Source organism: Trichosurus vulpecula, chromosome 6 (assembly GCF_011100635.1).
Source record: "Trichosurus vulpecula isolate mTriVul1 chromosome 6, mTriVul1.pri, whole genome shotgun sequence".
Lineage (NCBI taxonomy): Eukaryota > Metazoa > Chordata > Mammalia > Diprotodontia > Phalangeridae > Trichosurus > Trichosurus vulpecula.
The window spans coordinates 19718902-19863080 of NC_050578.1; the positions used below are offsets into that span (position 1 = coordinate 19718902).

Below are 144179 nucleotides of genomic sequence, written 5' to 3' on the forward strand. Positions count from 1 at the left end.
CCATTCTCCCACCCCAGGTGATTACTAATAATGACTCTATTTTGCAATTAGATACCAGGGAATCCTTCATCTTCTTGGTCATGGTAGGGATGGGGTGCCTGTGGTCATCAACACATTTGGTCACACAGGACTCTAGCTGCCTCTTCACCTGCTGCTCCTTGCTCCCACATCCTTCAAGTCTTTGGCTTTGTCATTGCAGTGTACAATGCATCGAGTCAGGCAGTCCTGGAATTTCTCCAGTTTGCCCATCACAAGGGCCTGTGCCTGGGCCAAGGGAGTATGGCAACATTCAATGCACTGATAAACCTGCTGCATGGAGGCCTGGGTATCTTCACTGCAGCTGGCACTGCACTGGAACATGGCACCCTGCATCTTGCAAATATTCTCATGCTCCAGCCCTTTCACCATGGTGTCCACAGCCTCCTGTACCCACAGCTGCTGCAACTCCATGTATTGTTCATGTATTTTGGCTTAATGGGAATACCTTTCCCATCCATTGATAGGCCCATGTGACCTGCTGAGGTCACATGGAAGCCTAAGTCACATGAGTTTGAGTCACATGAGGTATATACATACTCAGATGTTAGCATTTTGCTTTGGGGCTCACTCACGGGAAGAGTGTTAGTGTGACATAGCCAAATAAGACTCCGGGTAGCCTTAAGGAGTCCCCGGCTTTGAAAACCCAGATGTTGGTGCTTCTCTCTCTGGTAACTCTGTATGAATTGCTTTGGGTCAAACAGTTGGGAGCCCTGTCTGTTGGTCTTTGTTGTTTGTATTTTCTCTGTTTATATAATTTCTGCTTGTAATTTCTGTTTGTATTTTTTCTGAAGTTCAGGGTGCTGACTTTTCCCCTGAACTAGGTGAATTATATATACATGTATATATATATATATATATATATATATATATATATATATATATATATATATATATATGTTTTATTAAAGTAAGATTATTGACCATTTTAAAGTTGCTTTCCTTTAGAAAAGCAGATCCAAGAACCTGTGCTAGCAGCCCTCCTGTGTTGTGGTGTTATTGGTCTTACACTCCCACAGCAGCTTCAAGTAACATTGTTGTTACACTCTGCCATGGTGCACACCCCCACCCCCCAGCCCTGTGCCCTCTAGATTTCTTTTTTTAAGGATTGTGCCTTAAACCCAAATAGCTCTGGCTCTCTTTAATTGGCCAACAACAGGTCCCAACCCAAGCCTCACTTGATCATTGTTTGGGCTCTGATGGCTCAGAGTGAGTATAAATAGCAATTATTTCTGTTCTGGCCAGAAATCCTGAACCCTGAGACTCTTCCCCTCGCAGATTGATTTTTTTTTTGTTTATTTGGGTTTTGTTTGTTTTTTTGACTAGGTAAAAGAGGCCATTCTTTGCCTCATTTCTTACTTAGCCTTAATCACTGAATGGGTGTATATTTCACATATAGATGTTTTAAAGACCCTAAGAAATGCTTTTGAGATTTGGTGAGTCTTTTCATTGATTTTGATGCCATAAACCAAAGTACACACACACACACACACACACACACACACACACACACACATACACACACACACACACACACACAAAACAGTTGGGTGCTACATTGTCCAATCCCTTAATTTCCAGGCAGTGAGGGAGCTATACCTGGAGGTATCAAGAAAGGCCTAGAATAGAAGATGGCACTTGAGCTGAATCCGATGAAGGCTTTCTAAGAAACAGGGGTAAGCATGGAAAGCATTCTAGGCTTAAGACACAGCCTATGCCAAGGTCTAGAGAAGGGAGAGAGAAGGTGCTATACAGAAAACAGCAAGTATGTAAGAACATGTGTGAGAGGAATAGTGGGAAATGAGACCCCAAAGATAAGTTGGTACCAGATTGTGAAAGTATTCAAATGTCATACCATGACTGGGAGTTGTAGTGAGGGTAGGGTGCTTTGAAAACCAGAGGCCAGACTTGTATCTTAGAAATATCAATATGGCATCTGGGTGGAAAATAGATTGGAAAAAAGGTTAGGACTGGAGGCAAGAAGACTCTTATAGTGATCCAGACAAGAGGTGATGAGGGCCCTAAACAGAGTATTAGCCTTGTAAGTGGAAAAAAGGGGAAACATGAACAAATATTCTGGAAGTAGCTTCTGAGGCAGTTGATTAGTTGTGGGGAGAGGAAAGAAGGGTGAGAGTGAAAAGGCCAAGATGACTAAGATTTATCCCCAGACTACCGGGGCCTAATTTCCTTTCCTTGGAAAACTTAAAACTATTAACCAGGGCAGCTAGGTGGTGCAGTGAGTAGAGCACCGGCCCTGGAATCAGGAGGACCTGAGTTCAAATCCGGCCCCAAACACTTGACACACTTACTAGCTGTGTGACCTTGGGCAAGTCACTTAACCCTAATTGTCCTGCCTTCCCCACTCCAAAAAAACAAAAACAAAAAAAAACTATTAACCATAAATTCTAGTCCACACTTCAAAAAAACTTTCCAAAGGGGCAAACAATTTTTTTCCCATTCATATATAAATCTTCTATTAAAGTACAATAGCTTTGTGGCTGGGGAGGGGAGGGTGACACTAGTTTGAAAAGTTGTATTCACAGCCTCCTTCATACCAATGAGTAAATTGCCTTTCTTTGATTCCAGAGCTTTGTACAGTGCCTTGTATGCAGTAGGCACTTAACAAATGCTTATTAACTGACTGACCAGGGTTGCAAAGACCTTTAACAATAGAAGCCTTCAGCCCTCTGCCAGAACAAAGCAGGGTATACCTCTTTCTGCTTTTATTCCTTCCTGCTAGAGGTAGAAAAAGGTGTTTCTTCATATTTAGACCCTCCTCTTGGAAATTTGAGGAAACTTTCAGTGCCAAATGTGAATTCAAAGTCACTTTTCGTTGGCTCTCTAGTTTAAATTGCTATGTTACCAATATTTTGTGCACTTGTATAGACCTCTGTGACCTTGAGCTTAGAGATTCTTGTATTCAATTTTGTCACCTGTGACTTTCAGATAAATATTTACAGGAGCTCTTAACCTGGGGTCTCTAAATTTTAAGAAAAAAAATTGATAACTACATTTCAATATAATTAGTTTCCTTTGGTATCCCAAGTATTTTATTTCATGCATTGAAAACCATGAGAAGGGGTCCATAGGCTTCACCAGACTGTCAAAGGGGGTCAATGCCACAAAAGAGGTTAAGAATCCCTGCAGAATAAGTTTGAGGGAGCTGTTGCTTCATTGTAAAGTCTCTTCCCAGCTTCAGAGAGGAGATGAAAGATGAATTCCTGATTGAACTTGCTATCATGACGGGTGGAATTGTTAGAAATAAAGAAAAGGTGAGCTTATGTAAAGGCAGGCATTATCTCCAAAAGCCCAGGGCTCTTTAGTTCATCCCTGTTTAAGGGAGGAAGAGCTTTCAACTTTAACATAGGAAGGTTTTGAGAAGATAATCATGCTCTGGTAGAATAAAGAATAGAGATGCCAAGGGGAAATGGAGGAAGCTAAAGCACCCTCAGGAACTGAATGTGCAGTTAGCACCACTCAGAAATAATAATGCATCAGGAGAATGTGGCTGATGAGAATGACTAAGGAAATTGGGAGAGCTCTCAAGTGTAAATGAGAAGGCATGTGTCACCCATTGGGTCACACCATACATTGCAGAAGGAACAAAAAAGAGTTAAGAACAAGGGCACACCATGAGGAAAACTATGATCTGTGATGGGAGACTACTTCTGAAGGGAACACATGGAAAGAAAAGCTATAAATATGTGTAGAAGGGAGAAAACAAGCTATACTAACCTAGCCTAGATTCAGACTCAGGCTGAAAGGGCAGAGCAGGTATGTAGATTTCATTAAAGAAATGTGACTGAAAAATAAGATGGACTTGTTATGTGGGGAGAAGGAACATAATTTTTGGACAAACCCAATCCATCATTTGCAGATTCTAGATGTCAAAGGAATGTGAAGAAGGTCCCTAGTACTTTGGGTGGATGCTCTATGATGAATTTAAGGGACAATTAGTATGAGACTCCCAAAGGCAAGGCAGTTAGTAAGCATGTGTGCCGGGCACTGAGGCTACAAACAGAAAAGAATTAGTCTTTGACCTGGAGGAGCTTGTCTTCTACCAGGGAGATAGGACATGTTCATAGATAAGTAAATGCTGCATATAAAAAAAAGGAACTGGACCTGTCATCTCATTGGCATAAGGAACTTTTTGGGTGTGGAAATCCCATGAACCAATGCAAGTAGGCATGTTCTCTGAAATGTATCCTTTTAGAGAGTTGTCTAGAACACCAGATCATAGTATAATGTAGAAAGATGGAGACAGAGGAGACCTCAGAGGCCAACTCCCTCATTTTCTTTTATTTTTAATTTTTAAAAATATAATTTTCAATGAACAAAAATAGATTTTCTCTCCAGGACATCCTTCCTTTTAGCAAGAAATAAAAAAGAAAAAACATTATAGTAAATATACATAGTTAAGCAATAAAACTTCCAACATTGGCCATGTCAAAAAAAAAAGTATTCTGTACCTGAGTCCATTTTACAGATACAGAAACTGAGCACCAAGTAGGTTAAATTATTTGCTTAAGGTTACACATGTTTTAAGTATCAGAAATAGAGTTTGAACTCATAGGATTTGAACTCAGCCCAGAGTTAGCAAACGACACTCCCAAGAGCAGCCCAAACCAGATTGAAATGTAAGTGGAGAACTAAACATAGATAATTTTAATGTGTGGTTTTCTAAATCAATATGAATCAATATGCCCCTACAGGAATCTTTATATATTTAGTGGCCCCTGTTTCTTTTTGGGTTTGATATCACTACATCACCCCAGTGAGTGAATTGCCTAGGATCCACAGCTAAAAAGTGTCAGAGGTAAGACCCGAACCCAGGTCTTTCTGTCTTCAAGGTAGGCTCTCTTCCTCATGTTGTGCTGCCTCTATATAGGGCATGTGTGTGTGTTTATGGACATGCAGGCAGATTACATGTTTATACATATGGATATTATACATACACACACATAAAAACACACACACATATATGAAATAGTGCAATCCTCAACCCATCCCAGTTATATTATATATAACCTATGTGTAATGCATATACACATGTGTATATATGTGTATGTGTGTGTGTATATATGTGTGTATATACACATATATACACACATATACACATTATCTATAGATTACATATAATACAACCGAGATGGGCTGAGGATTGCACTGTTACAGGGAATGGGATCACAGTTATATTGGCACATCAGGGCAGATGCTATATTATAATGTAACACAAATAATAACAATTGTTGGTAAATGTGACATTACCTGTGTTGGATTTGACAGGTACCTCTGTTTACCCTTTATATTATAGAAAGGCTGAATGAGATTCACGTATTCCTGTCCATGCATTAATAACTATGGATATCAGAGATAGGTATAGGCACTTACAGCAGTAACTAAATTGATTGGCTTCTCATAGAGACTTCAGGTTTAATTGTTTTGACCTCAGGTAGGGGAATTGGGATTTCTACCCTCTGTTTCTGATGATTCTGGCAAACTAGCAGCTCAGCTCTGTTATGACTGGGTTCTCTAATAAAGAAGAGCCAACTCCTAATAAGCCATCTTTAGAAAATTAATTAATGATGAAAACTTAGTTTGTAATATTACCACTTCAATATACTCCATTAGGGAATGTCTTTAGTAGAAAATAAACTTTGACACTAGGTAGCTGCTAGCAGTGGGTAGGTTTGGACTCACCCTGAGATAAGGTGACTCAATGTGAACTAAGACTTCAGAACAATCATCTGGAGGAAATATTACAGTAAACATGTTGTGCCCTCTATGGGCACTCAAAAACATGTAATCTGTGATGATTATGACAATAATGAACAAGATCAGGTCCTGCAATTAGCATCTAGAGCCATTAACTGAAAGACATGTACTTATTAGGAAGGATGGTGCTACCTCCTTGAAATACCCTGGGTACAAATTCGTGAACCTGGCTACACATAGGTCAAGGATTTGTAGGGGAGAGCAGGGAACTATTGAGAAGATAGAGGGCTCATTTTGCAGACCAAGTATTTTTACTGTCTGACAAGAAACTATTTTAAGTCTCTGTTAAGGAACCTTGTTCACAATTTGTTCAGAATGGTCTGTATACCAAAATTTCCATTGAAGAGGAGCTGAGAAAATGTACCTCCCTCCCTTCTTTACAGAGTTAGCACTCTGTGGGTATGGAACACAGCAGATACTGTCAGACCAAGTAGACGTGTTGATTACTTTTCCTAGACACACATTCTCTCTCTGTCTCTGTCTGTGTGTATGTGTGTCTCTCTCTCTGTCTCTCCCACTCCTTTCCCCTCCTCTCCTTCTTTTCCTTCTTTCTTTCTTTCCTACAGACAGACAGATAAATAGATATACTGATGATTAAGATGGTAATGATAGAATCCTCAGAAGTGTCCTGTTGATCATCTAATCTAACCTCTTTCTTCTTTTTCCTCTCTTATATTTCATTACAAGAGATGGTTCATTGGATAGAGCAGGGGAATACTTGGAAATGAAAATGATATTTTAAAACTATACAATTTTAAAATTCTGGTTAACAGATAGAGATTCTCTTAGAAAATAGCTTCCAGGAAGGTTTACATAAGAAAAACCATTTTTTTTTAAATTGAGCCCACTCCAACTTTAGCTGAGTTCTAGGTCAAAAGTTTTAGTGATGGAAGGAACCTTAGAGATAATCTAGTACAGCTCCCTCATTTTAGTAATGAGGAATCTGAGGTCCAGAAAGGTTAAATAACTTTAGTCAGTAAACATTTTTGTCTATAAAATATGAGGCAAGATCCTCAGCCAACAGGGTGGAAAGAGGGAGCCGTGGGAGGTTTGAGGAGGATTGAAAAGGTTTGGAAGAGCCACTGTGGAATGTGGTTTAGTGAGTTGATAAAAAAAGTGTAGAAGGATTGCCCAACAGCAGTGAGGGCCCATTTGAGGTTGTGTAACATAAATTTATAGTAAACCCAATCAGAATGGTTGTGTGATTTCTCTACTTTTCACTCAGCAAGCATGTGTATAGGAAAGAAAGTGGCAGACTGTAGGAGTCATCCATTACTGAGGCTTGGCAAGGTGCAATGGGCAATATGATAAGGGGGTCAGGGACTCATGAGGACACTATAGAATTGAACTGGTTTACTAAGCAGTCATGATGAGGAAAAGGGGAGAGAATGGCTAATAAGGAGAAATTGCCCAGGAGAGAACTGAGGGGTAAAGGAACTGGAAGTCATGGTGTGGATGAAAAGTAAGGTTTTATAAAGGAAGGCAGAGGGAAAGGTAGAAAGCCAAAAGATTATGGTCAGATAAGGAAATTTCAGAATTCTGAACATGGAGGTGTGTATTTGTGGGTGACAGCAATCTTATGGGTATGACCAACTTTGTGTATGGCTGAGGTGGAGTGGAGGAGTAGGTCATGAAAAGGGAATAGGTTAAGGAACTGAGTGGTTAGGGTGTTTGAGGAAAAGTCAATATGTATGTTTAAGTCCCCTCATTTGAGAGGAAAATTGTGAGCCAGGTAGTAAACTTATTAAGGAAGGAAGGGGAATGACCTGAAGGTCTGTAGATAGCAGCTACTAGGATTTTAATTGGGTGGAAGATATGAATAGCATGAACCTCAAAAGGAGGAGAGATTATTGGATGATGGAGGTAGAGAGACAACCTAGTAATGGTGATGGGAAACAAGGCATAGCCCTACTCTTCCACTTAAACCAGTGAGCTGAGGTGAATAAGTAAAGGTACTACCAGTACTGGAAAAAGGACCAGGGAGATTGTCATCAGCAGGGAGCCAGGTTCTAGTGACAGGCAGAAAATGGAAAGAGTGAAAGAGGAAAAAAAGACTTATGATGAAAAGAAGATTGTTGCCTATGGAACTTGTCCAAGATCACATGGCCAGCAGATGTAGGATTTGAACCCAGGTCCTCTAATATCCTATTCTCTTTCCACAATGTCAAATGACTTCCCCTGACTGGAAGATCATTGCTTACAAATAAGAAGGAAGGAAGGAAAGAAAGAAGGAAAGAAATGAGAGAGAAGGAGGGATGGAGGAGCAATCACTGGAGCACTTCTTTTGAAAAAACATAAATAATTAAAATGTTTAAATGAATTTAAAAAAAACTTCCAGGATTAAAAATAATCTATATAAAAATTCATTGTTATAAGGAATGGCTCTGTGGGAAGGGGAGGGGAGAAATACAGGAGGAAATTCAGTTGATATAGATATAGAAACAAACTATCAATAAAAATTCATTTTAAAGAAATCTGGTACATAAAGATTAAGCCACTATATCTAGGTAGACAGACAGACAGACAGATAGAGAGATAGACAGATAGATACATAGATACATAGATAGACAGATACAGTGATGATTGAGATGGTAATACGGAACCTCAGTTGGTCTTCTATTTAAACCTATTTCCCCTTACTATGGATTGATGGACAACATTTTCCTGACAAGTGGTCCTCCAGACTACAACGGGAAACCTCCAGCTGTATTATTTTAGATATGTTACTTAACTCTCAGAGTTTCATTTTTCACATTTATAAATTGGGTCATTTGTACTAGCTACCTCACAGGGTGGTTGTAAGAAATGTGCTTTGTAAAGCACTATGTAAATATGAGTTATTAATACAGCCCAGGTTCATTTTTATACTGCTCTAATTAGGAATGATTTTTTTTTTCTTCTATGAATTCTAAATCTTCACTCCTGTAAATTTCCCTCATTGGTTCTGGCCCTTAGGATCATAGCTCGAATCTGGAAGGGACCTCAGACCCAACCCTATCATTTTAGAAATAATAAAACGGGGGGGGTGGAGCCAAGGTGGTAGTTGGAAAGCAGGGACTTGCGTGAGCTCCCCGCTAGGTCCCTCCAAAAACCTATAAAAATGGCTCTGAACAAATTCTAGAATTACAAAACCCACAAAATAGCAGAAGGAAGCAGGGCTCCAGCCCAGGACAGCCTGGATGGTGGCTGGGTGAGGTCCATTGTGCATGGAGCTGGGAGCAGAGCCCAGTGTGGGCGGTGGCAGAACCAACCAGACCAGGAGCCAGGCAGGACAGGCCCTAGTGCCCTGAAGAAGTGAGATGTGGCAGTTACCAGACTTCTCAACCCACAAGCACCAAAGACAACAGAGAAGATTAGTGGGAAAAGCTGCAGGGGACAGAGTGAAAGGAGTTCAGTTTTGGCCACCACCCCGGGGGCGGGGGGTGTGGGGGGTGGAGCTACAGAACTACAGCTGCAGTTGCTTCTGGCCCCAGGCCCACCTGGTGGGAGGAATTAAGTGGCAGATCAGAGCAGGAGTGCAGAGCCTGCTGAAGATCTGAGTCAGGTCCAAGTTGGTGGTTCTTGGTAGAGGAGGAGTGCTGGTGTGGCAGAGCTTGCTGTGTAGAAATAGCTCTGAAAATAACAGCGCATCCCCTCAAGCTTAGAACAAAGCACTCTCTACCCTACAAGCAGTCATACCTCAACAAAAAACTCAAGGGTCCAGTAAGTTGGCTGGGAACATGGCCAAGCAGCTAAAATGCACTCAGATTCAGTCTCAGACTTTGGAATGTTTCTTTGGTGACAAAGAAGACAAAAACATACAGCCAGAAGAAGTCAACAAAGTCAAAGAGCCTTCATCAAACACCTCCAAGAAAAACATGAACTAGTCTCAGGCCATGGAAGAGCTCGAAAAGGAGTTGGAAAAGCAAGTTGGAGAAATAGAGGAAAAATTGGGAAGAGAAATGAAAATGAGACAAGAAAACCATGAAAAACAAGTCAATGACTTGCTAAAGGAGACCCAAAATAATACTGAAAAAATACTGAAAAAAACAAAACCTTAAAAAATAGACTAACTCAAATGGCAAAAGAGCTCCAAAAAGCCAATGAGGAGAAGAATGCCTTGAAAGGCAGAATTAGCCAAATGGAAAAGGAGGTCCAAAAGACCACTGAAGAAAATACTACCTTAAAAATTAGACTGGAGCAAGTGGAAGCTAGTAAATTTATGAGAAAACAAGATATTATGAAACAGAACCAAAGGAATGAAAAAATGGAAGACAATGTGAAATATCTCATTGGAAAAACCACTGACCTGGAGAATAGATCCAGGAGAGATAATTTAAAAATTATTGGACTACCTGAAAGCCATGATCAAAAAGAGAGCCTAGATATCATCTTTCAAGAAATTATCAAGGAGAACTGCCCTGATATTCTAGAGCCAGAGGGTAAAGTAGAAATTGAAGGGATCCACTGATCACCTCCTCAAATAGATCCCCAAAAGAAAACTCCTAGCAATATTGTCACCAAATTCCAGAGCTCCCAGATCAAGGAGAAAATACTGCAAGCATCCAGAAAGAAACAGTTAGAGTATTATGCAAATACAATCAGAATAATACAAGATCTAGCAGCTTCTACATTAAGGGACTGAAAGGCTTGGAATATGATATTCCAGAGGTCAATGGAGCTAGGATTAAAACCAAGAATCACCTACACAGCAAAATTGAGTATCATGCTCCAAGGCAAAATATGGATTTTCAATAAAATAGAGGACTTTCAAGCTTTCTCAGTGAAAGGACCAGAACTGAATAGAAAATTTGACTTTCAAACACGAGAATCAAGAGAAGCATGAAAAAGGTAAACAAGAAAGAGAAATCACAAGGGACTTACTAAAGTTAAACTGTTTTGTTTACATTCCTACATGGAAAGATGATATGTATGATTCATGAGACCTCAGTATGAGGGTAGCTGAAGGGAATATATATATATATATATATACACATATATACATACGTGTATGTGTGTGTATGTATATGTGCATGTGTATACATATATATATATATATATACACATACATACACAGAGGGAACAGGGTGAGTTGAATATGAAGGGATGATATCTAAAAAAATAAAATCAAATTAAGGGATGAGGTAGGAATATATTGAGAGAGGGAGAAAGAAAGGGAGAGATAGAATGAAGTAAATTATCTCGCATAAAAGTGGCAAGAAAAAGCAATTCTGTAGGAAGGGAAGAGGGAGAAGGGGAGGGGGAATGAGTGAATCTTGCTCTCATTGGATTTGACCTGAGGAGGGAATAACATACACACTCAATTGGGTATCTTACCCCACAGGAAAGAAGGAAGAAGAAGATAAAAAGGGGGGACAATAGAAGGGAGGGCAGATGGGGGAGGAGTAATCAAAAACAAATACTTTCGAAAAGGGACAGGGTCAAGAGAGAAAATTGGATAAAGGGGGATAGGACAGGAAGGAGCAAAATATAATTAGTCTTTCACAACATGAGTATTGTGAAAGGGTTTTACATAACGATATGCATGTGGCCTATGTGGAATTGCTTGACTTCTTAGGGAGGGTGGGTGGAGAGGGAAGAGGGGAGAGAATTTAGAATTCAAAGTTTTAAAAACAGATGTTCAAAAACAAAAGAAAAGTTTTTGCATGCAACTAGGAAATAAGATACACAGGCAATGAAACATAGAAATTTATCTTGCCCTACAAGAAAGGAAGGGAAAAGGGGATGGGAGGGGAGTGGGGTGACAGAAGGGAGGGCTGACTGGCGAATGGGGAAACCAGAATACATGCCATCTTAGAGTGGGCAGGAGGGTAGAAATGGGGAGAAAATTTGTAATTCAAACTCTTGTGAAAATCAATGCTGAAAACTAAATATATTAAATAAATTAAATAAATAAATTTTAGAAAAGAAATAATAAAACAGAAGCCTATGAAAAGTGACTTATCTAAGATCATACAGTCAATTTCAAGGGTGGAATTTGAACCCAGGTTGTCTGCCTATAGAATCAATGTTCTTTCCACTGTATTATGTTGGCTCCAAAGGTGGGGAGGGGGTGGAAGAATCCTAATTTCTCTTCCATATCACTATCTTTCAAATTTTGGAAAATCCTTCCTTTATCCAGGATAGATAATCTCATTTCCTTCAGTTGTTTTATTCCAGAGTCAGGGCTCCTACCCCATAGATTTAGCAGAAAAGTGGCAATAGAGGGGGAAAAGACTATAAAAAAAAGTCTACAATAAAGAGCAATAAAAGACCCTGAGTATTCACATTGGTTACAAATAATGAAACTAGCTTTGTAACCATATAGTCTAATTTGTCTTTCCCCATGGATAGTACTCTAAGAACAAATTTACCTTATGCATACTGAATATTTGAAGAATCTGTTATTTCATTGGTGAGAGCTTCTTCCACCATGGTTGATGACAGGTGTGACTTAGTAGATAACTCTAGGGAGTTGCTTGAGGCACAGAAGGGATAAGTGACTTGCCCAGGGTCATTCAGCTAGTACATATCGAGAGGCTGAATTTGGACCAGGTCTTCCTGGCTCTAAGCCCAACCCTCTGTCCACTATGTCAGGGGTTCTTAATCTGGGATCCCTGACCTTTTTTAAAAAATAATTTCATAACTACTTCAAAGACCAGTTGCCTTTGTAATCCTATTTATTTTATCTTATGCATTTAAAAAACATTATTCTGAAAAGGGGCCTATTAGTTATACCAGATTGACAGAGGTCTACGACACACAAAAGGCTAAGAACCTAGGTACTATGCAACAGATTGTCACATGGCTACTAGAGAATTGTTTAATGTGATGGGAGCAATATCTCCTAGGACTCTGCCACATACGTTGGGCTAGCTTTTTCTATTGCCCTACCCCAAGGTTGCATTAATTTTTCCTTTAAAGGTATTGAAATCATCCTGAATATTTATCTATCTCCTTAATTAGCCCAGGGGACTATGCCTAAATCATGATTGTAACTTTCTGGTGGTCTAAGTAAAAAGATCCTTTCAGAAGAGTTCCAAGTTCTTTGATTTCTGACTGATAGACCAACATGGTTAACAAAAAGGCAGGGAAGCCATACCCACTGAATCAATGTCACATGCTCACTGAGTATCTTTTCCATGTCACAGCCAAGGAAAGTTCTTTTTGTTAACTGTTATACAGTCAATAAGTGTCTCATTTCATTCCAAAACCAAATCTGAACCACCAGACAGACCTGACTCTGACCTGACCTATCTCATGTCCCACATAAGATTCATTTCTTAAATAAACAAAATTCATAACACATACAAAATAGCAGGGAGATTTTCAAAAGACACAAATGCCATTTTAATCAGATATATCTAGTACCTTTCTGAATTAAGGAGGGTGGTCCATTCAACATCCCTAAATAAACATACTTAGGGACATTACAAGCTATTAGAATGACCCAACTATTTGGATTTCTAGTATTAGCAGATCTCATTGGCAGGACTGAGGGGGATGGTTTTATAAGGCTTACAAGGGATTTTCCCAGGATTACACAGCAGAGGATGCAGTTTGCATTACCTAGCACACCCCTCACTTCTCTGCTTTGTCACCTTGCTTCTGTATTCATGCCCAACACTATAGTGTCCTCAGCTCCCAACAAGGTTGTTGCGATGAATTTAATTGAATTGAAGGACGATAAAACTGCAGTTGGGGATTCTCTAGAGGGTCAGCCTCCTATTCCCTTGATGTATTTAAATGAAAAGATTTCTCTCAGCTGAGAAGAGAATAAAACACAATTCAATTCAATTCTCTTATGGAGAATCTACCATGTAGGTGTTCCGGGTGCTTAAAGGATTCAAAAATGAAGGAGGCACTGCTTTCACTATTCTTTCTAATCTAGTAGAGGAGATAAAACATCTATGCAAATAGCTATAACTGGTGGCCATAAGTTCTATAGAAAATGAACACATTTATTTTATTCCCAATGTATACTTCTATGTGTACATGTTGTCTCCCCAAATAGAATGTAAACTGCTTGACATTTAAGACAATGCCTGGCACATATTAGGTGCTTAATAAATGCTTATTGAGTGATTAAATGATTGATGGAGGAGATGCCTAGGGATGGCTCAGATGAACTAATATCTGGAGTGAATATTAATCTGAACTCTAGGGAACCTATAAAAGGGAAGTCAAAATGTTTCTGAAATGCTAAATGATCAAGGAAATGAATAGGGTCAAATAAGAATAAATAGCTTAAGATAGTTAAAAGGAAACTTAAAGATGTTAATCTAAATTCATAAACCATCATATTTTTAGTAACAGGTTCTTCTTTTTTATGGTTTTTTGGTGGTGGTAGCGGTAGTGTTTTGGTTTTGGTCCAGACCTGTGATTTCATGGTTTAAGGAACTGCTGGTTTGGAAACTCTTTCCACTGATGCAGGTAGATAACTAACTTGCTGATATCTTAATAGTCATAGAAGGTTGACTGGGAAATCCCATAGGTTAACTAATTTACCTATGGTTACACAGTTTGTGTCAAAGGCAAGATTCGAATCTAGATTCTCCTGGATTGAAGCAGCCTATCTACTATGCCAGGTTGCCCCTATAAAACCAAAAGAAAATGCCTAGAAGAAAAATTATGAAAATCCCCAAAATAAGATGAAAACTCATGGAATCTTTATGTTTAGCACATATGTGCTAGGCAGGTTAAAAAAAAACTAACCAAAATAAATTTTAAAATTTTAACTAATTATTTTCCATTAAGCATTTCTTTTTTTTCCTCTCTTTTGTTTCTCCCTTCCTCTAAAAAAGAAAAAAGAGAAACAAAACCTTTTAACAAATATACATTGTCAGGCAAACAAATACCCTTATTGGCCACATCCAAAAAAGTATGTCTTGAGAAATCTATAAAGTTGCAGAAAAGTAAAACTGTAGTCTGTAGTTATAGTTTGATTCTCTATTCAAAAGGAGTTTGCAACTAAGAAAGAACTTCAAAATTTCTTAAATTATCAGGCTGAGTAGTTCTGGTTTCCCCATCCACCAGAACATTTGGAAGCAGGCAGCCTCAGCTGACACTCCTTGCAGCACTTACCTGAAAATGAAACATTAACTCCAAGCTGTATTGTAGAAAATTATTGACTGCCCTTCCTTAAAACAATTTAACTTCCTACCTAGTTTGAAAGGCATTTCTAAGGTGAGGTTTGGGCTAAATTATTTTCATATCTAAAACCTCTACAAATGTGTTTCTGTAACTACCATGGCCTTCTCTAATCTCACTGACTGGGCTGCTTAACCCTTCTGTTTCAGGACATTTGCAGCATGCCAAGCTAATCTCTCTTGTAGGATAGGTCAACCTCAGAGGCAAGTTCCAACAACCACATGCTCAAGAATTAATGCAAGCTATTTATAATCAAGCTGCCACATAAATGTCGACTGAAGCAAGCTCCCCTATCTGAAAGACACTGTAATTCCAGGTATAGGGCTCCAGCTGCCCCCTTTGAAAGCCAATACATGAACAGAATACATTATTTCTCAACTATTTTAATCTAAATGTATGTTCTTTAAAGGTGAGTGGTTAGCACTGAAAGGCTTAAAAAAAAGTTAGTATTTTCCATTTGTTTCCAAGATAATACATTGAAAGTATATACCTCAGGTATATGTGGGTGTCAGTGAATAGAAAGTTCTCTGAGCTTTTAATGCCAGATAGTTTCATGATCCCTTATACTTTTCAAATCCAGGGTATTAATGAGGGAAGGAAAATAGATCTGATCAGAGCTGAATTTCCAGTTCCTGTTGAGCCTAGGTCAATAATTATTGGAACATTGTAAAACTCTCAGAGAAATTCCAAAAGGTGTTTTCTAATGGTTTTCAAGATGGTTACACATTTCAGGAATCTGTTTTCTACCAGCATTTAGATACTAATTCAGATTATATTTTAACATTGGACTCCTTTCCTCCTCCTCTTTACAGAATCTGCCTCTTAACCCCATTTCTAGAAAGTATCAGCACCATAGATGCTCACTGATTCATGACAAAGCCTCCCATGATGAAATGCAGATATGACTGTATGACCCTGTGGTTTCCTCCTGCCTATGGAAGAAAAATACATTCTTTGGTTTGGTTGTTAAAGTTTTGAACTATCTGGCTCCTGCTTACCTTTGGAGGTGTGCTACAAACACTTTGGAGTACATATTACTCCACCTCACACACCATGTTTCGGTCATACTTGGTAAGTAGGCATATTGGCCTACTTTCTGTTGCTTGACATGCCATTCCTCTATCTTTTTGACTTTGTATAGTATCTCCCAAGGGTCAACGTAAGTCAATTCAAACCCTGAGCTGATGGTTAAATTTTTCACTATGAGTAGTTAGACCTCAGAAATTGGCAAACACTACAAAATAAGGGCTTGATGTTTTTGTTTTGTTAATTATCTAGTTTTAAGAAAATAATGGAGAAAGTATTAATAATGCAGATTAAATGTAAAAGTCTGTCATGGGTACATGGTTTTTTTGGTTTTCTTAAGGAGAACTGGGTGTTAAACATTTACCAACACACCACTGCTATCCTTCATCTCTAGAATGCACTCCCTTCTCACCTTTACCTCAAAGAGCGAATCCCTGGCTTCCTTCAAAATTCCCTTAAGGTGCCAAATACCACAGAAAGCCTACCCAGATTGATTTTTGCCCCTAGTTACTAATCTCCTCCCCCAGGAAATTACTTTGTAATGCCTGTTATATCTATTTTTCTTTATACATATAATAATAATAACAACTAGCACTTATATAATACTTACTATGTGCCAGTCCCTGCACTAAGAACTTTTATATTATTATCTCATTTCATTCTCACAACAACCCTGGGAAGTAGGTGCTGTTTTTAATCCCCTTTTTTACAGATCAGGAAACTGAGGCAAACAGAGGCTCAGTGACTCGCCCAGGGTCACACAGCTTCAGTTTCCTACTCTTCACTATCCCATTTAGGGTTTTCTTGGCAAAGATACTAGACTGGTTGCCATTTCCTTCTCTAGCTCATTTTACAGAAAAGAAAGCTGAGGGCAAATACAGTCACACAGCTACTAAGTGTCTGAGGCCAAGTTTGAACTCATAAAGACGAGTCTTCCTGACTCCAGGCCTGGCAATCTACACCACATACACACAGCTAGTAAGTGATTTGAACTCAGCTCTCCCTGACTTCGGGTCCCAGACTCTACCCTCAGCACCACCTAAGCTACTTGCTTGTTACTTAACCCCTGCCACATAAATAAGCTTCTTGAGGGCTGAAATTATTTCATTTTTTAATTTTTGTATAGCCATACCCTAGGCTGTGCACTCACAATAGGCAATTAATAAAAGGTAATTGAATTGAATATAGTAGCAGACACGTAACCGGTGGTGTTTTCCTATCTGGTGAACAACCACCCTTTTTTCAGACTCCAAGTCTGAAAAGCTTACCATATAAGCTATCATTGAGACTTTACTCCACACAGAGATGAACTTAGTGATCAAGTCTTGAGATTTCTTTCTATTGCTTTTTGACATCCAGGGAAATGTACATGGATAGAGCTGACAAAGTCTTCTCCCTCAAGTCCAAATGTGATTGAAAAGGCTACTCTGTGAAGAACAATCCCTACCTAACAGATTTCATTAGGAATTTGACCTTTGGGTAATGACAAAACCTATTTCTACAGAGCCTGCCACTGTTTGAGTGTCATCATAATTCAGTGGAGTATTTTTGTTCAAACTTTGCTTACCTTTGATTGCTTCATCCTAGCAAAGTCCATCTGTTGCTGTCATTTCACAGCTGACGGTCCTTGGGGTGTAGCATTGCTTCAAACCATGCTTCATTGGAATCAAAGATAACTTGGAACACCTACAGAGTGCACTTCAAACTAACAATGTATTGGAAAGTGGGCAGGAATCAGAGGGGAAAACCTGCCCCTGCTTTGTGTCTGTAAGAAGTCTTGCTTTCATGAAACTGTCGTGAAATACAGGCAACCTGATTTGGTAGCTCTGTGATTTTATCATTGTGGGAAGCTCCAGGGGAAGAATTTCTTTTATCAATGCAAATCGGCATGTTTACTGCAGACTGGGATAAAGAGGGGTTAAGTGATTTGCCCAGGATCACAGAACCAGTAGGTAGGTGTAAGAGGCTGGACTTGAACCCAGGTCATCCTGTCTCCAAGGTCAACTCAGTTGTCTATCTACTTACTACATCATGCTGTTCCTCCAGCTTCAGAAGAAAAGGGAAGGTATGGAACTTGAATAGTTGGCTAAAAAGATGGTTTCAGAAAAAGGGATGACAATTTTAGTGCTAGGATGACAGGGTTTTTTTTTTCTTTTTCCTTCTCTTCCTGCCTTCCTTCCATTCTTTTTCTTCCTTCCTTCTTTTCTTTCTTTCTTTCTCTCTTTCCTTCTTTCTTTCTTTCTTTCCTTCCTTCCTTCTTTCCTTTCTTTCTTTCTTTCCTTTCTTCACAGGAGAGAGTGCAGCTACCAATGGCAGGAATGAATTTATCTTTATTATGTTTTAATCTAGCAAATCTTTCAATTTCTTCTTTCTCTTTTAAAATTTTAGTGGTATCTTTTCATTTAACATCACAGTCATTTACAGATATAACCCTCCTCTCACCTTCCCCAACAAAGAAAATAACAATTAAGTAAAACCAACCTACATCATCTAGGCTTTATATTTATATTTCTAACTCCTAGCAAGTTCCAACCCATAGTAGGTGTATAAGTACATACCTCCTGATTTATCTGACAGCTTATGTAACATCTCAGATCTTTAATCACCTGCCTCTTCAACAAAAGAAGGGAGTTTTATGGAAAGAACATTAGCCTAGGGAATTTCAGATCTGATCAAGAGGACTTTAAAATGAAAATGTAGGGTTTGAGGAGCAAGAAAGCTGCCCACAGTAATGGAGAAATTAGGAAGAGAGGGAACTGTGTGAGAAAAGATAATGAGTTCAGTTTTGGACATTTGGAATTTAAAGGTCTATAGGATAGGCAGTTCAAGATGTCCATGATGCAGTACAAGATTGGAAATTAGGAGAAAGATTAGGTGAGGAAAAGAAGATTTTAGAATCATCATCAGAGAGATGGTAATTAAATTCATGTGAGTACATGAGAGCCCATTAAGTGGCAAAGTGGATAGAGAGCAGGGCTTGGAATCAGGAAGACTCAGCTTCTTGAATTCAAATCTGGTTAGACACTTACTAGCTGTGTGACCCTGGGCAATACTTAAGCCTGTTTGCCTCAGTTCCTCATCTGTAAAATGAACTGGAGAAGAAAATGCCAAACCACTCCAAACCACTAATCTTTGCCAAGAAAACCCTCAATGGAGTCACAAAGAGTTGGACAGAACTGATCAACAACAAAAGCTCATGAGATCAGCAAGTGCAATAATATTGGAGGCCAAGAGAAGAGGACTCAGGAAAGAGCCATTGTGCAAAGAGAAATTCTGCATGTATTCTCTAAGTTGAATCAAGAAGCAGAAAGCCTGGAAAGTCTTGGCCACATAGGCTAGTTTTGTTCTTAGAAAGCAATTAAGTTATCCTTAAGACTTGATTGTTCTGGGAACTGAGGCTTAAGCAGGTGATGTCCCATCCTGGTTGCTTAAGATATTGAAAACCTGCTACAAGGCTTAATGGACTCCCCACTATTGTTTGCCCTTTGTTCCCCAAGAGGACCAATGACTTGTGCATGAACTGGATTTAAATGAGACAGAGCTGTTCAAAGTCATCAGCCTTACTCTCTTCCAGAGTCAATGAAGTCCAGTATCAAGACAAAAGTCAAGATGACTGCCAATGTCCTGGGATGCAGTGGATGACCTTAGCCTTTCTAAATTAAGGTCATTCCCAGGTTTCAGTTTGTCTGAGGCAATGCCTGCTCGATAATTAAGGGCTAGCGGTGTGACCCTGGGCAAGTCATTTAACCTGCTTTGCCTCAGTACTCCCCCCACTGCTATGCAAGTCAATATACTCTCCTGACTGGATGCATCTCCATGGGGCATTGGAAGGTGATGGGGACCACATCCAGATGACCCAGCACCATATCCTTACTATACATCCTTTCAATGCTGTTGTTGAGTAAGCTGATTTGTTAACCACTATATCCTTTACAAGGAGGGGTACACTGAAGCTGGCTTGTACTGGATCCCAAGAGCTGATTGTTAAAATTTCAGTGTGAACATTTACACCTCAGAAATTGGAAAAAGAATACAAATCAGGGCTTGATTGATTGTTTTATTGATTGGCTAGACTTAAGAGAGTGATGGAGAAAATATTAACGAGGCAGATGAAGCTTTAAAGTGTGCCAGACAATTTTTTTTTCTTCTCAGAGAACCAGTTGTTAAACTTTTATCATTTCTCTCCTGTTTACAAGTGTCTCATTTTGTTCCAATTCTGTGCCCAAACCACTGAATTGGGGTAAATTAGACCAGCCCTAACCATAAAGATATTTATAAAATATTACACTTATAGTTCAAAATTCAGCTGGGGAAAACATAAGAATCAATAGTTCACATGACAAAGACTCCGGGATTTTAATGGGTTGCAAGTTTAACATCTATCAATAGTGTGACACTTCAGCCAAAAACCCCTCATGCCAGTTTGACTACGTAAGCATATACAATTCAGTGCAAGGCAGATAGATCCATATCCAGAGTTTTGTGTTCATTTCTGGCCATCATATTTTACAAAGGACATTGACAGTGAGGCACATTCACAAGAGAACAAGATTGTGAAAGAGACTTTGACCAATGAAACATGAGGAATGGTTGAAGGAGCTGGAAATATTTATCCTCGACAAAAGAAAACTAATAAGAAACAATAGAGGACAGTATTGAAATATTTGAAAAGTTCAGAATGTTGCTAAGGGTTTCATATTGTTGTGCCTATTCCCAGAAGGAATTGCTAAGAGCAATAAATACAAGTTAATACAAGGCCCTCTTTGGCTCGTTCTAAGGCTCTTAACCTGTGGTCTGTGTACTTGGTTTAAAAAATTATATTGTGGTAACTACATTTCAACATAATTACTTTCTTCCATAATCCCATGTATTTTATTTTATGTATTTAAAAACATTATTCTGAGAAGAGGTCCGTAGGCTTTATAAGACTGTCCAAGGTTAAGGAAACATTCTTTTCCCAAAGTAGAATGACCTAATTTATGAGCTGGTGAGTGGCCCTTCCCTGGAGTTCCTCAAAGGTAGGCTGAACAACTGCTTGTTCCATATATTGTCATATCCGTGCCTGCGTAAAAATGCCCTGTTTTAGATGCTTTCGAAAGTCTCTCAAAACCTGAGTCTGTTTCTACAGACATACTGTTAGCACAAATGTTTTACTTCCTTGCATTAGGCCATAATATAATAACAAATGAATACTTTCCTTTTTGGTTTTCCACCTAGGGCAAACCAACCAAAAGAGGTCAGATATACAAGGGTCTTCTAGCAAAGAACTCTGGCTCCATAAGACTGCATGCGTGACATAGAGCAATCTGGTGTAAGGGAAAAAATGTGTGTATTTGGTATTCCTTTGGTGTGGGAATACCAAATTCAAATCTAGCATCAGGCATGAGCTAGCCATGTTACCCTGGTCAAATCACTCACACTCTCGTAACCTTACTTTCTTCATCTATATACTGGTGATTAGAGTACCTGTAAACTTACTTCACTTAGTTGCTGTGAGTATCAAATGAGAAAAATATTTGTTAAGCACTTGGCAAACCTTAAATTCCTATAGGAAAATCAGTTATTAATACTCTCGTTATTACTGTTTTTATTTTTATTACTATTACTATATTTTTTTTATCACTAATAGTATTCTTGGTCCTTCCACAGCTACTATATTCCTAACAGTGCCATGTATATTTGTCTCTTTTTAACTCTTCTCATTCCTCTTCTGTGAAGCTATAAAGCTTATTTTTTTATTGTGAGAAATTGCAATAAACTCTTGATTTTGCCATATTAACTTCTAAAAATGCTATGCTACTGCCTTGGATCCAATTTTCTTTCTTGAAAAAAAGTACTTGATTATTCTATTGAAATTATCCCCTCTTGAAGTTTCAGAGACTATACTGCCTTCTCATTTTTCACTAAGTTGTTTAAGATATGCAGAATTTAATAGTTTTCAGTCTATAAATTCAGGAATTGGGATATTTAAAGGCCTCCCTAGTCTTAGCCTTGCATATACTAATCACAAAGATTATGAAATCTGCCTAGGGAGGGTATATTTAATATTAATTTTCCTTCTAAATCCAAGAGTGTTCCTTGGACTGCATACTGTACTTTTTGCAAACCCTTCGGCAAGATTAGGCCTGTATAATTAACTAGCACTGTGGAGTTTATGGTGCACTGAGATTATTACCCTTTAGAAAAGCCCTATTCCAATATTTCATCATGACAGAAGTGACCCTGGATTTTCAGAGGTTACACCAGCAGAGCACAAGATCTGGCCTTTTCTCAGGCTTCATGTACTTGGCCTCTCTGTCATGGTTGACCCCACAGCCACCTCCTCCTTGGATACTTTCTCTTCTTCCGTCTCTAGGTTCTTCTCCTACTCCTCTGACCACTTCTTTTAAATGTCTTTTGCCAGATCACCATCCATCTCCTAGCCTCTTAGTGTGGGTATTCTCCAGGATTTTATTCTAGGTTCTCTTCTCTTTAGGCTCCTCTCTCTTAGTGATCTCATCAGCTCCAATAGATTTATATATGAAGACTCTCGAATCTATATGTCTAGGCCTTCACTCTCTCCTGAACTGCCTACGTGCCCCATTGACTGGCTGTTGGATATTTTTTCCTACATGTTCCCTAGGTATGTCAAACTCATTCTCCCCACCCCAAATTTTAGGGAGATATTTCCCCTCTACAAATTCCTGGGAAACTTCACTTTGTAAATTTATGAAACATCCTTCCTCCCTTATAAAACAGAGACTTGGGTTCATTATTTATTATTCATTTTTATCTTCAGTTTCCTCCTTTGTAAAATGAAGATTCTAATAGCATTATCTCTCAGGGTTGTTACTAAGACAAAATGAGATAACATATGGAAAGAACTTCGAGAGCCTTAAAGTGCATAAGTGAGGGTAGTGTTTTTGTTATTACTGTGGTTATCATCATTGTTATTATTATATTGCTAAAGGCTAATCCTTTTGCTTTAGGAGGAGAGTGGAAAGTACCCAAAAGGAGAGTTAGGATACTCTAGGATACTTTAGGATTTGTTCTTTTTCTCTGAAATAAGGAACATGCAGAAGAGCATAAAAACAGGACCCTTGTTTTCTTTCCTGATTTTGTGGAGAGCTCTCCTACCTTTTTCCTACTTCATTATTTATTTTTACCTAATGCAAATAATGAAGTTCTTGAAGACACATGCTATGTCTATTTGCATATGTTGAACAGAACCCAGTGAATTTTTAAAATTCAACTTCATTTTTTTTTTTCAGTTGAAAATCTGCCTTCTTTTCCTCACTCTCTGAGAAAGAAAGAAAAACAAAACCCCTGCTATAAACATGTATAGTCAGGCAAAAATATTCTCTCCTTGTGTGTGTGTGTGTGTGTGTGTGTGTGTGTGTGTGTGTGTATGTATGTGTGTGTGCGCGTATATGCACATAGCACATAGAGATAGAGATCTATATTGATATATCTATATAGATATCGATATATCTATATTTCTCTACATATCTATATTTACACACATATAAACACATTCCATTTCTCTTTATATAAAGAGAATTTACATATATATTATATATGCATACACACATTCCATTTCTTTTAATTGCCAAATCTGATGGGCTTTTCTCAATCTTTATTCTTCTTGACCTCTCTGCAGTATTTGACATTGCTGATCTCTCCCTACTCCTAGATTCTCATTCTCTTTTCACTGGTTTGCTGAAAACAATGTAAGTATGTCTCCTGTGGAGTGAAGTGGGAGGGAATTTCCTATACCTCCAAAAAATTGGAAATGGAATTTTCTAAACTATTTAAAATTTGTCCAGATGAAGAATTTCACTGGGTCTTGAGTCTTTTTAAAAAAATTTAAAAATTCAATTTATTCCAATTAGTTTGCAAGAATAATTGATTGACTTTAAGAGAAGATGGACATTTACTAGTCAAATTTCCAAATTTCCAAAAAAAACCCCAACAAAACCCTTTCACATAAATGGTGAATGGGATGGAAAAATTACTATCATGATTTAGTAACCACAGCCAGTGATGTCCTCCATTTGGATCTACCAATCTTTGTGAAGGATCTTTTTAAACCGTGACAATGATTCAAACCAAGTATTAAAATAAATTGAATTTAGAACTAGACTTTCTGATCACCATATCACAAAGTGTTAAACCAAGACTTTCAAAAATGAATGCTTGATCAGATTGTTCTACAAAAAGGTTTTCATATCATTAATGAATGAAATATTGTATTATTTCATTTTTAACCCAAAGTTTTAAATTTCTATGTTATATAAACTATATTACATATTTATTAGTAATGTATGTATGTACATTCTAAATAATTAAATATATTAACATCTGTGATTGAAAATTTTTGATGATCAAAAATATTTGAAGCCCATTGCTTTAAATTGTTTTAAATAGTCACTCATAGTAAAACATTTTAAAAATTCTTTATTTTTTTTAATGCAATTTATTTATTTAACATATTTGGTTTTCAGCATTGATTTTCACAACATTTTGAATTACAAATTTTCTCCCCATTTCTACCCTCCCCCCCACTCCAAGATGGCTTATATTCTGGTTGCCCTGTTCCCCAGTCAGCCCTCCCCTCTATCATCCCCCCTCCCCTCTCATCCCCTTTTCCCTTCCTTTCTTGTAGGGCAAGATAAATTTCTACGCCCCATTGCCTGTGTATCTTATTTTTTAGTTGCATACAAAAACTTTTTTTGTTTTTGAACATCTGATTTTAAAACTTTGAGTTCCAAATTCTCTCCCCTCTTCCCTTCCCACCCACCCTCCCTAAGAAGTCAAGCAATTCAACCTAGGCCACACATGTATTATTATGTATAACCCTTCCACAATACTCATGTTGTGAAAGGCTAACTACATTTTGCTCCTTCCCAACCCATCCCACTTTATTGAATTTTCTCCCTTGAACCTGTCCCCTTTCCGAAGTGTTTGTTTTGATTACCTCCACCCCCATCTGCCCTCCCCTCCATCATCCCACCCCCCCCCCCCCACCTTTTATTTTTTTTTTATCTTCCTCCCTCTTCTTTCCTGTGGGGTAAGATACCCAGCTGAGTATTTATGGTATTCCCTCCTCAGGCCAAATCTGATGAGAGCAAGGTTCACTCATTCCCCCCTCACCCGCCCTCTCCCTTCCTCCCATAGAACTGCTTCCTCTTGCCACCTTTATGTGAGATAATCCACCCCATTCTATCTCTCCCTATCTCCCTCTCTCAGTATGTTACTCTCTCATCCCTTAATTTCATTTTATTTCTTTTAGATATCTTCCCTTCATCTTCAACTCACCCTGTGTCTGCTCTCTCTCTTTTACATATATATATATATATATATATACATAAACACACACATATATATACACATACATACATATACACCTAGATATATACATACATACCCATTCACTTATATGTATACATAAACATATATATATACACATATATATATATATATATATATATATATGCATATTCCCTTCAACTACCCTAATACTGAGGTCTCATGAATCATACTCATCATCTTTCTATGTAGGAATGTAAACAAAACAGTTCAACTTTAGTAAGTCCCTTGCAATTTCCGTTTCTTGATTACCTTTTCATGCTTCTCTTGATTCTTGTGTTTGAAAGTCAAATTTTCTATTCAGTTCTGGTCTTTTCACTGAGAAAGCTTGAAAGTCCTCTATTTTATTGAAAATCCATATTTTGCCTTGGAACATGATACTCAGTTTTGCTGGGTAGGTGATTCTAGGTTTTAATCCTAGTTCCATTGACCTCCGGAATATCGCATTCCAAGCCCTTCGATCTCTTAATGTAGAAGCTGCCAGATCTTGGATTATTCTGATTGGGTTTCCACAATACTCAAATTGTTTCTTTCTGGCTGCTTGCAGTATTTTCTCCTTGATCTGGGAGCTATGGAATTTGGCAACAATATTCCTAGGAGATTTCTTTTTGAGATATATTTGAGGAGGCAATCGATGGATTCTTTCAATTTCTATTTTGCCCTAGAATATCAGGGCAGTTCTCCTTGATAATTTCCTGAAAGATGGTATCTAGGCTCTTTTTTTGATCATGGCTTTCAGGTAGTCCAATAATTTTTAAATTATCTCTCCTGGATCTATTTTCCAGGTCAGTGGTTTTTCCAAGGAGATATTTCACATTGTCTTCCATTTTTTCATTCCTCTGGTTCTGTTTTATAATATCCTGATTTCTCATAAAGTCACTAGCTTCCACTTGCTCCAATCTAATTGTTAAAGTAGTATTTTCTTCAGTGGTCTTTTGGACCTCCTTTTCCATTTGGCTAATTCTGCCTTTCAAGGCATTCTTCTCCTCATTGGCTTTTTGTAGCTCTTTTGCCATTTGAGTTAGTCTGTTTTTTAAGGTGTTGTTTTCTTCAGTGTATTTTTCAGTATTTTTTTGGGTCTCCTTTAGCAAGTCATTGACTTGTTTTTCATGGTTTTCTCGCATCCTTCTCATTTCTCTTCCCAATTTTTCCTCTACTTCTCTAACTTGCTTTTCCAAATCCTTTTTGAGTTCTTCTATGGCCTGGGGCCAGTTCATGTTTTTCTTGGAGGCTTTTGTTGTAGGCTCTATGACTTTGTTGTCTTCTTTAGGCTGTGTGTTTTGGTCTTCTTTGTCACCAAAGAAAGAATCCAAAGTCTGAGACTGAATCTGGGTGCGTTTTCGCTGCCTGGCCATATTCCCAACCAACTAACTTGACCCTTGAGTTTTTCAGTGGGGTATGACTGCTTGCAGACTAACGAGTTCTATGTTCTACGTTTGGGGGGGAGGTGCCAGCTCTGTCAGAGCCGCACTCCTCCTTCTCCAAGGACCCCCAGTCCAGACTGGACTTAGATCTTCAGCAGGCTGTTGCACTCCTGCTCTGATCCGCCACTTAATTCCTCCCACCAGGTGGGCCTGGAGCTGGAAGTAACAACAGCTGTAGCTGCCCCACCTCTGCTGCCCCTGGGGCTGGAAGCCGAACCTCGAACTCCTTCCACTCCCGCAGCTTTTCCCACTAACCTTCTCCGCAGTCTTTGGTGTTTGTGGGTCGAGGGGTCTGGTAACTGCCGCAGCTCACATATTCAGGGCGCTAGGGCCCCCTCCGCCCGGCTTCTGGTCTGGATCGTCCACGCCGCTCAGGCTGGGCTCTACTCCACTCCGTTCCCAGCTCCCAGCTCCGTGTGGAATAGACCTCACCCAGAGACCATCCAGGCTGTCCTGGGCTGGAGCCCTGCTTCCCTCTGCTGTTCTGTGGGTTCTGCCGTTCTAGAATTGGTTCAGAGCCATTTTTATAGGTTTTTGGAGGGACTCGGGTGGAGCTCACTCTAGTCCTTGCTTACCAGCCGCCATCTTGGCTCCGCCCCCCGAAAAATTCTTTACTTTAAATATTAGCTTGGGTATTGAGTAGAGTACAGGTTGTGTAGTTAGGAAGAACTGAGAATAAATTTCTGTGATACAAGTTATATAGCAATAAACAAATCACTTAATCTCTTTGAAGTTCAGTTTTCTCATTTGTAAAAATGGGGATAAAAATAACCTGAGATCTCCTCACAGAGTTGTTGTAAGGTTCAACTAAAATATGTATGGAAATACCACCCAAACTTTAAATTGCCATATAAATATCTATTATCATTATGTCTATATCTATTATTATTATAATTAATTGTAATAGTTTTGAAGCTATGGCTTTAGTTTCTTGCTAATTCTCTGGGGTTTTCTAAGTATATCATCACGGCACCTGCAAACAGGGTTTTTTTTTTTTTTGGTGCTTACTTTAGCTTCATTCTCCTGCCTTGTCAGAGTTAATATTTTTAGGATGATGTTAATAGGTGGCAGAAGGGTATCCTTATCTCTTATCTCTGTTTGTATTGGGATGGCACTATGGATTCATAGAAATTTTTGTTCCATAGGAAAATGGAAGTGACAGTATGAAAACTCAAGGATGACAATTCTGTCTTGCTTCAACCCCAGAAAAGAGCACAGACAAGCAGTAGACACTGAGGATAGTTTTGCCTATAAAACAAAGGCAGTTATGTACTTGATGTTCTATGTAGCCTTGTTAGATTATACTGAGCATCTAGAGGTAAAGTTCTTTTCCTGTTGGTGGAGCCTCTGTAACTTGTGATTTTCCACAGATATATGGAATAAAAATAACCAACTTGAGAGGTTCCTACCTTTGGGATTTTTTTCCTACTACAAAAGTGTCAAACTCATGTCTATTACAGAGCATTCTATTGCATGTTGGATAGTCTGATGCTTAAAAGTTTCTCTTAATGTGAAGAAGTGGGAATCTGTTTAGTAAATACAATGCAAAACACCTGCACATAATGCCCACTAATGATAGTTTCCTAGATCCAGAGCTCAAATTGTAGGGAGTTGAGAGTGGATGAATGCCATTTCCCCTTGTTAAATTGATTCAGTTAATTTATATGACAGAGCAGAAATTAAAGAAATCTCCCCCATGTGAAGTGTTTGTCATCCCTTCTGGGAACCTGCCCATAGCCCATGTAAGGAGAAGAGTACAGTTTCATCACCTGTAACAAATTAAAACCCAGGATGCCACATGAAAACATTAGAGGTTTATTGTTTGTTTTGTTTTGATATCTTCCTAAGTAGTATGATTCAACACTCACTTTCCCATTAAATCCCAGGTAGCCTGAGGTCCTGTCCTGTTGTTGCTTTCTAAAAATTTTTGCGAAAAATATGTGGGCACGAGGAAGAAATATTGAATACGTTGATATTCATCTGATTTCATTTATTTGATGACATTCGTATTTGACACTGATACATTAATAGGGCTTTGAAACTGTGATTTAAAGCACATCCAACCAAGGTGAAGAACTGTAATTTGTCAATTATTCCTTTGTGATGAAGAGGCAAATGGAAATCCCAAGTTACAGCTGTAGCTTGAAGTACATTGTGTGGATGTTTCATAGAGTAAAAAAAGTATTATGAATATAAAGATCGGGGTGATGAAGCATGGGAGACAACATGACTATGAGAAAGAATGTCACCTGGGAAGTTGCTCAAGGACAAAACCAGGGAACACCTGATCTTCTTATGTTCCTGGAGCCATTATTCCCCTCAATCTCTATCAAAACAAATTCATCACCTCCTTGTCCAAACCTTGCCTGTCTTCTAAACGGTCACATGTCTGTTCAGTACACTACTATCCTCCCCATCACCCCAGCTGCGTATAATCTTGGAGCCGTTCCTGCCTGTTCCCTTTTTCACATCCCACACATGGATTCATAGAAATTTCTGTTCCGTAGGAAAGTGGGAGTGACAGCATGAAAACTCAAGGGTGACAATTCTGTCTTGCTTCAACCCCAGAAAAGAGCACAGACAAGCAGTAGACACTGAGGATAGTTTTGCCTATAAAACAAAGGTAGTTTTGCACTCCAGGTCTTGATAGGAGGCCAAGTTCTATCAATTTTATTGCCATAACAACTGTCATATCCTTTCCCCTTCTCTCCATTCACAAGAACACCAGGCCCTCCTGATCTCTTGCCTGGACCATGGTAATAGCCCCCTAATTGGTATCTTTGCTTCCATCTCTCCATTTTCCAATCCATCATTTGCTCAGCTGCCAAAATAATATTACTGAGGCATAGCTCTGAGCATATCCTCCTCCCCTCAAAAATGTTAAATGACTTCCTATTATTTATTGCCTCTAGGATAAAATGCAATCTTATCTGTCTGGTCTTTAAGGCCTTCTACAATCTGGTTCCAACCTGCCTTTTATATCTTATTTCACTTTACTTGGTCTTCATGTAGGGGTAACGTCATTTAAAATTTTTTATAACCAAGGCTCCATACAGTGCTAGAAATATAACAGGCACTTACTAAATACTTGTTGATTGATTGACTGATGTATTTTACGTGCTAGCCAAAGGGGACTGCTAGCTGTTTCCCAAACTCCTCATTCCATCCAGCTCCTACCTATATACACCGTATTTCTACACAAGCCTTGAAAGGGTACTCTTCTCATTTGTGTTTCTCAGAATCTGTATCTTTCATCCCAGATCAGGGCATGTTCCATCTCATCTGGGAAGCCTTTTCTAATTCTCTTATTGTTACCTTGTATGGGGTGCCTTGTATATCTTAATGCAGTTTCAAGTTAGTAAAACCATATCCGTTCTACAGCTTTACTTAGCATTTACCTCACAGAGTTGTGGTGGGGCCCTATTGAAATAATATCTGTAAAGAACTTTGCAGACCTTACCTATATAAAAGTTTAGCTATTTGTACAATTATTGTTATTGTTTTTATTATTCATCTGGGTACCTATTTATATCCCCTGGTAGAAATTAAAGTCTTTGATGGCAGGGAACAGCTTATTTATATTGTATTGTATTGTATTATACTATGTTATATATTATACCATATCATTATAATCATATATTCCTAGCACTGATGACTACAACAGGGTCCTAAATTTGATTACAGAAGGTCCCCTTCAAAATCTTAAATTTAGAACCAGAAGGAAGTTACAGCTCAGTTAGTCCAGCCTTCTTATCTTACAGATGAGGAAACCAAGACAAAGAGCTAAATGCCTTGTCCCTTGGATTTGAAGTGAGAATTAAAGGAAGGGAGGATGTATTGGAGGAGCTTGCCCTGTCAAAGGGCAGAGAGAGAAACCTTAGTGTGGAGTCAAATCAATTCTTCTTTCATCATGCGGCAAACACGTCCTAGAGGAGCAAAGAATAACTAAAATTACTGAAGTCCTTAGCTCTGAGTGAATCCACCCAATTTTTGACTGATAGACCTTTTCTTCCCTATTAAAAAAAAAGATCAATACTGCCTGATTTTCAAGTTAAAATTTATCACCCAAAGCTCCTGCGCTGTTGCTTCAAACATGCTACAGCATGCACTGAATCTGAACCGTGTCACAGCATATCTAAATGAATATTATATGATAATGAACTGTTCACCAATCTCCAAAGAGGTATCATGATTTACAAAACTGCGGGGGTAGGCCATTAAGAATTGTGGAACCCTACTACCCATTCCTGGACAGTCTACAATGGTTTTAAGAACTTTGGCAGGGCGCATCATCTGGCAAAGTTACCTGAAAACAGGAAGGTATACTGGTCTTAGGGACAGAAGAAGTTAGTCTAAAGCCTCGTTTCTTTGCCATGGTGGAAAGAATACTACAGTCAGAGATCCCAATCAAATCATTGAACCTTTCTGAGCCCTGATTTTCTCATTTGTAAAGTGAGGATCACACTGGCAGTAATTTTAAAATGGCGATAATATTCATTGTATGATCTACTGTGCAAGGTAACTGTGGGGAAAGCACAAAATGCTTTAGAGATGAGTCTCCAGCACCCTGAGGCTTTAAAACCTTCTTGTTGCTTTGAAAGATTTTTCCATGTGAAACATACATTCAGGATCATGTCACCTTTCCGAGGTTGAGGCTAAATTTGGAAAGAAAAGTATATCTGTTTAATTTGACTTGTCCTGATTGTTTTTCTCTTGCCCTACCACCCAGAAATCTCCTTCTGAACAGAGAAAGTCTAGGACCCAGAGAGAAAAATAGCACTGGATTTCAGGATCAGAAGACCTGCGCTGGCAGCCTAACTGTGTTTTTAACACCTGTGCGATCTTGGGCAGATTACTTGATTTCTGGGAGAAATAGTTTACTCATCCCGACCTCACGTAGACTATGGGAGCATGAAGTGATCTAGTCCAAATCCTTTATTTTACAGATGAGAGAACTGAGGCCTAAAGGCATTTACCCAGTTACACAAGTTGAGGGTGATATGAACTCAAGTCGTCTGGTTCCTCCAGTACATCGTGGTTTGAACAGTTATCTCTCCCAGGAGATTATGAGAGCTTTTCTTGGGATGTCCCCTGCTTAGCGCAGTGCCTGACACACCGCAGGCTCTTAATAAGTGTTTATTGACTGGCTGACAAATCCCACACCCTTTCCAATGCTCCAGGACCTTTCTGAAGTCCCTTCCTTCTCTATACTGCCATTCTGTAATTCTAAGGGGCCGGTAGAAGCAGGAAGGAGAGACAGTGCAGGGGCACCGTCAGCCTATCCCGGCTCCTACAAGACATTCAATCTAGGGTCACGCCCATTTGATCCCGCTCACTTCTGGGCCCATAGACAGTTCCCCCGAGGGCGGGGATGGGTCGGAGCCGGAGAACCGGAGCCCGCCGATTGGGTGGTAGCTCCCTTCGGCCCCTCCTAAGCGGACTCTGCCGGGGAAGCTTTGGGGCGGAGCTCAGGGCGCGGGAGATTTGACCGAGAGGCGCGCGGAGGTTCCCGGGCCAGGCACAGCTGCCCCAGCCGTTGTAGCTTTCACCAGGTGGGCCGGCAGTGCCGCTGGGGAGGAGAGCCAACCAGGGCGATGGTGGAAGGGCCGGGATGCGCACTGAATGCAGAGAAAATCCGGGCCCGGGTGCACCCGGGTCAGGCGGTGACCGGTGTACGAGGAAGCGCGTTGCAGCCACCCGGGGCACCCTGGCCCCCAGCGGCTTGCCCCGGGGCACAGGCATCCTCTCCCTGGGTAAGTTTACTCTGCTTCCATGAGGTTGAAGAGGCAGAACCGTAAATTTAGGGTTATAAGAGACCTTTGAGCTCATCTAGTCCTGCTCCTCCCCTCTTTTACAGATGAGTAATTTGCCCGAGGTCCCCCAGATAGTAATTGGCAGAATCAACATTTGAACTCAGGTCCTTTAACTCCAAAGCAAACTTTATTCCTATCTACTGTCCTAAAAGAAGAAAGTGAAAGTAAAGGGCCACCCTGGCCTAGTGCCCTCTTCTAGGAGAGTGCGCTACTTCCCGCAAGTTCAGACTTGCAAAATCCCGGTCCTTGCGGCACGCACAGTTTCCAGTGTTTGCTACTGTTGCCCAGGGGACTCAGCCCCAGCCTTGTTTGTTCCCAAAGTTGTTCCGGAAATTCTGTCTCCGCTTGAACTTTCCGACTCTGCTTGGCAACCGAAGCTGCTTCAGCCTCCGGCATCTTCTGTAGGTGTATTTCCATGAGTTAACGCGTGGTCTTTGTGGCAAGATCATAGCTTTAGAGTGGGGAGGGCTCTTGGGGGAGGGGGGTCATCTAATTCATCCCTGTCATTAGCACTTTAGGAAAATGAATGAAGCGCACAGAGTTTAAGTGATTGCCGTAGTCACACAGGTAACAAAGGTCATAGCTAGGATTTGAACTGAGGTCCTCAAAGGCCAAAACCAGGGTTCTTTTCCAGTGTACCAGGTACTTTATTGCGTAGATTATTAGAGTAAGAATGGGCCTTAGACAGTATCCTCAAATTGCCTTGTATTTATTTTGGTATATTTTTGTTTAAACTTGTAAATGCCCTCTTCAGCAACACAATATGAGCTCCTTGAGGACTGCTTCATTTTGTCTGCACCTAACACAGTTTCGATGCATATTAGACATTTCATAAATGCTTTTTAACTGATTGATCTAATGGGTACTGATGAGTGATAGGGCCAGGATTCCTACTCAAGACCTTTCTTGTAGAACCATAAAGAGTACAGAAGGATCTTTGAGATGACATAGGCTCATTTTGCACGTGAAAAAACTGAGGGCAGAGAGAAAGGAAGTTACTTGGCCAAGATGACACAGCTAAGTGGTATGGTAGAGTGTTGGAATTAGAAGACCTGAAGCTTCACAGTGGGCCTCAGTTTCCCCATCTATAATGTAAGCAGGTTAGAAGGTGATTTCTGAGGTTCCCTTTAGTTATAAGGGTCTGTGATGTGTGAAGTGGCCTTGGGAACAGTGGCTTATTTCTCTGCTCTCTTCCTCCCCTTTTTCAGTTGATGGATACACTTACTTTGAAGCTTTCAACTATAATTTCCCTTTTCTGCTTCTCTTAATGTTCCACAACTCTACAACTGATATATATTTCACACCTAATATGTAACACTTCAAATGCATACCAGAGGCTTAGTTCAATTTTCCACTCATCACAATTTTGCATTCTAATAAATATCTCTGGGGATTTCTACTTCCCTGAAGTGAGGTTACCATCTTTTTTATTTATTTATTTTTAATTTGCCTTAGCACAGCTATTACTTCTCGCTTTGTGATGCACTAGCATTCATTGAAGATGAGAGGGCATTCCTTTGGTAACAACTTGGAGTCTGTTCTCCAAAGATTGTTTGAGCCATCCAGCAGAAGAGCCTCCAGGAGGTATGGCTCCATGAGTGTTACTGGATGGCTTTCACGTGGTAGTATACATTAATTCTGACTGCACAACTTTCATTTTGGGCCTAGAAGGGAAAGGAAAACAGCCAACCATGAAAAGTAGCATATTTTCTCCTCCCTCTCCACCTCTCCCCTGCCCCCCACCCCAGCTTTAAAGAAATTCATTCAACAAATATTTACTGACCATCAATTATGTGCCCTGTACTAAGAGGAATCCAGCCAAGCATCTCAAGAAATCAGTCTACTGGCTTCCCTGGCTCCCTTCAAGTCCCAGCTAAAATCCCTCTTTCTACTAGAAGCTTTTCCTAATCCCCTCCTAATGCTAGTGCTTTCCTTCTTTTGACTATCTCCAATTTATCTTATCTATAACTTATTTGTACATAGTTTGCATCTTCTCTCCCCCATTAACTCCTGGAGAGGGGACTGTCTTTTGCATTACTTTCTCTTCTAGCACTTCATGCATAAGTAGGTAAAGAAATGGAATAAGTTTTGTGTCTTTAACTTTTTGTCTTTTTTGAGGAGGAGGTTATCCTTAAGTGGGAAGTTTTATCCTAATGTTAGAGCTGAAAAATCATCAGTTGAATCAAACCTCTAATTTTTTTGATGAAGAACCTGGGAGAATTAAAGTGATTTGCTAGAAGAGACTTAAGAGGTGATCTACCTCAAACTCCTCATTTTAGAGATGTGGAAACTGAGGTCCAGAGGATTGAAATGATTTGCCCAAGGTCATGTTGGAAATAAATGACAGAACCAGGTTTGAAATTAGGTTTTCTGACTCCAAGTTCAAGTCTAATAATAAAATTCATAAGTGGCAGATTCAGGACTCCCAACCCAGGTCTTTTGACTATAATTAATGATAAAATAATGATAGCTAGCATTTATATAGAATTTAATGTTTACAAAGCACTTTACAAATATTATCTCCTTTTGTCCTCACAACAATCCTGGGAGGTAATACTATTTTCCATTTTATACATGGGGAAACTGAGGCAGGCAGCAGTTAAAAGACTTGCCCAAGGTCACACCAGCTAAGATAATGCCAGAGGCTGGATTTGAATTCCTGTCTTCCCAACTCCAGGCCCAACACTCTATCCACTGGCCACTAGTGTTTTGTTTTCTACACCATCCAGTTTCCTTCCTGTGAGTGATATGTGTGCTTTTTTTTTTTCTTAGAGTGTTCTTAAGACTCTCTTTCTGGTTTGGTCATAAGAGCCTAGATTTAAAGCTGGGAAAGACCTTAGAAATCATCTTGGCCAACTCATTTTTATAGATGAGGAACCTGAGCCCCTATGTATTCCTGTTTATAGCAACAATCAAAAACAATTTATTAACTGCATACTATGTTTTAGGCTTTATGGCAAGCATGGATGATACAAAGAAAAGGCAGGAATAGCCCTTGCCCTCAAGGAACTTACAGTCTATTGGGAGGGTACATATATTGCCTCAAAAGGTATGGATGTTTATTTATATCTCTCTCTTAATAAATTGTGTGTGTATGTGAGTGTGTGTGAGAGAGGTCTATGTATTGTCTCAAAAGATACAGGTATCTATTTGCATCTCTCTTAATAAATAGATTTATATGTGTGTGTGTATGTGTGAGAGAGTGAGAGAGGGAGAGGGAGAGAGAGAGAGAAAGAGCGAGCTCACACATACAAGACAAATATATATAGAGTAGATGGAAGGTAGCCTTAGTTTTCCAGATAACACACAGGGGGCACTGGAGTTTCTGGACTCCAGCCTCTTAACAGTTACACTCTTGATCTGGTCAGACGGGAAGGACAGGAAGACAGCTTTGGAGGAGTTAATAATTTTATTTTATTCTAGGCTAGTCTTTACAAGAGGGAGTTGCTGATAATGGGAGCACCAGCTCCTATAGCGTTACCTAATCGCCCTTCTTGCAGGGGCCATCACCCAGGTGAAAAGGGATGGGGATTGAATTAGGATGGTAGCTTTGTGAGTGGAAGAAATGTGATATATGCAAGAGATCTTACAAAGGAAGTATTACAGGATTAGGCAACTGATTATATATGTGGGGTGAGCAAGGGAGAGGAATCAAGGATGATGCCTAGGCTATGTACCTGGGTGACAGAAAGATGGGAAGTTCAGAAGATCACAGGACTTTGGGGCAAGGATAGTGAGTTCTGTTTTACACATGATAAGTTTGAGATGGGACATCTATTTTGAAATGTCTAGTAGTCAGCTGGTGACTGGAGATTAGGAGACAGACTAGTTCTAGATAAATATGTCTGGGAATCATTTCCATTGAGATGATAATCGAACCCATACATGTATTCTTGTTTATGGATTAAATCAATATTTTTTTCCTCCTAAATATCACTTCTCTGATTTCTAAACAAAATAATCTTTCAAACCAACAACCATGTTAATTGCTAGGGAAACAAAGATAAAAATGAAACAGAATCTATTCTCAAAGAGTTTATGGTCTACTGCAGTGAAGGGGAGGAATGTGGAATAAGGATGGAGAGACTGATTGTAGACAGATTGTGGTTAAAAAGTTTGTTTTTCACATTGTCTCCCATTGTAAAAAGTAAGCAAGGTCCTGTGATTATATCCCCAACATAGTGATTGGAACAGAATAAGCATTTTAGAAATACTTGTTGACTGCCTGACTAAATAGGAGACCATTGAAGTTTTGGGGTATTTTGGGTGGGGGGAGTGGGTTGAAGGTAATGGATAATCAAAATTTTTTCCTATGAAGATTATTGTCACCTATGTCAAAACTATATTAGAGTGGGGAGAGACTAGTGGCATGGAGAACCTGAAGAGATTTTAATGTGGCTATTAACATTTTGCATTTCCTCCTTCGAAAATTATCTGCTATGTCCTTTGACCAGTTTTGCATTGGATAGTGCATGTTACTCTTATAGAAATGACAAGTCCTTTTAAATTCTAGATGTCAGATCCCAATCTTTCTCAGCTGAGGCCCCTCCTCCTTCATTCAGCATGAACTCCCTCTCCTTCCCTTCTCTTTCAGAATCCCTTTAACGATGTCGTTCCCCGACTCTATCCTCGTCTCCCCCAGTGTCTGACAATGACCTGCCTCTTCTCCATGCGAAGCCCAGTCCTTCTACGTGTATGCTTGATCCTGTTCTCTTTTATTCCCTTGGGGATTTTTTCCTGTCATCCTTTTTTTTTTTTTTTAACAATCATCCCCAGTCTTCACCCTCTCTATCTTCTGTTTCCTTCCTTACTGTCTTAAAAAACATCCACATCTTCCTAATCAGTAAACAGCCTTCCATAGATCTTAAAACCCTCTTAAGCTGTTGTCCTGGGTCTCTCTTCCCTTTCACAGATTCCTAGAAAAACCTGTCTACACTTACTTTCTCATTCGCTTCTAAAATATCTGTAATTTGGCTTCCGACCAGATTATTCAGCTGAAACTGTTCTCTCTCACATTACTAGTGATCTCTTACTTGCTAGATCTAATGGCCTTTTTTTTATTCAGTCTTCTTCCTTCTGGGCCTATTTGCTGCATTTGACTCTTTGCACCAACTCTCCTCTTGGATATTCTCTCTTTTCTGGGTTTTCTTAATGCTCTTCTCACTTGGTTTTTCTCTTGCCTGACTCTTCCTCCTCAGTTTCCATTTAGCTCATTCATATCCTAACTGTGGGGGCAGCTAGGTGGCACAGTGGATAGTGTTGGGTTTGGAGGCAGGAAGACTATTCTTCCTGAGTTAAAATCTGGCCTCATAAACTTACTAGCTGTGTGACTCTGGGCAAGTCACTTAACCCTGTTTGCCTCAATTTCCCCATCTGTAAAATGAACTGGAGAAGGAAAAGGCAAACCATTCTAGTATCTTTACCAAGAAAATCCCAGTTAGGATTACGCAGAGTTAGACACAACTGAAATGACTGAACAGCACCCTCAAAACTCTCTCCTGGATGCCTTCTCACTTCTCTCTGTAATTTCTTTCTGGGTAACCTCAGCAACTCCCATGGTTAGCTTCATCTCTTCAACTTCATCTTCTTCATCTCTTCACCAATGATTCACAGATCATAGTAGTCAGCCCTAGTCTGTCTCCTGAGTACTAGTCAACATTTCAAACTGGATGTCCTAAAGATAACGCAAACGCAGCACATTTTAGACTGGATCTTTTCCCCCTAAATCTTCTCTTCTAAACTTCCCTATTTGTGTTGGTGGCACCACAATTCTTCAGAACCCCCAAGTTTTTAACCTTAGCATCATGTGGTACTCCTCTGACTTCCTCATCCCACATAGCAAACAGTTGCTGTGTCTTTACCATGTCAAACTCAACATCTTTCACGACTCAAATCTCCTTACTCGTAGTCACCAGGACCTGACCACTTCTCACCTAGACTGTCCCAGTGGCTTCCTAATTCATCTCCTTGCCTCAAGTCTTTCCTCTATTGTAATCCATCCTCCACACTGGTGCCCAAGAGATTTTCCTTAAGCCCACAGTTGGCTATCATTCAGCTACTTTTTAAAAATTAAATTACATTTCTTTCAATTAACAAAACTATTTTTTTTCTTCCTCTCACTCCATATTTTAAAAAAAACACCCAAAAACCTTTTAACAACTATGCATAGTTGTTATGGGGCCGAGTTAGAGCCGAGCCCTGCCCTCCTCGGACCTCCACGCCCAGGGCCTGCTGAGATTAACTCAGGGCTCTGAGATGTGGGTGGAGCCAGGAGGAAGGGTCTTGCCTTTGTTGCCTCCCTAGCAATTGCAGGTCTTTGCCCGGACCTGCTTGAGCACATGGAACTTCCGGTTCTTTGCCTGGACTGCCTGACCACAGGGAGCTTCGGGTTAACGAGGGAAGAGAAGGGGAGGAGAGTAGGCAGAGTTGGGGCAGTCTTAGTCCCCAGGTGTCTTGATTTTACCTGTTCTTTCACCCACATAACCAAGGAATGTACCTACATCACTAAAGATATAAAAATGCTGCTTGCTGAAATAATAAATGGAGTCACTCAACACCTTCGGCTCCCGCCCCATTCATTGTCAGCGAGATCAGGCCTTTTGCTAGGCAAAGGCCTGGGTGTGGGGGGCTCAGACCCCCACGATTTGGTTGTGAGGCCGGGGACTCGCAACACATAATCAAGAAAAACTTCCCCATTTAGCCACGTCCAAAAAATTATGTCTCATTCTGCAAACAGTCCATTACATTCTTATCTTGGAAATGAGGCCCTTATCAGAGAAACTTGCTGCAATTGGGGCACACTTTACTACTTAAGGGACTCCAATGCTCTCTATTGCCTCTAGGATAAACCATAAATCAGTCTGTTTGTCAAGAAACAGTTCAGTCCTTTCTAAGCGCATATGTAATATTTCATGCCTATGCTCCTTCACCCTACCTCTTTAACAAAAGAATGGCAGAGAATTTTCTCATCCTTTGTCTTGGGGCCGTGCTTGGAGGCCTGTACTTTCAGAATATCTGTTTTAGCAGCTGAGCAGATGATGAATTGGAGAGAGGGGAGACTAGAGGTCAGGAAGCCAGTTAAGAGGCTTTTGCTTATTATTGGCATTTGGGGTTTATTCAATATTGGCTATTATATACTTCCCCTGCCAGAGAGATTCCATCCATTTGAATTGGGCTCCTATGAGATGATTAGAGGGCAGCCCAACCTGGTACTCAGGCCTTACTAATGATTACTCAACTATTATCATGTCACCTATAATGTGGTAATGAGATAGCCCAAAGAAGTCAAACCCCACAGACAAGAGGAAATAAACCTAAATGGTGCTGGGAGGGACTTAGCTGAGAAAATAAGAAGTGATTACCTCATTGGGAAACTAGGATGGATCACAGAAGTTAAAACTGTAAATCTACTTCTCTTTTAAAAACTAGAGTTTAAAACAAATGTTCAGTTAGAATCCCTGAATTTTCAGTACAGTCTTAAATATTTTTTTCTCTGACTTTTCATTTTCTGGTCCTTTTGATCTGAAAGATAATCTTTGGTAAACCATAATGAATGGAAAGATGTTTTTGTGGAAAGATGAACTTCAAAACATGGCAAGTTTTATCTACCTCAGGCAAGATCATGTTAGTGTAATAGAAAGTATTTATTAAGTACCTACTGTGTGCCAGGCATTGTGCTAAGTGCCGGAGGTACAACGAAATGCAAGAGGCAATCTGTTCCTTGGAGGAGACAATATGTAAACAGACATGTACAAACAAGCTACATATAACATAAATAGGAACTAATCAACAGGCAGAAGCAATTAGAATTAAGAGGGATTGGAAAAGGCTTCCTGTAGAAGATGGGACTTTAGCCGTGTTGAAGGAATCCAGGGAAGCCAGGAGGTAGAACTGAATAGGGAGAACATTCCTAACATGGGAAACAGCCACTGAAAATGCCTAGAACCAAATGCCTGATTCAAGGAATAGCAAAGAGGCCAGTGTCACTAGATAGAGGATTACTTGGCAGGGTAGAAGGTGTATGAAGACTAAAAGGGTAGGGGAGGCCAGGCCACAAACGGCTTTGAATGCCAAACAGAATTTTATATTTGATCCTGGAGGTAATAGAGGACCAGTGGAGTTTTTGGAGAAGGAAAGTGACTTTGTCAGACTTAGGATCTAGGAAAATCACTTTGGTAGCTGAATGGAGAGTGGCTTGAGACTTGTGGCAGAGAGACCAACCAATAGACTATTTTAATAGTACAGGTATAAGGCTATTAGGGCCTGCACTAGGGTGTTAGCAATGTCAGAGAGAGATGTTGCAAAGGTGACCAGCCTTGGCAATATGTTGGATAGGAGAGAAGGGAGAGACAGTGAAGAGTTGAGGGTGATACCCAGGTAGTGAGCCTGGGGGACTCGAAGAATGATAGTGCCCTCTTCTGTAACAGTGAAGTTTGGAAGGGGACAGGTTTTGGGGGAAGAAGATGATGAGTCCAATTTTGAACATGTTGTGACAGAAAGCTGAAGATAATAAAAGGTTTCTGCCATATGTTTGAAACATTTATTATTCCACAGAGCAGCATTTAAAACATACTTAAAGAAACCACATAATATGCTCCTTATACTGTTGCACTAAGCAATTGAAGCTTAAATTACAAAAATCATCGTAAGAAACATTTGTTTAACTTTAGATTAAGAAAAAAAAATACATGGTGAAAGAAAAGAAACTGAGTCATTAGTAATTATCAGTAGATTTCCAGTTCTCTATTTTCCATATAATATGGGATCTTAGCTTTGAAATATATTTTGAAAAACTTTGAAAAATATTTTGATATCTCTATTTCAACATAATTGGTTTTCTTTATAATCCTATGTGTATTCTTTTATGCAATTAAAACAATATTCAAATCAGTAAACATTTATTGCTTGTTTACACTAGGAACTGGGCTAAATTTGGGGAATCAAAGTGCAAGGAAAAAGATAGACAGTGTTTGCTCTTGAGCTTATGTCCTAATGGGGGAAGATAATACATAAAAGAAAGCTGAAAAACATGATTCTGGGAAGGTGACCAGAGGCTTCACTGGATGGCCAAAATAGTCCATAACATGCAAAAATGTTAAGAACCCTTGCCATAAAGTATATCTCTTCAGTCTAATTTAAAACAAAATTATAAACAGTCCACCTTACAGGATATCTTCATATAATAACTCAACTTCATTTTTATTACACACCAGTATGAAAACACAGGCCATATAAGGAGTACCCTAACTAGTGGTTAGGTATTCTATGAGTTTGGAGCTACAGTACTGTTGCATAATCTTATGCAGATAGCAATCTAAGCACATTTTGTAAAACTCTGTTGGGTGTTGCAGAAACCTTATGGCAAAAGACAACTCTAGCATATCAATGAAATCTAATTGATGAGCCTTGAAGAATCATTCTTCCAGTTTCATGTAGCATTGTAGAATCTTAACACTGGAAGGAGACCTTAAAGATGATTGAGTCCTATCCCTTCATTTTACACATGAGGAAACTGAGTTTGCCTTACTTGAAACACATTCCCAGTGCAACCAAAAACAATCTACAAGAGATAATATAATCAAATAATCATTGGCCTTCACAAAATGAAACAAAGCCTAAATAATATTGTTAAGGTCCTATAAAGAAGATAGCTGCCTAGAAGCAGGGGCAAAGTGTAGATAATTGGATAAAGGAACCACCCATTTAACTCACTTAGACATGTGATTGGGCAGCTAAGTGGCACAGTGGATCTGGGATTAAGAAAATCTGCATTCAAATCCGGCCACAGGGACTTGGTAGCTGTGTAATCCTGGGCAAATCGCTTAACACTGTTTGCCTCAGTTTCCTCATCTGTAAAATGAACTGAAGAAAGAAATGGCAAACCACTCCCGTACTTCTGTCAAGAAAACCCTAAATGGGGTCACAAAGAATCGGACAGACTGAAAATGACTTTACAACAACAACAAAAAGCATATGATTACTAATCTCCAGAGCTTCCAGGTCAAAGAAAAAATAATACAAGTGGTTTAGTTGACACATCACATACTGAGAAACTCTAGTCAACGTCACTCACCATCAACAATGAATAAAAGCAGAAATTTGGATATGATATTATGCTGAAGAGGAAATCAATTGTACTGAAGGATAATTTGTTCAAAACAGTATTATGCTGCCAAAAAAAGTGATCTTTTAACAACTGAGAATTTCCAAATGTTCTTTGTTGGGAAATTTGATTTTGTTTGAAAGTACCATATACAATGAAACAGAATCAATGGTAAGTATATATTTTCCAAATTGCATAATATCTAAATACTTAAAAGGAAAAGATAACGGTACCTGATTTGAATTAACTTCTTTCAGACTTTAATAAATATATCCAGAAGATAGTGACTATAACGTTATGAACAGAGTGTTATAAAAATTAATATGGTAGAGCTTTGAGGATTCCTGAATTGGAATGAATAGGAATCTACCTAATTTTTAACAAGACCCAGTACCTTAACAAGATTTTCTGACAGTATCTCCCCTTCAGAGATCTATAGAATGCTTGTGACTTGCAGTACCGCTCTGGGTAGGCCTTCAGTTATGGGTGTTACATGTCTGTGCCTTTGCATGGCTGCTACTCTCTGCTTCATATTGCTTGCCTCCTTCAATCTCTGCTGCTTTCAGCAGGCATCTCTAGTCAGTGCTCCCCATTGTTCTCTCTGTGCAATATCTTCCATTATTTTGCTATAGTTTCCCTTCACTTTTAGCACTTCATAGGCACTCTGCTGTCATTGACATCCTTGGCAGCTTCTGTTAGTTAGCCTACTATCAGCTCTTCTCTATTCCCTGGTCTGGTCACTTAGCAGTTTCATTTGCTTCCAGGAAATGCTCTGTATCACCTGGTTTTATTGCTCAGCTTATAGCTCTTAGCAGTTCTATTCTTCGGTTAAAAATAACCCCATCCCTTTTCATGGGACCTAGCCAATATCGGACAAACTTCTTAGTGTGTTCAAAGAATAACCACTATTGTATAATAAACATTATTTTTGAGCCTACTTTTGTGTATAATATACATTCCTCCAAAATGTAACACTGACTTTGGGATGGGAAGATTTCTGGGAGGACCCCTTCTTCTTGTACCAGAGAAGCAAAACCCTGTTTCTAGTCCTAGAAGGCCTAATAGGCATGTGGTAGGTCATTGACACCAGCCATCTCTGTCCCTTAACATTTCTGTGATTTGCACCCTGTCGGTGTCATCACTTCCTAATAAATCATAGGGTTTGGGGGGGATATCCCTTACTCTCTCCCGAATTGTTCCTTTGTTCCTTTATCTTCTGTCTTTCCTCCCTGTCTTTGGGGCAGCTTCAAGAAAAAAAGGAAACAGAGAAAGACTAGCACAAACTAAATCTACATAACAAAAGCACACTTGTATCAAGGAAAACCCTATCAGTGACTTTCTTCCCCTTGCTTTGATGCATCTGTGACTTTTTTAGTGGAAGTACTCCCTCCACTGATGCAAATCATCTTCATTCCATGCCTTCTGCAATTCTTGTTGAGGTTTTTCTATTAATCTTTCATAGAAGATCAATTATTCAGGAGCCTTTGTTCTTATTGTTTTAGTATCTCAGCAGTTCCACTAGGCCATGCAAATTGCCTCTCTCCTTTCTCTCATTCAGCCCACATGATCAGTCAGCCTCCTTTGTTGATCGTACACATCCTTGATAATACCTTATATTGGTCCCTGTGTACAAGTCACTGTTGGTGACAAGCTACAATCTGCTTATCTCTCCATGCTTCTTTCTATTTCCCAGTGGCTTGTTTGGAATTTAAATTCTTCTGATGATAGCCTCATAATTTGCAGGCCCATGGCATTATTAATGGAAGATTGGCATGAAAGAGATGGTCTTTTGCTGTGGTGGGAAGTTAGAGGTCAATGAGAGCACTAACTATTCATTTTCACACAGGTAGCTCAGCATGATGTCCTTCCTATTCACTTTCATTTTATTCATCTGCAGTGCCTTTTATGTAAAATGTATCACGTTGAAAAATCAGTTCAGTATGCTACTTCATTAGTTCAGGCTACTCATTCAGTTGCATGTTGTAATCTGACATTCGTCCACTTTGTTTTTCAGCGTAGATGGTTACACTGATCTTTTTTGTATAATTGGGGTTTCTCTGAGGAGCATATATGACAGTCTAGAGTACAATTAGTACATCATCTAGGAATAAAGAACCTCATCATCAAAAGATTATTTTATTTTACCTTTAAAATGAAGAAACCTCCTGTGGTAATTTCTTTATAATGATATTGATATTTGCTGGCCTACAGAGAGCTTTAAAGGCTATATTTCATAGAATTCATAAGTCTGTCAAAATTGTCTTTACAGTCTTGATGTTCTCACATAATTTGTTCTCCTAGTTCAGAAACAGCCTGTTTTCATTCTGTTCTTGTTGCAATTGTCCCTTCTTGAAATGATCCTGCATTGCCTTTACAATTCTATTTCTCCAACTAATTTTTTTTTCCACATGTGAAAAAAAATAAGTGTGACTTGCACTGGAGCTGAGATATTTATCTACGGAAAAGCCTTACTCTGCAATGAGAAAGTCTAGCTTCTCCGTGTTCAACCATGCATAGGCAGGATAAATGGTAATCAGCACAATAAATCATATGTTATTGCTCTAAAAATGTATGTTGTTTGGAAGATTTCTTATTATTAAGCCGTTCTAAAATGGTAAGGGGAATCTCTCTCAATCATACTTAGGTCTGACAAAGAGAGATGGGGAAAAGTGTAAATGTCAAGTAATATTTTAACTGCTGAATAGAATTACAAAGGGCATCATGAGAAAGTCAAGTATTCATTGTCTAAGTGGTTATAGCTTGGGCCAAGATAAGTTTCCAGCAGCTAATTTTTGAATTATTCCTGGTTAGTTGTGTTTTGTTGAAACATATTTCATATTGGACTCCTAAGCAACAATACTTTTTCAGTTATAAGCCGATGATAAAATCCTCACCCACGTACTAGAAAATAGCTCTTAGAGATCACAGATCTAGGATGAGGAGGCACCTTATTGGCCTTCTTGGCCAACCTACTCATTTTATATATAAGGAAACGGAGGTCCGGGAAATATAGTTGACTTACTCAAGGTCATATGTGTAGAGTGTGCATCTGAGATAGTATTTTAACCCAGGTGTTTTGAATCTAGAGCCAGAGTCCTTTCTACTCCATCACACTGCCCATCAAATTACCAGGAAGAGAGAACAAATGGTGCTGGAACTTAACTCTCACCAGAAATAAATAAAGTTCAAGGAGCTAAAGTATTAAGAAAAAAGTTGAGAATTCTGCTTAGAGTCTTTGTGGCTAAGGCCTCATTAATTCACACTTGGTTAGTTTGGAACCAGCAGTTTGATGTAGTGAAAAGAACAATGGAAGGGGAGTCTGGAGACTGGACTTTAGTCTCATCCCCATCTTTATTATAACTTCTTCAGGCCTCAGTTTCCTAATCTGTAAAACAAAAGACTTGCATTATATGATCTTGATGATCTGTTTTAGGTTTAAAATTCTATAATTCTAAATTATTAAATGAAAATTGGTCTTAAATTTATCTTTGGATTAGCTGTGTTTTATAAAAAGAATTTAATAAATGCACATGCTGAACAATATGCCAAACTCTTCCAAGGCTGTATATTCTCCATCCTAGAATTGTGTATCAATCAGCTGTTCTGGGCTCCATTTTTAAAAGGAATTGGTGGGAAAGGGTGGGAGTGAGGAGGAATTGAGTGATGTGAAGCATGGAGGTTTATGAGAGATCTCTTGGGTGTCATAGGTTGGAAAACTTTGAGAACTACTGCAATCTTATAACCTATATCACCTTGGTAGCAGGAGAGGGAGGGAGAAAAGTCCAGTTTTTCATTCAGACATTGCCAACACCCAATAGCTTCAGAGCCAATAGCACCAGACTCCACAAGGCCCTTAAATCTCTCCCAAGATCCACTGAGGATTCTTGGCTTCACTATGAGAAATATAGCTCTGGAGGGATATGGATTGGAAGGCATATTTTTATATCTTGCCTTACGAGAGAGAGTGTATGTGTGTACTTGTATGTGCATGTTGGTGTATACAGACGCAAAATTTTCACATAGCTTTCAACTTTCTTTCAACAAAAAAATAGTGCTCAGAATCATGGCCCTGAAAGAACAAATTATATGACAAGGATTTTCAGTTTATTCTTCCAGCTGTCTGCTAACTGCTCCTCCTACCCCCCATTTCTTCCAGCTTCTCTTTTTAAATGATTGCATAGCAATTTGGCAGGATCTCCTCTCTTTGTAAACAGCTAATTACATTACCTGACTTTTGGAGAAGATCTCACCTCATTTAGATGCACCTGTGCATGCTGTAATATAAATATGTTTAAGAATTGAATTATAATTTTGTTTGTTGTGTTTGTGTATGTGTATGTATGTGTTTCCTACCAGACTGCTCCAATGAACAGTAATAAAGATTCCTGTTGGAATTTCCCAGGACTGCTTAATGGATGTGTTTACAGTGGTGTGGAAACTTTGGGGAAGGAGCTTTTTATGTACTTTGGTCTAAAAGCTTTAAGGTAAGATAAATATGCATCAGCATGTCTGTATTTTTAAAGAAGTGCTTCTTGTAGGATTCTTCCTGCTGTTATATGTTGTAGTAAAACCATGACTGGTAAAATCCCAAGTTAAGTACCTGTGATGTTACCATGGAGTACTGAGCAAATTCAGATTGTGATGTCATCATAAATGGAGACATTTGGGAGAGGGTCACACCCAACTGTGTATTTTCATGCTTATATGTCTGTTTATGAGAGATCACAAAATGTGTTTATTTACTTTTAAAATTTCATTTTTTAAAAAAATTATGATTTTTAACAATGATGAACAAGCAAAAACATTTCCATTTTTTAAATTAATAAGCATTTATTTCTGTCCCACCTTTTCCCCATTGACAAAAAAAAGAAAAGCATCATTACAAATATTCATAGTCAAGCAAAGCAAATTCCTAAAAACAAACATTTCAATATACAAAGAACACAAAAATACTATATATGAAACTACTTATATTATGTAGATAGTAGCTCTGTGATGGTCACTTTTCTCTCTGGAGCAACTCTTTAGTACTCTAAACTGTGATGAGTTGCTGACCTATGTCAGTAGAGGGAGTTTCTACCTGGGGAAGTTTTTACACAGATAAGAAGACCAGACCAGTAAAACCCCCAAAAGAAACTCCTACTTACTTCTCAGGATTATTTTTAAAAACAAGCTTTGTCAAATTTAAAGCACATTGTAAAAGAGTTATTACTTTTATAAATACCAATTTATAATTTTATAATTTATTACCAATTTATACCAATTATGACCATTTTATAATAATTTAATCCCTGTGTATGTATCTGTGTAGATATATACACATATATGTGAAAAATCTCTGAATTTCAATTTTGATGCAGCCTGACTTTGGGCTGTGATGATTTTTATTTACAAAGTCTAATGTTGACTCTCTTAAAAGTTATCATTCTGTCTTTGAGGTATAGCCCTAAAATAAATAAAGCATAAAATGGACAAATTGAAAACTTATAAACTTCTTTAAAAAATATTAATAGGTCCTCTGTTCCTAAACAAAGGAGAATGAGTTACAGATGTAGCTTGTGACTACAGCATTTGTTAGTGCTTTTCTTCCCAGCAGTGTTTAGCACGTTTGGGTTTTTGTTTTTTGTTTTTGGCTCCTCTTTTCTGTGAGGTCATGTCTTTCCTCTTTCTTGGCAGCTGCTGTCCTTGGACACCAGCATCATGTTATGATCCTTTTTTTCTGAAATTGGTAACATCAGCAAATATCTGCAAGTACATGTAGTCATGATATATTGCGGGCTTCATTATTGCTCTAGGAGATGGATGTGATTGGGGGGGTGTGTATAGGGTAGAATTTGTCTATGAACAGTGCAGTTTACACTGGAATCTGTGTTGGAGATGTATAAGCGTTGATACATTATCGATGAGCAGGTTTAAGGTATGGATTTATTGCTATGGAGTGAGAGGGACTTTTTTTTTATTTCCGTTAAAATTGTTTTTTTAAAATCAATGCCCTCCACTAGGCTTATAAGGGGAAAGCAACAGCAACACCACTTCTAAATCCAGGGATATCAATTGTCTCTGAGGTAGTGCTAAAATTAGAACACTCTTTGGCTTCTGCCTGAGCATTCCGTTCCTGTCCCTGGGGAATACGTCGTTCAGCACCAAAATGGAGAAAACTCCTAAAGAGTGCTTCTTTTGTACTATTTACCTACCAAAAGAAAACAGAGATGTGGCATTTTCTGAGGCTAGGAGAAAGCATCTATTTGAAGCTGAACTTGGGGACCTAAAATCAATTGTATCTTCTATAGCAACCTAGTACAGTGTTCTGAATGTAGTAGACAGTTTAACTGCTATATACAGACCCGTGTTAGAGGTGGAAGGGATTTTAGAGATGACTTTCAATTAAATAGTTTTACTAAGAAGATCAGTAAAGTGAATTGCAAGATAGTAGCAGAGTCAGGACTAGGACATGGCACTCGGCCTGCAATAATCAGCCTTTCTTTCCACTGTTCATTCCTTTCTAACATTTTCGTATTTTTTTCCTTTTAAAATGTGTCATTTGGATCATTCACCCTTCCCAATGATTTTCCCAATTTCCTTACCCCACCCAAATAGAACTCACCCTTGTAAAAAGTAATAATAATAAGCATAATTAGATAAAGCCCTCAACACGTCGGCCGTGTCTGAAAATGTATAGTCCATTCCACACCTATACTCCAAGAGGTAGGAGGCATAATTCATCATTAGTGTTCTGAAGTTAGTCTTAGTAACTGCATCAGTCATAATTATGAAGGCTTTTAATTATTGTTCTCTTCTGCACTGTTGTGCTCATCATGTGAATTGCGTTCTCCTGGTTTTGCTAAATTCACTCTGCATTAGTTCATACAAGTCTTTCCAAGTTTCTCTAAATTTTTTATATTCCTTATTTTTGGCTGCCTAATAATCTATTATATTCAATATGCCATCATTTGTTCAGCTATCCACAATCCATAGGCACCTTTCAGTTCTTCAGTTCAGTTCTACAAAAAGTGCTGTTATAAATGTTTGTTGTTATATGAGATAATTACCTGTGTCTTCAGCCTCCTGGGATTTTTTTGTTTTGGCCTACTAGTGCTAAATTGTGTTGTTACTGAATTTTTAAAGGTTAATTCCAAATTGCATTCCATAGTCATTGGATCAATTCACAGCTGTAATAATGGTATATTAGTGTGTGGGTTTCCTGTAGCTCTTCTGGTAGTGACTATTTCTGTTTTTTATCTTTGCCAGTTTACTGGGTGTGAGTTGGAACTCTAGAGATGTTTGATTTATTAATAACTTTTGATTGGTTGATTAATAACTTGATTTATTAATAACTCTTATTAGTGATTTGAAACAATCTTTCATTTTTCAATAATAGCTTATATTTTGTCTTTTGGAAATGTACTGTTCATATCTTTTAATCATTTTTTCACTGGAGTGTGGCTTTTGGTTTTTATATATTTATATTAACTTCCTAAAGATCTTGGATGTCAATTGTTTCTATTAAGTAAGATTTTTTTCCCCAATTAATTATGTATCTTTTAATTCTAGCTGCATTGATTTTGCTTATTCCAAAGTTTTTTCAGTTATATTTAAATAGATCAGTTTATTCTTTTGTCTTATAATCTATTAAAACTTCTCCCCGAGTCATAATTCTGCAAGATATATCATTTCATTCTCTTCTAAGTTTTTTTAACAGTGTGATATTTTATATTTAGGCCATATATCCATTTGGTGCTTATTGTGGTATGTGATATAAAATGTCTAGACCACTCCTCTTTCATTTTGCTGTTACTGACTGACTCTTTGTCTAAGTAGTACAGTTTAAGTCCGCTACCACCATTTGGAGAACTTATATTAATGTAGGACAGATCTTTCATATCCCTTAAATTCCACAATGATAAATATTCCATAAAATCAGGATAAATTTTAGAGCATCAGAATAGTATAGAAGAAAGTTGAATTAGTTGGATTTTAAAGGAGACCTAGACTGACACATGAAATTCCACACCTAATTATATGTCTGTTTTGTTTCCCAGAACTTCCATTTCTTCACACATTAATGGGATAATAATACTTCTACTACATACAAAATCACTATGAGCTTTGTCTATATACAAATTGAGGATATTCTGAATGAAGAAATAAACAAGAGTAGCAAACAAACAAGTTTTCACAAGCAGTATTTGACAGTGCATTGCATCTGTATCAGTCAATGTGCCACTTCACAATTGAATTTTTTCCCCAAGAAAATCTGAGTCACACAAAAAATATTGAAACTTTCATAAAATATGTAAGCAAAATAATCATGTTCAATGACCTAATCACAAACATGAGGTGAGGCATAAAATAAGAAAATATATATTTACCATAGGTGCTTGCCATTATAATGGAGGAGATCCAGAGCAGAGTCCAAGTAGAAATCCTTATTCCCTTCAGGTGATCCATTCTTCCAGATGCTCCTTTTTGTGGATGACATACTGACTGCATTAAGTTCCAGAACTCCTGGAAGAAATATTTAATCCTCTTCAAAAGAGTTTGGTGTTCACACAAGAAAGACCAACTGGATAAAGAATATCTTTTGCCTAGATTATTGCATACTTTTGAATGGAAAAACCCATACATGCTTGGCCATAAATATTTACCTCTGGGACATTGAGTAAAGAAGGACAATGAGGCATGGACTGACCAGAGTTTGTGAATCCTTGGCTTCAGGGCCTGACCACACCCTCCCCATCCCAGCTTTTTCCCTTTTGAAAACACTAAGAATAATGTTCTTACATCAGTTTTTGTTAGAACCAATTACTTACCATGTTTAGAACAGACACCATACTCAGATTGCCCTTAGCCCTAATGATCATGAAGTCCATGTTTACAAAAAGAATGGGAACCAATGGATGAAAGCCCATGAACTGAAGGAACTCAATGGACACATCACAGGTATTGACTGGGCTCCCAAGAGCGATCGAATTGTAACTTGTGGTGCAGACTGTAATGCCTATGTCTAGAGTCAGAAAGATGGCATCTAGAAACCAACCCTGATGATCCTGAGGATTAATCATGAAGCCATCTTTGTGAAATGGTCCCCCCTAGAGAGTAAATTTACTATAGGTAGTGGAGTTCAACTGGTTTCCATGTGTTACTTTGAGTCTGAAAATAACTAGTGGTTGAGCAAACACATAAGCCAATTCATTCTACTGTTCTTAGTTTAGACTGGCATCCCAACCTTATTTTGCTGGCTGTTGGATCTTGTGACTTCAAATGCAGACATTTTCTGCTTATATTAAAGAAGTTGATGAAAAGCCAGCCAGTACTCCATGGGGTACCAAAATACCTTTTGGTCAACTGATGTCAGAGTTTGGCGGTACTGGAAGTGGTGGTTGGGTCCATGGAGTTGGTTTTTCTGCCAGTGGGAACCACTGTGCTTGGGTCAGCCATGACAGTACTGTATCAGCTGTCAGTGCCTCCAAAAATATGATGGTTTCACAGCTGAAAACAGAGTTCCTCCCACTCCTGAGTGTGTCATTTGTTTCTGAGAATAGCATGGTGGCTGCTGGCCATGACTGCTGCCCAGCGCTGTTTAATTATGATGATCATGGCTCTTTGACCTTCATCTCCAAATTAGACCTTCCAAAACAGAGCATCCAGTGCAATATCTCTGTGGAACGCTTCCACAACATGGACAAGAGAGCCAGGTCTGTGGATTGCAACACTGCTCTAGATACGCTACGCCAAAACGATATCATCCAAGTGTCTATTTATGAAGTGGACAAGCAAGACTGCCACGAATTTTGCATCACTGGCATTGATAGAGCAATGACAATTTGGGATTTCAAGACTTTAGTGTCTTTGATCCAGGGGCTATGAATTATGTGAAGCTGTATTTCCATTGTCTAGCATGACAGACATTTGACAGAATGAAGCCCCAGCATTTGCATGAAGACGGGAAAGACCCTACACAGGTCAAAAGTGAGAAAATATCCCTTGCAGATTTTTTTAAACATAATTGGTGAATGTATTGGTTTAAAAAAATCAGCAGTGATGTCTTTTTGATTGATTATTTCAGTCCATTCTTGACCAAAGCTGCTCTTTAAGTAGTGTATCGTGGGAAGTACATTAATGGGATAGTAATACTTCTACTACATACAAAATCACTATGAGCTTTGTCTATATACAAATTGAAGATATTCCAAATGAAGGAATAAATAGGAGTAGGAAACAAGCAAGTTTTCACAAACAGTATTCAACAATGCATTGCATCTGTATCAGTCAATTAAAGAGGGATTTTATGTAAATTGTCTGCTAAATTTTTTTTTTAAATACAGGAAGAAAAGGACAATGAGTTTGTTCTAGAATCAAGCAAGAGGAAGATAGTGGCCATTGTTGCTCTTAGGAAATTGCAAAACTCACTTAACCCCAAGTTTCCCGTGAAAGCAAAGGACCATTTTAATATCAGCATTTTACCTCTGTTGCTATATGTCAGTGAAACATAGAGTACAACAATCTCTGAAGAATTAAAGCTGAATATCATACAGTGGTCAGTCAATACAGGGGAGAATGGTGGATGTGATCAGGCTACCACCATATAGCCAATGAAGAATAGTAGCAAAAAATACCATTATCAGGGAATTGTTTGCTAGCATGAAAATGTGGGCGAATCATGTGTCAGATGAGCAATGGCAGGTAGGCAGAATGCTCCACTGGTATCCTTGCAATGTTAGAAGGAAGTGAGGAAGAGGATGTTGAGCTTCCCTGTGGCCAATTTATTGGAGGACATGTACAAGAGTAGGCAGGCACGATTGGACTATAATTTCTGTTGTTGGAGGGAAAATACAAATTGAGGTGATCACAGAACCATCTGAATACTACCATCTTCATAGTGTTGTGTTTGTGAATATTCCATTTTTCTGTATGTATGGGTTGAGAGGCCAAACAAACACAAGCACTTAATTCATTAAAAACAAAAATTGGATATATGCAGTGCTTCATTCCTGTGATTCCCTACATCCCTCAGGAAGAAGTGTCTTCTAACATCTTTTCTTTGGGGATAAACTTGTTCTTTGTCATTTTGTAGCATTTTATTTCAGTTTTTTAATGGTTTTTCTTCTTTCCATTTTCATTCTTATGGTCACTTTTTAGGTAGTTTTCTTGGTTCTGCTTATTCAATAGTGTAAGAGAGTACTAATAATTGGGGAATGGGAAGAGATCAATCTCTTCCATGAGAGATTGAACTCATGTTGTTGGAAGAAATTCAGGGATTCTCCAAGGTGGAGGTAAGATAGAAGTACCCTGTGGACATGGGAGAAGATCCTTTAGGGCAAACATGGCAGGAAGAAATGGAAGGGGAATGGTAATAGTTCACAGGACAGTTCAACTGTGCTAGAAAGTTCTTGCAGTGAGGGCATACTAAGAAATAAGACTAGATTGACATGCAGGATCCTGATTATAAAGGGCTTTAAAAGAGTTAGATTTGGGGGGTGAAACCAAGATGGCAGTTGGAAAGCTGGGACTTGCTTAAGCTCTCCCCCAAATCCCTCCAAACACCTGTAAAAAATGTCTCTGAACAAATCCTAGAGCTGTAGAACCCACAAAATAGCAGAGGAAAACAGGTCTCTAGCACAGGAGAGCCTGGATGGTCACTGGGAAGGGTCTATCCCATGGTGCTGGGAGTGGAGCACAGCCTAGAGTGGGCCATGCCAGAACAGACCAGACTGGGAGTCAGCCAGCTGAAGCAGGCCTCAGGGCCATGTCTGTGGCGGTTACCAGACTTCTCAACCCACAAACGCCAAAGAGTAGGTTAGTGGGAAACTGTGGGATGGAGGTGAGAACAGTCCAGTCCTATCCCTGGGGGCGGTGGAGGTCGTGCAGTGGTGGTGGTGGCAGCAGCAGGAAGCTCCTGAGGCTGCTTCCAGAGCTCCAGCATCAGCTGCTCTCCAAGTCTCTGGCTCACACATTGGGAGGAATCTAGCAGCAAATCAAAGCGGGAGTACAAGGAGTGCTCTGTGGGCACAGAGGCAGGTTCTTTTGCTGTGCCCTGTTTGGATCTGGATTGTAGTCCTGTTTGGCAGTTCTTGGGGGAGGAGGAACACTGCTGTGACAGAGCCTGCGGTGATGGTGGAGTAGAATTAGCTCTGAAAATAGCAATGCTTGAACCCTAAAGCTTGGGACAAAGTACTCTCTACTCTTCAAGCAGTTATACCATTAAAAAAAAAAAACTCAAGGGTCAAGTAGTTGACTAAAAACATGAACAGGCAGCGGAAACAGACTGAGACTCAAACTCAAACTCTAGATTCCTTTTTTGGTGACAAAGAATATCAAAACATACAGCCAGAAGAAGTCAACAAAGTCAAAGAGTCTACATGAAAAGCTTCCAAGAAAAATATGAATTGGTCTCAGGCCATGGAAGAGCTCAAAAAGGATTTGGAAAAGCAAGTAAGAGAAGTAGAGGGAAAATTGGGAAGAGAAATGAGAATGATGCAAAAAAACCATGAAAAACAAGTCAATGACTTGCTAAAGGAGACCGCCCAAAAAATCCTGAAGAAAATAACACCTTAAAGAATAGACTAACCCAAATGTCAAAAGAGCTCCAAAAAGCCAACCAGGAGAAGAATGCCTTGAAAGGCAGAATTAGCCAAATGCAAAAGGAAGAAAATGCTACCTTAAAAATTAGATTGGAGCAAGTGGAAGCTAATGACTTTATGAGAAATCAAGATATTATAAAACAAAGCCAAAGCAATGAAAAAATGGAAGACAATGTGAACTATCCCATTGGAAAAACCACTGACCTGGAAAACAGATCCAGGAGAGACAATTTAAACACTATTGGACTACCTGAAAGCCATGATCAAAAAAAAAGCCTAGACATCATCTTTCAAGAAATTACCAAGGAGAACTGCCCTGATATTCTAGAGCCAGAGGGTAAAATAGAAATTGAAGGAATCCACCTTTCGCGTCTTGAAAAAGATCCCAAAAAGAAAACTCCTAGGAATATTGTCACCAGATTCCAGAGTTTCTAGGTCAAGGAGAAAACAATGCAAGCAGCCAGAAAGAAACAATTTGAATATTGTGGACACAAAATCAGGATAACCCAAGATCTAGCAGGTTCTACATTAAGGGATCGAAGGGCTTGGGATATGATATTACCGAGGTCAAAGGAGCTAGGATTAAAACCAAGAATCACCTACCCAACAAAACTTACTATAATGCTCCAAGGCAAAGTATGGATTTTCAATAAAGTAGAGGACTTTCAAAAGAGTTAGATTTACAGTCATACCTTTTGTGTAGAATAACTTTGGTACTGCTTAACATTTTCACTTTTGACCACTGTCCTGCAGTTGCTCGTAATAGCATGTATTTCTAAGTCCAGATGGATAGGGTTGTCTTCTCAGTAAAGTATTTGTTGGAAAAGATTATCAACAAAAAAAGTCTTTTCAACAGCTTTTTGTTTATGATTTATCTGACTTTCTGGTTGTTTTGAAAATTCAAATACATATAAGATCCAAAAAATGTACTTGAAACATTTTGCAGCACATATCACTTTAGAGACCCTTACCATGGAGTCAATTGTATGATGTCTCAGAGTATTAAGTGATGTGTGATGTGTCCCTCTTAACAGAGCTATGGAAGATAATACAGCAGTGCTTTTTAGCAGGCTAAAAGATCCTTATGGAATCCATTGAGTTCTACTTATCAAAAGTCTTACTGCCTAAATATACCTTCACAGACTTTCACTTCTCATGGTAAGAAAAGGTGTTAGTGAAATGTGGATCCCAAATAACAAAGATGATTTGGAAGATAAGCGAATCACTTTTAGTATAAGAAATGGAGGTCCTCACCTCCCTGTTCCCCCCACTTTTTAAGGCTCAGGATTGTCTTATCCACCACTGGGGGACAGGTCTTTCTTATCTGTCCCCTTCTCAACATTCCCTTTTTCATCTGAGGGAGTTAGGTGGCTTTGTGGATAGAGCACTGAGCCTGGAGTCAGAAAGACCTGAGTTCAAATCCAGCCATTGATATGTACTAGCTGTGTGATTCTTAGAAAATTACATTGCATCTTTTTTGCCTCAGTTTTTTCATCTGTATAATGAGGATAATAATAGTATCCGCCTTGTAAGATTCTTGTTAGGATCAAATGAGGTAATATTCATAAAGTTCTAAGCATGTGCTAGTCACACCATAATCACTTAAAAAATCCTCTTTCCCTTCTTCCTTCTCTCCCTCCATCCCTAAGTAACATTACTATGAGAAATTGAACCGTAGTAGTTGCTACCCCAACCTACTTGGGGAGTGTCAGTATCTGTTTATATACATTGACTATCCCCCAGATCTTAAATGGACTCCCTCCTCACCAATACCTCTTAGAATTCCTTGTTCTCTTCAACATTCAGCTCAAAGGCCACCTTATTTGTGAAGCTAAGTCCTCCTTCCCTCCCTCTCAATATTGTACTTATTTTGTATATATCTCCATATAAATATATACATGTATACATATATGTAGGTGTGTACATATAATATTCATATGTGTGTATGTGTATATGTATAGATGTGTGTAGACATAGATGTGTGTAATACATATTATATATGAGGCCATGACTGCTTCATTTTGATCTTTTATACTGAATGTGTGGCACAGTGGGTGCTTAATAAATGTGTCTTACTGTTTTGATTCCATTACAGTCACCTTTAACACATTTTCTCTGAGTGCATTTTTTTCTTTTTTAAAATTAGTTCATTTATTTTTAGTTTACAACATTCAGTTCTACAAGCTTTTGAGTTCCAAATTTTCTTGCCCCCTGCCCAAGATAGCATGTAATCCCATATAGGCTCTACATGTACATTCTTAAGTGCATTTTTAATGAATTTTTTTCAGTGAACAAAAATCAGTTTCTCTCCTTCCTATCAGCTCTCCCATTGCCAAAGAGAAGAATCCCTTGTAACAAATAAGCATAGTAAAACAAACATCTCCTGTATCACCATGTCTAAAAAATTTTATACCCTTAGTTTATCACCTCTCTATCAAGAGAAGGGTAGCATGCATCATCATCAGTCCTCTGGATTTATAGTTGGTTGCTGCATTGATCAAAATTTCTAATTCTTTCAAATTTGTTTGCTATATAAATTATTCTCCTGGTCCTGGTCACTTCACTCTGCATCATTTCATATAAATCATCCCAGGTTTCTCTGAAACTGCCCCCTTTGATATTTCTTACAGTACAATAATATTATATTACATTCACATAGCATAATTTATTAAGCCATTCCCTAATGAATGGGTAGCCCCCCCCCCCCCCAGTTTCTTCTAATTCCTTGCCACCTGTAACAACAATGTTACTTGCAGCTACTGTGGAGGTGTAAGGTCTATGACACCAGCACACAGGAGGGCTGCTAGCACAGATTCTTTGATCTGCTTTTCTAAGGAAAGCAACTTTAAGGGGTTTACAATTTCACTTTAATTAAACATACATATGTAATTCAGTTAGTTCAAAGGAAAAAAGTCAGCACCCTGAACTTCAGGGAAAACACAAACAGAAATTGCAAGTAGAAATTATGTAAACAGAGCAAATAAACACAAATCAGCAGACTGTCTTCTGTCTGATCATAGCAATACATACACAGTTACAAGAGAGAGAAAGACCAGCATCTGGGTTTTCAAAGCCAGGGGACTCTTTAACGACTACCCAGAGTCTCCTCTGGCTAAATCACACAAATGCTCTTCTAATGAGTGAGCCCCAAACAAAATGCTAACCTAAGAGTACGTATACAGGTTTTCAGGGCCCTGAGAGCTTCACACCTCTCACGATCTAATTAGCAAATGGGTGTGAGCCTTCCTACAAACAAAGGCAAGACTCAGTCAAAGGCACTTGATTGTCTTAGTTATGCGAAGCACTCCAAAACAAAAGAACAAAAAGTCCCACATTGCTTACCATTACACCAACACAAAAAGGGAGGGTAACTGATTTGTAATTGCATGTAATTGTATATTATATTACACATAGTCGTATACAATGAATAATAATTTGATTTATTAAGTGCCTACTATTTGTCAGGCACCATGTTACATGCATTACAAATATTATTTCATTCAAAAAAGAGCTACCATAAATATTTTTGTACACATTAGCCCTTTTCTCCTTTCTTTGATCTCTTTGGGGAATAGGCCTCATAGTGGTATTATTTGGTCAAAAAATATGCTCAATTTAGTAACTTTTGAGGCTACTAAGTTACTTTCCAGAATAGGTATTCCCAACTCCACCAATAGTATGTCAAAGGTGCGTGTTTTCCTAGAGTTCCTGCAACATTCGTCACTATTGTTTTTTGGGGGTTTTTTCATCAACTAGCTAACCTAGTGTGTGTGAGATGGAACTTAAGAGATGCTTTATTGCATTTCTCTAATTATTTTTTTTCATTTGGTTTTTGAGAGCTTGGACGTCATCATCTCCTTTGATTATTTGTCATTTGGAAATAGCTGTTATTGTCATTAATTTTTGAACCATTTTCTCATAAATATAGCTTGGAAATGAGACTCTCATTAGAAAAACTTGCTGTAAAGGTTTTCCCCCCAGTTACCTTTTTCCCTTTTAATTTAGCTATATTGATTTTGTTTGCACAAAACCTTTTAAATTTTATGTAATAAAATTTATTCATTTTATCTAATGTGAGCTTTTCTATCCCTTATTTGGGCGTGAATTGCTCCCTATCCCTAGATCTGAAATTTCATTTTGAAAAATGATTTCTCCCATGCTCCTCCATTGTTTAATGATGCCACTTATTATAATGTTTGTCAGTTATCTATTTAAAGCTTATTTCACTTATATGGTGTGAATGTTGGTTTTTGCCTAGTTTCTGCCAGACTGTTACCCATTTGTCCCAGCTATTTTTGTCCAATAATGAGTTTTTACCCAAGTAGCTAGGAGACCCCATTCTGTTTGTCTACATACTGTGTTCATTTGCTTCTCTGTGTTGAATGCCTAATCTTTTCCATTGGTTGATCTTTCTACTTTTTAACCCGTGCCAAATTATTCTGATCAGTCGTGGTTTGTACTATAGTTTGATATCTAATACTTCTAGGCCCTTTTCCTTTCCACTTTTTTTTTTCATTCCCAATACATATTACGTGTTTGATTGGTATGTGTCAGAGGATCATACAGCTAGAGCTGGAAGAGCATCTCAGAGGTCATCTAGGCAAACAGTGTCATTTTACAGGTGAGGAAACTGAGGCCCCAAGTTGCACAGGTAGTAAACATGAGTTAGGATTTGACTCTGGACCCACTGAATACAGGATCATTGCTCTTTCCCCTGTAGTGTACTGTCTTACCTCTGACCTGCCCTTGGCTCCGTTCCTGAATCATGTAAGGAAGAAGTAGATGACATTATATAATCTTTCCTTTTAGATTTCTAAATGAAATGAGTCCCAGAGAGGGTTTATGACTTACCTAAATTTACACAGAGAGGCTCGTAAGATTTAGACCTGTAACAGAAGTTTGAGATCATACCCCAGTTCTCTGGAGTCTTGTAATGGCAAGCAGGGTGGGACTTTTTGCTGTTTTTTTCTTTTGCGGTGCTTCTCAGCACTAAAGCAATCAAGTGCCTTTGAGTCTTGCCTTTGTTTCAATCAGGAGTCTTTGAATTGGGAGTCTTTCATGACCTGCTTAAGTCACAAGAAAGCTTAAGTCACATGAGTTTGAGTCACATGGTTGTGATGCTCTCTGACCCTGAAGAAGCGTATACATACTCAAAGGTTAGCACTTTGCTTTGGGGCTTACTCATGGGAAGAGTGTGGATATGGAGACGCCAGGTAGCTGTTAAGGAGCACCTTGGCTTTGAAAACCCAGATGTCCTGTGCTTTTCTCTCTGGTAACTGTGTGTATACAGCTTTGGTCAGACAACTAGAAGCTTGTTGATTTTTTTATTTTTTTAATATATTTAGTTTTCAGCATTGATTTTCACAAGAGTTTGAATTACAAATTTTCTCCCCATTTCTACCCTCCCACCCCCACTCCAAGATGAGATATATTCTGGTTGCCCTGCTCCCCAGTCAGCCCTCCGTTCTGTCACCCCACTCCCCTCCCATCGCCTTTTCCCTTCCTTTCTTGTAGGGCAAGATAAATTTCTATGCCCCATTGCCCGTGTATCTTATTTTCTAGTTGCATGCAAAAACTTTTTTTTTTGTTTTGTTTTTGAGCATCTGTTTTTAGAACTTTGAGTTCCAAATTCTCTCCCCTCTTCCCTTCCCACCCACACTCCCTAAGAAGTCAAGCAATTCAACATAGGCCACATGTATATCATTATGTATAACTCTTCCACAATGCTCATGTTGTGAAAGACTAACTATATTTTGCTCCTTCCTAACCTATCCCCCTTTATTGAATTTTCTCCCTTGATCCTGTCCTCTTTCGAAAGTACGTTTTTGATTACCTCCGCCCGCATCTGCCCTCCCTTCTATCATCTCCCCCTGCTCCCTTTTTTATCTTCTTCCTTCTTCTTTCCTGTGGGGTAAGATTCCCAATTGAGTATGTATGGTATTCCCTCCTCAGGTCAAATCTGATGAGATCAAGATTCACTCATTCCCCCTCACCTGCCTTCTCTTCTCTTCTTACAGAACTGCTTTTTCTTGCCACTTTTATGCAAGATAATTTACCCCAATCTATCTCTCCCTTACTCCCTCTCTCAATATATTCCTCTCTCATCCCTTAATTTGATTTTATTTCTTTTAGATATCTTCCCTTCATCTTCAACTCACCTTGTGCCCTCTCTCTCTCTCTCTCTCTCTTTCTATATATATATATATATATATATACATATATATATATATACACACACACATAAACATATACATACACATTCACTTATACATATATATACATAAACATATATATATATGTTTATGTATATATATGCATATTCCCTTCAGCTACCCTAATACTGAGGTCTCATGAATCATACACATCTTCTTTCCATGTAGGAATGTAAACAAAACAATTCAACTTTAGTAAGTCCCTTGTAATTTCTTTTTCTTGTTCTTTTTCTTGATTACCTTTTCATGCTTCTCTTGATTCTTGTGTTTGAAAGTCAAATTTTCTATTCAGCTCTGGTCTTTTCACTGAGAAAGCTTGAAGGTCCTCTATTTTATTGAAAGTCCATATTTTGCCTTGGAGCGTGATACTCAGTTTTGCTGGGTAGGTGATTCTTGGTTTTAATCCTAGCTCCATTGACCTCCAGAATATCGTATTCCAAGCCCTTCGATCTCTTAATGTAGAAGCTGCCAGATCTTAGGTTATTCTGAATGTGTTTCCACAATAATCAAATTGTTTCTTTCTGGCTGCTTGCAGTATTTTCTCCTTGATCTGGGACCTCTGGAATTTGGCGACGATATTCCTAGGAGATTTCTTTTTGGATTCTATTTGAAGAGGCAATCGATGGATTCTTTCAGTTTCTATTTTGCCCTGTGGCTCTAGAATATCAGGGCAGTTCTCCTTGAGAATTTCTTGAAAGATGATATCTAGGCTCTTTTTTTGATCATGGCTTTGAGGTAGTCCAATAATTTTAAAATTATCTCTCCTGGATCTATTTTCCAGCTCAGTGGTTTTTCCAATGAGATATTTCACAATGTCTTCCATTTCTTCATTCCTTTGGTTCTGTTTTATAATATCTTGATTTCTCATAAAGTCGCGCTTCTACTTGCTCCAATCTAACTTTTCAGGTAGTATTTTCTTCAGTGGTCTTTAGGATCTCCTTTTCCATTTGGCTAATTCTGCCTTTCAAGGCATTCTTCTCCTCATTTGCTTTTTGGAGCTCTTTTGCCATTTGAGTTAGTCTATTTTTTAAGGTTTTGTTTTCTTCAGTATATTTTTCACTATTTTTTTGGGTCTCCTTTAGCAAGTCATTGACTTGTTTTTCATGGTTTTCTCTCATCCTTCTCATTTCTCTTCCCAATTTTTCCTCTACTTCTCTAACTTGCTTTTCAAAATCCTTTTCAAGCTCTTCCATGGCCTGGGACCAGATCATGTTTTTCTTGGAGGCTTTTGTTGTAGGCTCTTTGACTTTGTTAACTTCTTCTGTCTGTATGTTTTGGTCTTCTTTGTCACCAAAGAAAGAATGCAAAGTCTGAGACTGAATCTGGGTGCGTTTTGCCTGCCTGGCCATATTCCCAGCCAACTAACTTGACCCTTGAGTTTTTCAGTGCGGTATGACTGCTTATAGAGTTTAGAGAAGTATGTTCCAAGCTTGGGGGGATGTGCCAGCTCTGCTACACCAGCACTCCTCCTTCCCCAAGAACCTCCAATCCAGACTGGACTTAAATCTTCAGCAGACTCTTCACTCCTGCTCTGATCTGCCACTCAATTCCTCCTACCAGGTGGGCCTGGGGCTGGAAGCAACTGCAGCTGTACTTCTCTAGCTGCCCCACCTCCCCTGCCCCCCCCGGGCAGTAGCGGAACCTCAAACTCCTTGCACTCCTGCAGCTTTTCCCACTAACCTTCTCTGTTGTCTTTGGTGTTTGTGGGTTGAGAAGTCTGGTAACTGCTGCAGCTCACTGATTCAGGGCGCTAGGGCACGCTCTGCCCAGCTCCTGGTCTGGTTGGTCCGCGCCATTCACGCTGGGCTCTGCTGGGCTCTGCTCCGCACTGCTCCGCTCTGCTCCCAGCTCCGTATGGGATAGACCATCCAGGCTGTCCTGGGCTGGATCCCTACTTCCCTCTGCTCTTTTGTGGGTTCTGCAGTTCTAGTATTGGTTCAGAGCCATTTTTATAGGTTTTTGGAGGTACTTGGTGGGGGTCTCATGCTAGCCCCTGCTTTCCAGCTGCCATATTGGCCCCGCCCCCAAGCTTGTTGATTTTTATTATTTGCTCTATTTATATTTTCTCTATTTGTAATTTTTGTTTGTGTTTGCTCTGAAGTTCAGGGTTCTGACTTTTTCCCCTGAACTAAGTGAATGATATATGTATGTCTAATTAAAGTGAGATTCTAAGCCCCTTAAAGTTGCTTTCCTTAGAAAAGCAGATCAAAAAATGTGTGCTAGCAGCCCTCCTGTGTGCTGGTGTTGTTGGTCTTATACCTCCACAGTAGCTGCAAGTAACATTGTTGTTAGAAATCTAAAACTGATTCTTTTGACTATATCTTTCAGTCTCTCTCTGTAGGCCTATGGTGCGTGTGTGTGTGTGTATAATATGTATATATATGTGTGAGCATATATGTGTGTGTAATATGTATATATGTATGTGTATGTATATATAATATGTATATATATGTGTACACACACACACACACACACACACACACACACCACCAGAAACCTTGGCAAGCAGTACATATATATACATATATATTCATACATTTACATACATACATATATATATACGTATATACATGTATACATATATATGTATATATATGTGTGTGTGTGTGTGTGTGTTTGTGTATGTATATACATAGAGTACCTATGTATAGAAATGTAACCACTGTATACTTATATCAATGAGCTCTCTGTCATATCTGGCATAAACTCCTTCCTCACCTTTGCATCTTATAATGTCTATACACCTCCAAAGCTCAGCTCAAATGCCACATCCATGTGAGTCCTTTGCCTCAGTTTCCTTAACAGTAGAATGAGGATAATAATAGTACCCACCTCTTGGGGTTGTTGTAAAGACCAAATGAGATATTTGTAAAAAAGGGAAAAAAAACCTGCTTAGGGCAGTGTCTAGCACATAGTAGGTGCTATATAATTGCTTATTCTCTTCTCCATTGTGTTAAAATTATATCTTTTTCTGGCCCCCTGACAAATTCTAGTCAGTATAGTAAGTTTTATAGGTAGCTAGTGTAATTGAGTGGTCGCACAAGATTAGATTGCAAAGGGGAAACTGGAAGTCACATACCAAAAAGAGCATCATTTACAAATTGTATCACGTCTTAACCAAAATTCATAATATGTGATGAATCAAGGGAAGCCATCTAGGCACTGCTTGTCAAGGTTTCCAGTTTTATGCTATTTAAATTCCAGACCGCCAAAGTTCCAGACCAGCAGAACATCTAAAAGGTGCTGATATCTTTGAGATGTAACTTGGAAGTTTTACCAATCAGTCTGACGTGCTTTAGAAATGTTAATGAATTAACCCCAACATAGCACAGATAAGAGTTGGTCTTTCCCCAGAAAACCCTCTAAAAATAGGACTTCAAATTCTTGTCCCCCATGCAGACTTCCATCTACATCGGGTCTATAATGTTTAGTGTTCCCAACTTTAATTCACGGTTATGTGAGGGATTCATCAGGTTGTTGTTGTGTTGAATATCTGCTCACTGGATCCAGATGTCTCTGGAGGAGAAAGTGAGGCTGATGACCTTGCACAGCCCTCCCTCACTCAAATCAAAGTCAGCTGCAAGTCACGTCATCATTTCCCTGATGTCATGTTCCTCTTCAAGAATGAAGGACAAACACAACAACAACAATGTGAGGGATATTCTTTGCCTCTCTTCCTCACCATCCTATTCCCTGTGCTTCTTGGATTATTTCTTCATTTCATGTCACTATTACTGTGCCCCCCCCCCCCCCGCCGCCCCCATCTTCCTCTATACCTTTCTCTCTGCTTGTTTCTGTACCTTCTGTAGTTATTAAAGTATGATCGCCATCCCATTTCCTGCTGTCAGTCGTGGTTTCTCCTGGGAAGTACCCAAAGAACAGGGAGTGCCTGTCCCCATTTTATAATTTACAAATTATCAATCCTTCCCTTTCCTAGTCGTCTCAGATGCCAGTCCCCCCCACCCCTAAATTACTTTGTATTCACGTTGTACATGTATTATATTTACTCACATGTCTATTTCTTCCTTTCCTAAATGGAATTTAAAAGTTCATTGAGAACAGCAGCTGTTTGTTCACTTTTGTATTTCTGGTCCAAGTGCCTAATACAGTGCCTGATGGATGGGCACACAATTAATGCTTGTTGATTGTCCTTATCACAGGTCTTTTATCCCTCATACAGTTAAAACCACATCTTACAAATGCTTCTTATAATTTCTCAGAATGAATTCTACTTTCACAGACCACTATCCAGTTACTAATATATATGGTTCATTTCTCACCCTTAGGTAATTTTAAGCCTCTTGGTAATTTCCATGAGAAACTACCCCATTTGCCATAATGCATTTCCCATTGACAGTAATGAGAAACCGCCTATTGATTCATTCAGGCCTACGGATGCTCAAAATGTACTTCTCCTAATAGTGATATCACAGAAAAGTGTTTGCTTTGAAGTTCTCTTTATTTATATTTAAAAATCAGATCTTGACCAAAATGCTAACATGTTTTAGGGAACCTTTTTGTTAAATGGAATTTTCTTGTTCTTTTATTTGCAAATAACTAAGATAGATGGATCAGATTTCTTCTCTATAAAATGAGGGGTTGTACTCCAAATTTAAATTTTGATTCTTTAATCCTAGTGAGAATTTTTGCATATCGATCATGACTTATTGTCATACTATATACCTTTATTTATTTTGGTAAAAAAAAATTATACTTTACGCTTAGCTCTTGGTCGGACTCTGATGATGAGAACATAAGTAATTATTGAACACGCACAAATACAAAGGCATTTAAACTCTTTTTCTTAGTAAAGGGGGTAGGGACAGCATTGGCAGGATTGCTATGGGGGACTGTATTCATAGAATTTCAGATTTTGGAAGAGACTTAGAAGCCATCTAACCCTAGTACAGCCCTTATATGAAGAGGAAGTCCTGTCTACAGTTATAAGTGGAGGGAACAAAAACTCCAATGGGAGGGATACTTAACTACCTTTTGGGCTTGCCATCCACTTTTGTATAGCTTTAATTGCTATTAAGATTTATTCTGTTATCTTTGCAACTTCTACCTGCTTCTAGTTCTTGCTGTCTGAGATTAGATAAAGCAAATCTAATTCACAAGGTAAACTAACCTCTGATTGAGTGAAATAGCAGTTGATCTACAGTTGAAGGAGTGGCAGCTAATCTCTCTCTCTCTCTCTCTCTCTCTCTCTCTCTCTTTCTCTCTGTCTCTCTGTCTCTCTCTCTCTCTCTGTCTCTCTCTCTCTATATATACACACACACACACACACACACACACACACATACATACATATGTATCCATGCATACATATGTGTGTATTTACATATATATACATATATATATAAAATTGTTAAATATTCTCTTATTTCTGTTTATATTTTTAAGGCATTTAATTTGCTATTCATGCTCTTTTAATGAAGAATCCTTTGAAAAAAGGATGTTGTGGATAGAGCACTGACCTTAGAGTCAGGAGAACCTGAATACAAATCCTACCTCAGATGCTTGACACTTACTAGGTATGTGACCCAGAAAGTCACTTAACCCCAATGTCTCACCAAAAAAAGAAAGAAAAAGAAAATGTAATTCTGATAAAAGAAGCATCTTGGCAGAGTAGATAGATGGCTGCCTTGGAGTCAAGAAGACCAAGGTTCAGGCTCTGTCTCTGACACGTACCTTCTGTGTGGCCATTGGCAAGGTGCTTAACCCTTAGGCAACTCTCCAAGCAAATAAGTTTACTAAAAATTATAGATCTGCACTGGTAGAGGCATTCTCCACATCAGGAATTTCCTATGATAATAATCATAGGTACAGACAACACATCAGAATGCAAAGTGATGAGGTCAACTACACAAACAACAGTTGAAAAAAGGCTTTTGTAAGTGTATCGTTATATCATGAGATCACATGGCTAAAAATTGAAAGAGACATTAGCGATCATCTAATTCACAGGTGTCAAAGTAATTTTCTTTACACACAAGTCTGACCATCTCTCTCACCTATTCGTTAAACTCTGTGCTTCTCTACTTCCTGTAATAGAATATGGAAACTCCTTTTTGTTTTTTCTGATGTTACTTTTTTTCTTAACCCCACATCAGAATCTCTTGAAATGGAGTAATTTGGTTCCTTATTTATGCTTTCCATGATAATTGTACTTATTTACCTTCCTTGTATTTCTTTTTTGTTGTTATATTTGTACTAGGAATATTCTACTCAAATTTTTTTTCCCTTTTATTTAACATCAATTTCTTTTCATTAGTTTTTAGGTACGAGTTTGCAGGATACATTATTTTTGAATTGCAGTTTGAGCTCCTTTGCTTTTCAGAATGTTTTTCCATTCCTTCCTGTGATTTCTTATTGCTGAGGCATAATCTTGTGTTAGTCAGATTTCTTTTCTTTTATATTTGAAGATCCTTCTCTAGGCTTCTTACAGAATTTATTGTTTATCATTGACATTGGTGAATTTAACCACTATCTATCTTCAAGTTTGAAGGATGGATTTTGTTCTTTTTGAAGGCAATTTGTGGACTCTCAATTTATGCTTTGTTTTCTATTGTTATGTTATTCTATATATTCAGAAATTCTGCACAGTTTTCTTGGATTATGTCCTGCATTACCTAAGTTGTCTCTGCATATCTTATCTTCACAGTGAACTGCTTTAGTTTGTATAGAGTGCATGTTCTCTTTTTAACATTTTTGCTTCTATACTAAAGTTTTTCTCCATCTCAGTATTTTTGTGTTTCAAATTTTTAATCTCTCACTCCTTTACAGAAACTTTCCATTATGGATTTTCTCTATTTTCTCTATTCTACTAATTGACTTTTTAAAATTTTTCATTGACAACTCTAAGTTTTTAGCTATAGTCATTCCTGATTTTGTCTTTTACATTTTTTCATTTGTCTTTTGAATCATTGAATGGAGTACAATTCCATTAGGCATTGGTTGACTCTCCTTTGTTTTATAATATTTGTTAAGAGCTTTGGCAATTTGGTAACTATCTATCCTACTGACTTTAGGACCCTATGGGCCTAGCCTTCCTTCTAACCTTAAGTTTTGATTTATCCACTTGAGCCTTTGTTTTTTGTTTGGTTTGGTTCAGGTAGTTTTCCTTCTTGAAATCTTTGGTGTTTCAACTTTAAAAAAAAATATTCTCTCATCACTCATTTTCTTATTTCCCTCCCCCCACCCCACACCCATGTACTTTGCTAACTGGTATATAAAGATTCCTCAGTCAAGTCAAACACTGGGAAATTTAGGCTTCACCAGCCTGAGTCACTACCCTGTATAGCTTAGAGGAAGGACAGAACAGGCCTCTACAGGGGTTCAATTCCCTTTTCTTAAAGCTGAACACAGACACATGCTGACTCCCCTAATTTCTTCCTTGGTTCTGCTTTCCTCTTTTGCTTGAGTTAAATGAGTATTCCCAAAATTAAGTAAACTTTTTGCAGGTGACAGGAGGATGATGAGAGTGTTCCAGGTAGAGTCCCTAACCTAATTCTGAGCCTAAGAAAGCAATATACTTTTATTCCTCTCTTCCTCCTCACATGGCTGAGCAGAGTAAGTGTCTGCTCTTTGCTGTGGGGTAAGGGGCAGGCAGGAGATGGGGCATTCTGGCAGTCTGCCATGCAGAGAATCTCACAACATGACCTGGGCACAAACCTATAGATGAGTTAGTGCGTTCCATCTGAGCGCCAAAGACTGGAGTTCTCCATGTTAATCCATAAGGACTTGTACTTTTTAGGGGTTCTCATCTTTGTCCTATAAACTTAACTGTAATCACTCTACATCTGGGACATAATTCTCTCCCCTCCCCCCCCCCTTTTTTGCAGGATTAGAGAGTAAAAGAGCTCTAAAAAGAGTGAATAATCTACCATGTGACTCAGCAGTCTGTTTATTTTGAAACCTCCTTATAACCTAACACCAACCTACCCTTCCAGCTTCATACATTACTCTCTTTCCTGCAGTCCGTGGTGTATTAAAGCTGGCCTTCTTAATCTTAAGAATACAAAAGAAGTGTAATGATAAGACAATCTACTAAAACTTTTAGGATGAAGCTAAAGAGATCCACAGAAGAAAAATTATCTCCCTAAAAAAATTAACAAAATAGAAGATGAAGGATCGATGACCTAAATAGGTAATTTAAAAAAAATTAGCCAAGGAAGGAGCAAGGTCACCAGTATTAAGTGCCACAGAACAGATAGGGACAATGTGGTCATAGCAAAGGGGATTAGATTTGGAAAAAAGATAGCATCAGAGAGAAATTTCAGTAAACTGGTAGGAAATCAAGGCTCGTCTGACAGATTATGGAAGAATGGATGATGAAGTAAGAAAATAAATTTATTGACTTTTTGTTTATACCTTCTTTATATAGCCTGTGTCCTTATGGGGTATAGAAAAAGTATGCCTAGTAGATTCAGAGGATTTAGATTTAGAAAGGTGTTCAGATGTATCTAAGTCCAACCCTGTTATTTTACAAAAGGAAAAACCTATGTCTTTTGAAGGCAAATCCAGTGGTTTTTTGTTTGTTTGTTTGTTACACTATACAGCAGTGCTTCTCTAAATGGAAAGTAATAGTTCTGAGTTTTAAAATATGAAAAACCAAAATATATATTGACAGGCTAATGTGTTCATAATAATAATTTTGAAATCCCTAAGATATAATTATGATAACTCATATTTATACATAATGCTTAAGGTAAATAGTGTAAATATTACTACCCCCCCATTTTATGAATATGTAAACTAAGTCTCAAAGGAATGAAGTAACTTGCTTTTATCACACCAGTGGCAAATTTCAGAGCTAAGCTTCAAACCCAGTTGGATCTGTTGACGCCAAGTATAACATGATTGCTGCAATACCACACTCTAGCTCAAGTAGCTAATAACATGGTGGATAACCTAAATATGATTCATCCAGTGGTACTTAGTTACTTGAATATAATAACTATATATATATATATATATATATATATATATGTATACATATGTATGTATTGCCTAATAGCTTCTGCTTATAGCAAAATAAAATCTGATGAATGATTTGAGTTGCAATCATTTCTCCTTAGGTCAAGAAACTTGAACTACTCAAGGATCTTAAAAGTTGTCACTGTGGATAGGACCCCATTGTCAATTTTCCCTCTCTTCTAAAAGCCTTTGTAATCAGTCTTCATGAGTGACTGTGGCCAAAAATCCATCGCTTTGGACTGAACCTCTTTATAAGCCTCCCTAAAGTTAACTAGACTGGTCCTTGGATAAAAGACAAATAGTTCTCCCCAGCCTATACTTGAAGCATTTCTAGCTTGATAATAGCACCTGCCAAAGCTTATGCCCAATTGGCATGGCCTTGGATACCTCAGGGTAACCTCTCCCTTATAATGAACTAGATGAGGCATTTTCTGTAGGCTAAATGAGGTGACATAAAAATCATTTGATTTTTTTTAAAGACTAATTTATTTCCAGATACTTCTCAGTGTTAATCCAGTTGTAGGACTAGAGGTTTTCCAGCCGAGCCCTCTAACACAGATGAAGTTTCATTATAGAAGATGATGGAGGAGTTATTTTATGAGCCATGCAATTGAAAAGACTTTGGATATGATGACTTCTGGGCATGACAGTTGTGCACCTTTACCAGGGAGTGAACGTCCATAGAGTAAATTATGGAGTACTTATAGGTACCCATTTTTCCTTTCAGAAACCATGGGGCATGTTAAATGCACTTATGATGGATAGCAGGGCATACAGAGTTTAAAACCCACATTTTTAAAGTGAGCCTGCTTAACCTTGTACGATACTTTAACATGGCACTTTCAAATTAGAAGCACATAGCAGTAACATTTGTTGCCAACCTAGCTCTATTTATTAACTCAGTGGAGCTATGAGGGAGGAGTGTTTGAAAGCCAAGAGCTGGTTCTTCATCTTGAAAATCATTTTTGATCTTTCTCATCTGAGGTCTTACATAAGCACTGTTTAAAAAAAAACTGGACATGCTAATAATCAATCCTATACAAACTGAAAGCTTATGAATTTTTCATAGCGACATTGTAGCTTTAAAGCTAACCGTAAATATTTATAAAGCTCTTCCTTCCAATACTTCTTAAAAGGAGATCAGTGCCTGGCGTGGCTAGGAGATAATGGTGTTTTAGCTGATTTTCCTTTGAAATGTAGAAAAGTCTTCAAATTTTCTCACATTATTCTCCCTAATGTGCACTTTGAAGGGTAAATATTATGACTTATGGTTAGGATAAATCTTGTGATGGTAAATATTATTGAAAGCAGACTTTCCCATTGGAGTGAATGGAAATAAGGTGTATTAAGGGATTTAAAGTATTTTCTTTAATGTATATTATGGATAGTGCAGCCTAGCCTTTTTTTTCTTGTATAATTTTTACTCATAATTCAGAAAAGGCTACACTGTCCATAGACTGGTCTTTTTAACAAAAGACAGTTCTCTCTTCCAATTAAAAATGATCCAACTATAAAGGAAAAAGTAGAGCTATATTTACTTATACTTAATATTGTATCCTTTAGAAAAGAGTAACATTTCTCTAGGGAGGTCAGTCTTACTTTGGTAAAAAAACAGTTCATCTGCAATTTTAATTTGAGATAGAACAAAAAGGCTCAAAGGTTGAAGATTTGTGCTGAATAACAAAGTACCTTAGCTGCCTGAAAGCCATTGCTTCTAGAAATAAGGCAGTCAAGAGTCAGTACTGTTGTATCTCTGCCTCTGTCAAGCTTGGGCATTTATGTCTTTTGGAATTGTATTTGTTTTTCAGAATTCACTTTGGAATGAATGGTGCTGTCCTGATTAATCCACTCAAGAGTAAAGATCAAACTAGGACACCCCCTGTTCTTGAAGTAAAACTCACTAAAGATTTGATTTGTTTCTATGACTCAACTGTAGAATTCAGGTAAGATAAAATCCCTTCAAAAAAGAAAAAATCGATGTCCAGCATTTGAATGGGGACCAGGAATGTAAATGAAAAATAAGTGTATATATCAAATAGAAATGTTGGTGAGCCTCAGCCTAGAATGAGTGCTTTCTAAAGCTTCCTATTGTAAGGCAGGTTTAAAAAAATTAAGTATTTATTGGTACTCTTTCCTTTTTTTTTTTTTGCACCAGTTGCGACCCCATGATTCTCCTCTACTCTTTTTCTCATATAACCCTCCTTCAAATTAAAGTATAGCTGAGCAAAAACAAATCAACACATTGACCATGTTTACAAAATATTCTCCATTCTACCTCTATTACCACTGTTGATAGTAAGGAGTCATGCTTCAACAATTCACTAAAGTATGATTAGTCACTGCATTGGTCAGAGTTCTGATATCTTTCATTGCTGCTTTCTTTTCATTATAGGGAACTTTATGATCATCTCAGAATTTTCTCAGGATCATACTTAGAGATGACAAGCTGAAAGAGACTTTATAGGTCATCAAATCCAATTGACTTCATTTTTACAGATGAGGAAACTGATGCCCAGAGAGGTTAAGTGACTTGCCCAGGGTCACATCGCTAATGAGTGTCTCAGGCTTGATTTGAACTTAGGACTTTCTGACTCCAAGCCTAGCTTCTATTCTCTATGTCACCCAGCTGCCTCATCGTGAGAAACAAATTCTCCAAACATTATGTTGGTATTTCATGTAAATGATTGGCACATCCAAGTTGTCATGATTTATCTGTATATATGATAAAGCCCACAAAGTGTGTGATTTCTTTTTCTCAGTTAACAAAATTGTGAACTTACTCAAAGGTAATAATATTTTCTCTTCTGCAGAAATTCTCTGGAAAGTAAACAGAGGATCAGAATGATGGAAGACTTAGATGTCTGCTCACCCAAATTTAACTTCTCAAGGGCAGAAAGTGAAGTGAAAAAGCAGAAGGACCGGATGTTATGTGATGTGTTATTGGACCAGAATGTATTACCTGGGGTTGGAAACATCATCAAAAATGAAGCTCTCTTTCACAGTGGACTTCACCCAGCAGTTAAAGTATGTTTTAGAGGTTTTTTTTTTTTAATTTTTCATAATTCTAGGACTCCTTTGTACTGGTTGGGGGTGAGGGAGTAGAACTGGCCTTCATCTCACATACCGTACCATGTTGTTGTCCAGTCATTTTCCATTTGTGTCTAATTCTTTGTGGCCCCATTTGGGGTTTTCTTGGTAAAGATACTAGAGCAGTCTGTCATATCCTTCTCCAATACTGTATTGATGTCTCTTGTTTTTACATCATCTTTATTCTGAAATATACACCCTACCAACTCACCCAATGAACCTTCCCTTGTAACAAAGAAAAAAATCAGATCAGTAAAACGAATCATAACAAAAGCCATGCCTGACTGTAAATACAATATTCCACACCCATCGCCCCCCACCTCTGCAAAGAAAGGAGAAAGGTACAAACCATACATGCCTTTTTATGTATAATTGCAGTGGTGGTAGGGTTAACCCGGAATACAGATCAATCTGTGTAATAATGAATTATTACCTTACTGTCCTACTTTATATGCAGAATAACATTCACAGCAACCTCTTTCTGTGTGTTGAACAAATTTATGCCTACTGCAAAAGTGATGGCAACTTACTTCAATATTTCTCCGATCCATAGTTTCACCTGGGGTGGACACTCTTTCTACCCATGCAACAGCTTGCAACCCTGCCCTGCCATAGAGAATGGCTTCATAAGCAGGGAGGGAGATAGAAAGAGGGAGACAGACAGAGAGAGATACAGAGACACAGACAAGAGACAAGCAGACGAGAGTTAGAGGCAGATGAGAGAGAGACAGATGAGAGATAAGAAAGACCAGAGAAAGAGGCAAACAAGAGAGAGGCAGACAAGAGAAATAAAGACAGACGAACAACAGGGACAGAGAGAGAACATGTTGCGTACTGATCAACCCTCTGATGCTGTGTAGGCACTTGACCCATGGCCAACGGTATACTTGCAGTCTATGTAACCTGATAGAGGACCTGCAAGAGATTGCCCTTTACTAGCATAGGCTTTGAGAACACAGAGTCACCTTTATGTGATGAGGAAACATTGGAGTAGAACCATGTTGGGTGGTGATGTATTTAAATCCATGTTAGAGTTGGTTGGGAAGAAAAAACAAGACACTGGTAATGTGTTTTTTTGTTTTTTGGGGTTTTTGTTGTATCAAAGTCTATTCCTTGAAAACGGTTAAACAGGGCTGTAACTGAGAGTAGTAACATGTCCGAGTCAGTGGCACCTTACAAATTTGTTACATATGGTTACTGTATTAGCAGGCCAAGCATTCTTAGCCTGTTTTGTGTCATGGACTCTGTAAGTCTAGTGAATCTTGTGGAAGCCTTCTCAGATTTATGTCGTTATTCTTTTTTCCCCATTCATAATGGAAGGAAATGTTAAATTTCAGTTAGATTTTAAGGAAAATAAGGATTAATTTTCTTCCATTCAAGTTTAAAGTTCCCCTCAAATCTGTCCACAGACTCTGGGGTTCAGATCCCTTCAAATCTATCTACAAGCCCTATGGTACATGGATCCCAGGCTAAGAATCAACCCTAGAGCCAGACATTTTTTCTGGGTCTGACAAGTATGCCTTACTCTCCATGATCTCTGTATGAATCCATTTAATGTTTTATCACATGTGACTATAGATCTCCATATGATCCTAGCTAGCAATGACATTTGATATAAAAAGTTTGATAGGAAATCAAGGATGGATCAGTAGAAATACATTTGTACTAGTAAGGAAAAGTTAAATAAGTCAGTACCCTACTTATAGAAAGTATGAGAATATGTCCATTTTTTGTTGGTGGTGGTAGTGTTATGTTTTTTTAACCCAATCACCATAAGACTGGGGAGTTAATTATTTTTGTTGATAATGGGTAGGTGGCAAAATATTTATTGCTGTAAGGAGAGAAGAGGATGTTACTTAGGACTATTAGATTATCTAAATTCAAATTATTGTTATTATAAGTCAATTAAATGCATAGACTCAGTTTTGCTTATTTTGTTTCTTCATTGGTTTGAAAAATGTTAGTCTGGCCTCTTGATGAAACAGAATGCTTTAATATCTATCAAGGTATTTTAATCAGTATTCACACTGATTTCAACTGACTACAAAGCTGCATGAAAATAAAACTTAACAGGCATTTTAATAAGCACACTTTTCTCCCTTTATATTTTCTTTATTCTTGGTGTCCACTCAGAACCTCTCGTGAGAATTGGAGGCTTTCTTTGGATCTTTACCAAAGTTTTGCTCCTGTTAATTCTTCCCCTAGAGTCGGAGGTAGAGTTGCAGGGATGCAGAGAAGCAAGAGGAGGATAACTGGGAACATAGTAAATAAGAGCCAAGTTACCAGCTCCAATTAATATATCACCTCCCTTTCCCCATCACAAACAAAAAAAAATACACCAATAAAGAGAGAGGAAAAAGAAATCTCTACAAGCAACCAAAGAGATCAAGGAGCCTCTGTGTCATTTGAAACTAGGCTGAAGGAGAAAAGGGTATGATCTTCTTGAGCTGTCCAGGGTCCTAGGCAGAACAAAACAGAGAAGCTGTACCTGCTACCCATACAACTTTTTATCCAGTTATTACCCAGATGCAAATTAGGTGAGGTAGAATAAAGGAAGGTGTGATAATTGAAATTTAACAAAAGGGCAATTTTCCAAGCAAGCTATCATTTATTAATGGGGCATGTAGCCGGATAATAAAGGATGGGTCAGCTGGCCCTGCCTCTGTCCAGAAGACCTCGAATTGAGGGTGTAATGCATTTTTATAACTTAGAACAAAAAACAGCACAAAAATCTTGAAATTGGCCAGCCTTATAGAGATGAGAGATTATTGTGACATCAAAGAAAGTAGGCATAGTTCAAGGTGGGATGACAACCACCTCTCTCGATCTCTGAGAAATACTTTTGTGAATTTTCTGGGGTCTAGCTGAATCCTGAGGTTACTGGTAAGGGCAGATTTAGCAGCAGCTGGGGAATTAGATAACATCACCTTAATTGTTAAAGATCAGATAAGGTTATGTAGTTTTAGCTTCTCAAGGATACCCCACAGACCTTGCAGGAAGTGCTGAGATAATGTGTTATGAGAACATTTAGAACAGTTTTTCTTTAACAAGCTTAAGCTTTAAGAGAGGGAAACTGAACTTTAGCCATAGGAGCTGCTTCACTCAAACATTAGAAAAAAGACTTCAGGTTTGACCGAACATTATAGAGTAAAATCAAATTTAAACTATAGGAAAAGCCCATTACCTGAGAAGTAGCCGTAGCAGCTTCATCAGCAGACTATAGGATCGTCATAGATCTAGAGCTGGAAGGGACCTGAGAGACCATTGGATCCAACTCCTTCATTTTACAGATGAGAAAACAGCCTCAGAGATGTTAAGTGATTGCTCAGGGTCACTCAACTAACAAGTGGGCAGGGTTAGGTTTCAAACCAAGGTCTTCAGACTGAAGACCTTAAAGAACTAAAGAAGGTCTTTAGTGCCCTGTAACAACCCACATGGCTTACTCCTCATAGACAAAGCAACTAGACATGCAAGGTGAATCTACACTAACAGTGTTATTAGAAATAGCAAATAATAAATTATAAATTATAAATTAAATTGTTATTTCACCATATTATCATTTATTTAATAATAAATAAAAAGAGAATCAAGATGCCTTAGAATCATACAGATTCATGCAAAGATTCAATTTGGTTTAATTCAGTTTATTTATTTAAATTTTATTCAAACAATTCTGAATTTAATGAACATCAAAAAAGAACCATTTCCATATACAAAGTAGAAAGGGAAAAGAATCCTTGTTCTATATAGTTTACTTTTTTGGAAGTAAATAATAAATTTTAACATGTGACTTTCAGAGATATCTCTACTTGTCAATGTTTCCCTCTGAACTTCTTTTATTTCTCTCCTGTGCATTTTATTTTTTTAATTAATTTTTTAGTTGACAAACATCCTTCTTCTTTTCCTCTCTCCCTGCAAATGAGAAAAAGAAAAACAAAACCTCTGTTACAAACCTGTATAGTCAAGCTAAACAAATGTCTTCACTGACCATGTTTTTTAAAAAAAGTCTCATTCTGTCCTCAGTACTTCACCTCTCTCTCAGGAGGTGAGTACCATTTTTCATGAGTCTTCTGTAATTGTAGTTGGTCAATACACTGGTCTGAGTTCCTAAGTTTTTCAAGTTTGTTTTTACATCATTGTCACTTCCTTCTGTATCAGTTCATGCAAATCTTCTTAAGTTTCTTCCAAACCATCCTTTTCATCATTTCTTACAGCACAAGCATGTTCCATTTCTTTACCATAACTTGTTCAGTCAGCCATTCCTCCTTATTTCCATTTCATTGTTGCAACAACAAGTGCTACTATAAATATTTTTTTATGCATTCTCTCTTTTGGAATTTGGTTAGTTAATTAATAAGCATAACAACTCACATTTATACGTGAGCGCTTTGCTCACAGCAGCCCTGGAAGAGATCTATTATTCCAATATTATTGTTCTCATTTTAGAGATGAGGAAACTGAAAGTCAAAGAGGGCAAGTAACCAACCCAAAGTCCCAGAATTAATTAGTGTCTCCACCAGAATTTGAAGCCAGATATCTCCTTACTCCAGATCTAGCACTCTTTTAATTACACCATATTGTATATCTCAGGTTGTCTTACTGTATATATACTGATTTCCATTTCATGTCCTGCATCAAAAGCCAAGCCTATAGCCCTTTAACTTTATCTAACATATTAGAAGTAGTGGCATTTTCTCTTCCTATGTGTATATTTTAGTTCAGCACAGAATATCCTCTTTCTCCTGGCTCCAGTAAGGTCATTCTCAAAGCCCACCATCAGTATATCTAGTCCCATCTTACTCCCTTAGACTAGGTCATTTCATAGTCAATATCAACCCCCCAGAAATCAGGTGTTAGAAGAATCAAAACTCCCTAGACCCTAGGAGTCAAGTTGCAATGTATAGGACACTAGGTATTAAGGAAATTACAAAAAAAAAAAACAAAAAAAAAAACCTTGGATCTCTTCCATGCTCAGACTGTCAGGAGGCAGAATAAGTTCCTCATTTCCCTATAAAATAGAAATGAGGCAACTACGGCTTCCCAAAGGTGTTATGAGAACTAGGAGAGATGAGGTATCATCAAGGACATCCAGACGCTTCTGTGTCTACATAAACTCGGAGTGTTGTAGGAGGAAGTGGAAAGTATTTCCTCTGGAACAGCCTTAGAAAGTACATGCCAAATATAATTAATTTTTCAAGGATAATGCTGAGGTTTATTTAGGACTTTTATTAAAAAAAAAAAAAAACCTTGATCAGGTATATAGCCAATGCGATACCCCCAGTGACTGCTATGAATATGCAGGTGAATTCCCAGGTTTGAATTGCAAGATATAACAGACACGCTCCATTGAAGGTGAAACCAAAATATTTATTCCAACAACAGAAAGTTAAATCCATCATAGCAACACATTATCAGTGCAGGAGGCACTGGCATCCCCAAGCCTTCCCTCTGTCAGGTCTCCCCACAAACAAGTTCCCTTAAGCAAAATCACTCCTCTTATTCATGCTAGCGGCTGCTCTCTCTCTCTCCAAGCTGCAGTTCCCACTGTCTTTCTCCAGCTCTGACTGCTCTGACTTCCTGCTCTACCCTTTTGGCAAGCTCCGCCCACCATAGCCTCATGTGACTCAGGTAGGTCACATAGGCCTATTAATGGATGGGAAAAATCTTCCCGTTGCATTAACAATACGTTAGGTCTATGTATAAGTTATTCCATTGAAATACATATTATATATATATATATATATACATATATATATATATATACACACACACACACATATATATGTATGTGTACATACATATATACTGGTCATAGGACATTGACATTGGAAGGGGTTTAAAATTCATCTAGGTCAAATCCCTCTTTATACAGGTTAGGGAACAATGACAGAAGCATATTGAACGTTGTCAGATTGCCAAAGATTTTAATGGATAATTTATATTTGTATATAAAAATAATATTCTGAGAAAATTGAAAGGATGCCTATCATTTGGGGAATGGCTAAACAAATTATGGTACATGATCATGATGGAATATTTTCGTGCTATAAGAAATGACAGGCAGGATGATTTTAGGAAATCCTGGAAAGACTTACATGAACTGGTCCAAAGTGAAGTGAGAAGGACCAGCAAAACACTGTATATAGTAACAACAGTATTGTTCGATGAAGAACCGTGAATGATTTAAGTATTCTCAGCAATATAATGATCCAAGATGATCCCAAAGGACTAAGGATGGAGCATACTATCCACTTCCAGAGAAAAAACTGGTATGGTTTGAATACAGACTGAAGCATACTATTTTTCACTTTCTTTCTTTCATTCTTTTCCATTTATTCAAGTCATCTTGTACAAAATGAATAATATGGAAATGTTTTTACATGATTGAACATTGTAGAACCTGTATCAAATTGCTTACCATCTTGGGGGGTGGGGATGGGGGAAGAGGGATAGAATTTATAATTCAGAAATTTTAAAAAAAAAGGTTAAAATTTTTTAATATGTAATTGGGGAAAAATAAAATATATTAAAATATATAGTAAAAGGAATAATATTCTGTTTATTACTGGCATTTCAGAGTACAGTGTTTATACATTAATATATGACACCAGTTAAGGATAGAGAAAGTATTGGAATCTGGCTATCTGTGTGCTATATTATGTTACCTGTATGTGTTTATATAGTCATCCATATGTGCATAATCATTATACTGATGCACTTTAAATATTTTAGACTTTTACTTTTTTCACTTTTCTCACTCCTATATGCCCCCCAAAAAGAAAAAAAATCTTGTAACAAACACATATTGTCAAGCAAAACAAATTCCCATATTATCTGTATCCAAAAATGTGTATCTCATTCTGCAAATTAATCCTTCACCTCTCTGTCAGGAAGTAAGTAGCAGTATTCATTGTCCATCTTACCGATATGTTTCTAATTAAAATTTCAAAATAATGAACTAATGATCAAAATATCCGTATGTATTTTTTTTTCATTTTAAGGTTTCTCAGCTAAGAGATGAACAGATATGTCACCTTGTGAAAATGATACGTGACTTCACAATCCTCTTTTATAGGGTAAGGGCAAAATGTTTGAACTTATCTAAATATTCAACTTTATTTTTCTTGACAACAAAATGGAAAAGTTGTCTATGGCTATCAAATAGAGAGAATATAAAGCTACCTCATAGCAGCATTGCTATTTTAGGGGAAGAAATCAAACTTCCCCAACAGAGAGTATGTATTGGTCCATGTTTGACCAAACATGGCAAGGCTGACAAATCTTATGCCCAACTGTCTTTCAAAGGATCATAGATACGGAGTCGGAAGAGATATTAGAGATCATCAAATCCAACCCCTCCTCATTTTATAGAAGGAAACTGAGGCCAGGGAAATTAAGTGACTTTCTCAGGGTCACATAGCTAGTAAATGCAAGAGTTAGGATTTGAACCCAAGTATTCCTGACTCCAGACTGTGTGCTCCATTTTCTACTTGCATTTCATGTAGAATGAACTAGTGTGGTGAACTAGGGGGAGGAGAGGTTACATTGGGGGAGACTGCCTTCGTAAAGTTAATAAAAATGTTTTGCTCTTAAGAAATACTTTTAGACCCACCCACCCTAGTAGTGACTATGCAACAGTATCACAGTGTTGGCTTTTATATATTGTACATCTATTGTGCACTTGATCGCCATGTTTACTATAATTAAAAAAGATGGCTTCAGTTGGAGTTAGAGCATTTGGCAATTTTTAGCATAATCAGATGAAAGGTATACATGTACTTCCTGGCTCATTACTAGGTATCCCCAATGAGGTGCCCTAACAATTGTTTGTACTATCATTTGTATTCTTCTATTTTCGTTTGTTCTCCCAGAGAGACTGGTTACAGAAAATCTTCCATTTTGTCCATCCTGTAAATTTGAAATTTTAATACTTTGCCAAATGAATATTAAGTCTGTGTGTAATTTTCAGTTAATATATGCTGAACAGTATTTCTGGGTTTCTGCAATTTCATCCTGCTGATTGAAAGCCACAGTGTTCTCTTTAAATAGTCTGTGAGTAGGATCATATCTGACAGAAACTGTCAAAATGTCTTTTGAAATGGCATTGAAATTGTTCGTGTGTTGTACCTAAACAGAATACTTTCCATACTGGTAATGCATTGAATATTTTTAGAGTAGGTGTAAGATGGTGATGATGATAATATTAATAGCTGCTGACATTTATATAATACTTTATAATTAACAAAGTAATTTTATATACATTGTATTATTTGAGCTGTACAACAACCCGGTGAGTAACAACAGCTAGCATTTTTGTAATGATTTAAGGCCTGCAATATGTTTTATATTTGTTCTTATTCTAACAACTTTGTGAAATTAGTCCAATTATTAACCCAATTTTATAGTTAAGGATACTGAAGTTTAGAGGTCACACAGCTAGTTAAATGTGTGAGGGAGGATTTAAACTTAGGTCTTCTAGACTCCCAGTCCAGTGCTCCTTCACCACCTAAACAGTATATCATCTCCATTTTCCAGATGAGGAAACTGAGGCAGAAAAGGGATAAAGAACTTGCTCAATGTCATAAGTAGTGGAGCCAGAACTCAAAGCCAGGTCTTCTGAATCCGAATCTAATATTCTTTATACTGTACCATAAATCTTAATGCTTTAAACCAGATCGAGGCAGGAAATTGGAATAAAATACTGCCCATGAGAGGAAGATATCTTCTGGGTTATTGAAATTTGACTTAAGAGAAGGATTATATTTTTCAAAAAGTGACCAGGCATAGAGTTCTCTTGGTAACACTTCATTGCATTTGAAGTAAAATCTCATACAGTTCTTATATCCCATTTTATATAATAAGATGACTCTAAGCAAAGAATGAGAAAGGTAAACAAGGTATAAGATTATGAAGCGATTGTGTCAAGTGACAGGTGTTTAAGAATCTTGCCAACATCTGTTTCTAAAGATTAAAAAATGCAAATCTTTTCAAATTCTCGTTAGGATATCATACTTGTGGATAACTTTGAAATTTATAAATTTGGTTCTTTAGCAACACAACTGTCATGGTAGTTGGTAACATAAGGTCACATAATTGTTTTGTTTAAGTGCCGCAAAACAGGCTCAGCTCTTTATAGACACTATAAGGTGTACAAACGCTCTGACTGTGGTCAGTGCAGAAGCAAGATAACTGTATGTCGCTTGGGGGAGAATAACAGAATGACATACTTCTGTCCTCGTTGTCAAAAGGAAAATCCTCAGTCTATTGATATAAGGTAAGATATTCACCTTCAGTACAGCTTTCTTATAACCCTGCCTCGTAAGAATGCCAAGAGGATTAATAAGAAACTATATCTAATATTGATTAGTCCATTGTGAAGAAATCAACCGTTGAATATTTATTACTTAACACAGTGCCTGTGTTAGGCACTGGGGATTCCGAGACAAAAAAAACGAAACAATCTCTGTCCTCAAGGAGTTTACATGTTAATGGAGAAGATGGCAATACATACATACAGGTATGATACATATAAAGTAAATACAAGGTAACCATAGATGGGAAGGCACTAGCAGCTCACGCATCAGGGAAGGTCTTCTATGAGAGTTGGTCCTTGAGAAAGATAAAATAGCCTCATAATAAAGTCAGAAGAATATTTCTTCTGGAGGTTTTATGGTCCAGATTCCTGTCCTCAGCTAGTTTAACACCTGTAACAGATGGTCATTGGGTTAATTTCCAATTCCTCAGCTAAATTACATCTGTCTCATGAGACAAGTGCCAAGAGATCTAGCGCTATCATTTTGGAATCTCTGTGGAGCATGGATTGGAAAGGGGAGAGATTGGCTATGGGAGAGAATTAGAAGAGTTTATGTAAGCCTGTGAGGAGGGGCTGAATAAACCAGGATATTTGGAGTGTGAGTAGAGGGAAAGGGATGGATATAAGAGATGTTAGAGAAAAGGAATTGACAAGACTTTGGTGAAAGTGAAGGATAAGATTGTGATTGGAAAGTTGGTGTCACCTTTGACAGAAATAGTGAAGTTAGGAAGAGGGATGGGTTTAAAAGGAAGAAAATGATTCTAGGAGGCAATTGGAGATATGAGTCTGGAGGGTAAGTGAATGAGGACTGGATGTGTGTTTGGGAGTTGCCTAAATTGATGGTTGTTTCCAGAAGTGATGATTAATCAGTCATTAAGCATTTATTAGGCATTACATATCACTCAAATAGTGAGAAAAGGATAGAACCTAGGACATAGACCTGGTGTTTACTTATGCATAAGGAACAAGATACAAGTGATGATCCTACAATGGAAACCAAAAAGAGTTAGTCTAACAGGTGAGAAGATAAATCACAACAGAGAATGTCATGAAAACCTCAAGAGGAGAACGTATCTAGCAGGGGGTGATATTTGATACTATTAATCACTGGAAAAGGCTATTGGATTCAGCAATAAAGGAAACCATTGCTGACCTTGGGAGGAGACAGTTTCTATCTAGTCATAGAGACAACAGACAGATTGCTAGGGATTAAGAAGTGAATGGGCAGTGAGAAAGTAGGTATTGAGTCTCAGCTTTTTCTAGGTGTTTGGTTGTTAAAGGAAGGCAAAGTATAGGGCAGTAGCTTGAGGAGATGGTGGGATCAAGTAAAGGATTTTTACAGGCAGGAGAGGTTTAGGTATGTTTTTAGGCAGAAGAGAGGGAGTGGATTGGGAAAGGGTGAATGAAAATCAGAGGAGGAATAGGTGTAGTTAAAGAGCCAAGTTCTTGGAGGTGATATAGAAGAAATCAAGAGCACAAGAAAATGAGCTGATGTTGGAAAGAGAGGCTCCCTCATCCTCATCTGATAAGAGCAAAGGAGGAGAGAATTGGTGATGATACTAAGGTGATTTGAAGTATAGAACTAGGGATGAGAACTTGCAATGGGTTCATTTTTTTCAGTGAGGTCTGAGGTGAAGACCTTTGTTGATAGGGATGAGAGAGAAGGGTAATATGGGGGCTTGAGAAGAGAAGGCTTAGAGCAACCTATGTGGGGAGTCAGATAGAGAATTGATTAGAGCCAAAGGATTGACTCTCAGCAGTGAGGGTCCAGTTGAAATTAGGGAGCACAGATTTCTAGGGGACTCAATTAGCACAGGGAAAGAACAGAGAAGACAGATGGCAGAAACAGTCTAAAGCAGGAATAGGGTACCTGTGGCCTCGAGGCCACATATGGCCCTCTAGGGCCTCAAGTGCAGTCCTTTGACTGAATCCAAACTTCACAGAACAAATCCCCTTAATAAAAGGATTTGTTCTGTAAAACCTGGACTCAGTCTAAAGACCACACCCAAGGACCTAGAAGGCCACATGTGGCCTTGAGGCTGCAGGTTCCCCATCCCTGGTCTAAAGTTTATATTTTGAAAGAGATAAACAGAGACTAGAGATGAAGACCAAGAATGGATTTAGGAGAGATGATCTGGAAGGACAGGTAGATATGGTCAGAAGGGAATTTCAGAGTTATGCATCATAGAGATAGAACTCTTGTGGGTGATGACATGATTAAGGTCATGGATGTCCTCAATATATCAGTGAGTGTAGGTCATTAGAGCTGAGAGCAGTGAACTAAGAAGCAAGGGTATTTGAAGGGACATCTGTGTGTAAGTTGGAAGTCTTCAAGTTTGTGGATAAGGATCGAGATGGATAAGAAAACTGTGAGCCAGATACTGAACGCTTTGATGACGGGAGAATGACCTGGGGACTGGGCACTAATACCCACCAGGATCAGGATAGAGTGACGTATGTGGATAGAGTGGATTTCAGAAGGAGGAGAGTTAACTGAATAAAGGTGGTTGGGGGAAGGCCTGGAAATCGCAACGAGGAGCAAGAAACATGATTTTACAGATGTATCTAATTATAGATGTACATAATGAAGGATCTTTCTATTGTTCTTGTCTCTGAAATATTCGAAACCTATGGACAAATTAATTTAGAGTAGACCTGCTTATAATGTTGATTTTTAAATGTATCATCTTACAGCAAGCTACCCACAAGAAACAGTCTGATTGGCTGGCCATGTAGTAGGGGACTGTATCCTAATGAACATGTTGCTCAGAAAGCTGAAGAGGAATGGACATGTGCTGTCTGCACCCTAATAAACAAGCCTTCTGCTAAGGCATGTGATGCTTGCATGACTTCAAGGCCCAACGGTAAGATTGAGTCTGAGTTTCTTTGATCATTCTATTTGCAAGACTGTTAATTATACAAAGTCAAGTATCTGTTTTACTCTTTCCTGCAGTTCAATAGTCCTAATATAAGAATAATACTTTCTTCCTGAAAGCTCAAAGGAATTATCCTTAATTTGAGCAAGTCTCCATCGAACAAGTATTTATTCACTACAGTATATGTATTTCTGCATGTAAACTATCTCCATAGGGATCTGTAAGCACCTGTTTTTTTTTTTCCCCCTTTTTATTTTAGGGGGAGGGAAAACATGCTTGTGCTAAAACAGTAAGTTCTTTTGTATCTCAAAAATTGAGACTATCACATCTGTTCTCCTCCCCTGTTTCTAATGAATTATTCAATAAAGCTTTGTTTTATGCAGATTTCAGCAACTTTCTAGTTTGTTATTCAGTCCAAGTGTTATAAATTGAAAGGGAGGTTTTCTAAAAGAATGTGTTTGCAGGTGGAATGGAAAAATTCCTCCTCTCTTCTTTATCTTCCCCACCCCCTTGTTATTAAAAGCTTTACATAGACAATTGTACTGATTTCATTGAAATCCTTCAAAATAACTCTTTGCAACTTGCAATCTTGTGTGTTCAGAGAAATGTAAAACCCTCCATGGAAACCTGTGATTAAGACCCATCTCATTGATGTTGATTCTATTGTGCTCTCAATGTGTTATTTTCCCCCTTCAATTAGACCAGAACAAGTTCATTCTTGACTTATGTTCTCCCATACTTTGTAGGCTGGAATGCCGCATCTTCCTGTATGGGCTAAGGAAGCAGGCCTTGCTGAGAGCAGAGCTTCACAGCTTTGAGTAGAAGCCACCTTGATGGCTCTTACCCTCTTGTTCCCATATTACAAAGCATTAAGAGTCCTAAGATAACAGTAACCTTGGGCTTCTAAATTTACTTCACCATTCAGAACATTCTTACTCTCTGCTAATAGTCTTTCTTCCCATTTTCTTTGGTAGCCTCTATAGCAGAGATATAGATCAGAATAACATCCTGGTAGAACATGTTCTTAACACAGGTTCCAGATACAAGGAATTATGGTGCAGTCTCTGATTTTCAGTACAGCAATATTTAATAAATGTGAATAGCCTTTTTCATTCATCTATATTCATATTATTTAAAATAAGGCTTTCATTATAAATCCAGTTACCCGTAGAAACAAGGCTTATAATACCATTCAGATCCTGTCCCTTTATGAACCATAATAACTTAAACACCTGTACTGGTTTCAACTGCAGCTCCTTTGGAGAGAGTTTTATAAAACCCGATGTCACTACTGCTGTTTCTGTAGTCTCCCCAGTTCCTAGAAGCTCAGTATTACGTATGGAGTCTTGGAACATAATGAAAGGCAATGGGAAACTTTGTAAATCCCATCTGTGGTACCATGAAAGTAGATGAGAAATCATGAAACTCAAATGATAGTCCTTTTACTAACTACCAGGTGGTACAGTGAATAGAGTATTGAACTTGGAGTCAGGAAAGGTCTGAGTTCTATTCTTGCCTTTACACACCAGTTGGGTGATTCTGAACAAGTCTCTTAACCATTCTCAGCCTCAGTTTTCTTATCTATAAAATGATATAATAATAACACCTATCTCACAAGGTTAATGTAAGGATCAAACAAATTAAGACATGTAAATCATTTTGCAAGCCTTAAAGCTCCATATTGTTCAGCCATTCAATCGTGTCCAACCCTTCGGGGTCCTGTGGACCATCTTCATCATCCCATAAACCCTAGCATGCCAAGTTCATCCGACCTGAGGGGCTTATCTTCCAATTCCGTGTCTTTTAGCATTTTTAACAATGCTGTCCACGAGGTTTTCTTGCCAAAGATCCTGGAGTAGTTTGCCATTTTCTTCTCCACTTTTGTGTAGGCAGAGGTCAAATGACAGCCCTGGGGTGTCACACAGCTAGTAAGTGCATGAGGTGAGATTTGAACTCTGGCCTTTTTGACTTCAGGCCTGGTGCTCTGTCCGTTGTGCCACTGAGCTCCCCCAAAGCATTGTATAAATCCTATTATTATTAACTAAAAGTAGTTAAATTTGAAGCACACAGAGTAAACTTTGTGCTCTCAGTAAAATATGTTATTTTTCAATAAATTCTTTTTTTTTCTTAAAAGAATAACCAGCAAAACATTATGCTAGCATGTTTATAGCAATTTAAGGTTTCTAAAGTGCTTTACAAATATTAATTCACTTAATCATCACAACAACCCTGGGAGACAGGTGCTATTATTATCCCAATTACAGCTAAGGAAACTTGAGACAGGTAGAGGTTAAGTGGTTTGCCCAGGGTCACACAACTAGAAAGTGTCTGCTGTTAGATTTGAACTTAGATCTTAACTCCAGGTGCAGGGCTCTGTCTACCTAGCTTCCTCAATATATTATAACTTCTTTTCTTTCCGTTTCAAGATGCAAAAGCAGAGGAGGATGTCGATAATTCTGTCGGCTATGACAACAATTTGATGAAGTATCCTTGTAACAGTTTTGTCAAACGCCATCCGGAAGTGAAGATCAACCGGAGAACTGCATTTGGAATGACAACTCTGGTTTTGACAGACTTAAGCAATAACTCCAGTTCTTTAGAAAGCATCAGAAACCAAAACACGAAGCCCAGTGGAGATTTTCAAAACTCTTCTGTTGGTGACATTTGTTTTAGTGACGCACAGCATCCCTCCAAGGAGAAAGGAAAATATATGGCTCTACCATTGGACAAAGTCAGTGGATCGCCTGTATTTGACTCTCAATCTAGTTTATTAAGTCCAGCATACAAAAAATTAAAGACTAACCACTCATTTCCAGAGCTCAATAGTTGCAGCCCTGGCTTCTCAAGAATGTGTAATCCTCCTTCCAACAATGGCCCTGCTTCTTTCAGGTATTTCTCTTAAAGTTCTAATAGGGTGGTAGTATAAGGGAGTAGTGGCTACAGAAAGGTTTCATAGAGAATATTCATTGATGAAACAGCTGGAATTGATTGTGGATAGTATAAGTCAGTCTTTGAGGGATTCCAATTATGTTAACCAGCCTTTCTCTTTATTCTCTCTTCTGGTACTTCCAAAGATTTAGCAATTAAAAAAAAATCAGTGACCATGGGAGGAGGCAGTTTCCATCTAGTCATAGAGACAAAAGCCAGATTACTAAGGCATTAAGAAGTGAATGGGCTATCAAAGCTTTAAACTGCACTCAGACTTTTGGGACACTCTGCATATGCTACTTGACTCTTGGAATTTGCCATACTCATAAAAAAGATAATTCTTCAGGTTTATCATAATAAGTCGTGACCTATATATACTTTTCAAGTGCTCAGCTACTGATGGAACTCTGAGAAATCCTGAATGTCATAGCCACTAAAAAGGAGGAAGGTTGGTGCGGGGATAGAACGTTGAAGCTTGGTCACTTCCTAGCTGTGGGACTCGGGAAAAGATATTTAACTTCTCTGTGCCATAGTTCCATCATCTTTGAAATTAAGGAATTGGATTTGTTGTCTTGAAAGGTCCCTTCCCAAGTCTAAGTTGATAATCTTATGATCCCATCTTTAAAAGAAATTTTTTTTTCTTATTGTGGACTTCAGAAAAATGACATTTCAGCATACAAAGAACAGAGAAAAGGATTGTGTGTGTTACTTTGAACAGGTTTTTGTTTTGTTTTTTGTGGAGAAGTATCTATTAAATACTGTACTAACAAAATTGATTGAAGGCTAAAGGAAAAAAGGATAGCAGAGAATGAGATGGCCAGATAGTGTCATGAAAACAATGAACATGAGCTTGGACAGACTTTGAGAGGTAGCAGAGAATAGAAGAGCTGGCATGCAATGGTCTGTGGAGTCACAAAGAGTCAGACACAACTGAACGACAGAACAACAACAACATTCTGCTTCTCTGTGGTCCCTTCCAAACTTTCTACTTGCCTATATTTTTTAAAAAGCATTTCATTGATTTTCTTCCTTTTTTTTTCACTATCATTTTCTCCCCCTCTATTCCCTCCCCATCAATTTCCCCAATGGAAACCCTCTCCTCTGACAAATAAGTATGAATTCCATCCTTATTTCAAATGAAGACTTCACTCCTAAAGCGTATACTCTGTTTTTTGATTCTGTGGTGAAAAATATGAAAGTATATTAATTAACATGTTGTTTTAGATTAGCTATGGACACCAGTGATATCAAATTCAAATAGAGATGTGGACCACTAAACCATACATTAGGATTCTTGTATGCTACATATTGACTTAGGGGAAAAAAAACCCCACATATTAACATAATACACACACACACACACACACACACACACACACACACACACACACACACATATATATATATACACACGTATATACATATATAATTAATTGATTGATTTTAGTATTTCCCAATGACATTTTAATCTGGTTCAAGCCGTACTCTGGAGTGTTGTTGGCTGAATAAGCCTCTTGCTTGGTACCTCTGGTGTACATTGTGATAGACCAAGCTCCAACCACTGCTTCCTGCCAGAAATCCTTTTTTTTTTTATTTCTGGGATCTGAGATTTCATCAATATGGGCAGTCCTTCCACCAGTGCAGACCACAACTCTTCTGTGTCTTAGACAACTGCCTTCCTGAGATGCTATTGTGAGCCCCCCCACCGCAAACCCCAAAACTCATTAACCAGTATTGAATCTTCTGGTGATTCATTGGTCAAGCAGACTAGCCCTCTGGAGACAATCATAGAGTTGCATTTGTAATTGAAACTCTTTCATCTTGGGTAGATCTTGCAAGAGCTTTTCTTTGATGAGCTTGGGCTTCAAGGTCTCAGGGTCTCCTCCATTCCATTAGCATAGAACTTCAGTGGAGAGCCATACAACATCATTATCAACAACCTATAAGTGATGATCAGCATTCCACTTGCCTTAGACTTCTCTGTCATGCTCTTAAGTCTAGACAACCAATACAACAATCACTAAAACCCTGATATGTAGTGTTTGCTAATTTTTGAGGTATAAATACTCACACTAGGAATTTAAAAACAGGTTCTGATTCAAGCTGGCTCCAGCATACCCCTACTTCTTTATCTGAAGGCTCTCATTTGTGGTCAGTATACTTTATTCACCAGAGAAAGACACTTACTAAACTTCTTTTAAAAATGATTCCTTTTTACTTGTTCTCCAGGTATTTAGGTAGGGTGTGCTCAACACTTTAATAGATGCTATGCAAAATGTGAAATAAGTAACCAAAGTAGAGCCTGATTTAATGGAGCTTACATTCTGGGTCAGTCATTCAGTAAGCATTTATTAAGTACTAAATATTTGCCAGGCACATGGTGAAAGCACAAAGGATACAAAGACGGTCCCTGCTCTCAAGGAGCTCACAGTCTAAGATGGGGAGACAACTTACAAACAAATTATATGCAAGCAAGATATAGACAATAAATTAGAGATGATCAATGGAGGGAAGACATTAGCATTAAGAGGATTTTTTTGAGTAGATAAAGTATATATTTCAAAAAGAGACAGTGCTTAAGATGGGCCATCTAAATACAAAATGACATTTTTTTTAAAAGATAGTTTTTAAATTATTTTTATTGATTTTGTTGTTGTTGTTGTTAGTACAGACTTGTTGCTTCTAATGCTTCCCCCTTCCTGGGCCAATGAGATCTTTCCTTATAAAAAATATGTATAGTTAGGCAAAACATATCTACACGTTGATGATACAAAGATGTATGCCTTATTCCACACTCGTCCACCCCCACCCCCATCATGAGGCGAAAAGTATGCTTTATTTCAGTCCTCTAGATCCACATTTGTTCCTTGCATTGATTAGTTTTGAGATTTTTCCATATTGTTTTCCTTTGTATCAGGGGTCCTTAACTTTTATTGAGCCTTTTGGCAGTCTAAAGAAGTCTTTGGATCCCTTTTCAGAATAATGCTTAGTTGCATAAAATAAAATACATAGAATTGCAAAATAAACCAGTTGTGTTGAAATACAATTATCAAAATATTAAAAAGTTCACAGATGGCAGGTTAAGAACCCCGATTTACGTTATTGCTTGCATCGTGTAATTTGTTCCCCTGGTTCTGTTTGGTTTACTCTAAATCTGTTCCTGCAAGGCTTACTCCATGTCTGAATTCTTACTGTCCATTATTCTTATGGTGCAATTGAGTACTCCATTATATTTACATAGTCCAATTTGTTCAACAAAATAGCATTTTTTATTGGATATGGATCTGCTAATGGAATTCCTTTTCTGACTAGTCAGATTGGCTACTCTTGAACAGCTCAACAGACCTGCTATAGCTAGATTGACTTCCAGGGGTCATTAAAGCTTAATTCTTGACTAATGACAGTTCTATTATAGCTTATTGGCTTATACCAAGTGGCAACTCTCCAACTTGTGTGATACCACTTTTACTAGCTTAAACAGTAAGTTCTATCTCCAAGATGTTAACACCTGGACAAAAGAGAGCACCCTGACTCACAAGTCACTGTTTGCTGGAATCACAAAAAATTTGTTCTTTTCAATCTATTAATCAACATTTATTAAGCACCTACTATGTACCAGGCACTGTGCTAAATGCTGGGAATACAAAAAGAGGCTAAAGACAGTCCCTCAAGGACTTCACAATCTACTAGGGGAGACAAAATGCAAACAAATATATATAAAATGAGCTATCTACAGGATAAATAGGAAATAATTACCAGAGGGGAGACATTGGAATTGAGAGGTGGATTTTAGTTGGGGCTTAAAGGACTTTTTTGGCAGTATGATAACTTTCCTTGTCACCTCTATACCTATCCTTTGGATAAAGTTGGGAGATAAATCATAGAGATGGGACTTTCAGGTGACATTTTTTCATAGGGCCATTTGGAGCTAGAGAAAGGATCTTAGAAGCTATCCAGTCCATCCCTCTTATTTCTGAGATGAGGAGAAGGCCCTGAGAGGTTCGGTGACTTGTCTTGGTCCCGCAGCTAGTAGGAATCACATGTAGGATTTCAACCTAAGTCTTCTTGGCTCTATCCACTCCACTCCACTGCCTCTCTGCAGTACCCTTGGCTCTAATGAGACTCCTGGTTGTAATCTTTCATAAAGGAGGGACATGGCCAGAGAGCCGACCTGGAAGCTAAGAGGAGCTGGATTGAAGTCCTGCCTCTGGCACATACTGGCTATGTGACCCTGGATAAGTAACTTAACCTTTCCGTGCTCTGGGCAACTTTTAAGTAGCAGAGAATTTATTTGGTATTTTATTATTATTTATTAATTATTATAATTATTAATTATTTATTTGGCACAAGGATTTTCCTCACCTGGAAGTTCTCAATACTAATAATAAGAATGGGGCAGCGGCCCTGCCCTCCCCACTCCAAAAAACAAAAAAAATAAGGAGGAGAATAGCAAATTTTTACATGGAACTTTAAGGTTTGCCAAGCACTTCAGACAAACTAGGTCTTTTTATCCCCATAACAACCCTCAGAGCTAGGTGCTATTTATTATTGCTCCCATTTGGCAGTTGAGGAAACAGGGTGGGGAGAAGCTAAGTGACTTGTCAGGGATCACACAGCTGGTAAGTGTCTGACTGAATCCAAACTCATGTCTTCCTGACACCAGCCCTAGTACTCTATCATCTATCTGCTTTTCCAATAGGATAAAATCAAATCTGATTTAGGAAACTGCCCCTCTCCCTGATTTAGAAATGTGTCTAATACTTGAAAATAACCTCTGAACATCCTGCTTGGCTCCCTATTTCAGAGAAGAGAGAAATAGCAGTCATTCTTAAACACACTGAAATTATGTGAAATTATTAAATGTCTCTATTTTTATTAACTTGGCAAATTGTGAACAGTCTAATTAATTGAGGGTTCAAAATCAATAATTTAAAAATCATTTCTTTGTAAACCCAGTCAAACTATAAGATTAAACATGGCATAGTGTACTCTTTAGAAATACTGGTACATTGTGTGTGAGTTGACTGTAGCTAAGCCCTGATTGGTTCACTGCAATCTGTCAAGGTCAAGTAGCAGAATAAATATCAAGGGATGAAATAAATTCATCCAGTAGGCCTTGTACATCCGGTTACTTTACAAGTAAATTACTGTCATTTGTTTACTCTTTTTTCTCTTTGTCTGGAAGACACAATGTCCATCTTTTGGACAAGATTCCCAGAAGAAGCTCATGAAATCCTACTCACTCTACAAGGTGGTAGCCTAATCACAGATTTGGTTACCAGTTCAATTTGACCTTAATAAGCATTTGAAATGGTAGTTGATTGAATTGTTACTATCATATTCATTATAGATATAGTCATTCTGTGAACATTACCCTTTTTCTATTAAATAGAAACACCGTTTTCCATTGTGATCTTTAAAAAAAAATAAAAGTATTTCATCAAACTAGATTAAAAATTAGGTGGTTGAACCAATTATTTTACTAGTTAAGAACTGTGAACTGTTTTTAACAAGAATTTTTTTAAAAAAATATTTATTTATTTTTAGTTTACAATATTCAGTTCCACAAGCTTTTGACTTTTAAATTTTTCCCCCTTCCTCCCCACCCTCCTCCACAAGATAGCGTGCATTCGGATATAGGCTCTATTTATATATCCATATTAAACATATTTTCATATTAATCATTGTAAAGAAGAATTATAACCAATGGAATGAACCACGAGAAAGAAGAAACAAAACAAAAAAGAGAGAGAACAAATAGTATGCTTTGATCTGTGTTCAGATTATGTAATTCTTTCTCTGGCTATTAATAGCATTTTCCATCATAGTTGTCTTAGAACCTTGCATTGCTGAGAAGAGCCAAGTCTATCAAAGTTAGTCATGGCACAATGTGGCTGTAACTGTGTACAATGTTCTCCTGGTTCTGCTCCCTTCACTCAGCATCAGTTCAAACAAGCATTTTAATAACTAGAAATAAAGCACAGTAATGTGATGTTAATGTATAGTTTTTTCTTTTTTTTAATAGAAGAAACAATGTTCTGAACCAATCAAAGTATCATCACTTTTAGAACCAAAGCTCTTAACCTGGGTTTTATGAACGTGTCAGTACTGGGTTTAAAAAAACCCACAACATTCTGATAGCTATTTTAATATATTTGGTTTCCTTTGTAATCTCGTGTATTTTATACATTTAAAAATATTATGAAGTTATAAAAAAAAAGGTTAAATAACTCCTGCTCTAAAACTTGAAGGAAATTTAGAGACCAAATGTAATTCTATTTCATTTTACAGATAAGTAAACTGAGGCCCAAGACAGATATGTAACCTAAGGAGGTGAAAAGACTTTCAAAAAACTCACAAAAGTGACGTTTTGTATTCAGTGGCCTTTAAGGTGATGTTCAGATGGGCTTATTTAAATCCCTAATGCAGTGTCCAGTACTTGGCTTTTACCTGTCTTCTTTGGTTCTTTTCTGTTACTGAGGACTTATATTTAGCCAGGTTTTAATTACCTGAGCAATCCCCTTCCTTTTTCTGGGCCTCAGTTTCCTCACCTTCAAATGAAGGGGTTGGACGATAGCTGTATCAGTAAGATGCTATGATTTATTTTGTGCATGAATATTTACGATCTAAAAGCAATGTTTTAGTTTTGAGTGAAGTTCTTAAGCCTACTTCTTCCACTCTTTCCTCCATGTTTTGTTATGTGTACTCCTCTCGCACATACCAATTAAGAGAAATGACACAGCTCCTCCAAGCTGCTCACGATAAACTTGTTTTGGGTAGTTTTCTCTTTACTCTTGTGTTTGTATTTCAAAGTTCCTATCCAGCTTTGGTCTTTTCATCAGAAATGCTTGCAAGTCCTTGATTAATTAAAAGATCATTTGTTTCTCTCATATTATTATACTTGGGTTATGGGCTAAGTTGTTTTTGGTTGTAAGCTTCTCTCTTCTGCCTTCTGAAATACTGGATTTCAAGATCTCTTCATAGAAGGTGTCACATCTTACGCGATCCTGACTGTGGTTCCTTCATACTTGAACTTTCTAGATGATCATGGTATTTTCTTTGGACATGGAAGGAAGCCCAGGATTTTGACTGTAATATGCCAGGGATATTTTTTCATTTGGGGTTTCTTTCAGGAGTTGACTAGTTAACTCTATCTTTGCTTTGCCCTCTGGTTCTATTGAATCTGGGTGATTTTTATTTATGATTTATTGAAATAGAGTGTCCAAGCTTTTTTTTTTTTAAATCAGATTTCAGTCCAGTGATTTTTCAACTATGTCTCCTTTACCTGTTTTCCAGATCTTTTTTTTTAATCAGATATCATTCTCTTCTATTTTTTTCAGTTTTTAAAATTTTGCTCCAATATTTCTTGCAATCTCATAGAATAATATATTTCTGTTAGTTATCAGGGAATTCATTTCTTGGATAAGGGTTGCCACTTTACTTTCTAAGTTACTTATTCTCATTCCAGTTGTTTTTCCCAAAGTGTAATTCATATAGTCCTGGTGGCAAGTCCATTTTCTCTTTAAGTGTTAGGTATTGTGTAGTTACTCCTTCTTTTTTGGGAAATCTCTAGATTTGTAGTAATTTCTATACTGATTGGTATTTTCTTAGATTTTATCATCTCACTTTAGTTTGAGAATTGGGATTTTACTCCAGAGCCAGGCTCTGCCCTTTGCTTCATTTTGGCCCTGCTTGGTCTTAACCTAGATCTGTTGGGTTCATCGTCTGGTTGTTGGGTTCATCATCCGCCTCCTGGGGTTAAGGTCCCCGGATCTTTAAGGTGGATTGTCAGTGCCATTTATTGTTTCTCAGGGGGATTTGAGAGCTCCTGAGCCTATGCTGAGCAGTTCTTACTTAGCCCTGTGGTCTGAGCACTGCAACATTGCGTTGATCCTTCTATAGTTTTCGACCTAGGGCTAGCCTGGGTATTTCTCAGAGAATTTCTCCTCTCCTGCTTCTTATAGGCTACAACTGTAAGAGCCTTCTTACCCATGAGGTTCTGGTTAATGTTTTGTTCAGTTCCGTCATGGAAAAAATCACTTATTCCAGTTTCTCAGTGAATTTCTTGATCATTATTCAGTCTAGTATGAGTTTGAGTCTTTTGCAGTAGTCCTTATATGACAGCTTGGTGAGCTATTCCGGTTCAGTCAGCCATTTTGACAGGAAGTTCCACTGTTCATGTCTGTTGATTGTTAAGTTCAAAATAAAAAAAGAACATTTTAGAAATGAAGACATTTAATTAGCTACTCTGTAAGATCCCTTTCTGATCTTAGACTAACAATCAATAGGATTTATCTCAGTAATATTAGATTTTGAATAAAATCAATTTGAAAATATAGGTTTTTAAAATAAGCCCTAAATTTAGTATTAGTAGTTTTATTTATTTAAAAGGGCCTGTGAGCTCATCAAACAGGCAGTCCCTTTAGTGATACAGATTGCAGTCCATCCATGCCTGCTCATTTTCTGTGACATTAAGCTATAATCTAAAAATATTCTGAAGCATGGGTTATGGTGAAATTTTGTTAGAATGAAGAAGTCTCTCACTGTAAAAGACTTGGGATCCACTGAGATGTTATTCTTGCTCCTTGTACCATTCTAAAAGAGAGTAAAGCACAATTTAGTTTTAGATGCAAAAGATATTAAGTTCATTATGGTATTTACTATTTTTAAAAATGTAGCAATTCCTGAGAAAAGTCTCTCTGGACATTATAGATAAAAATTTCATATTATTATCATCATTATTATTATTGCTGACTTTTTTTATTTTAAAGGGGTACCTCCCTTTGTGGTTTTTTTAACCTTTGGCTTTAATAACTGGGAAGCAGTATTTCCTGACTGATCCCATAAAAGACTAAGTAAGCTATTAAAACAGCATTATGAAAAGATATAAAAAATTTTTAAAAATAGAGAATCATGATCATAATGAAAGTATCCATTTCAAAGAAAGAATTCTGCAAACTGACATTAGAAAGACCTGCCTTGGGTCTTTCCTTTTGTTCCCTGTACATATGTATTACCTCTAGATATCGTTGTCATAAAAATAAAATTTCCCTAGCAGCTTTATAAAATAGCCATCTCTATTCTGCTAGCCAGACTTTTTTTCTGAGATATGATTGACACCATTAAAGCGACCTTGATCAAGGAGAAATGTGGAAAATCACCCTTAACTGGACAGTAAAGGGGTTGTTCTCTATGGTCAATAAGAACTCTTTATTAGCATTTACTATGAGGTAAAAAATAATCATTGGAAAAGATTGAAGGGTTTTTTTGTGGGATTTGGGGGAGGCAAGAAAGAGAAAATAAAATGCTTGGTAATTAGACAAAAATAAAATTTAAGAGAAAAGACGGCTAAAAGGGGAGAGAGCAGAAATTGAGAATATTTAAAAGTCATAAAGTAGCAACACTTCAGTGTGGAGGAGGGCAAGAAAAAGGAACATAACCAAATGTAGCCATTCTTGTGTCTTAGATGAAGATTTTAGTTATCACCTTGCTCTTCAGAATATTTATTGTGGCCTTTAGGTAAAGAGAAATCTTGGACATCATGAAAATCATTTGCAAAACGGCATAGAAAAGATTTATGCCATTTACATTCTTGTCTATGGCTGACCAGAGGTCCATTCCTCACCATTTTATTAGGAGTTGGCTTCTTGTAGGTAGGGGGCAGTGGTGGTGTTAATGAACCCGTTGGAGCAATTAAGCTGGAGTTATTTTGTAACCTGTCATTTCAGTGAACTTCAAGTTAACAGGACAGATAACACTTGTACCAAAAATATTAACAGTCCTCACTGCCGTAAACACAACCTCCTCTGCGTTCTCCGAGTTGTGAGGAAGGATGGAGAAAGCAAGGGCAGGCAGTTTTATGCTTGTCCTTTACCGAGAGGAAGCCAGTGTGGATTTTTTGAAGTAAGTATAAGGTTCATTGAACATTACTTAATAAAGATAGTTAAAAAAAAATAACCTTTTAAAAATATTTGCATATATTGACTACAGGGTAATTAGGTAACAGTTTTCCTCCAAACACCTTTGAAGATTTAAAAAAAAATCACTATGCTTTCTGAAGACTAGATAATGAATAATTTAAAAATCAATGAGACTCAGCAAAAAGTTTATTAAAAACGCCGTTAATAGGACTTATCACATCCCTCCTCCACAGAGCTTTTCAAACACTAATTTGTCCCCATGAGAAAAGTATTATCCTTAGCTTATGTATAAAGAATAGGATTAAATGATTTACTCATATAGCAAATCTGAGATAAGAATGTCACAGTCCTGATTTCCTGTACTATGCCCTTCTCTTCCCCCCGCCCCGTGTGTGTGTGTGTGTGTGTGTGTGTGTGTGTGTGTGTGTGTGTGTGTGTGAGTAATAAAGGATGGGAGAGAAAATGTGTGGTTTTACGCTACAGGAAGCTTTTATAGATATTGGACATTTAATCAATGCTAGTGACTGACAATATTACTACACTAGAATCTCACTGAAACATTGTAGCCTAAAATGCCACAAAGATATGTCCATCTTAACCACTATCTCCCCTCCCCGCTCTTTTGGATAAGGGGAATTTAATATTGGACTATGTACTCAAAATTCCGCTTTAACATAATATTGTCCCAAAGTAGGCTATATTTGGATCATTAAGTCCTGCTTTCAAATTCTGCCTGTAATACTGACTAGCTGTGTGACGATGGGCAAAACTCTTTAACCTCTCTGAGTCTCCCTCACCTTATAACAGAGTTATATGAAGGAATTGAACTAGATGGCCCTTAAGGTAACTTCAGACTCTAAAGATATAACCCTGAAACTGGATTTATCTTTATATATTCATCATAGATATTAATCACTAAATATTTCTTAAGCACCTGTTATGTGTTAGATTCTGGGTATGTCTTAGACATTACATCTTGTGGCATGAATGCCAAGACCTGCCTTACAGTCAGGATACAGTATAGTTTTCACTAATACCTTTATGAAAGTAGAGGAAAACCTGTAAAAAAATGTTTTTGGAAAAGCTAATTAAAATGGGCAATTAATGAAATCATCCAGGAAATTTTACCTGATTGGGGAAGATGGAGAAAAAAGGGCTAACTTTTTTTAGGCACCAAGCTCCTTGGGTGCAAGAACTCATGTCTTTCTAAAGCTATCATAATGTAGCTATTCCCAGATATTATACGTATCATTATATCATCTTTATAAGCCTTGTAATATCTCTTTGTTTTCTTTTTCAGTGGGCTGATTTATCTTTTCCATTCTGCAACCATGGAAAACGCTCAATCATGAGGACTGTGTTGAAAGTTGGTCCTAATAATGGAAGAAATTTTTTTGTGTGTCCCCTCGGGAAGGATAAACAGTGTGATTTCTTTCAGTGGGCCCCAAATGGACCAGGAATAGAGATCATCCCAGGATGCTAATTGTTTTTGACTTGTATAGCTTATCTGGTTCTTAATTTCTTAAAATGGTAAACAAGGTATTAGTTCCTTTTTTATTTAATTTTGCTGTTAAATAATAGCCACAGTTCACTGGGAGTGTCACTGTGATGCTTGAAGATTATTGTTGATAGTCCAGAGATTTTAATAGATTTCTTCCAGCCTCTTCTGTATATGTATGTAATCTTCCCCGTACTCCTGCTCTATATTACTTTTTCCGCATGAGGACATTATATTCTGTCAAATATAGTAATACCGCCTGTGTAATAAATGTATTTAATGATAAAAATAAAGCACTTTTAGCATAATAGTAATTATGGAAGCCTGAACTATGACTGGAGAGGGGATATCTAACTGACATCTTTTTTAGCTATATCTGGCATCTGTTCTTCACCAAAGGGACAAAGCAGAGAGTGATGATGAAGCAGACAATAACAAGAGATGAATTTGTATTCCAGCCGTGCCAGTAATTCCTGGTATAATCTTAGGCAAGTCATTTCACCTGTAAGCCTCAGTTTCCACATTTGTAAAACTAAGGGAGTTGGACTAGATGAGTGACCTCTGAAGATGGACAATATCCATTGACAAGACATGTCTCGAACATACCACCATCATTCCTGTCACACATTTTTACTGAACCCTCTTCCACTTCACCTCCATCCTGCCCCCTATTCTCCCTCCCCAAGCTCTGTGCAAGTTCCCAGCCTCTCACTGAGCATCTCTTCCTGACAATTTTAACTGTCACCTAGGCTCTTTTGGGAAAATTTGGCCATCCCAACCCCACCATACTCCAAGCTTCCCACCAGATCCCTTCACTAGAACACCCTACAGCTAACCTAGTACTATGAAACGACCGCCTCAGTTTATAGCTTTGGTGGAAGTGATTTTTCAGTGTTGAAATTCACCTCCTTAGCTAGCTGCATTTTTAGAATGATTGTTTTATCAAATACTAGCAATTATTTACAGTTTCACACTATCCACCAGGGACATAAACAGGAATTTTTCAGAAATAATAAAACATTTAATCATAACACTGTTGTTAAAATCATTATTGAGAACAGTTTTTTATTGCTAAATTATTTTTAATATTGTTTATTTCATTTTACCTCACTTTTAATAGTTTTATTTCATTATGTTTCATAAGAAGACTACAAACAGAAGAAAAATGAAAAAGACGTGCTGAAATCATTATGCAAATTGTTTTCTCCATCAAGTATAGTGGGAACGCCACACCTGGACCTTAACATTCAGTCTCTAAGCCACAGAGGAAATAGAAAGAGCTTGGAAAAGAATGAAGGGAAAAGCATCCTGATTGGATCAAGTATACATATAAAGGAGATTGGTTCTCAAGATGATGCAATTATGAAGGAATTGAGGGACTGATTTACAAGGTATCTAAAGCAGGGGAATATATCAAAAGCATAAAAAATTCAGACCTTACAGATAAAAAAAAGTTAATTGAGAAAAGATGAACAATTAACGACCTCTATGCCTGTTCTCCCATCTATACAAAATCTTTATGACAGTCATCCATCTATGAATTGTGGACCTCTTCAGTGGCAGTATTAGGAAGGAACAAGCAGAATTTCCTGAATGATACTGAACAATGAAGTTATATCTACCATCTCACAATTGACTGAAAGATTGGGAGGATATAAGATCCCATTGTTTTATTGTTTACTGATAATGAAAAAGCATTGGACTCAGTGGAACAAATGGTCTTACGGGCTCTTTCAAGTGCCTGCTGAGCATCTATCAAGATCATTCAATGTTTTTTGCAATATATAACAATAAATAATTCTACTCAGTGACCTGCTGATAAGAAAAATCAGGTAAGGCATAAAGCAAGGAGATATAACGTCTCATAAAGTATTTGCTATAATGACGGATGAGATCCAGCAGATTCTAGGTTGAAAAAGAATTCCCTGTCAATTGCATCAAACCCCAAAACATTATAAAGTCTCATGGAAGAGATCTGTAATCATGTAGAGCTTAGCACAGTTCCTGTCATATGTGCTTAACAAATGTTTATTGACTTACTGACTCAAAGGAGTTTGGCCGGTCCAACCACACAGAAAAGACCAAAGGAATGAAGAGTGTCTCTTGCCCAGATTTTAACAAGCTTCTGAATGGACACCCTACATAGCTTGTTCAACACTGTGTATATCTGGGACTGATAATACATATAATTCCAAAGTTGAAAGGGAGGAAAAGAGAAAACTGGAATGTTCTCAGGAGTTTTCAAAGCACTATTACTGACCCCCAAGTTTCCCTTAGTGACAAAGGTCCATCTTTTCTTTTCTTTTTTTTTCCCATTGATATTTATTTATTTATTTAATATATTTAGTTTTCAGCATTGATTTTCACAAGAGTTTGAATTACAAATTTTCTCCCCATTTCTACCCTCCCCCCCACTCCAAGACGGCATATATTCTGGTTGCCCTGTTCCCCAGTCAGCCCTCCATTCTGTCACCCCACTCCCCTCCCGTCCCCTTTTCCCTTCCTTTCTTATAGGGCAAGATAAATTTCTATGCCCCATTGCCTGTGTATCTTATTTTCTAGTTGCATGCAAAAGCTTTTTTGTTTTGTTTTGTTTTTGAACATCTGTTTTTAAAACTTTGAGTTCTAAATTCTCTCCCCTTTTCCCTTCCCACCCACCCTCCCTAAGAAGCCAAGCAATTCAACATAGGCCACATGCGTATCATTATGTATAACCCTTCCACAGTACTCATGCTGTGAAAGATTAACTATATTTTGCTCCTTCCTAACCTATCCCTCTTTATCCAATTTTCCCCCTTGACCCTGTCCCTTTTCGAAAGTGTTTGTTTTTGATTACCTCCTACCCCCGTCTGCCCTCCCTTCTATCATCTCCCCTTTTTTATCTTCTTCCTCCTTCTTTCCTGTGGGGTAAGATACCCAATTGAGTGTGTATGGTATTCCCTCCTCAGGCCAAATCTGATGAGGGCAAGATTCACTCATTCCCCCTCACCTGCCTTCTCTTCTCTTCCTACAGAACTGCTTTTTCTTGCCACTTTTATGCAAGATAATTTACCCCAATCTATCTCTCCCTTTCTCCCTCTCTCAATATATTCCTCGCTCATCCCTTAATTTGATTTTTTTTTCTTTTAGATATCTTCCCTTCATCTTCAACTCACCCTGTGCCCTCTCTCTCTCTCTCTCTCTCTCTCTCTCTCTATATATATATATATATATATATATATATATACACACACACATACATATATACATACATACACATACATACACACACACACACACACACACACATATATATATATGCATATTCCCTTCAGCTACCCTAATGCTGAGGTCTCATGAATCATACACATCATCTTTCCATGTAGGAATGTAAACAAGACTGTTCAACTTTAGTAAGTCCCTTGCAATTTCTGTTTCTTGATTACCTTTTCATGCTTCTCTTGATTCTTATGTTTGAAAGTCAAATTTTCTATTCAGTTCTGGTCTTTTCACTGAGAAAGCTTGAAAGTCCTCTATTTTATTGAAAGTCCATATTTTGCCTTGGAGCATGATACTCAGTTTTGCTGGGTAGGTGATTCTAGGTTTTAATCCTAGCTCCATTGACCTCCGGAATATCATATTCCAAGCCCTTCGATCCCTTAATGTAGAAGCTGCCAGATCTTGAGTTATTCTGATTGGGTTTCCACAATACTCAAATTGTTTCTTTCTGGCTGCTTGCAGTATTTTCTCCTTGATCTGGGAGCTCTGGAATTTGGCGACAATATTCCTAGGAGATTTCTTTTTGGGATCTATTTGAGGAGGCGATCAATGGATTCTTTCAATTTCTATTTTGCCCTGTGGCTCTAGAATATCAGGGCAGTTCTCCTTGATAATTTCTTGAAAGATGATATCTAGGCTCTTTTTTTGATCATGGCTTTCAGGTAGTCCAAGAATTTTTAAATTATCTCTCCTGGATCTATTTTCCAGGTCAGTGGTTTTTCCAATGAGATATTTGACCTGGTCTTCCACTTTTTCATTCCTTTGGTTCTGTTTTATAATATCTTGATTTCTCATAAAGTCACTAGCTTCCACTTGCTCCAATCTAATTTTTAAGGTAGTATTTTCTTCAGTGGTCTTTTGGACCTCCTTTTCCATTTGGCTAATTCTGCCTTTCAAGGAATTCTTCTCTTCATTGGCTTTTTGGAGCTCTTTTGCCATTTGGGTTAGTCTATTTTTTAAGGTGTTGTTTTCTTCAGTATATTTTTCAGTATTTTGGGGGGTCTCTTTTAGCAAGTCATTGACTTGTTTTTCATGGTTTTCTCTCATCCTTCTCATTTCTCTTCCCAGTTTTTCCTCTACTTCTCTAACTTGCTTTTCCAACTCCTTTTTGAGCTCTTCCATGGCCTGAGACCAGTTCATGTTTTTCTTGGAGGTGTTTGATGAAGGCTCTTTGAGTTTGTTGAGTTTGTTCTTCTGGCTGTATGTTTTGGCCTTCTTTGTCACCAAAGAAACATTCCAAAGTCTGAGACTGAATCTGGGTGTGTTTTCGCTGCCTGGCCATGTTCCCAGCCAACTTACTTGACCCTTGACTTTTTCAGCAGGCTATGACTGCTTGTAGAGCAAAGAGTACTATGTTCCAAGCTTGGGAGGATACGCTTTTGATTTCAGAGCTATTAAAGCCAGCTCTGCCACACCAGCACTCCTCCTTCCCCAAAAACCCCCAACCTGGACTGGACTTAGATCTTCAGCAGGCTGTGCACTCCTGCTCTGATCTGCCACTTAATTCCTCCCACCAGGTGGGCCTGGGGCTGGAAGAAACTGCAGTGGTAGTTCTGTAGCTGCCCCACCTCCGCTGCCCCCAGGGCAGTGGCCTAATTTTTTTTCACTCTGTCTCCAGCAGCTTTTCCCACTAAGGTTCTCTGTTGTCTTTGGTGTTTGTGGGTTGAGAAGTCTGGCAACTGCTGCAGCTTGCTGATTCAGGGCGCTAGGGCCTGCTTCACCCAGCTCCTGGCCTGGTTGGTCCGCATTGCCCACGCTGGGCTCTGCTCCACTCTGCTCTGTTCCCAGCTCCGTGGGCGAAAGACCTCACCCAGCAATCATCCAGGCTGTCCTGGGCTGGAGCCCTGCTTCTCTCTGCTCTTTTGTGGGTTCTGCAGTTCTAGAATTGGTTCAGAGCCATTTTTTATAGGTTTTTGGAGGGACTTGGTGGGGAGCTCGCACTAGTCTCTGCTTTCCAGCCACCTTCTAAAAGGTCTACCTTTTCAATGGGAACATTTTCCTGGTATTGCTGTATGGCAGCAAGACCCAGAATACCACTGTATCTCAAGAACTAAAAATGAGCATCATACAAAGGGCAATGGAAAGTCACATGGTGCATTTGAGCAGACTGCAACATATAACCAAGGAGGAATTCAGAAGTCCAAGAATAAAAGGTCATGTTGAAGAACTGTATGAGAGAAAGAAAAGTATATAATCTATTAATACTTGAGCAGACCTGTGGTCTTATGGATAGAGAGCTAATCTTGACATCTGGAAGACCTAAATTCAAATCCTGCCTATGAGAAAAAAAACAAAACCTGGCCATGTGACTTTAGGCAAATCATTTAACTTCCCAATATTTTAGGTAACTTTCTAAGACTGCGTTTCAAAAAAGGTGCTGCCAGTATTGCAAGAGGAAGCTTCCTCACCCAATAATTCTCTAATCAGTGACATCACAGGTCTAGTACCTATAAATGTTTACGTACACATACACATAAACATACACACACATGTACAAATACATGTCTCCCCCAATAAAATGTAAGCTCCATGAGGGGAGGGACTTTCACTTCTGTCTTTATTGATTAGCTCTATTCCTGATATATAGTAGGCAATAAAAGTGTATTGACTGATAGATTAAATGATTAAAAGTCTCTCCTCTGACTCATACTGGTTGTGAAAGTCTCCGCAAATTGCTTAATCTCTTAGTACCTCAAGGTAACTTTCTAAGACTATTAGTTGTAGTTGCGCTGGGAATTTCCTAAATGGATAAAATGATAAGTCTATACACCCCTCCCCTCAATTCTGTAGTAATACTTTTCTGGTTTTCATAGATTTGGAATAAAAAGATTATACAAAGCTGTTCATCTTAACTGTTAACTATAGATGTAAGTGACAGAGGTGTCCTAATTGGTAGTCTATTACTGCCTCTTGGACTATTCATAACCTCAGTTCCTAGAACTGAACTGTGCCCATGGTGCTGATTGAGCCATCCACAGTTTGGGAAGTGGGAAAAGGGACAAATGAGAAATTCCTACAAGTGGAGGTCATGTACTTGGGATAAATGAGCCACCAAATACCATAAGAAAGGTGATGAGTGCAGATGGAATCTCCACATTATATGGAATAGCAATCCTTAAAATAGCAATCCTTTTTAAACAGGTTTTTTTCCCAAGTTTTTCCCTGAGCACCACTGTGTGAAGGTTTGTTAAGGGGACTGCTGGCCCTCAAGGTTCAGGGGGCTGAGCCAAGCAAGGGGATTAGATAGCACAATTGCCCCAACACCCCTTTGAATGGTTCCATGGGCCTCAGATGTGAAGTAACTACATTCTTTCCTTTGGAAGGGGATTTCAATAGGTAAGGTGCATGTAGCACCCTGCCTTGCTTTCCTGGGAGAGATTTGGAAGGAACAGTGACAAAAAGTAGGGGTTATATTACCTGGGCCAGTCAGAATTAATATCAGATCTTCTGGCCAAGTTTTGTAGGAACAACCTATTTTCCTCAGGTCCTTCTTTCCACACTCCCCCCAAACAATCTCATGAATTAAAGCTCCTCTCACCTCCCACCTCCACCCCATTTTGCCCTACCTCCGGAATCATTCAAATGAAACATTCCTTACTTAAGACAATCTTCCATTCTCCCTTCTTTGGAATCCCTTTTCCTCTCCTCTTTCTGTATAGAAAATATACTAAACTTGGAAATGTGAGGGTGAAAGCTTTCTGCATTCTAATTTCGGGGAAAAACATGTAGAAAAAATAGTTCACAAGCAACTTAACCTCTCCGTTTTCTATGTAACTCTCTAAAACTTATAAATTGCAAAGAATGTGCTAACTTGCATGGTAGAGAGAATTTCCTCACCTAGAAGTTCCTTATACCAATGAAATCACAGGTCCAGCCCCAATCTGCTTTCAAGTTTGAGGAGAGAATTGTGGTATAGTAGAGAGTTTGCCTCAGGGTCAGGAAGACCTGAGTTCTCTCTATCAAAGCCAGTATCTGACATATACTGCCTGTGTGACTGAGCAGGTCATTTAACCTGTTTCCCCAGGCAGTTCTCTAACACTATAAATGGCATTGTAGGTGCAAGCCTGTATTGGTGAAAGGAATTTCCTTCTCCAGGAGTTCCCCACACCAATGAAATTAACAAGCAGTTTTTGGAGGTGTGGGAGACTTTAAGATTTACAAAGCACTTTTTCTTACAAGTTGGTAGTAGGAGGTTTGGCTCAATTTTCCAGATGAGGAAACAGGCTCAGAGAGGTGACAACTTTAGTCAAATCATTAGGAAGCAGAGCTGGACCTTGCACCCAGACCTTCTGGCTCTAACTATAATGCACTTTCATATGACTCTCCTCTCTGTAAATAAATAGCTCATAAAACATCTTATCTCCTAAATTACTTTTAAATATATATTTGGATGGGTAAATTGTTTAGTTGGAATACAAACTTCAAGTCTGGGAATGGTGAAGATGGACACTTTATTTTAGGTAGCTATGCCCTTTTTAGATTTTCCTGGGAGGATTCTGATTCTTCTGTAAGTTCCCCTTCTTTCCATGGGCTGAATTTTGTGTCACTGCACGCATATGTTAGTATTGCTGAGAAGTTCAATGGGTGTAGGACCTGAAATAAAAATATGTTCTAATCTGAGTCCCTGTAGATTTTTTACACAGTCTGTCAGTTGCTGTTACACATTTTTTAACCTTGCTAACACTCTTCAAACAAATTCCACTTAAATGTCATCTAAAGAGAGTATTTTGAGTTTATTACAAATGAGGGAAAATCTGCGGTGATTAAAGGCTGCTGAATCTTTCTAGTAATTTAAATGACAGTTCTCACAATTGTCATTTTCTTGAGCAATTTCAGAGAAATAAGCTTACAAGGAGATAGACCCAAACTAATCAGATTAGAGGGTATGGATTCACAGAAAAGGAAGAAGAGATAAAAATAACTCCACTTTTATGCTTCATTGTATTAGATCACAGAAAGAAGATGAATAGATGGTAATTATTACTCGTGATGCCCATGTTCTGCATGTGATAGAGTAGCAAAAATGCTGTACTTGGGGAGATGTGGTATTGGGTCTTGGCTTTGACGCTTACTTGCTGTGTGATCAGAGACAAGCTAGTTAGCCTCACCATGCCCCAGTTTCCTCATTAAGATAATTAAGACAATACTTGCTCAGCCATCATACAGTTAGGTTGCAAAGGAAGTTATTTAAAAAGCTTAATGATCACAGAGTTAGAGCTGGAAAGGACCTCAGGAGCAGTGAGTGGCTTCTACCTTTTTTCTATCCCCAGCACTTAGCACAGTACCTGTCACATATTTCCTCCTAATAAATTCCCATTGACTGTTATTGATAAATAGTCCATCCCTCTTGTTTTTTTCACAGGTGAGGAAGCTGAGATCTAGGGAGGTTGTTTAACATGCGCAAAGTCACATAGGTAACAGTCATCAATGCTAGGATTTGAACCCAAGTCCCCTGACTCCAGAGCCTTCTTTGTGTGTGTACACATGTGCTAATTACCTCATTTGATAAGAAATTAAGTCAGATGACTAAGTTAGGTTATAAGTCTCAATGAGCAAGTCATCTCACAAAGCTAACCTGAGGAACTTTCAATTTCTAGATTCAGAATTCTGCTAACTGAGAAATTTGAAAAGGGAAGGTTAGAACCCCCTCAGAAAAAGTCATTGGGGCATAGCAAGGAGGTGGCCTGACACTAACTGGAGCCTGAGGACCTGGGTTCAAATTCTGCCTCTGATGATTGTGTTACCTCAAGCAAGATACAACTTTCCTTATCTGTGAAATGGGAAGGAGTGTACTTTTATGGCCTTTGTAGTCCCTTCTGGCTCTAGATCCATAACCCTCAAAAAGAGTTTGAGCATTTTCTGTTCTTTGGGAGTCGTTTAAGTGGACTGGTAAGTCCAGAGAGTAGGTGGCAGGGTATATAGAGTGCTGGGCCTGGAATCAGGAAGACTCATCTTTGTGAGTTCAAACCTGGCCTCAGACACTTAGTAGGTATGTGACCCTGGGCAAGTCATTTAACCCTGCTTACCTCAGTTTCTTCATCTGTAAAATGAGCTGGAGAAGGAAATGGCAAACCATTCCACTACCTTTGCCAAGAAAACCCTAAATGGGGTCATGAAGAATCAGACACAACTGGAAAAAACTGAACAACAGTCCAAAACCCTCATTTTATTTAAGAAAGGAAATTAAGGCCTAGAGAGATAGTCATTTGTCCAAGGTCATGTGGTCATGTAGTTTCAGGGCTGGGACTAGAGCCCATTTATACCAACAGGGTGCAAGGACCCACTTAAGCACTTTCAGTAATTAATGGTGAAACAAAAAATACAGACCACAATGCCCATTTCACCAAGTTTACCCTATATCACATCATGTGGTAGTCTGTTATGGGGCTGACAAGAATGGCAAAATTTTTATTGAAAATTTTAAAAATCATTCTTAGTTGGGTCTGTACAAAAGCAGGTGATAGGCTGGATTTGGCTCACTTGAGGCAACCAATGGACTACAGGATTAACCAGCATTTGTTTGCTGTTAAAAGGCAGGATCCCACTTGGTGCATAGCAAATTTAACCTTAATTGATTAACCCTTGGCTTTTTAGAACTATCCAAATTATCAAATAAGTAATTGATTTTATGTAACAGTTTGTTTTGCAAAGCATTTCATACACACACACACACACACACACACACACACACCCATATCTTTTGATCCTCACAATAATAACCTTGGGAAAGAAGTATTATTGTCTCCATCTTTACATCTTAAGAAACTAAGCCTCTGAGAGATGAGACTGTGCCTATGGTCTCAGAGGCAGGGTATTAACCTAGCTATAGAAAGCTTACTGCTACCCCCATCCCCTACCCCCTGCCCTCACCCCACTCCCCAGTGCAATGTTCAGGCTTTCCCAGGACTCTAATAAGCCTCATAGCTCTTATTTCTCCCTTCTTTAATAGGCTTCCGTGTACTGTGGATTGTGGGATTGCTTGGGCAAAATTTGAATATACCCAAGTGATCTCTCCCTTTCTTTCCACTCCTTATTGGGAAAGCATAGACCATAAATGATCTAGAAAAGAGCAACCCTTCATGACCAGAAGACCAAGTGAGAGATTCAAAGCACCTGAATAATTCTGGTATCTATTAAAATTTAGCAAAGAACAAGGGTGTGACCCTTGTGTCTTGGACTGCAGTGGCACAAAGAACTCGAGGTAAACTTTGAGGGATTTTCTTCTTGAGTTCACCCAAGATAGTTGAAAAAAATATATTGATGGCATTCTCCATGGTGAATTGAGACCAATTCACTTATTGCAAGCACAAAGCTCACAGCGTTTCTAAAGAAAATAATGTTTAAAAAGGAGAAAAACAACCAGAAAATAATCCTTTGAGTAATTTTTAGGCTCATTAGTCTGTCAGGGGTTCTTAACCAGAGGTCCATGGAATCCCAAAGGGTCTGTGAATAGATTTCAGGGAATCTGTGAACTTGGATGGGGAGGGGGGAGAATCACATCTTTATTTCCACTAACCTTTATGTTCCTTTGTAGTCCTATGTAAAGATGCATTTTTTCCCCTTTGTTAAGTTTTAATAGATGCCAAAATTATTCTATCTCACTCAGTTTGGAAGTGCAGGGGCTATTCTCCAGTACAATCTTACTACTGATTAGCACAGAAACTTTGACCTGCTGATTTCTGACCTGAACCCGTTCACCACTTGGGTAACCCTGTTCCCTGCTCCCCTGTTCCCCCCCCCACTGCAAAAGCTTACCATGTCGATGCTGGATTCGGTGCAAACACCTGATCAGATTAGCCCACTATGGTTCAGAACTCCCAAGCTTAAGAATTCACCAGCCTCAATCTCCCTGGAAGCAGCAACTCCATGTGTGTAACTCCATGGCCAATATTTTATGCATTTAAAAACGTTATTCTGAGACAGGCTCCTTAGGCTTCTCTAGATTGCTACGGGGATTCACGACACAAAACTGGTTAATAATCCTCTTCTACATAAATCTTCTCACTTAGTCTCACATAAGAAGACTTCTTGTGACTAATGTTCCCACCTCCAGTTCCTGTTGACCTGCTGCTCTCTGTTGGTTAAAGTGGAGTAGGGGACTGCTTTTCTTCCTCCCGCTTTACTGTTCCTTATTGGCTCCTTTCAGCTATGGAGTATGGCTCAGCCTCAGTGGTTTCTCAAGCAAGGCAAGGCAGCGATGGGTGTGAGTCTGCACAGGATGAAGGCAGAAGAAGCTCCTGAATTCCTCTCTCCCTAGAAGCAGAAATTCCATGCGTGTGTAACTCCATGCTACCCACTCCCTGACAGAGGGGTGTTGGACCAACTGCCAAATAAGTCACATTTTTTGGACATTGCCAGTATGGGAATTTGTTTTGACTATGCATATTTGTTAAAAATTTCCTTTTTCTTTTTTTTCCCCCAGTGGCTGGTAGAGGGGAGGTAGAAAGGAGAGTCAATGCTTAAAAAAAATTAAAATTAAAAAAAAATCTTATCAAGGAGGCCTTAAAAATAGAGGGAAAGGAGGAAAACCACCACCACAGATCTGCCAAATTTGGTACTTTAGAGAGGAGCAGAAAGAAAAAGTCAAAAATAGCAAGAGAGAAGACCAGTAACTTACTGGAAATATAGCAATAAAATCCATGTCCTTATAAAAATGGAATATAATTAATAAACAGCAAACTAGAGATCTTAATGCAAGGAGACTTTTTAAAATATTTTATCACAAACAGTACTGAGCTGATATTAACTGATTAAATCAATTAAAGACACTTTTCCATCTTTATTCTGCTCCTTATCCTTTACCTGCCCTCAGGCTTCCTTTCTCATACACACTCCTAAATGGGCATAGAAGGGAATGGGGCCGAGAGAAGAAGATACAGGCTAGGTCACACCTTTTCCGGAACATTGAGTACAAATTACAAATGGAAAAAAATTCAACCTATGTATTTCTTGATAGTGATGTTGATTTCTCCCAAATATAGGGAGAAATTAGAGAAGCTATCTTGGGAACCAAAGGCTAGAAGGGTAAGCTATCAGTCAGGAAGAATTTATTAAGCACTTTATGTGCTAGGCAGTGTGCTAAGCACTAGGGGTTACAAATACAATCCTTACTCTGAAGGAATGCACATTCTAATGGGGAGATTCAGAGATAAATAAGATATAATCTGTGTCCTCGAAAAGTTTATTATCCAGAAATGCTTAGAATGGATACATTTCATTACTCTTTAGCATATAGAACTGCAAGCAGGGATAGGGAAAGAAAAATGAAATCCATAGTTTTAATATAGATTTGTAAACTAGATACTCATAAAATGGATAAACTGCTAAAGAAATCAGGTGTCCTTAGGCAACATTTCTATATCTAGGTGATGAACATACATGCAACTCCAAATCATTAGCATAGGTATCTCAGTTTATATTTTAATAAATACTTGTCTACTTTTAATATGTATTTATTTATCTCATTATTCTACTACACATAACTTGTTTGGCAACGTTTAAAAAAATTTATTTCGTTATCAATGAAAGAAAGCAATTTAGGAAACGGAACAGTGCAGAAAAATGTTACATCTAAGTATTTGAGTGGGTTATTGACTCATTAGTTTAATAACTCATTTTCTCCAAACTTGAATAATTTAAATGCATTAGAAATGATACGGCACTAAAAAGTGCATTCTTAAACTGGTAAACACTGGATCTTGGATCTGAGCTTGTAGTTATTATTTATTTAAAATAAACAAGCAAATTCCATTGAGATATGGTCTCATTTCCAGGAATGGTCTATTAGCAGGCAGCAGTGAGTGCAACAATTAACCATATCAGCACATTAAAGCCTGATGTGTAAACTCAAACATAGCAACAAACACACATCCTACCATGGCCTATTAAGTAATCAGAAATGATTGCAGATAATTAGCTTGTGAACAGCTGCATAAACTCAAGTATTCCATTTTTTATCAGTCATGGGGACTTCAAACAGAAAGGAGGTTTATCAAGTGTGGTTTGTAACAGGAACGTCAAAACAAAACAGATGGGCAACAAATTCAAACTTTTGCCAAATACTCCATCTCCTTCATTTGCAGAATTCCCTCAGATGAAATTTCTAATATTTTCATGCTGTAGGTATGAGAGAGGATAATATCAAGAAGAGGGCTCCATCAATAAATGATTTTAAATTATTGCAAAGGATGACTGATGTGGAGCAAGGTGCTAAAAGATGGACTCAAAATGGGATCTGGAATAGGGATGATCTTTAAAGAAAATTTTAAAGAGGCCATTCGTTCCCATGTGTATCATTTCTACTTGGTTGTGTTTTTGAGTTTCAATTTGCTTTTCCCACTCCCATGTGTCACTTCTGAATGGGATTGTTTACAGAGCTCCAGGTTTTGAAAACTTAGTTACATTTGAAGTGACAAGGAGCATAATTCATGACAAGCTTTTCAGCTTTGATAGAGACTCTTCTTTAAGCCTAGAAAAGAGAAAGGCTTAGGATAAGCATGAGAACTGCCTTTCAAATATTAGGCAGTGGAGTACAGTGGAAAGAGCCCTGGAAGTGAAGCCAGCAGCTGGCCTTCCACCTCTGTAAAATGCTAGCATTACACCAGAAGACCACTAAGGTTCCTTTTAGCTCTAGAACTCATTGTGTTTATGAATCTAAATTTGGGTTTGAGTTCAAGCTATACTGCTTTACTATTTATGCAGGGAGTTATATTCCATGAGCTTCTTTTTCAACCTCTGATCCTATAGACCTCTGATACTAGCTGTGACTGTGGGAAAGTCATTTAACCTCTGTGTATATATAACCATACACTAATGACATTACAGCTCTTTAGGAGTAGTCCAAGTGTAAGGTGTGTACATACTTATATTAGATACGTACGACCACACGGGCTACATAAATGACCCTCATGGGCAGTATGAATAGATGTCTCTGGAATCTGGACAACCCCTGGACAACAAAACTATGGACTATAATTGCCACACTGAGGGGAGCAGAAGAGCAAAGTTTAGGTACTTCCTGCCCTCCTCACCTATCTCCGAAGGTCTATTGAGCTAGATTTATATTTCCACTCCTACTATATGTGTGTATGTGTCTCTAGAAATAGATATGTCTATATCTATGTCTACATATACACATGCACATGTATACATGCGTTTGTGTGTGTGTCTTTGCTAGTCTGTAAATATGTCTGATTAGAAACAAAAAACCATTTCCCTGGTCACAAGTCATTAAGTTTACCCTTGCCAGTCTTTCACCCAAATACTTTTCACAGAAAAGACCATCCCAAATAGAGAATAATAGGAGCGAGCTCATTTATCCAAGAAAATAGGAAATAGAAATTGGAGAAGTTATACAGACTATAATATGCCATAGAATACATAAGATTAAATGAGCTTTTATTTTTCTAGGAGGAAGATGAAACCTCGGTTCAAACCAAGAAAGGAACCTCAGTCTTACCAAGGGGGAAAATCTACCAAGTCTCTAGGGAAGCAGGCTGGAAATCAGGATTTCATTAAGAGGTTGGTTTCTCCAAAGTTTTTTTTTTTTTTTTCTCCTTGCTCTACAGATCTCTCTTGGAGAGTATCTGGCATCACCTAGTGTCCTTATGCACCTTATGTCCTTATACACCATCACATCAAGCTCTGCATTCTCTCCACTAATCTGGAGTCTCACCTTCTATATCCAGGGAAACACTCAAAATGCCCCTGGCTTGGGTGAAAGCTCAGCTACATGAGGGTGAGTAAAATAAAAAAGTCAACTCAAAAATGGCTACCATACTTCCTTCTCATCACTCCAGAGACTCTTTGCTCCTGAGCCACATTTGCACTTTTGTTCTGCCGGCTTTGCTTTGCTAAATCACTTTTTTTCACTTGACTTTGATTCATTACAAACCACTCATCCTTTCCCTTCCAAACTTAAACCACTGGAGGTGGGTCTAAACTGCCCTTCTGCCTATTTTCTATATCCCATTGTGATAATTCTTCTGAAATCCAGGGACTCTGCTATATTTAAACAAATACTAGGGCAATAATTAGGTGGCCCTGATGGATTGCCAACTAACTTTTAAAAAAGTGAACTCTTTTGAAGTGCAGTGGACTGCTTTAACACCAGCTGTTTAGCATAATTAAATCAAATGCTGTGTCTTTTGACATTTCCTTGATCTTCCAAACTTCTGTCATATAATTTAAAAGTCTCCAGCCTGTGTCTCCATTATACCCTACAGATTCTTTCTCGTCTTTTAGCCCGCTGGGTTTTTATTCCTCATTGCCATTTTGCTTTCCCTCATCACTTCAGACCTTCTTTCTATTTTCCTGCTTTTAGGACTGGTCTACACTTTTGTCCTGAGTTATTTCAATACTTCAGTGATCCTCGGTTTCCTCTATGGGGGTATTTCCTCCATCTTGCGAATTGCCACCCTTCTACAGCATAGTAACTGCTCTTTGAGAGTTTCTGAGCCCCCTAAACTGGGAGAGAATAAAGCATAGAACAGAGGTTTTTAACCTGGAGTATGTGGATAGATTTCAAGGAGCCCATGAAATTGAATGGGGGAAAGATACATCTTTATTTTTTACTAACTTCTAACTGAAATTTAGTACCTCCTTCAGTTATGAATTCAGACAACAAATATTGTGAGAAGGAAGTCACAGGTTTCACCAGATTGTCAGAGGAGTCTATGATGCAAAAATAGAAAAGAAGCCTTGGTATAGAGGAGAGGACCAGAGGATCTAAGTTCAAATTCTAGTTCTGCCACTTCCAACCTGTGTGACCTTGGATAAGTCACCACCTTTATGAGCATCAGCTGCAAATGAGGGGGTTGGGCTTCCAGCTCTAAATCTGTGGAGCTTATGAAAAATTCCCCAGGTGGCCAACCCAGTGACAAGCCTCTACACATTTAGCTTAGCTAATGCACATAAAACCTCATTAGGCCTTCACTCAAGGCATTTCTGGCTTGATAGAACCTGTTACATATTGTGCTCCATGGGCATAGCCTCCTCCAAGAACCCAGGGTCACCTACAGGCTAGGTTGAGACATTAAAGGAGGACTTTCATTGAGGTCCTGAATTATTCAACAAATTGCTGCCAGCTCTCAACCTTTAAATATACACTTAACTCCCATCCTGACACTCAAAATGTGCTATTAGCCAAAAAGCACTCATAGTCAAATGGTATAGTGGTGCTTACTAGCAGTGTGGACACAGTTAACATGGATGCTAGATCAACAAATTACAGGGAATAAGAGCTCAGGAGAAAAGAAAATATCCTCCAGATTAGCCACATAGTAAGTGGGAGAGGCAATAAGATCACAGGACAAGCAGTTAAAAGATTTGGGTTTAAAATCTCAGCTCTAACACTTATTAGCTGTCAAATCACATGGGAATCCCAAGCATCACTTTCTTCCTTTGTAAAATGCTATTATTTCTTGCTCAACCTACCTCACTCATCTTTCTGAGTTCAAATCCAGCCTCAGACACTCACTAGCTGTGTGACCCTGGGCAAGTCACTTAACCCTGTTTGTCTCAGTTTCTTCACCTGTAAAATGAGCTACAAAAGGGAATATCAGTCATATTGAAATATTTGGTAATGGACTTTAATGGTTGTTTTGAGGTGATCACTTTATAAATCTTAGAGTGAATGAAAAAGCATTTAACATAAGACAGGATGTATGTAAAGTTTTGAGGATACAGATAAAGAATCCCTTCCTTCAAGGAGCCTCCATACTAATGAGGAAGAAAATATACAGAGAGACAGTATGTATGTATGTATGTATGTGTGTGTGTATATGTATATATATATATATATATATATATATATATATATATATATTCATACATTTAAAAGTGTGTATGTATGTATCCATGCATGTATACCATGGGACTTGTGGTCAGGGAAAGCTATTTTGGTCTGGGAAATCTTGTGGATAGTGAATGAAGGAATAGGGTAATGTTCCATTATATTCATAAACCATAATTTGTTGGTCTCTTCCCCAATTACTAAGTAACCTCTTGGTTTCCAGTTATTTCCTGCTACAAAGAGAACTGCTATAAATATTTTTATACATATAGGTCCTTTTCTTCTTTCTTAGTTTTCTTTTGGTAGCACTGGATCAAAGGGCATGAGGAGTTTAGTAGCTTTTGGGGCATAGTTCCAAGTTGTTCTCCACAATGACTGGACTAATCCACAGCTCTACCAACAATGCAGTGAAGTGCCTGTTTTCCCATAACCCTTCCAGCATTTGTCATTTTCCATCTTTTGTTCACTTTTTAGTCTGATGAGTGTGAGGTGGAACCTCAGAGTGTCTTTAATTTGCATTTCTTTAGTAATGATTTGGAGCATTTTACTTGAAATATGGCTATTGATAGCACGGGCATAGTGATGGCATAGTGAATAGAGTTCTGGGCCTAGAGTCAGGAAGATGAATCTTCCTGAGTTCAAACCTAGCCTCAAATATTTACTAGTTGTGTCATCCTGGGCAAATCACTTAACCCTGTTTGTCTAAGTTTCCTCATCTGTAAAATGAGCTGGAGAAGGAAATAGCAAACCACTCCACTATCTTTGCCGAGAAAGTCCAAAATGAAGTCACAAAAAGTCAGACAAGGCTGAGAAATGACTGAACAATCACATTGATAGCACAGATTTCTTCCTTAGAAAACTGCATTTTTAAATCTTTTGACTAAACAGCCTTTCCAGATACAATGGTAGCAGTGATTAGATTACAATTCCCAAAGCAAGAGATGGAAAGGAGGGGAGGCTCTTGCATGATAATAGAGAAGAAAGCTGATCTCAGGGAAGGGAGGGTTTGTAGTTAAGTGATTTAGGTTTGAAGAGTGAAGGGGTCACAGGACAGAAGGTAGGTACAGGCATGGCTGTAATTGCATCCATAGGAAGTGGAAATAATGAGAAGCACTTGGGAAGGGAAGCTTACCTGTCTACCTCTAAAAAAACCCAACAACCAGTTTTGTGTCTCTCTGTTCAAGACCTCTTTGTTCAATGCCTGTTAAGCCTGTCCTTTTCAAAGGGACTTACTCTAGACTGTAAACCACCCAAAGGAAGTGGTCATTAAGTTCCCTCATCAAGAACTTAATGTAGCAAGGATGATAAAACGATGCCTAGTATACTTGGCCTTGGGTCAGCAAGGTGATACGGTGAATAGAGCACTGGGCCTGAAATCAGGAAGACTCATTTTCCTGAGTTCAAATCCAGCCTCAGACACTTACTAGCTGTGTGACCCTGGGCAAGTCACTTAACCCTGTTTGCTTCAGTTTCTTTACCTGTAAAATGAGCTACAGAAGGAAATATCTTTCAGTCATATCGAAATATTTGATAATCGACTTTAAATTGTTTATACCAATCTTTGAAGCAAGTATAAATAAACAACAGAACAAGTATAAATAAACCAGTCCAGTCAGGAAGACCTGAGTTCAAATTTCGCCTCAGACACTTTCTAGTTGTGTGACCCTAGGCAAGTCACTTAACCCTGTTTGCCTCAGTTTTCTCATCTGTAAAATGAGCTGGAGAAGAAAATAGCCAACATTCCAGTATCTTTGCCAAGATGGCCCCCCCTACCAAAAAGGGGGGTCACAAAGAGTTCTGTATGACTGAAATGACTAAATAACAACCAAACTTGGCCTTAGCCAGTCATTTTGTTTGTTCTCTGTGCTTTTCTGAGTTTTCAGCTGTCTCACCTTTCTCTACTACCTTGGGAAATTTCATGTATTTGATGCTTACATCTGCCATTTTTATTCCTGGTCTCTGTTATTTTTTTTTTTCATCACACCACTAAAATAGAAATGTCCCTGGTTTCCTCATGTTTCCCTCAGTATTTTCTTTTAGTCCCATGTACAGTCCTATTCTGGTCTTCTACTCCTAAACTTAACACTGCTCCTACTTAAGTACCTTTGAGAATTTGCCTTATGCAATGTACATGGTTGATTTACAAATTTACAATAACTCCACTATGTTTCCAATAGGAAATTTTGGGAGAAGGCTCTGTTTGAGCATCACTTTGCAACTTTCTCCTCAATACAAAACCTTCTTTTTTGCCTCCAAATTAGCTTAATGCTCAGTTGATTTCTACCTTATAAAGGGGGCTGTAACATAATATAGTTGTTGGGTTTTTTGTTTGTTTTTATCACTGTCTACATTTCATTTCAGAAGAGAACATGAATGTTTTTGATCAATGATTCACTTCCTTGTGCCAAATCTTACCAAAATGACCTTCTTTTTTAAAACTCTGACTTAGTAGATATATCTGACAAGTACAATCAAGATTGTCGGGTAAATTTACCATTTGGTGCCTTGGGTAAGGAGACAATTGCCCACACTTTTTCTTACACAAGTCATGGGCCTCAGTTTCTTCATTTTTAAAATGAAGATGGATCAGAAGGCCTCTCAGGCTGTTTCCTGCTTTAACTCTATGATCCCATGGCATGATATTATCCGAACATAATAATCCTAAAGATTTCCATGTTTATCTCAATATTTTGTCCCAAATATTTAAGTTGATCTAGTTTGTACATGAGGCAACAAGTAACAATGGGTAGAGAATTCACTGTAGAGCCAAGAAGATCTGAATTCAAGGTCGGCTTCTGACAAATGCTGTCTATGTGATTTTGGGCAAAAACCGTTGAACTTTTCAGTGTTATAGGCAGCTCTCTTAAGATTGTAAATTGCAGAGGAGGTGCTGACCTGGATTGGAATAGAGTTTCCTCACCTGAACATTCCCCATGTTAATGAAATCACTGGGCCAGTCCCTTATCCAGTTATATACTTCATCTTCTTGGGCAGCCTGACTTTGCTTTGCTTCTTCAACTTGCTTTCCTCCTAGTTGGCCTCCAATCCCTCTGCTTTAATAAGCTGTAGATTATTCAGAGAAACTGAGCCATCCCACTACTTTATTAAATCCTTTATTGCATTCTTCCTCCCAACTCTTTAGCTGTTTCTCATGTTCTTTCTCTTCCCTCCCCCACCCCAACCTTTTTCAGAAAATGAAAACTCATCTGAAAGGATCAATCAAGATGTCAGCCCTTTTCCCTTCTAAACTGACACTGCCACCAAGAGCAACCACTTTTCCCAATTATTATTGGGGTGTTGCTAGACAACCCACACTTCAGCTTTCCAAACAGTGGTTTGGATGACATTGTACCCTCCTCCCACTCAGGCAAGCATTTTGTGTTTTTGTTCATAGGTGCTTTTGCTCTCCTCCTTCTCCCTGCGCACAATTTTAGAGGGAAACCCAGATGTAGCAGTAATATATAATATTTTGTATTAATAATAATAAATAATATTTTGTCTTTATTCTGGTAAATGCATTAGGCTTTGTATGATGAGTTGTGTTTTATAAGTTTAATCTTAATGATGTTTACACTTTGAACTCCCAAGGCACCTGATGTGTGCTCTTCTTATGGCGCTTAAATTTACCCTGTACTATAGCAATTTGTGAATTATCTTTTATTCCATTGCCTCCCAAACTCTGCAACCCACATAGACACATACACACACACACACACAGACACACACACACACACACACGCACCCCTTGCCCCTAAGAGTTTTCTAATCATAGGGTATTATGCTTTATTCATCTTTGCGTTCTTCTCAGTGCCTTGTACACAAGAGGCATTTAATAAATATTTGCTTATTAAAATGAATTTATATTATGATCTCTCATTTAAATGGCACTGAAATTAAAACCGAGCAAATTCAGTTCAAGGCTTATTAAGCTTCTATGTTCTGAACTCTATGGTAGGTACTAGGGGAGACACAAAGTTTCATTGATATATGGCCCCTGCCCTGATGGGGTTTACAGTCTGATGAGGAATGACATATGTGTGCAAAAGAAAGTGCCATGTGAAGTTTGGGGAGGCAGGGGTGAGAGGGGAGGTTTACCAATTGATGATATCAGGAAAGGCTTCATGGAGAACATGATATCTGAATTGACCTTAGAGGATGGGTAAAAAGTCAGCACTTAAATGAGGGCAAGGGAGGAAACATTCCAGACATAATAAATAATGTGAATGAATGAATAAAGGCTTAGAAGTGAGCTAGATCAGGTCATGTGGAGGCGGGAAGTGGTGGGTGGTGGAGGGAAGAATAGTCTAGTTCAGCTGGAACATACAGAATACGTGGAGGAGAGTCCATCAATAAGAATTTATTAAGCACCTATTATGTGTCAGACATTATGGTAAGCATTGAGAATAAATGGTACAGTACAGGATGAGGCTGAAAAAAGAAGGATTGGGGCCAGTAACTGTGAGCCATAGGAAACTGAAGTTTTAGGGAGCAACTACAGTATTTTTCTTCTTTAGCAAAGAAGTATGATGGCCAGGACTATGAATAAGAAGGATGTGTTGAGCTGAAGAATGAAGAACTGACTGGGGGATAGGGGAAGGTAGAGAAGGGATTGAAAGACCTGAAAGAAGACTGACAATAACACAGGAGAATAATAATGTGGTCAGAAGTCAGTTTTATATTGAGAAAAAATGAAAGGAAGTAATATATTTAATAGGTCTTTTTTATTTTTTTTTTCAGTATCCCGAGGGCTTCCCAAGCTAGGGGGCAAGAGACAACTCAGAAAGCTGCCTACTTGATGTCTTGATGTGTTATATATCTCTTAAATATCTCAAGGTCTTGTAGGGACATAATTCCTCATCTCTTTTATTTTCCTTATGTGTCTACTGAGGAAAACATAGTTGGAACCGAAGGGATTTTTTTGTTTGTTTTTGTTTTATGTCTTAAGATCAGAGGGTTAACAAAGGCAAGAATTTCCTTTCTGATTTTTGTTGTTGTTTTCAGGGCTTCAGAATGTAAGTAGCCTTTAGGATATGAATTCATCTACCTGGCATTCAAAGTCCTCCACAATCTCGCTCCTGCCTACCTCTCCAGTCTTGCTTTCTTGACTCTCTGTTCTAATCATATTGGCCTGGTGTTTATTCCTCACATACTAAATTCCATCTCCCATCTCAGAACCTTTGCATCTGTGTTCCTCCTATGGAATACACCCACTCTTCACACCACTAGCTTAGAATCCCATTTCCTTCAAAGCAATCTTGGGGGCTACCTCCTGTATGAGTCTTATCCTGATGGAAGATGTGGGGGGGGGTGGAAGTCCTTTGTGCTATCTCACTCTTGAGATTTATTGTTGTTTAGTCATGTTTTTATTTGTGTCCAACTCTTCCGTGACCGCATTTGGGATTTTCTTGGCAAAGATACTGGAATGGTTTGCCATGTCCTTTTCTAGCTCAGATGAGGAGACTCAAGCAAACAGAGTTAAATGACTTCCCCAGAATCACACAGCTAATAAGTACCTAAGGCTGGATTTGAATTCACAAAGAGAAGCATTCCAGAGTCCAGACCCAGAACTCTAACCACTGCCACCTAGCTGTCTCTTGAGATTATTTTGTATGATTGCGTATATATTATACCTATACATTGTATTTACTTTTCTGTGTGTATGTTGTGTTTCAGCAGTAGAATGTAATCTCTTTGAGGGGAGAAGTTGTTTCATATTTTTGTCTTTGCATCCCAGCAACAAAGACCATGCCTTGGGTGTACTAAGTACTCAATGATGTTTTGAATTTACTGTAGCAGTGCCATTCTAAAAATCTCTTCTCCATTAGTGTACAATGACTTTCATGGTGAATCTTAATTAGTCACAGAAATTATTTTACTCCATGAAGGCTGATTGTTTCCTTGTTAAATTATTTGCATGCTGTTAATTAATTTTGAGGTTGAGAAGGCTGGGAACAATTTTTTTCTATGTTCCTTCCACCCACTGACACCCCTACTGCTAACTTCTTCTAAAACAAAAAGGGTTTAGATGCAGAAAGATCAAATGAAGTAAATCAAAAGCATTATTCTCTTTTCATTCTTCTCCCTTTTTCTTGGCAGGCAGCCTAAGGAACATGTGTAGCGGATAGAATATTGAGCTTGGAATTAGGAGACTTGGATGGAATCCTGGCTCAGACACTTAACTAGGTGTCTTACACCATGGACAATACCACTGCTGTGGACATTTCAATTCAGCAAACATTTATTGATCACCCACAAGGTGCAAGGCATAATTCTAGGCAATGAGGATTCAAAAACAAGAACAGGAAAAAGAGCTAATTAATATTCTACCGGCAAGTTACTTAATCTCTTAGAATCTCAGTTTTCTCATTTGTAGAATGGGGATTCTAATATCTGCATTATATACCTCAAAAATTGTTGTATATATATAAATGAGTAGTAGTAGTAGTAGCAGTTGTAGTAGCAGCAGCAGCAGTGGTAGTAGTAGTAGCGGTAGTAATGAATATTATAACATAAGCAGAGAACTGACATTAAAGGCACAATAACACTAAGGACTTAAATGGCTTTTCAGTGTCATTATTTGACCTTATGGAGATTTTTTTGTGATTTAAACTTTCACTGTGCTGAATCTTCAAACTTCCACCTGAATTGTAGTAGTGTTCATATCACATACACTTCTGGGGTTTGTCAATGGCTTGAATGAAGTCTGAATATTGCTGTTTACTTTTTTACATATTCACATTGTTTTTGCTCTACAGAAACCTCAGTTAACCAGAACATAGACAACCAGGGGAAGAGTAAAGGGTGTATGATAACTTCATAGTCAAAACTCATATGCTTTACTCATCAGAATAAAGTCCTCAGGCCCCCACTCTAATTAGTCTTAATTTGCACACAATCCTAACAATTTTTTTTAACAGGCTTCCAAATCCCTTGAGTCTTGGTAGAATCAAATTAGAAATGGGAAGATGACAGACATGACAATTCACAGATAACAATAATAATGTTAGCTAATATTTATAAAGTTTGCAAAGCACTTTACATATGTTATCTCACTTGATCCTTAAAACAACATCGTACATTAAGTGCTATGATTCCTCCTTTTTTGCAGATGAGAAAACTGAGGCTGAGACCAATAGTGACTTGCCTATTGTCACACAATTAGCAAATTTTACTCAAGATTAAAAGTTATGTCTTCCTAATTCCAAGTCGCATGCTATCTGTCATACCATCTAGCTACCTAAAATGAGGGAGGAGACAAAGAAAAGAAAAAAAATTAATAACAATCAGACACAAGAGCTCAAAACCCTCAGCAGTTAGGGCCTCCACATCTTAATAGATTCAGAGGACATCACTGAAAGAGACAATAATATAAATGACATTGCACGTGACCCCTCTAAAAATCATGGTTGTCTGCATATCTCTTGGGCTCACCTCAATCAAAAATGGTCATCATGGTGCTAAAATAGTTAAAATGTATTTTGATGATTGTAAAATTTGTGGTTAAAATGATGGATAAAGAGATAAGCCCTCAGGTTTCCTGAAAACTCAGCTATGCAGAATGGCCCATTCCTAGAGAGTAAAAAATTTCCCATGATATTAACATTCACTTTCACTTAATTTCTTTTTAAAATTTCTTCTAAATTAATAAGCATTCATGTTTATTCCCTCCCATCTTTCGTGCACATACACTGCAAAGGAAAACATTACTCACATGATGGATATCCATAGTCAAGCAAAACAGTTGTCTCCATTGTCATTTGTGAAAATGTATGTCTCATCTTGAGCCCCTCACCTCTGTCAGGAGGTAGGGAGCATACTCCATCACTGGTCCCCTCCATTTAAGTTCTCCCCTAATGCCTTGTCATAGCAGAAGGGGGATCCTGTGTTCCTGAATCCAATGCCAGTAGAGAAGAAACTCTATCTCCTACCAAATTGGAGAAGCTTTGAGGATCTTCCTTATAATAGACTCTAAATCTGTTTTTTGGGATTGAGCATACCTCATTTTAGTGAGTCTTATCATGACAGTATTGGCTAGTAGGTCATTTTCCCCCATACTCTTTGTCTATTTGCTAAGGCTCAGAAGGGTCATGATCTGCATTAGCAGAGGGAACATCTGTCCTAATGAAACCGTTTGTCTTTGACCTGTTGAAATTGTCCATGACAGATCTAAAGGATCAGCAGGTCTATCTTAACCCCACCATTGTCTTTTTCTAAATTTTCTTTTAAAAAATCCAGAACTTAACAAACACATACACACACATAAACCAAATAAGAATTTCCATATATAACATAGAACAGAATAAAGAGGCATTTAGATGGGAAAATAGTTAGAGAGCTGGACCTGGAGTCAGGAAGACTCAAGTTCTAATCTTGCCTCAGACACTTATTTACCAGTTATGTGACCCTAAGAAAGGCCCTTAAACTTTGTCTCCATTTCTTGATCTATAAAATGCAGATAATAATTGTACCTATCTCCCAGAGTTTTGTGAGGATCAAATAAGAGAATGTCTGTAAAGTTCTTTGCAAACCTTGAAGTGCTACATAAATGCTAATGATGATGATGACGTTAAGCTTCAAAATTCTATTAGATTCCCTCTATTCTTCCTTACTCATTCTTTCTTTTCCATTTTCATCATAAATGCAAAAACAGATGTGTATTTCAAAATCTCCTGTGGTAAATACAGTCACATCTACCTTCTCTGTAATATAGTGTTGTTTTGACCACCAAAGATAAAACCAATCTTTGGATCATATATTTAGGATAAGATCTTAGACAAAAGCCATAAAAGGCTTTCAATTGACAACAAACCACACCAAAAACAAAGATCAAGGAAGCTTTTTGTATTATGATTTTTTTTTTTTTTACAATCCAATCCAAGAGAAGGATAAGGAAAAGTTTAGGATTAAGTGGATGCTGGGAAAGGTAAGTAGGCTATAGAGGTAAGCAAATGAAAGAAATTCTTAACTATGAAGAGGGAGAGATAAAGAAAAAGCCCTTGAAGAAATATTGCAGAATGAGGAAAAACAATGTGAGCCCTGTATAGAGTGTGGGCGTGGAGGGATAGGAAAAGGAGGAATAGAGTCATCTAACTGTATAATTTCAGTTCTTCTGGAATTCAGAAATTAAAGATTTAAGAAGTCTATAAAAAACGAAGAGGCAAATATCTGATCCAGAAAATGATTAAGATATAAATAAGGGTCTCAGTAAAAGCAGAATTAAGGAAATGACACTTTCTGTCAATGCTCAGGAGTGGACGATAGGTGGTTGGAGTGACAAAAGCACAGGGGATAACAGGATGTTCAAAGTCAAGGAAAACTTAAATATGTTTTGGCCTTAAGAGCAAAGGGGGAAAAATGATAAAGATTGGCAGGAAAGAATCAAGACCAAAAGACTTTCCAATGTACCCAGAAGCTAGACTTTACTCTTTGAAGACTAAAGAATGACTTGCTACAAAAGCGCAAGGTGATACCAGAAGCACAACAGAAAAAAAATAGTTATTAGAGAGAAGACTTAAAGTATGGATGAGAAAAGAGTAGGCTTACTGAATATCGTCATTAGAATTAAAGAGATCCAAATTTTGATTATTTTGAAAATGTAAATTGCCATCTAAAATTGTTTTGTCTTTGTTTTGCCACAACAATTCACAAAACTCAGGTGTGGAGAGGTTGTTTGTAAAATATATCCAAGTTTCATTTTTATCTTTATATGCCCAATGTCTGACACAGTACCTATAGATAGTAGGTGCTTAATTAATACTTATTTCCTTGTATTAAACATACAAATTGTTTGAGTACATCAGTGCTAAATATTTGTCTCAAAGAAATATTTTGAAAGTCAGAATCAAGTGAATTAAGGAAGTGCTGCCCTGCTGATTTAATTAAATTCAAATCAACAAACATTTAAGTGCTTACTATATGCCAGACACTCTGTTGGCTCCAGGAATACAAAAATTTAACATGAACGAATACCTGACCTCAAGAAGCTTATATTCTACTGGAGGAAACAACATGCAAATGGATAGTATATGCAAAATATATACAGCATGCTTTGGAGGAGAAGGAAATTCTAATTTCTGGGGGACTCAGGAATGGAGTTAAGAAAGCAGCTGTTAATAGGGTGATCATTCTAGGCATGGAAGACAAACTGGTCAAAGACACCTGAGGAAACTCCATCTACTCAAATGCACACTGGCTATTTGTACATGCTGGTTCACTGAAAGGTATGTACCAACAAGTTCACTTTTCAGAATGCTCACCTCCACATTCCCTCCTTACACACATACATACACACACACACACCCCTGATAATTAGACAGTCATCATAAAAAGGAGGAAGATGTCAAACTTTGGTGGATATCATTCAGAGATGTGCATGCAATCATTTCTCCCATGTGTACACAAAAAAATAGGAGAGTATCCCTTGCTTTCACCTGTTCAATTTATTTATTCTGATATTTTCATTAATTACATAGAAATGATTGTGCACGGTACTTTACAATAAATATTCAGGCATCAGAAGCAGTAAAATACAGCCACGCAATTTAAGTGACCTATTAATGCAGCATTATTCCTTAGAGACTTGTAATCTGCAAAGTTAATTATTTGGAGTAGGTTTTTTAAAGCAATGAAAAGGTATCTTTGGATTCCTTGAAACCAAAGAGAATTTGTAATTACAAAGGTCTAGACTGCAAAAATATAACTTCCTTTGGAATAAAACTGGGAAACAACCTTTTAGCATATTCTCTTATGTGAAAAGATTTTGAATGCTATACATTTAACATCTAAGAAACAAGAACAGAACCATATTGGAAACCAATAGCTTATTGGACCATTTCCAGGGACTTAAAGGAACATAAATTTTTTCTTTTCTCCATTACTGAGTCTGTTGTTATAACAGGAGTATGCACATTTGCTATGCATGAGGGAGTCTTCTAAGAATAAAAACAAAGGTAGCAAGACTACCCACAATTTCAAGATGAAAATTTTAGAACATAACTTTTATGCATGATTAAATGACTAGGCAAAATCCTATCCATTCAGCACTTTATTAACAGACAACATTACAGTTAATTCTTATTAACTGTATTAACTGTATTAACCTGTCTTAAGTTAATTAATACAGGTAATGCTAATGGGATAGGATCATAACATGGATAATCCAAAACATGGCCAGAAACTTTTCCCATTTGAGTACAGATGTGGTTCATGTTCTAGGACTTCACAGCACTTTAAAGAAAATAATGGAGGCACACTCTGAAGACTCAATTTAGGAATAGCTGGAAAATTTCCCTGAGGGGCTCCCTGCTCAATTCTTCCCTTCACTACTCTCATGATCCAGTTATTCAGCCAGTTTCGAATTCACATAACTGAATTATCAATCCAACTGGGATTTCTATATTTTGTCCACAAAGGCTATCTGAGAGGCAGTGGGGTATAGTGGAAATAAACCTGACATTCAAGTTAGAGTACTTGGCTTTAACTCTCACCTCTGATACTCCTTGCCTGTGAGACCTTGGGCAAATAACCTCTCTGGGCTTCAGTTATTTCTTCTATAACATAAGAAGCTTAGACTAGATAGCCTCTAAAGTATCTTCTAGCTCTAAGTCAGTGATCTTAGTCTATGACTAAATTAAAAATCTTACTGAATTCAGATTCATTCCTTTGTAGGCACTTTTTACAATGCAAATGTCCCCTTGCCTTGGATAGTCTGGGGCTGATCAAAGTGCTTGCCTGGGCAGAGCTGTCCATTCTAGGTTGGGAGGAAGGAAATCAATGGGAGGTAATCAACTGGGGTTTGTTTGTATAATATGAATGAATGAATAAAGCATTTATTAAATACTTACTATGTAAAAGTGCTGTGCTAAGCCCCAGGGTTACTAAAGGAAAAGTAATGTGGCCTCTGCTCTCAAGGAACTCTTATTATAGTGAGATAACACACATGGAAGGTTTCAGCGGCAAGTCAGTCAGAGATGTCCCTTGGTCCTTAGAGTGAAGAAGCAAAGCAGATGCTAATGCCTCTTCTTTAATGCCATCCTACTGATAAAATCATATCACTTTCTATTTTACATACAAAGATTTCAAAGTGTCTTCTACTGTCGATCAGTAGGATTAACTACAACTATTAGAAAATATGTAAGGAGAGTAGCAATTCTGAGGGTAATGATAATCAAGTCATTCTAGACACTATCAGCAGATTAGTAACGTTATTGCTGATGACCTTCAGTTATAGACATGCCTCTTTTAATGACTACTTAGGTGATGAGAATCAATCAGTGCTTCCTGCTGGCTTAGCCTGCTTGCTGATGAGGAACATGTCAGGGTTATTTTTATTGAATAAGAGGCACAAGGTTTTGATAAAAAAAAAAATGAGAGATGGTAACTACGTCTTTATTCTCATTTCACTCACACTACATGGGACACATTTTCCAATATCTTTTCTAAGAGCTCACTGAAAATGATACTAAATATAAGGATCCATGTGACTAGGTTCCATAGCAGGACCCCTAAGACAGTCATTTTTTATTTTTCTTGATGTCTATTATATGTGTTTTGTATCACAGTTATTTCACAATAACTTTCACTCAAATTCATATACACACACCTTGAACTCTCCTGGTTGTAACCTGAACATATCCAGGCATGCCAAGTTTGACGGACACGGACCCCTGTGTCCCCCTAACATGTGTGTGGCTACCTTTGATTCGCTGCTCACATCTTTAATCTGAGCCAATCCTCCTTTTTCTGCTGTGCTCTTTCCAGCAACTCTTGTCTGCTGCATCTTAAAAATATCAGCATTTACCCACAGCATTGGCATCTTGAACTGACTCTTGCAGAGGGAAAGGACTTTCCTTCCCTTGCTCCCTCTCTTTTATCCTGACCCCAAGAAATGGGCCTGGGGGTGCTTGTTTCTGTTTTGTGTGATTTGTCTTCCTCAGTTCAGACCCTTGTGGGAGAGAGAGTTGACCTTGAGCTGTGCTGACTTTGGAGTCTGGGCTGTAGGCAGGATAGTACAGCCAACCAGGCCAGCATGGACGCCCTGGGAAGCCAAGGTGCCTAGGACTGGAATCCAAGAGACTGATCTCTATGGGCACTGAGCCATGCTATGAATCTAATCCCCTTCCCCTCCCTAGAGACTGAAGTGGTGGAGGGGGCAAGGATTAGGCCTCCCATGGGTTGGGAAAATACATTTGTACATTTATGATCATGCCTTCTGAAGTAAATATTTCTGTATAAAAGCTAATCTTACTGTTAGTGGCTAATGGAACTGGAGTGCAGAGGACTCCCTACAATTGAAGGAACACAATTAGTGGGAACTGGAGCTATTTTCAGAGAGCCCAGACACCTCAACCAATCAATTCTTTTAAATCTTACAGAGAACTCTGTGAAGGAGTGAAATTTAAGCTATTTGGTCTTCAGATGGTGAGGGACACGGTGGTGTCTGTTGCACTTGTAACAAAGAAAAACAAGCCATGACAGTTGACTAACAAGGCAACCACATCCACAACCACATGCCAGACAGCAAATGTAGCTTTCTGCACCTGTAGACTCCCAACTCTCTAAACACTGGAAGGATGCATTCCAAGTGTTTCTGAAAGAAGCCTAGTGGTGAAGAAGGTAACCAAGACTGTTCATTGCAATTAAGGTATGTTGTTTCCTTTTAGAGTTATCTACATTAACAGTACCACAGTACCACATATGTTCTCAGTTGTTTTGTTTGCTTACACTGTATCAGTTCATGGCACGTTGCTTTTAATTTGTCATGGTCACAATTTCTTAATGGAAAATATATTCCAGTTCACTTATTACCCAATCAATGGGTACTCATTCGCTTTCCAGATTCTAATAGTGGAAATTAAGGCTCTGTGGAAACTGAGTTAAATGTTTTTTCCACCCCACCTCATTACACCCCTGCCACCCAAATACTCAGAAATAAACTCAATGTCTTCATTTAGTGATGTAGAATTTTACAAGCATAGGATCAGAGATTTAGAGCACAAAGCAACCTTGGAGGCCATCTAGGCTAACCCTTTTCACTATACAGATGAAGAAACTGTGACCCTAGGAGATTGTGACTTACCCAAATCAACACAAGTAGTGAGAGAGGCAGAATTTGAACCCAACTCCTTTGACTCAAAAGCCAGTGCTCTTTATTTATGCTGCTAGGATGCTGAAATCCCCAATGAAATCTCACTCACTGGCACTTAACTAATTTGAAAAATGGGATAATTCCATCTCTGAGCTGCAGTTTCTCTTTGCATTGTTTACAAAAAAAATAAAAATAAATGAATAGTGTAAATGATATTGTAAGTAAAATGTTTACCTACAAATGAGAACTATTATCCAGTTCTTTTGAAGTGTTTACTTCCAAGCAAGCAACATAATTGCAATGTAAACAGAGGCTAGCTATGCTTAGCTGGCCACTTTGGTATGCTAATTACCAATCATTTTTATCTACTCATTAAAGCAGGGCTACCTCTACCAAGCAATACCATATTGGCTCTGCTCCCGTTACTGTAGGCATTTGAAAGTAACGAAACTGAATTTCTTTAAAAAACAAATTCTACGATTTTGACTTTTTATCTGTTCATAGTGGGCTTTCTCCCAATTAGTTTTGGTTAATGAGGTTTCCCTTAGTTTCTGTTTCTCCTCTTCAAGACAATATACTTTGCCACAAGACGATATTCTGCAAAATAAGAATTTTATTCTAATTTGACGGAGGACGATTGCCGGTGATCAAATTTAGTTTTGTCCAAGGGTGAACATGAGGGCAGCTGCCTCCCAAGAAGAAAGAGGCTAAGATCCCTTCCACATCCATTTCAAAGTCCTCAGCACAGAAGGGATGCCTCGTAGTTACCATCTCTTCCCTAGGAAGAAAAATGTGGGTACTCTATAGAGCCAACTAACCTTGTTTTCTCATTATCTTGACAATGATCAAGAAGGATTTTGTTCTGAATAAACAGAGGAAGAAAATCATTATATTGTTTATACACTTTTTATCATCTCCCATAAATCTAGCCTTCTCCTATAGTTCAGTTTCATCTATAAATTGAGGGGGTGGGACTGCTTGCTTTCTAAGGTCTTTTCTAGCTCAAAATTCTATGATGATACAATCCTAGTTATATGTGAATAGGTAGAGAGATTAGGCTAAAATGGAATGTTGACATTTCACATTTCACAACAGTTTCTTTTTCAAATGATTTTTTTTCTAACAAGATATTAAGATATTCTCTTAAATTTGACATCCTTGTGCCCTAGTCAAGTATTTTTTTAACTCAGTAAGTGACATCAATGGTTTAGGGAACACTAGATGAGATGCCAATGCAAATTGGTATATGTTCTGCAATTTACAGTCTTTTGGGTAGCCTGGGGTTAAAGGACTTGCCCAGAGTCACAGAGTTAGTGCCCAGAAGTGGGACTTGAATATAGGTCTTCCTGTCTCTGAGGCCAGCTCTCTATACATCACATTGTGTCTCTTTCAAGCATTCTCCCTTCCAAAAATCACTTCAGTGTATCTGTATGTATCAGAGGTGACCTGAAGACTGTTCCCCTTAAATAGGGCTAAGACAAGCCCTAGTCAACCAGTCCATGTCCTGTGGGATATTTCCTGAAGTCTAACATTTTATTTCCATTTCCTAGGAAATCGGGTGTCTGTGCTTTCCCTGTGGCCGTTGTGCATGGCAGCCTGCCCACATTTGATCATATCAGTGAATGGTTTCTGTGTCTGACTCCGAGGGGCAGCAGAGCGGCTAGAAGCAAAGTTACAGATGGATAGTTTGGGGACAGAAACGATAGTTCAGAGACGAAAGTGACAGCACAATAGGGAACTTTTATATTATGCCTGGAGATGGTAGGGACTGCTGCTGAATATAGAAGTGTTTAGTTAAGGAGAGAGGGATTTTTTTTCATATTATGCCTCTTCCTAACAGGCTCATTTATTTTCAGAAGTAGTCTATGATAACTTACTTTGGTATTCTCTCCATGAGAACAAACCTCCAGGAGCAATACCAAGCTGGTTGCTTATTGCTGTGCTGTGAAATAGTATACCCTGACCAATCTATTTCAAAGGACAATACTCCAGGCATGACATGGGATGCAAATGTGATGGAGCTGTTTGATTTTCAAGTAGCGCAGTGTGGCCAAGCCAGAGCTGCAGGCCACAGTCACCACACAGGAATGAATGTCTTCCAACAAAATTTTAACATTGAACAAGAAGTAGCACTCTTAACTTCCCTGAAATAATCATTTTTTTGTGTGTGAAAATGATGTTTTATTATAATCTCAGTATTTCAAATGAAATAAGTTAATTACACCAAATTTTCAAAATGCATTGGTGAATCAAAGCTTCAACCTTACAAATGGTTTATACATATATCTATGCATTTATATATACATGTGTATATATACACACATATATGTAAATATATACATAAACACATATATGTAAAGGATATGGACATTTTTCTCTAAAATAAAGTGCCAGAATTTTTAGATTTTGGGGTATGACAGGGAGAAATGACTCATTTATTTCAGCAAAGAGTAATTAAAGGTTTAAAAAAGAACCTAATGAATTTTTAAACACACATCCCTCTCATCTCTTACTTTGAGAGTGTAGGTTAACATGTGTACAGTACTGGACTGAGTGATATAGCTAACTCCCAATTATTCATGCATTGATTATTAAATTCTTTGAGAGTGGGGATTGTTCCTTTTCTTGTATTTGAATCCCCAGCAAATAGCGTAGTATCTGGCACACAGCAAAAGCTTAATAAATGCTCTTTGATTAAAGCTGTTGCATATCCAGTACTTTGGCTTTCCTTCTTCCCTGCTGCTACCCCCTTCTTTCTCCTCCTCCTCTCATCCCTCTTTTGGGACTTTACCTTCTTTTGCCACTTTCACCAAATGTGAAAAATCAGGAAAAAGCAAGAGGGAAAAATTAGACAATTTTGTTCTTTGCCTTCCTCTCCCCACTCTCCCCACCCTCCCCCCAATTCTGGTGAGTCTGTAAGGGTGTGTATAGGGGTAACATTACTGGATCAAATGAAGTTTCAAATTTATTTGTGGATGTCATTCATCCAAATGGACCTCACTAGCATGAATGAATGAGCTGACTATAGGAAATTCTGAATCCCAGCCAGAGCTCTGTGAAGATTTCTTACCACTATTTTAAATTGACGTTTAATTAAATTAATGCTGACATTGCCAGCTTGACAGCTTTAGGAGTTCCTCTACTCTGGAAGAAATAGACGTTCTTCCATGTTTGCTGACAAATTAGTGCATACCACTGTTAGAGCTTTGTAGTTTCAGTAATTGAATATGATATGTGATATGTGAGTTGATATGGCATATCAATTCATTTCACATCAATTTCCAATTGCAATGAAATGGAAATTTTTTTATGCTTAAAGTACCTGGTTTTTATTTGATTAACCAAGAAATAATAAACAAACCCCATTGTGAAATCTTATATATTTTTATAACATGTATCTAGTAATTTTCTGTATCACAGGATGGCTCATGTGATCCATTATCACTCCCAAACCTTATTTTAGCCGAGAGATTCTTCCTCTTCTTCAACCAGTCACTTACTAGGGCTATCAAAAAAAAATGCTAAAATATCATCTCCTTTGTTCTCACACTTCTCCCATCTATATTGTGGAAATTCTAATGAGCATGAAAAATATTCTACAGGTAGATAGCAGCAAGGAAACAAAGAGGCCTGAGCATTAAGTGCTTACTAAAATATTCTGAGGAAAAGTAAGACTTTTCCTCTATACCATTCTGTTCAGGTTTCCATAAAATATCTGCACTACCTTGTATCCCTTACAGGCAAAGTGTCTTGCACAAGCTTATAAACTGCTGGGATTAAAAACAACAACAAAATGATGTGTGCTAAATTAAATCCAATCTGCCACAAGCAAACCATGAAACAAATGAGCAGGGGTAGATCAAAAGGGGAAAGTGTCAGCAACAGGAACCACACTGCTTCAGAATTGAAAACAACAGATTCTGACTCTGTATTTATTTGTGTGTTCTTGAAAGGCAGTGTGAACTGATGGGTAGCGGGAACTGGGCTGGAGTCAGGAGATCTGAGGTCAAGTCCACCTCTGCCCCACACAGACTGTCTCGTTATGTCATTTAACCTCTTGGTGACCCAGGCAGCTTTTCTCAGACCAGAAGTTGCAGAGAAAGTGCCTATTTCACTGAGAGAGAAAGCTCCTTATACCAATGAAATCACAGGTTTAGTTTTAAAAGAAATATATGCGTGTGCCCTGTAGAGAGGGAAGATGTTTAGCATCATCCTTAGTCTTGCTCTTTTGACTCTTTGGTGTTTTCTGACTTCCTCTTGAGTCAATGAAATAAGAAATATTAGAATGAAAGCATATTGCAAACACTTCCAAAAGTTGTAACCTAGTTTTCTGTTCTATTATCAGCCCAAGCATAACATCAACAGCCTACCTTTAAACACAGAAGAAAAACATGAGAAAAGTCACTTATTTATAAATGCCTAGATTTCTGTCACATGCTTGCTCCCCAGACATGGTCTTCATCAATCTTGGCTAATGGCGGTAATGACAAGCTTCCTACAGGGGGTTGAGTGCTGGATTTGTCATTGAACCAGTTTTTTGGGGTGGGACAAGCTTGGAAGAGTCAGGTCAGTCCCTCCCTCTAACTTGCTCCTCCCCTCAAAGATGGACATAGAATATTGATAGCTCTATATATTAAAATGCACGATGTGAAAAAGATTATTTTTTGGTTAAGAACTGCTTTAAGAAAAGAAAATATAGATTAATATTTTTTTTCCATCCAAACGCTTTTACACTACTCCCAACACTATGAAGCGTTTCTTTCAGGTCACTTGCTCGGATACAGAAATCTCAAGGTCAATTTTGACTCTTTACTTATCATACCACATGCAAATAATTACAAAACCCTGCCTCCTTTCCTCTGTGACAGTTCTAATAGTTATACCTTCTTCTCCGTGGTCAAATATTTGGCCCAAGTCTTTGCCATCTCATGCCAGGTCTCCTGCAATTTTCTACTCCGCTTAGTTCAAAGTGCCACTGTGCAAAACCGTCTCTCTAGGCTGTCAGTTCATATTGGCCATGTCACTTAGCTCCTCCACCTCTCCCTGGCTCCCCCTTAGCTCAATGTATCAAACTCCATTTCATCTCTCTGGGTGCTAATCTGCCATTCTTTCCACCGTTTCATCTGCTCATTCATCTTACTCTATTTACTCACCTACCCCTGCACGATCATAGTCCTTTCTTTCAAGTCCTTCTCTGATTATTGATGAGCTGTGTGATCCTAGACAAATCACTTTGCTTTTCAGAAGTAAAAAATGTTTGTTTAGCTATAAAGTTGTGTTTGCTCATCTGTTGAATGGGCTTATAATAAACAAATTCCTTACATCACAAGAATATTGTGAGCAAAATGCTTCCTAAACTTCAAATACCAAATTGCCTTTCTTGATTATCCTATCTCTTGTCCCCGTGCCTTTGCATGATGGCTGTCCCTTTCTCATGCCTGCAATGAGCTCCCTCCTCAATTTTGCCACTTAGAAATCCTTAGAATCTCTTGAATTTTTCAAAGCACAGCTCCAGAACTTTGTCCTGTATGGGCCTTTCCTCTTCTCCCAGGTCCTAGTCTCCAATTACTTTAAATAGCCATCATTAATATAACAGTTCATATTTACAAAGAATACTTAATATTTGCTTTGCATATATTTTATAGATACTGATATGCATACATAATTTGCCCTGATAGAATGTAAGCTCTTTGAGGGCAGGGACCACATCATTTTTGTCTTTTTATCCTTAACACCTAGCAAAGTACCCAGAACACTGAAGGTATTTAATAAATTATTGTTGACTAAGGGATAAAAATGTAAGCTATTGCCTAGTTCATAGAGTTGTTGCAAGTAAAGTATTTTGTAAACCTTAAGGGAGTTTTTATTACTACTTGGTCTAGCCAATCAAATCTACTCTTGGTTCTTTCTATCATTCTCCCATTTTGTATTCAGTATCCTTTCTCCCCATACCATCTGATATGCTTAGAATAGCCTCCCATTTACCAGGCCACTGACCCTGATTCATCCAGATCCCATCCTCTTCATAAACTCTGTCCCAGCTTTTAAGGGCTGAGGAAGGTTACGGTAATTCTGATTAACTATGAATCAACTAGCTGGAGCTGCAGTCCAATTTTAGGAGAAAGAGGCAAATAACAGCAGGAAACAAAATTCCTATCAGAAATTTAAGCAAAAAAAAAAGCCCATAAAAATTTCCTGGGGTCAAGACATTTTCCAGTGCTAGCTCCTACAACTCTCAGTAGATTGAACTGTTCAGAGTAATTATCCTGCAACCTCTAATGTTCCTGAATAATAATGATGATGATATCAGTTTGCACTTACATAGCACTTGGAGGTTTAAAAATACTTCAGACTTTCAATAAATATGTAATTGAATTAACATTAAGTTACTGAGAAGTTATGAGTATAAAAAATGATGCAGTCCCTGCTTATGAGGAGTTTGCGATCTAACAAGGGATGAGACATAATAATATTTCCTGGAGAGCTTTATAGCAACAATGCCATAAGGTAGGCAGTACAAGCACAACTATCCTTATTTTACAAATGAGAATACTGAGGCTAAACAGGGTTAATTGACCTGTCCAATGTCAAAATGATCATACTTCCTAACATCCCAGGTGCCTGAGCCCTCACCACTATGCTTTGAATAAAATCTTAGCCAGGAGACTTAAGTAAGTTTTAGCAAAGGCATTTACTAATACAATATATAGCAAGAACAATTGAAACAAAGTGTTCTCCTCTCCCTTCCTCCACCAAAGCCTGGAGTATATTCTTCCACAAATACACTCGGGTCCATAGAAAGAGTGGGGCTCCAGCTTAGAACAGAGTCATTGTGAGCACACAGGTAAGGGAAACACATCACAAATGGGTTACTTACAACTCCAGGTTCTACAAGGTTTTTTTGTTTGTTTTTTACTCTTGTAGCATCCTTAGAAGGCTCTCCTTAGGGGCAGCTTTCTGCAGAGTGGGCTTCTCATCTGGGCTCCCAGGATATGATCCTTTTTTTTGAATCTAGAGCTGACATTTTCTCCACCATCAGACATAATGCTACCTGAAATTGCCTTCTTCCTCAGTTGTCTTTCCACATTTCTGTCTGCCCTTGGTATGTCTCTCTGTTCCTCGTGTAGCTGCTTCTGCCAATAACCAATGTGGCTCCAGAGACACTGTGGCTGCTGTTTCCCATGCTTTCCAGGATACTGAGACTTTTTGGAGTACATAAGAGTGCTGCCAGTCCTGGATATATCCTCTGTGAGATACTTGCTTGGGTAAGATCAGAAGAGAACAAACACAAAATTAGAGGTTGCCATGTACTCCTAGCCACACACAGGCCACATACACAACAGGGCAATCCCATATATATTAATATGCATGTACAACTCTCAGGACTAGCTTGAAATACTTCCCAACCTTCACAGTTGAAAGTAGTAGAGCCCAGTAGTTTTCCTTTCTAGAATTCTTCTGTCATCAGCTCTTTTACCTCAGCAAACAAGTAGGGGACTCTTTGTTATCATAAACAGTGTAAGCCCCTCAGTCATGCATCACAGAGGCAGGGTCTTCCCAAAATTCCAGTAGGATTATCCATGTATGCTCCAGGGACTGGCCAGTTCATAAATTATGCATACATATGTGTGTACACATATATACAGCATAGCATGTAGCTACGTGTATCCATGTACATGTGTATGTATGTGCGTACACGCAAACACACATGTATATACTTTGGGATACTAATTTGTATAAATAGGTCAGTTCATTCATATTCTATATTTAGATGTGTTCTATATATGCATATAAAATATACATATACATACCATAGACTCTCATTTGCATAAGATCTAGCCCTATAGGCAAGTTCATCCATTTTTAAATATTTAAATTTGTATATACATATGGAAGTTTGGAAAAGGGGAAAGTTTGAGGAAAAGCTAATGTAATATAATCTTCATTGAATATCACAACCCATCCATTCCTATTCATCCTATATGCTCTTGTCCAACACTTAATGCAAAGAGAGGAAAGGTGATTCTAATAGACTTATCTGGACCTAAGAAATCACCTCAGAGGGCACTTGCCATTGCCGTAAAGTACTCTATAAGTTGGGATGGCTGTGCTTCAGGTGGGGGTAGAATTTTTCCAGCTGTACTGGCCCGGTAGCTACTGCTATGGGTGTCAGGATATCTAGGTTATATCTGCCATGAGGGTCCTATGCTTTACTAAGAAGAGGTGAAGAGTAGGGAAATTTGGGGGAATAAGAGTAGGCATGCTTGTGTTAGAGAAAAGGTCCACACTTGGCCACTGTGGAAAGGTGGGCTGTAACCCATGTCTGCACCCTCTGGTTATTTGATCATATACCCTTTGGGGTTAGGCTATGGCTTCCACTTTAGGGACTACTGGCATAGTAGATTTAAATACTGGACAGGAAGGTTTGGATCTTGCCTCTGATATTTAATAGCTGTGTGACTGTGGGCTGTAATACCTACAAAGTGCTTTACAAACTTTAAAATCCTGGGTGTATCATCTTTTACATCTATGATCCATGCAGTGCTTCTGGTTTCACAAAATGCTTTTGTCACCACAATCCTGAGATTAATTGTGTAAATTTTTTTTATTATTCTCATTTTACAGATAAAGAAATTGAGGTTCAGGGGAAGGGGTTAGGTAATTTGCCCTGGATTACATGGCTATCTAATGTCAATTCTAGAACTCCAACCAAGTCTTCCAATTCTTAGGCCAGTTTGCTTCCCTTCACATCAAAGAAGAGAAAAAGAGGGGGAAAGCTTTTCTGGAAGAAACCAAGTGACCTCTCTGTGAATTGGCTGGGTGTTTTGTCATCACATAGACACAACTGCGATAGGACTAAGATCTGCCGTGCATGCCTCTGCCCCCTTTCCACACATGAGTTAGTCCCACTTCTCCCTTTCCCGAGAAGAATCAGTTCTCCCCCCAAATGTGATAAAGCTGTCTGTCCTTGGGACCAGATTGGCCCCTGCCTCCCTTCATACAACTTTTTGGTTACCTAAGACCAGAAAAAAAAATCCCATGCATGTAGAGTCCATGTATCTCAGACTTGGTGGGTGCCTGAGACCATTAGAATTACCACACCTTGTCCTCCTGGGAGGGGAGGGAAGTCAGAGAGGCCCTATCAAAGCTGAAGCTAAGTACTACTGTTGATATGTTTTCTATATTAAGCTAAGTATACCCCTTTTGTTAACTGAAACCAGGAATGTCTTATTTCATCCCAACATTGACCCTGAACTAACAGGGTGCAATCATTAGACAGACCCACTTAACAAAATCAAATTTAAACTTTGTAGACACACTGGTAATGAGCAATAATAGTACCTTGCATAGACATAATAATTTACTAAGTTCTTTCATGAGTATTAGATGTACACAATAACCGATTGAGAAAAGGAGGAAGAAGCTCATCATAACCATTTCATATACATAAAGAAACTGAGGCTTAGAGACACAAAATGTCTTTCCTATGGTCACAGGGCAAGCAGGTGGCTGAGGTGGGATTTGAACCCAAGTCATCTGATGGCCCATGCTTATTCTACAAGCTGCAGAAGTGTGTGAGTGAGTGATAAAAACTGAATTAATAACACATACCTAGAGTAATTACAGTAATAATTCTTTCTCTATATATGACAACTTCCTTCTGAAAAATTTAAACCAATTTTAAAAGATAATCTAATTCATTTTCATGCTGTCCCTCCCAGGCTAGTGGCAAGCTTTATTATCTTCTATTTAAGAATAAGCTGGAGGTGATAGATTACCAAGGGCATCTGCAAGAGGGATTGGTTAGAAAATCTAGGTTCCCATCTCCTAGGCCATTATTGGCCTCCCCACAAGGACTCAGAGGTGGCAGTGTTTCAGCTATTAAGAAAGTGTTATCTGGAAACATGAATTGACCCATTGAATTTAAGGTAGAAATGATGAAAATATCCATTTTTCTCCTCCCTCCGATGTGGATCTGTATTGCGGGTCTGAGCTACTATTATTTGGTTATTCCAACAGAAGATCAAAGTGTGAGTTGTGCTCATGGCTTGATAGTGAAGAAGGGAATTCCTTAAGGTGATAAGAGAAAGCAATGATTTATCAAGATTGGAGCAAGAGATTGATGGTATAAAAAAGAATTTCAGGCAGGCAATGGAAATGACTAGAAATAAAAGCCTCAAGCTTTATTGGGTCTTCTAAAGCTGCGCTTTGGAGCTGCTAGAGGGAAGAAATTCATAGCCTCATTGACCACACAGCCGTTAAAAAGTTCTGCTAAGATTTGCCAAGGTATCTCTAGCGTATGCTTTTGGCCAAACAGTAAAAGGTCATGTTCATTGTTTCCAATGTGTCTTTCTGAATTCTCTTAATATATTGACTTTCTAATATGTGTTTTCTTCTTTGTTTTATTCCACAATGTTTTATCAGTACATCAAAAACGTAATTAATATGAACACAATGGTAAATGGTTATAATCCTAAGAACCCTCCCTCCTAATTCCATTCTCTGAACCAGTGCAGAACAGTCTTTTAGATTTAAGGTCAGTTCTAGATTTTATGCCTTCTTGGGGGCTCTGGGTGGACACTTTCGAGAGCTAGGGGGTCTGACCTCTTTGCAATGATGCAGCCATTTATATCATACCAGCAACAAAGAAAAAAGTGGGTCTCCTGGAAAAAAGTTTTTTTTCTCTGCAGAAATTCCTATCCTTGTGACCTTTTTACCTTTGCAGACAGATAAAAACTCATTTTAGTTGTCTGGTGATTTTGATAGCTTTTTGGTTCAGTCATTTCTCTTAATTTCATTTTCTATTTTCTTGTTTGCTGAGCACCTTTAATCACTCAGTTAATAGACTTTATTTCATACCATAAATCTCTTGTTTGTAGTCTTATGTGCTTGGAGTCAATTGGGTGGTATTGTGCATGGAATTTTAGATTTGGACTCAGGAACCTGAATTCAAATCCTGCCACAGACATTTACTAGCTCTGTGACAATGGGCAAGTCAGGTAACCTCTCTCAAACTCATCTTCATTTTCTCTGAAGTAGAAATAACAGCAGCACCTACCTCAAAGACTGTTTTAAGGATCCAATGAGATGGTGTATGTTACTAGAGGAAATTTTCCTTTTCTTTTCCCCGTCATGTTATGTTTAAAGCGCTTTAAAGCGCTCCAAGGCCTTAGGGTGTTGAGGCGACCCTGGAGTGTGAGGCCATATTGTAGAGTGGAAAAGAACCCTGGATTTGGATCCAGAGGACTTGGATTTGAATCCTGACTCTCCTACGTCATACTTGTGTGACCCTGAGTAAGTCACTTAACTTCTCTTGGCCCCTTCTTCCTCATCTGCAAAATGAAGGACTTAACAGCCTCTAACATCTCTTTCATCTATAAATATAAGACCACTGGATTTTATGCCAACCGAGCACAAGGTTTGACAGCTGGAAGGTATTTAAGTGAAGGCCAGCATCTGAGGATCAGGCTTTCATTTCAGACAAGCCCAACACCAGAGCTTTAGCCACTAGTGAATGCATTTTATTTTATATTTTTGGCCACAGCAATTCCCAAAGACTCTCTTTTAAGACATGGAATGTTGCCAGTTTGCAATCTTTTCGAATATTGAAATATTGAAGAAGCAAAGGGCTTTTATGGGAAAAGAGAAAGGCTCTGGACTTCCTATCTAAGAGAAAATAAATGGTCACAGCCTCTGTCAGACTAAGAGGCTAGATTGCCTGATAGTTCATTTCTGATGGTGACATCATGAGAGCATGTTTGTCCTCAATAGGCTCCTTTCTATTCCATGAACAAGAAACTTCATCTCTTGGCTGTGAGTGTTTTCTTTGGCCATCTTCCATTCCTGGATTGCTCTCCCTCCTCATCTCCTCCTGGGCAACCTGGCTTCCTTCAAGTCTCAACTAAAATCTCATCTTCTACAGAAAGTATTTCCAAACCTCTCTTAATTTTAGTGCCTTCCCTCTATTAATTATTTGCTTTTTATCCTTCATATAGCTTGTGTGTACATATTTGTCTGCTTGCTGTCTCCCCCATTAGACTGTAAGCTCCTTGAGGGCAGGCACAATCTTTGTGCTTTTCTTTGTATCCCCAGTGCATAGCACGGCCCTTGTCATAATAACTGTTTATTAACTAATGACTATCTCAAAAGGACAAAGATGTACCTCAGACATCTCTCTCTCTCCCTGAACAATCAATTATCAATGATTTTTTTAATTGCCCCTCTTATAACAAACAAATATAGTAAAGCAAAACAAATCCCTATCCTGGCTGTGTCTAAAATAAATATATCACTCTACATATTGAGCCCATCATCTGTCAAGAAGAGGTCAGCTTACTTCATCATCTGTACTCTGGAATCACGGTTGGTAAGTACATTGATCAGAAATCTTAAATCTTTCAAAGTTGTTTCTCTTGACAAAGTTGTTGTCTAAATTGTTCTCCTGGTTCTATTCTTTCCTTTTGAATCAGTTCATGAAAGTGTTCCCAGTTTTTTTTAACATCTATTTCATCATTTCTTGAAATAGTATTCCATTACATTTGGATATCATGATTTATTCAACCATTCTCCAATTAATAGGAACCTTCCCTTAGCTTCCATTTCCTTGCTACAACAAAGAAAGCTGCTATAAATATTTTTACACATACGGGTTCTTTTTCTGTTTCTTTGATTTTTTTGACATCTAGGTCAGATAGTGGTATTGCTGAACCAAAGGGTATAGTAAAGTAAATTGAATTTGTTGGTCAGAGTTACAAATTCCTTTCCAGAGTGGCTAAAATAATTCACAGTCATTAACAGTGAATTCCTGTGTCTGTTTTCCTAAATTAATGTGTCTGTTTCCTATCATGCATTTCTCTAAACTTTCTTTGATATGTTAAAGCATACCACCTCTCTGAGTAATGGGTTCCCACAAATTCAACCCATGATGAAAAGAAGTTTCGTTTTATGTCTCCCAAACTAAATGTTTCAAGTTACAAGGGGTGTCTTTTAACGGTG

The 144179-nt window shown here is 38.2% G+C and overlaps 1 protein-coding gene and 2 pseudogenes across 1 annotated transcript; 2 read left to right on the forward strand and 1 right to left on the reverse strand.

The window, feature by feature from the left end:
* Positions 1–450, reverse strand: part of LOC118853338 — a 636-nt pseudogene extending 186 nt beyond the window's left edge.
* Positions 451–32332: 31882 nt separating this feature from the next.
* On the forward strand, positions 32333–100300 carry NEIL3 (nei like DNA glycosylase 3). The gene is made up of 10 exons (XM_036764622.1): positions 32333–32491; positions 47010–47137; positions 72234–72368; positions 73236–73449; positions 80514–80588; positions 82620–82786; positions 85520–85689; positions 88128–88551; positions 98358–98532; positions 99850–100300. The coding sequence occupies exons 1-10, from the start codon at positions 32333–32335 to the stop codon at positions 100030–100032; spliced, it is 1830 nt and encodes a 609-aa protein (XP_036620517.1). The 3' UTR covers positions 100033–100300.
* On the forward strand, positions 51392–52529 carry LOC118854266 (annotated as a pseudogene).
* Positions 100301–144179: the final 43879 nt, after the last annotated feature.

Excerpts from the sequence above, each read along its gene's own strand:
- NEIL3 (XM_036764622.1), top strand. The coding sequence starts at position 32,333 with ATGGTGGAAGGGCCGGGATGCGCACTGAATGCAGAGAAAATCCGGGCC. Across the intron at positions 47,138-72,233 it reads TTTGGTCTAAAAGCTTTAAG|AATTCACTTTGGAATGAATG; the intron begins GTAAGATAAATA and ends TTTGTTTTTCAG. Across the intron at positions 85,690-88,127 it reads CATGACTTCAAGGCCCAACG|ATGCAAAAGCAGAGGAGGAT; the intron begins GTAAGATTGAGT and ends TTCCGTTTCAAG.